This window comes from Mauremys mutica, chromosome 3 (assembly GCF_020497125.1).
Source record: "Mauremys mutica isolate MM-2020 ecotype Southern chromosome 3, ASM2049712v1, whole genome shotgun sequence".
NCBI lineage: Eukaryota > Metazoa > Chordata > Testudines > Geoemydidae > Mauremys > Mauremys mutica.
Genome location: NC_059074.1, coordinates 6514047 through 6658225, shown reverse-complemented (window position 1 = coordinate 6658225; position 144179 = coordinate 6514047). Strand labels below are relative to the sequence as shown.

Sequence of the window (144179 nt, the reverse complement as noted above, 5' to 3'; positions counted from 1 at the left end):
CTGTCAGTATTATTTCTCCCCTGACGATAATGATTCTCTCCCAGTCTATGTTAATGGCGAATCCAACTCCACCGCCCGGTTTGGAACTCTCAGTGGTGCCAAAGCAAGACAATGGAGAAGTGGGAATAATGGGTTGGTAGGAAATGGCCACTCCTTTTACATTTGTGGTACCTCTGCCTATAAGTGGCTCCCGAATCGCTGGTATAGAAGCTGTTACGTAGGATATCTTGCCCCTCCCCTTCGAGTGCTCCCTAAGCTGCCCCCTGGCCACCCCAGGCAGCGCAGGTCATTGTATGACGTCCCAGAGCCCATTGGCGAGGGAGACAGACTTGGCATGATCCTCCTCCCATCTTATGGGGTGGGATGGCTGGCTAAACTTTACCGTCAGCTCTCTATGTTTCTCACCAAGTTTGCCAATGACACCCTGGCCATAGAGAAAAGCCTTAACTCCGAGCTTTATCAGCTCCGGCTGCTGGCCCTGCAGAACAGACAGGCCCTAGATTATGTTTTAGCCTCTCAGGGCGGGGTGTGTGCCCTTATTGGAAATGAATGTTGTACTTATGTCCCAGAAAACGCACAGGACATTAACAAACACATCCTGTCAGCCGAACAGGCCTTCGAGCAGTGGAAGGCCCAGGAAAGGGAACCCACAATTTTTGATTCTCTTTGGAGTTGGTTGCCCAACCTAGGAGGACTGGGAAGTGGCCTTGTGCGTCTCCTCCTCACAGGTGTGGTACTGTGCCTGGTCACCCTCCTCCTGCTTGCTTGTTTCAAACTGCTCCTCCGTAAACTTTGTACCCCCCGTGCCCCGAAGGTCCCTATGTACCCTCTCATTGACAGCCCCAGCTCCATAGAACTCAATTACATTTTGTCCACAGTATATGAGAACACTCAGCCAAAGGTTTGTTGAGTATTCTCAAAGGAGGGAATTGTTGGTGGCACCAGGCATGGCCCAGTATTAACAGAAGGGTAGAAGACGACAGTGCCAATAAGGCCTCCCTGTATCAGGCCTTTGGCCGGCTTGCTTGCCCAAACCGCTTCCATGTTTAAACTGTAATTAACCCCACGGGCCAGATGGAAAGAATAGAATGTATAACAGCTAGTTCAACCCTGGTACCACCGGGAGATAAGGGGGCCCCTGCTTGCACCTGGCTTAGGAGGTAGAGTAATAATTCAAACAGTGAGACAAGATAAAGGTTCAAAAGTAGGCACTAACGAGATGATATGTTTTCTGCCAAGTATGATTTAACCTGCTTAGTGTAATTGCTACTTTATAATGTACTTGCTATATGGGAACGTAAGGGGGAGGGGGGTAGAAGGGGGGTGAGTAGTGGGGGGTAATAGAGATGCTTAGCTGAAATCATGTATAAAAAGAGAAGGCTGTTTGTATGGTGTGTGCTCGATTTGAGACTTGTCTGTCTCCGAGCACGAGCTTTGAGATCTCAAATAAACCTTTGTCTGCTTCTCCACCTTGGTGTGTTTATTGGAGCGAAGCACACCGGGCAACGAACCACTGTTGCTGCTGCCTCAGGCCTCTGTGCCGGCAACAAAACCAAACTAATTTCCTTCTTTGACAGGGTTACTGGCCTTGCTGATGTGGAAAATGCAGGAGACATGATATATCTTGATTGGCTTTTTACAGTGCCACATGACATACTCATAAACAAACTAGGGAAATGTGGTCTAAATGTAATTACTATAAAGTGGAGACAAAACTGGTTGAAAAACTGTGTTCAAAGAGTAGTGGTTCACTGTCAAACTGGGAGGATGTATCTAGTGAGGTCCCCTCGGAGTCTGTCCCGGGTTCAATACTATTCAATATTTTCATTAATGACCTGAATAATGGTGTGCAAATTGCACTTATAAAATTTGTGGATAACTCCAAGCTGGGAGGGGTTGCAAGCTGTTTGGAGGACAGGATTAGTATTCAAAAGGATTTGATAAATTGGAGAACTGATCTGAAATCAACAAGATTAAATTCACTAAAAATAAAGTGTAAAGTAATATACTTAGGAAGGAAAAATTAAATGCACAATTACAAAATGGGAAATAACTGGCTAGATGGTAGTACGACTTGAAGAGGATCTGGGAGTTATAGTGGATCATAAACTGAATATGATTTAATAATGTGATGCAGTTGCAAGAAAGATAATGCCATGGTAATAATCTTTGTACGAAATATGCCTTGAGAGGTACCATTTGAAAACTAACAACTCTCTGGTCAATAAGATCATAATGCAACATTACACAGAGAGTTATGAGTTCCCCCTGTACGACATTACTTGTGAAAACCCGACAGCCCCTCCTAGGCAACCGCTGTTAAAGAGGTCTGTCCTAAACAAAGGAATGGGAGGTTATATAAGCAGCAAACAGGATCATCAAGACAGCAGGGGAAGGAGATGGTAGTGAACAGAGCAATTTACAGTTCAGCAAACACAAGTGGGGGAAAAAAGAAGAGCACATGTAATGTTGACAGAACTTGGTTGTTGTCAGGCAGGATCAAACCCGAGACTTAGTGCATGAGCCTCTACTGCATGAGCCAAGAGCCACCTGGCCGTTAGCTAAGGATTCAGCGCAGACTCTCGCATTAAGTGGTCTTGGTGCCACTAGCTGGGACAGGACACGACACCACACCCAGGAGGTGTGTGGGTTACACACGGAGCCTTCACCACCAGACTTCAGGTCGCCTTCCTCACAGCTTGGAGAAACTTTGCTTTGAGGGGATCCTTTAGAACAGCGGCTCTCAACCTTTTCAGTCTCCTGTGACCCTTTCAGGAGTCTGATTTGTCTTGTGTACCCCCAAGTTTCACCTCACTTAGAAACTACTTGTTTACAAAATCAGACATAAAATACAGGTGTGTCACAGCACGCTCCTACTGACAAATTGCTGACTTTCTCCTTTTGTCTGTATGAAATTTTAACCTGTACTTATTTCGCTAGTGCTTTTTATGTAGCCTGCTGTAAAACTAGGCAAATCTCAACAGGAGTTGATGTGCTCCCCAGAAGACCTCTGTGACAACCACAGCTTTAGAAGAACCCACTTCCAAGACTCAATGGACTAGAAAAGAAAGGGGCAGACAACCCCACATTCTTTCAACTAAGAAAACAAAAACACCAGCACCTTTGGTCCCCTGGAAGAGAGCCTGAGCAAGGGGAGAGCCAGTCACCATTTTGCTGGGAGACTGTGGCTGAGAGAAACCATCTGGAACAGACCCTGTGTCTTGCTAGATTAAGTTTTAGCTTAGCGTGCAGTGTAGGCACACCCAAAGAGGCAGCTGCAGAGTCCCCTGACATAGAGGCCACACAGAAGCGGGTGGAAAGACATTTGGCCAAATAGAACAGGAGTACTTGTGGCACCTTAGAGACTAACACATTTATTTTAGCATGAGCTTTCGTGAGCTACAGTTCACTTCTTCAGATGCATAGAATGAAACACACAGACAGGAGATATTTATACATACAGAGAACATGAAAAGGTGGAAGTATGCATACCAACAGGAAAAGCCAAATGACAATTCAGCTGTATGCAGGGCCGGCAGTAGCTGGTCTGATACCTACATCAGGTGTTACTCTCCTTTCCTTCACCCCAGAGTGACGACAATCACATTAGTGCTGATTTGCAGTGGGGTGAGGGAGAGAAGATGCAGGTTACCCTGAAAGTTACGGGTCAGGCAGCAGGGCTGCATGTGAGGATCCGACTCCACGCACATGCCATTGAACTCCCCGGTGGTCTCGCCACGTGGAAAAGTCTTGCCGCAGGCTGTGCGCTGTCAATATTTAATCAACGCTGGGAGCACGTGGGCCAGCTCCTGTGCTGGTAGGAATCTGCTGAAGTCAATGGAGTGCTGGTGACTCACCCAACTGGAGAGCTTTACTTCTGCTGAAGAGAGGATTTTGCAGAGTCAGCAGGGGAGGCCGGCCATGGGAGCGGCTGAGGGGCAGCAGCTTGGGTTTGTTCATAATCCATTAACAGGGAAGTGCAAAGGTTTCTTTCAGGGTAGGAATATGTGCAAATCTCCCACCAGGTGCTGTTAGGTGAGCAATGGCCCATCTCACCCTGGACGGTGTCCTGTGTGAAGACCCTACGAAGCTGTTGTTATTAAACCTCAGCCATTAAAAAGTCAGAGAACCCAGGGCTTGATCCCCCTATTGCACTGGCTTTACACCATTCAACCCTATTAACTGCAACAGAGTGATTGAAGATTTACAATGGGGTCAGTGAGAGGAGAATCTGGCCTTTAGGGTTAAAAGAAAACCCAGACATGGGAAAGTATGGACAACACAATTAAGGCACCCAACCATCCTTAACTCTGACTCCTCATAATGGCATCAACTGACCTCCCTTAACTCTGCCTCTCTATGTAGCAACACTACCTGACCACCCTTAACTCTGTCCCCCATAGCGGGGATACCCAACCACCCTTAACTCTGCCCTCCCCAGAGCAATGCCAGCCTTCCAGCTGCCCTTCATTAGTCTTTTCACAGCTACTTTGTAAGCTGTGTTATTTTTGGATCTTTTTAGAACTGTGGCTTTGGCCATTAGACTAACAAGCACTAGCTCTTATATTGCACTTTTCATGAGTAGATTTCAAAGTGCTTGACAAAGGAGGCCTGTCTCATTTTGTAGATGGGAAAACTGAGGCACGGGGAGCTGACAGGACTTGCATGAGGTTACCCAGCAGGCCAGGAGTAGAACCCAGGCCTCCCGAGTCCCAGTCCAGTGCCCTGCCTGCTACATTGCATGGCCTCTTCATCTGCCAACTGACAACCTCTGTGCTGATACAAGGACTTTATCCCCACTGCCACGTCCCTGCTGCTGCCACCTTATTCCGCATGAGCTTCAAGAAATCTGTAGTCAACAGCACCTCTAGCGGCCGTTGTGCTCTGCAGAGACGTCCCCTGCGCATCCCCACCAGCAGCAAACCTGGCTACTGCCCAGCGCTGCCAGCTGGAGAAGCCATCCTCCCTACCCCGCGTGTAAAAACCAACAGCCAATTTGGCTTCAACCCCCTGACGGAGCCAAGGCTCTGTGGAGCAGCAGCGCTTGCCCATGGAGTTTCAGGCGGCTTTTGCCAGTCACTGATCTGCCTATTTACACTTCCTGCCCAAACTGAGCTGAGCCCAAAGCCCAGCAGCTCCACAGGTTTTCTAGACTTAGAAACAACTCCAGCGTAGCCAATGATGCAGGGCCAGGTCCTGCCACCAATCATCATGTGGAACAGAACTTTATTCCCCGCTGGCTGAGCGAGGGAGGCTAGTCTGGTGGATAGGGCAGTAACCTAAGCTCCGGGTTCATTTCTGGCTCTGCTACGGCCTCCCTGGGTGTCCTTAGATGGATCAATGCATCTCTCCATGCCTCCGTTTCCAGCTGTAAAATGGGGGTGATGATCCTTCCCGTCTCCCATCCTGTCTCTGTCTCATCTACATGGACTGTCAGCTCTTCGAGGCAAGGGCTGGCTCTCAGTCTGCGGACGTGGTGCCTCGTACAACGGGGCCCTGCTCTCAGTTCGGAGACGGGCGCTCATGTAGCACAAATAATCATGATGCTCCTGAGGAAGGCTGAGCAGAGATGGGAGAAGGGCTGCTGGGGTAGAGGGTAGAGGGTCTCTGTGTCAATGGGCGCTGCCTCCTGAGACCCAGAGGTTACAGGGATGGACCCCTGGGCCAGGCCGGTGAGGAGAATTGCACTGACTTGCCGTTTCCCTGCCCCTGGCAAATGGTCTGCTCCCAGGCCTGCCAGTGGGACACACCCCTGTGCAGCGTCACCTCCCCGCTAGCGGCTGGTCCACCTGGAGGATAACAACCTACTACCAGCTAGTGGAGTTACTCCTCAGCTCAGGTGGTAGAGATCTGCGCTATGGATCTGAAGGTAGCAGGCTCAAGTTCTGCTGAGAGCCCCTGCTAGCGTTTGTTACAGCAGCTGGGGGCCAGGCACCAGGGTGCCCTCAGCCAGCTCCTGGAAGAGTCGCCCGTCCCATGCCGTGTTCTGACTGTGCTGTCTGCCTGGTGCTGCGGCAGGGACTCACGCTGGGATCCTCGGAGCCTGTTGGTAGCAGCTCTGCCAGGTAAGCCTCCCGTGTGAGCTGTCAGGAGCCAGAATGGCGCTGTTCATGGCCAGGAGAAGTCGCTCTGTGCCGATCGCACAGAGACCCTGTAGCCGAAAGCAGCCAGCGTTGCCATGTGCCGAGCACTAGCTTGTAGGAGGCCGGGGATGCGCTCAGGCTGAAGCAGGCAGGACCAAAGGCCAGCGTTTGGGAAGCTGATATTTCAGCCGCCCTAGGAAAGGCAGGGTAGTGAGCAGAGGAGCGGGCTAATTATTCACTCCGAGGGGAAACAGACATGGGGAAATTGGATAAATGGAATTAGGCAAAAACACTTCAGCAAAACCAAATCTGCGCCAGTCACACGTGGCCGAGAGAAGGATATTTCAGAGGGAACGAGAAGCCGCTTTGCGGAGTAAATCACCACAACTTGGAGATATGGGCTAGTTAGCATAGCATGAGCATAGGCTGCAATGTGGCCGATAAACACCGCAACAGATCCCCCCCTGTTCTCGGCCTGCACCGTGCTACATGCCAGGACTGCTGGGGCCTTCACGAGATGACACCCCTCATCCTCCTAGCCAAGATCTTCAGCCGGGCCTAGTGATTTCAGATGCCTCCATTTCCTGAGCCATTTTCTTGGCTCTCCTTAAAGGGGTCTAATTTTTTGGATGGGGGGTGAGAATCAAGGTCTCAAGTCAGGCGCCCAGTGTCACCTCTGACTGCTCCTAAACAGCCCCGTGGCCTGAACTCAAAGAAATATGTCTTCCTACATCCTCTGGCCTGTTCTTCAAAGGGGAAATAAATAGCAATTCTGGGTGCTCAGAAGCAAGCTGATAATCCCTCAGCCCTGTATGTCCCCCAAGGGCCCTCACTTTGTGGGGGTCCCAGTTTCTGGGTATCCAACCTGCTACCCCTTGGAGCTCACTGCAGAGGTGCTAGGCACTCAGAACAAACAATGCCACTTGGCTCCAATAGCAGCCGCTGGCGCTCAGCACCTCTGCAAAGCCGCCTGCAGGAATCTCAGCTGGGTGTACAAAAGAGAAGAGCTCCCCAAACCACTGGTCACTTTGGAAGATTTGGGCCAAAACTCTCTTCCCTGCCAGCCGAATGTGGATCAGAACCAGCGACCTAGAGACCACCCTGCCTGGTAACAATGGGCCAGATCCTAGCAGACACCAGGCAGTAGCTTCCTCCCTTCCCCCTACGTATTTGGATGGGATGTGAAGGCTGAATTCATCCCCCTCCTCTCTTCTATTTGGGTGAAGAGTTTCGGGGAGTTCAGGTCCTGATTTTTATTTGACCTGTCTTCAGCACTTGTTTTTGTTTGGTCTTCTCCTTTCCATTCCTGTTTGAGGTTTCTGTCTCTATCACAGCAGGTAATGCAATGGCATGTGAGAAAGAGGAGCAGAATTCTCAGCCTGAAAATGTTGAGCCAGTGGGTAAAAACAGAGCATTATCGCAAAGATCGAAAAGGAATGTGTCCAGGAGTCATGAGCAGGGAAACTCCTGTGAGATTCAGCACAGACTAGAAAGAGAGCAAGGAAACCAGCCAGGGGAGAAAAGTAGATAAATTTATTCCCTCTTGGGGAACACAGAAGGTCCTCATGGAAACTACAAGACAGCAGGATATCCTCAGGCGAAAGAGAAAAAATACATGCAGTGGGTGTGGAAAAACCTTCTCTCGCAGCTCAGCCCTTTCTGTACATCAGAGAATCCACAGAGGAGAGAGGCCCTATGAATGCAGTGAGTGTGGGAAAAGCTTCACTCAAAGATCAGAAAATTTTCCCGACCCCTTACTCTGCAAACAGCCTGCAGACCAGATAAGCAGCTGCTCCAATGGACTCCCTTTCTCCTCTCTGCCACCGCTGTTTCTCTCGTCAAGCATACACTGTTCCCCCTGCCTGCCTCATTCACAGGGGTTATCTCATTTGATTGTTCAGTCAGTTACAGATTGATCACAGCAAACAGGAGCTGTGTTTGTTTTTTAGATAAGCAGCTCCCGGAGCCCTGAGTTCACAACAAAACAAAGAGAGGCTGCATAACAAAACAAAGAGAGTAATTTAGTTAAAAGCATTCTGGGATATCTCCTAATAGCCTGGAGGCCAATAACAGCGCTGGTGTGTGGCCACACCTGACGAGCAGCGCTGCATCACCAGCGCTGCACTCGTTATTCCCCAAGCAGACCAGGTGTTCAGCCAGCACTGCAGCCAGGGAGTTGCAGCGCTGGATGTGCCTTGCAGGTGTGGACAGTTACTAAGTTGCAGTGCTGGAAAGCCTCCACCAGCGCTGCAACTCTCAAGTGTAGCCAAGCCCTCGGAGGGGAGGAATCGGGGGAAGGGAGGGATCCGGGGGTGACGAGGCTCGGGGGGGAGAGGAATTGGGGGTGACGAGTTTTGGGGGGCTGCGGAGCAAACGGGAGAAGGTAGCGATCAGGCAAAGGACACTCTAGCTGCACAGAGCGAGGTGTCTTGTCTCCCAGCAGCAGCGTAGGCTGCTGGCTGTATGGTAACCCTAACAACTGGTTCTAAACCGGCTTCTAAATTTAGCAACCGGTTTGTGCAAAAGGGTGCCAACCCTCTCCAGCTCACCACTGGGTAGGGCCATAACAAAACAGCATCCAGGAGGTATGAAATCCAACAGGACAGCAGTAGAAATGGCACCGTTTGTGGGCAGTGTTGGTGAGTTCAACAGCACCTGCGAATTGTGGGTGGTTTACCGCCAACGTTTTGAGCAATTTGTAACCTGAAACACCATTCCAGACACAGCGAGTTTCAGCCTTGCTGTCAGTGATGGGTCTGAAGGCACGTGGACTGCTGCGTGACCTATTGTCTCCAACTGTGCTCAGAACTGCTACATGTGCTGCAAATACTGCAGTGAAGCAGAAGCATTTTTCTCCTACTCCACTGATGATAGCAGAACGATATCAGATTCATTGGCGACATCAGGGAAGTGCAGAGTTAGTAGCACAGTTCGTTGCCGCTTTAAGGAAGTTGTGAGAGCATTGTCAGTTCCGGCAAGCATTAAGTGATGCCCTGCACAACCAATTAGTCTCTGGATTATGCAGCGACCAGGTCAGGAAGAAGTTTTTGACTGTATCAGCGCTTACATTCAGGAAGGCTGTTGAAGTGGCTGTTGCAATGGTGACTGCAGAGAAGGATTCTCTGGAATTTAGTGTGAACCAAGTAGTTCACCTCTTACATTGGTGAGACAGAGGACCATGGGCACATAAGGAATTTCCATTTGACTGTTGTGCACAAACTGGGCACTCTGAGATGGATTGCTGAGAACATCAGGTTATTTTCAGCAAGTGCCAGAATAACGGAGACATTGCCATGCCCTGTTACACAGTTCAGTGACCAGCAACACAGTAATTGAACATCCAAGAAGACACCTCTGAAGACTATATCTAAGAAGGGATCAAAGTTGGGAATTCTTAATGTGGGAAAAGATAAGAGCTCTAGTGACAGTGACCAAGACCTCACACTACATGTGTTATCAGAAGCTGGAGTCAGAGATTGCATTTGGTTACAACCTTGATCGAAGGAATTCCTACAATAGAGTTTGATACACACTGGACATGCTGTTTCAATGAGAAAAAATCTCCAAGGTTCTGAAGACTTAGACCAGAGAAAAGTTAGTCTCAAAAGGCATACTCCAGGTGAAAGTTGAACTAGATGGACAATCAGTCATTTTACCTTTGTATATGATTGAAAGAAAATATCTGCCATTAATTGGACTGAGATCAAGGCAATCATAAAAGCACCTCGAAATCCATGAAATACAGGACACACTCTCGCCAAAGTTTTTTAAAAAGAACTTGCACAGATGAGTGTCAGTGAATCTCACTGTTCAGTCTGACAGCTAGCCAAATTACTACAAGCCTGGACACAGGGTGGATTTGATTTAAATCAAATTGATTTAAATCACTAGTCAGGAAGACTCAATTTAATCATGGATTTCTACATAAAAGTGCATTCTTGTAGATGGTTATAACCTTAATACATATTATTCACAATTCAGAGATAAATGTAGGTTTCATTTTTAGAAGGTACACACTATACATTTTGAAAGTGATGTTCCTTTCATCTTCAATGTAGCTTCCTTCTGAGAAGGAACACTTCTCATGATGTTGTTTCATTCAGGCAACCAGGGCTTGCATTTCTTTTGTCGCACTGTTTGCGTTTTGCATGCATGCCTGTCTTACCCAGCGGTAGAGGAACTTCATTCAAATATTCCCAAACTGGGTCTCTTTTACGGCCTGCTGCCATTATAGGTTTTCCCTTCTAGTGAGAGAATGGTATGGTAGATCTCAAATCAATGAAGGCTACTCTCAGAAAGACCTCAAGACTTCTGGAATATGCTGCTCAAACAGGTTCACTTTTGTTTCTACTGCCTGTGCCTCCCTTCTCACATTTACCTCCAGACTTCTTCTCTTTGTCCAGATCTATTCCACCCCCAACAATCTTCTATTCACTGAACTTTTGGAAACTTTGCACTTTTAGAGAGAGGTAAGGGATTGACTCTGTACACAAATTTGCAGAGGAACAATAGAATTGTGGTCTGTTATTTATCACCTCTATATATTATTTATTCATTTTAAAAACATTTTTGCTGTTAACAGGCATGTTATCTCTGGAGACACAAATCCACAGTTTGAGAACTGCAAAACTAAGCATCTCTGATGGTATCTTCTAGACTGAGCACTGAGTCCCATTGGGTAGATAGAAAGATTAACCTAAATAATCTATTCAGAACCCCTGGAACCCTATAAGATTGAGTCTCTAATCCATGAACTATTGGAACTCATTTACAAAACTTTTCTTAAATATTACATTAATATATTGTTGCATACTATAGAATTAGAATTTATAATCCCTATTCCATGATGAAATATCTTTGAGCTATAATGTATTTTAATTAAAAACAATCTTTAGATAGGTTTCCTCAAAAAACATTTTATAACCCCCCCCCCATTTAAATAAAAACATTTTTTTAAAGCATTGATTTTTATCCATCCTGCCTGGACATGTGCCTTATGCTCTGAAGCCTCTGGTGGAAGTTAATTTGGACCATTTAATGAACATTGGAGTCTTGTCACCGGTTTCACACAGGGAGAGGGCTACACCCATCATACCAGTGATCAAGCAGGATGGCTCAGTCCGAATTTGTCTAGATTTCAAAGCGACACTGAATCCAGTTTTATGTAATGGATACTGGTCTACACCTCATATTGAAGATTTTTTTGCTACTCTTAGTGGCGGACAGTGTTTCAGTAAATTGGATTTCCTGAATGTATACCTACAAATGGAGATTGATCCTGCATCTTGTAAATATCTCACACTGAACATACAAAAAGGCTTATTTTGTTACAACAGACTGCCTTTTGGTATCACATCTGCACCTGCCCTGTTCCAGAAAGCCATGGATGAGATTCTGAAGGCACTAATTGGAGTTTAAGGCTATTTGGATGACATCCTTCTTACAGGACAGGATCAAGAGGATCATCTTTGAAATTTGGGCACTGTCTTGCAACAGTTGGAAGACCATGGACTGGGTACAGCGAGACAAATGTGAGTTTTTCAAGCCTTCAGTTGAATACCTTGGACATATAATTGATGCCATGGGCTGAAGGAAATCAACAGAGAAAGAGAAGGCGGTTCTTCAAGTGCCACCATCAGGGAACATGTCACAGTTACTGTAATAGTTCAGCAGCACTAAAAATTAACATACATTTCTGCCTAATCTGGTGACAGTATTCACACCTTTTCACAAACTGCTATAAGCAAAGAGAAAAAGGAAATGGACTAAAGAGTGTGAGTGTGCATTTAAGGAAGCAAAAAACTGTTGATATCAGCTGAAGTTCTTATGCACTTTGATGCTTCTCTACCATTGCAGTTGGCTTCTGATGCTTCATCATATGGAGTGGGGACAGTTCTTTCCCATGTTTTCCTGAATTTCCTGGAGAAAACAATTGACTTTGCATCATGAACTCTCACTACTCCTGAGAAGAACTATGCACAAACAGAGCAAGAAGCTCTCAGCATTATCTTCAGAATTCCGAAGTTCCATACCTATGTGTACGGCAGACTTTTTACCTTAGGGATGAATTATTGCCCATTACTTTCAAGTTTTGGACCAAAACATGGCATTCCATCAATAACTGCTGCTCATCTGCAACAATGGGCAGTGCTACTTTCAGCTCATTCGTATACTGTTCAGTTTTGTAAAGGGACTCACCATAACAGTGCTGATGGGCTGTCACCCCTGCCATGCCCAAGTTCTTACCAACCCAAAGAAACTTCAGATGAAGTGTTCTATCTCAGTTTGATGGATAGGTCACCCATCACGAGCACAGACATCAGCAAAGAAACCACTAAGTATGATGTGCTTTCTCTTGTGAAGGGAATGGTACTACAAGGCATGTTGTTGGATCAAAAGGCTTCCCAGGGCATTTTGGAGTTATACCCTTATAAGGGAAGTCACCATATTCTGCCTTTTCTGTGCATCTGGGCCCAAGCCAGCTGTTTGCCTTGTTAGAAAACTGTGTAATGAATTGTGTTAGTTATATATATACACACACTAAATAACTTAGAGAAATGAATATTATATAAGGAAATATAAATGATTTTTTGCTTTTTCTATGATGCAGAATACCTGAACTTAGTTGAAACAGCTTCAGAGTTGTGTGAAACCTCGTTTGTGTCTCACTGTGTAAAACCTTGGTCTGTGTAAACAGCAGGTGAAGTGGAGTGTCATGAAGGGAATTGGTAACTTCAGGTGCCCCCAAACACAAGCTAACAAGCAAAACCCAGGTCTCAAAAACAGACTTGTAAGATAAGAACAACTAGATGGAGCCATTGCGATTAATAGCAGAGAATAGATGACAGAAGTAGACAGATAAAAATAAGCTTTAGTAGGATAAGCAAAAATATATTTAGGTTAGTTGTTCTTTATACATAAGAATGTTTTAGTCAGGGGTTCAGAATAGATAGATACACAGATAAGGTAATTAAGTAAGCTGAGTGTGCACAAAGTTATGGAACAAGGGATAAAAGATGGGTAATTGACAATAGGAAAGTGGAGAAGAATGGGGGAAGAACATAGAGACCAGAAATTTGAAAGGAGTCACCTTGTCCCTAGAAGGGGTCATTTTCCCAATTATTTTTCTTGCCTTATCTGTTTTGACATATATATTGTGGTAAGGTACCTCCTTCACCTCATCGACCTCAGTGTTTCTTCCTTGGGCAATGGGGGATGGTGTGGGGGCCTGATTTAAATCAGTCCTACTCTGGAGGCTGTTTTTATTCTTTACTCTGGTTTATTTCTCGGTGTTTACAAGGTGGCCCTCAGAATAGCCCCAAGTAGTTCTCTTAAAACATCATCTAGTCCAATCCCCTGCTCAAAGCAGGACCAATTCCCAACTAAATCATCCCAGCCAGGGCTTTGTCAAGCCTGACCTTAAAAACCTCTAAGGAAGGAGATTCCACCACCTCCCTAGGGAACCCATTCCAGTGCTTCACCACCCTCCTAGTGAAAAAGTTTTTCCTAATATCCAACCTAAACCTCCCCCACTGCAACTTGAGACCATTACTCCTTGTTCTGTCATCTGCTACCACTGAGAACAGTCTAGATCCATCCTCTTTGGAACCCCCTTTCAGGTAGTTGAAAGCAGCTATCAAATCCCCCCTCATTCTTCTCTTCTGAAGACTAAACAATCCCAGTTCCCTCAGCCTCTCCTCATAAATCATGTGTTCCAGCCCCCTAATAATTTCCATTGCCCTCCACTGGACTCTTTCCAATTTTGCCACATCCTTCTTGTAGTGTGGGGCCCAAAACTGGACACAGTACTCCAGATGAGGCCTCACCAATGCCAATAGAGGGGAATGATCACGTCCCTCAATCAATGTGTGATTAATTGATATAAGTAGTATAGGATTGACAAGTATTTAGGAGTGATGAGTGTGTATTAGGTATATAAGTAAAGCAAGGCTGTAACACAAGGTCTACAGGCTAAAGCCTGTAAGATTTCATTACATGATTAAAGGTCTAGAAAACATGATTTATGAGGGAAGATTGGAAAAAATGGGTTTGTTTAGTCTGGAAAAAAAGAAGACTGAGAGGGGACATGATAACAGTTTTCAAGTACATAAACGGTTGTTATAAAGAGGAGGGAAAAGAATTCTTCTTAACCTCTGAGGCTAGGACAAGAAGCAATGGGCTTAAATTGCAGCAAGGGAGGTTTAGGTTGGACATGAGGAAAAACTTCCTGTCAGGGTGGTTAAGCACTGGAATAAATTGCCTAGGGAGATTGTGGAATCTCCATCATTGGAGATTTTTAAGAGCAGGTTAGACAAACACCTGTCAGGGATGGTCTACGTAATACTTAGTCCTGCCATTAGTGCAGGGGATTGGACTAGATGACCTCTCGAGGTCCCTTCCAGTTCTATGATTCTATGATTTCAGCTTAGCCACACTAGGCTCCAGGCATAAGGAGTAGTTGACCTAAGACTGATCCTATGCCAATCAAACCACAAGATTACTGTAAAGGATATGCCAATAGGTGATGTTATGGAAAAAATAGATTGTAATGTACCCATCTAGACCACAAGGTACCTGATTGGGGCATCATGGAAAGTTTTGTTCTGACCTCACCCACCAGACTCTAATTTCTTTGGGTATGTGAGAATGAATATAGCATTGGTTATTGCGTGGACTCTCTCAAGTTGTGTAGATGTGTATGTGAGTGTAACTTACAACTTAAAAGTAAAAATCTTGTTTGTATTATCTTGTCTGTGGTCCCTGTATTTGTTCTTCACGTGTTCCCAATCTAAGAGACTAGTAAAGGGTAACTTTCACCCTATTGGTCTGAAAACTGTAGCACCCCAGGTGCCAAGGTCACTCCCTACAAACTCCATAGTTTAACACAGGAATATCCAGTCAATTTTTTAAATAGAGGCTACAACTCTTTCTCAAAGTCTGGTACTACTAACACTTGATTACTGCAGAGGGCTGGCCTCAAATCTGCAAAAGTTTCTTCAGCCACACCAGTCTAGTCTGGGCTTCATCATGTTCTTCTTTGAGGAATATCCCTGTGGGGTGCTCCACTTCAGGTGACTGTGTGCCCCTTCATGTGCCAGTATATTTATTCCTGTATCTGTAATTTTCACTGTCAGTACAAGGTACTGCCCTTTTGCCTTTCCATGACCCCCCGAGTCTTTTCCAAAGTTCTAGCAGTGGTGGTCACCAACTCTGGAAGTACGAGGTCATGATATGCCCATATTTAGATGACTGTCTACTCAAGGCCTCCACTCAGAAAGAAGCCATCAAAGCCACCCAAAAGACAATGTCACTCTTTACAAAACTCAGTCTCCAAATAAACATTCAAAAGTCAGAACTAGAATTCATTGATGCTCACCTAAACTCAGGTGGAACACCTGGGCGTCAGTGTGAATGAGCAGCAAAGAATCCTGTGGCACCTTATAGACTAACAGACGTTTTGCAGCATGAGCTTTCGTGGGTGAATACCCACTTCTTCGGATGTAAGTAGTGGAAATTTCCAGGGGCAGGTATATATAAGCAAGCAAGAAGCAAGCTAGAGATAACGAGGTTAGTTCAATCAGGGAAGATGAGGCCCTGTTCTAGCAGTAGAGGTGTGAAAACCAAGGGAGGAGAAATTGGTTCTGTAGTTGGCAAGCCATTCACAGTCTTTGTTTAATCCTGAGCTGATGGTGTCAAATTTGCAGATGAACTGAAGCTCAGCAGTTTCTCTTTGAAGTCTGGTCCTGAAGTTTTTTTGCTGTAGGATGGCCACCTTAAGATCTGCTATTGTGTGGCCAGGGAGGCTGAAGTGTTCTCCTACAGGTTTTTGTATATTGCCATTCCTAATATCTGATTTGAGTCCATTTATCCTTTTCCGTAGAGACTGTCCAGTTTGGCCGATGTACATAGCAGAGGGGCATTGCTGGCATATGATGGCATATATTACATTGGTGGAAGTGCAGGTGAATGAACCGGTGATGGTGTGGCTGATCTGGTTAGGTCCTGTGATGGTGTCGCTGGTGTAGATATGTGGGCAGAGTTGGCATCGAGGTTTGTTGCATGGATTGGTTCCTGAGCTAGAGTTACTATGGTGCGGTGTGCAGTTACTGGTGAGAATATGCTTCAGGTTGGCAGGTTGTCTGTGGGCGAGGACTGGCCTGCCACCCAAGGCCTGTGAAAGTGTGGGATCATTGTCCAGGATGGGTTGTAGATCCCTGATGATGCATTGGAGGGGTTTTAGCTGGGGACTGTATGTGATGGCCAGTGGAGTCCTGTTGGTTTCTTTCTTGGGTTTGTCTTGCAGTAGGAGGCTTCTGGGTACACGTCTGGCTCTGTTGATCTGTTTCCTTATTTCCTCATGCGGGTACTGTAGTTTTGAGAATGCTTGGTGGAGATTTTGTAGGTGTTGGTCTCTGTCTGAGGGGTTAGAGCAGATGCGATTGTACCTCAGTGCTTGGCTGTAGACAATGGATCGTGTGGTGTGCCTGGGATGGAAGCTGGAGGCATGAAGGTAGGCATAGCGGTCGGTAGGTTTTCGGTATAGGGTGGTCTTAATGTGACCATCACTTATTTGCACTGTGGTGTCTAGGAAGTGGACCTCCCGTGTAGATTGGTCCAGGCTGAGGTTGATGGTGGCGTGGAAGCTGTTGAAATCGTGGTGGAATTTTTCCAGAGTCTCCTTCCCATGGGTCCAGATGATGAAGATGTCATCAATGTAGCGTAGGTAGAGAAGGGGTGTGAGTGGACGGGAGCTGAGGAAGCGTTGTTCCAGGTCGGCCATAAAAATATTGGCATATTGTGGGGCCATGCGGGTGCCCATAGCGGTGCTTGTCATTGTTTTGGAATCGCTGGAGTAATGCGGATAGGCCCTTTCAAAGCTCCGTTTCTGACAGCCGGTTGCTTATCTTCTCTGGGACAAAGCAACCATTACCGTGGAATGCTGTGTGTGAGAGAGAGGGGCAGGGGGGTCTGCTGCTGTCTGAATTTACTAGACAGCATGCTGACTTGCTCTCAGCCCCCCAAAACCCCACTTTCTCTCCCCCCACATACACACAACACACTCCCTCTCACAATGCACTCCACCCGCCCCCTATTTGAAAAGCACATTGCAGCCACTTGCATGCTGGGATAGCTACCACAATGCACTGCTCTCTGTGGCCGTTGCAAGAGCTGCTAATGTGGCCACACCAGCACACTTGAATCTGAGAGTGTGGACACACTGCAGCCCTTTTCCTCCTGCGCTCTCCGAGGGCTGGTTTAACTCACACGGCTCTACAGCTGCAAGTGTAGCCGTGCCCTGAGAAGCCCTGAGCTGAGTACGTCCCAGTTTCAGTGAACTGCAGAGGGGTGTGGCCCAGCACAAGAGAGCAGGAAAATGACTACTAGCGAGGCAGCTACTAAACTAGAGCTGGCCAGACTGGAAGCAGAAGAGAAGGCAAAGGACCGGAAGTTTCAATTGAAGCTCAAAGAAGCAGAGGCAGCTGCTCACAGGAGGGCTATGGAGGCAGAGGCAGCCAGGAACAAAAGAGCCCTGGAGTTAAGAGACAAAGAAATACCGGCCCAGATTGAGGCCCAGAAGCATGAACTGGCTGTGATGAAGTGGAAGAGACAAAACCCTCCAGCAGCTGGCTCCACTTCCCCAAAAATCCACAAATGGGAACGATTATGTCTGCGGTATGATGAGTCCAATGATATCTCCAAATATGTCATCACCTTTGAGAGACTGTGCACCCTCCATACAATTCCTGACAATAAAAAATGACCATATTGGTAGCAAAATTGACCAGCAGAGCTCTGGACATATTCAATAAGATGCTTATTGATGATGCTTCAAACTATGGTAAATTTAAGGAACTGGGTTTTGAAACAGTTTCATATTACACCTGAAACCTACAGTGTTAAATTCAGGAGTCCTAAGAGGGGATCTGGATTGAGTAATGTGGCTTATGTGAATGAAATGAGAGATTTGTTAGATAAGTGGGTCAGGGGAAAAGGCATTACAAGCTTTGAAGGAATGTGAGATTTGGTTGCTCAGGAACAATTCCTGAATATGATGACATAAAACAGTATTTGTGGGACAAAAAGGTGGATGCAGTGGGTGGATTGGCTGAGTTTGCAGACTCTTACGAGCAGTCACAAGCTGCAATTAAACATAAACCACTAGCAGACGGGTACAGGGTTGGTGGAAAGCAGAATCACCATTTTACCCCTGGGGAAAAAGGAGGCTGGGCGTGCATCTCCCCATTCCCCTGTTACTCGCCTCAGGACTCCTGGACAACTAGGGGATCCCAGAAGGAGCTTTCACTACAGTTCCCCAGGGCACCTGAAAAGCAGCTGTCCCAAATTAAAGGAGAGTAAACTTCCTTTGTCACATGTTAACTCAGTTGCCCTCAGCCCTGAGGCTCCAGAGGGCACTCCCACCTCTTACCACACCAGCTTGGTGAACACGGGGGCTAGTGAGGCCGACAGGCGCACGTCAAGGTTATCCAGATTGATGGCACGGAGTGGCTGGGGTGAACGGATACTAGGGCTCAGTTCTCTCTGTTCCGACCAGGTGTGGTTCCAGATGCTAGTGTTTTGACAGGGCAGACGACTGACATTAAGGGAGTGGGGCTGCAAAGTTTCCCTGTAGCCCTGACAAAGGTTCACGTAGAGTGGGAAGGTCTGGAAGGGGATTTACTGGTGGGGATGCTCGAGGACATCCCCGTCGACATGCTGCCGGGAAATGACTTTTTCAGCAAAGCCAGGACTGTTAGTTTGGTAACTCGCAGCATGAAGAAAGGCTGTGAGGGGCCCTTAGAGGGGAAGGAGAGAGCACTGCCTGTCAGTGATGACTAGTATCAGAGGGGGAGCCGTGTTAGTCTGGATCTGTAAAAGCAGCAAAGAGTCCTGTGGCACCTTAGAGACTTGGAGCATGAGCTTTCATGGGTGAATACCCACTTTGTGGGTGATGACTGTAGGTCTGACACAGCTGAACAGCTAACACATCCTGCCCCAGGGAACACGGGGGTGGGTGACTCGGAGGAAATCCCCAGAATCCAGGTGGGGACCTTGGAACCCACGGAGGAGGTGGGGGAGGGTCCCATTGACAGGACAGTGCAGGGAGGTGGGTGCTTCCAAGTAGGGGAGAGGCAGAACCAAGGCTCTGCCCGGCTGAAGACAACAGGCTCCCGGGGGCGGGGGCAGGGGAGGTGCAGTCAGTGCCCAGGGATGGGGACACTATCTCTAGGGTTGTCTGTCAGAAATTTGCAGCTAAACAAAGGGTTGACCCCTCCCTTGAGGGGCAGTGTGTCTCGGCGGGAACTCCAGGAAGGGAGGGAGGGGAGAAGTTTTTTGAAGAGGACGGGAAACTGTATAGGGAGGCCCCTGTAGGGAAAAACTGAGGCCCCGGTCAACCCTATAAGCAGTTGGTTGTACCCAGCCCACACTGTGTGGGAATTAGTGCTGGTAGGGCACAACAGTCTCTTTGCTGGTCACTTGGGGGTATGGAGGATGTATGACAGGCTGAGGGGGAATTTCTACTGGCCAGGGATACAGAATGATGCGAGGGATCATTGCAGGGCTTGTGCAGTGTGTCAGGAGAGGAAGAAACCGGGGGGGACCCCAGAAGGCTCTGCTGTGTTCCTTGACTGTCATCCAGGAGGCGTTCCAAAGGGTGGCAATAGACATCGTGGGTCCTATGCCGCACCCCACTCAGAGGGGGAACAAGTATAACTTAGTGGTGGTAGACTTCGCCACTCGGTATCCAGAGGCAATCGAGCTGTGTAACGTAGAAGCTGAGACAGTTGCAAGAGCCCCGCTCACCATATTCAGCAGAGTATCAGAGAGGTAGCCATGTTAGTCTGGGCTTCCCTAAGGACATTTTGTCTGATCAGGGTTCGAACGTTAGGTCACAGTTGTTCAGTGAGCTATGGAAGGTGTGCTTAAGGCGGCCCCCTACCACCCCCAGGCCAATGGGCTGGTGGAAAGGTTCAATGGACCCTAAAATCCATGCTGGGGATGTATGCCAAGAAAAGGGGCCAGAGTTGGGACGAGTTATTGCCATTCCTGCTGTATGCCTACAGGGAGGTACCCTACGAGTCCACAGGATTTTCCCCGTTTGCCCTTCTGTATGGGAGGAAAGTGAAGGGATCTCTTGATCTCATCAGGGATACCTGGGAAGGATGCATCACGGTGAGGGAGGAACCCGTCACTGAGTATGTCCAGAAGGTCAGGAGGGAGTTGAAAGACATGATGGAAATTGTCCAAAACAACCTCCAGAACAGTCAGGCCAAGCAAAAGGCTTGGTATGATAAAAATACTTGTAAACGCTCTTTTGACGTAGGAGATTTGGTCAAGGTACTCAACCCTGTGAAAAAGCTGAAGATGCAAAACTCCTGGGAGAGGCTCTTTGAAGTGGAAGAAGTGGCGAGTGAGGACACTTACAAAGTTAAAAAGTCCCTTGATGATACTGTGCTGCAATTGGTACATGTAAACAGACTCAAGGCCTATCACAGTAGAGTAAACATGATCTGTTGTGTCAAAGGGGAAACTGAGGCACAGTCACTCACTGATCTGATGGCTCAATGCCAAGATGGGTCAACCCTGGAAAGTATGGAAATCTGTAGTGAGCTGACACCAGTCGAAAGGAAGGAAGCGTTGTCAACCCTGCAGAAGTACAGTGAGGTATTTTCCAACACACCAGGGAGGACGCACTTGCTGTCCCATAGAATCCTCACAAAAGGGGCTCAGCTTCCCCCTTCCAGGCCTTGCAGGGCCATTGGCAAAGTGAAGGAGCAAATTCGGGCTGAGATACAAAGCATGTCGGACCTGGGGGTGATTACGGATTCTGACAGTGCGTGGCCTTCCCCTGTGGTCTTGGTCCCCAAGAAGGATGGCACTGTTAGGCCTGGTCTACACTAAAAAGGGGGTTTGAATTAGGGTACACAAATTCAGCTACGTGAATAGCGTAGCTGAATTCGAAGTACCCTAATTCGAACTACTCACCCGTCCAGACGCGGCGGGGTCGAACTCTGCGGCTCCCCCGTCGACTCCACCACCGCCGTTGGCAGTGGTGGAGTACCGGAGTCGACCGCGGCGCTTCCGGAGTTCGAACTATCGCGTCTAGATCAGACGCGATAGTTCGAACTCCGAGAAGTCGAACTCACCGCGTCGACCCGGACGGTAAGTGTAGACTAGCCCTTAGATTTTGTGCAGACTATAGGAAACTCAATGCTGTCACCGTAACAGATGCCTACCCCGTGCCAAGGACTGATGACATGCTGGATGTGCTGACCCGAGCCAAGTACCTCAGTACCTTTGATCTGACCAAAGGTTACTAGCAGATCCCTCTGGAGTGGGAGGCACAACAAAAATCAGCTTTTATCACTGACATAGGGCTCTATGAATTTACAGTGTTACCTTTTAGTCTGGTAAAGGCTGGTGCAACCTTCCAGAGACTGATCAGCAGAGTGTTAAATGGTTTGCAGCATTATGCTGGGGCATACAGAGATGACATTGCCGTATTCAGCAACACCTGGGGTGACCACAAGGAGCACCTGGAAGTCATGCTATCAAAGCTCAAAGAAGCTGGGCTAATGGTGAAACCCTCTAAGTGCAGGATAGGGGCAGCCAAAGTCCCTTATCTGGGGCTCTGAGTAGGGGGGAACAAAATATCCCCCAACCCTTTTAAGGTGGAAGCCATTGTAAAATGGCCCATATCCCCAGATTAAAATGCAAGTCCAATCAGGGCTGGTTCACCTGAGGCGGGGAGCGCAAATGACACCCCCATGCCTCCTCGCTTGGGCCAAAACTTTGAAAGGTCTCAATTCTGCCTTCTTCCTGTTCTACTCCTCTCATGGTTCTGCTCTGCTACCTACCCCAGTAAAGGAGACCTAACAACGTAAAATGCCTTGTTCAAAAATTTTAAGTAACACTTCACATTCAAACGCCTGAACAGGAAATGTAACTTTTCTTGTCTGCATAGTAAACACTGGCATTTTTATCTGTTCGAATAATCAAAGTGATGCTTTCCGTGCCTTCTTGGTTGCAAAGATTTGAACCGCTTCTGGAAGGTCCACAGTCTGGGCCAGCTCATGCTCTATTGAGATGGTTGCAAGGCCGACCAGCCTCTCCTGTGTCATTGTGAAGCGTAGATGTGTTTTTATTAACTTCAGCTTGGAGAAGCTGCGTTCTTCACTGGCAACTGTTACAGGAAGTGTTAGAAGTATGCGTGGAGCAACAAAAGCATTTGTTAAGAAGGTGGTCATCTTATTTGTGCACATATATTCCAGAACAGCCTTTGGAGTTGATCCTGCTGAAATGTATCTTGAAAGGGCTTTAAGTTCATCACCTAAATCACATGCATCAATATTGCGCATGTCATCAAGTGTCAACAGTCTCTAGTGCCCTGCATTGCTGGTGTAGGTCTTCTTCAGATATAGTGAGGAGTTTTGGAATATCATAGAACATCCCAAATATACTGCTGTGTTCCTTGAGATGCATGAAATGTTCTTCAACTGACTGTATTGCACAATCTAGCACCTGGTTAAAGGATACAACTTTGAATTGTTGTTTGGGGTCTCTTATGGGATTATCCCGTGCCTCATAATCAAAATGTCTTTGTCAGGAGTCTACCCTCACTTGAAACTGGGCGGTTTCAAAGTGAGGACCCGCATGTCTTCCCCCACCCCAAAATCCTAGGGTAGGTCTCCCCTTCGGCTGCCACCACCCGGTCAATTCCGTGGGCCGGGACACCCCTGTTTCCCCCCTTGGGAACACAGATCAATTCACAGAGGAGGAACCTCCCCCCTCCTCCCTCTCTCCAGCCTGCTCTGGAGACAGAGGTGCCTGGATTCAAACGCCTTGAATCTCACACACACAGGGAAGCAGCCCACTTCCCCCTCCCCTTCCCCTGAATTTCCCCAAGGGAAGGAATTAACCAAGTCCAAAGGAAAGAAAAGAATTTATTAAGAAAACAAAAGAAAATACAGAATCTCTATGAATCCAAGCTGGACACTCATAGGGTATAACCTTATCAATCTCTGGAGAGAATCCCCTCTCCCCCCTTTCTCAGTAAAAGCAATATCAGCAAACAGGAATAAAGCATTTCCTTTAGCAAACACACAATTGCAAATATAGAAATCAAATCATAAGACTAATTTGCCTTTCTAATTAATACTCACTATTAATTAGTAGAAACTACTCCAGGAGAACTTGGGGACATGACTGTCCTCTGTTAAATCCAAAAACAGTTCTCACAAAGACAAAGGCTTCCCTCCACAGAGATTTGAAATTATCTCATCTCTGATTGGTCCTTTGGTCAGGTGGTCACCAGGTACTACATGTTAACCCTTTACAGGTAAAACAGACTTTAACCCTTAACTATCTGTTTATGACACGCCCCCCAAATCCCCAACAGTGGGAACTACTGGTGGTGATTTCCTCCTAGAACTGTAAAATAAACAGATAAACAAAACACATGCACTATTACATATACTACTAAGTATGTAAACACAAGATATTTGACACTGAAGAACACTTTGTATGCATTTGAGCGGACATACTTGGCATCGTCCTTGCCCATCCCCTCCCAGTGGAAGGAATGTTTTTAACCTGTTTTTGCTTTGTTGACCCTAGAATGCCCCCTGGGATGTCAGGGCCCAAGCTTAAGAGCTTGTCCCAGTACTTAGTTGGAACTACCAACTGTCTTTGAGGATGCTGGCCTTCCTGGTGTCCACCAGAAAGAATGTCCTTATATAAAAGTCCTTGTTTTACAACAAACTGGAATTGGGTAGAAGAGCTGAGAGGCGGTGGGTTGCTTCGTGCCGCCGCCCAAAGCTTTCTTAAGGCTGTCATCGGCTTCCTGCTCTGTCTGGAACTGTTCCCTTGAGGCGGGAGACACCAGTTCCTCTGGGAGCGATGTAGGTGATGAGGTTGTTTCCATTGACTGTGGACCGCTCTTCGCTGGTGCACAAGGTGATATTTCAGGCTCTGGCTGAGCCTCTTGGGTAGAGTTGTTTGCTGCTTCTGCCAGTTTAGGCCCGTTGGCGCCCCCTGGCGGTGGAGTTGCAAGCGCTGGCGTCAGTGCTGGCGCTGGTTCTGCCGCTGGTTGCTTTTCCAGTTCCGGTCCTGGGACTGGATGTACTATGGCTGCTGTAGTTGTTGGCATGAGATCCGGTTCCACCACCTCTGTCTGGGTCTCTGGTAACACAGACAGGGTCCTGGTGGATGGCTCAGGAACAGGGATGGGAGTGCCTGCTTGTTTGGCCTGGCCGCTGGTGACCACTCCCCCTCTCTTGGCCAGCTGCACATGGTTGGCCAAGTCTTTCCCCCAGTAGCATGGGGATGGAATAATTGTAATAGACAGCAAAAGTCCTTTTTCCTGACCAGTCCTTGTACTGGTCTTCAGGGATGCTGTACCCATGGCAGGTCCTTTTAACCTTTTTGAAGAAGGCCTTAGTGTCCTCACCTGCCATGTAGGTGGGAAATTTCTTGGGATGGGGAACAGTGCCTTCTGGTGCTGGCCACACCCCTCTGCAGTCAGTGAATTTTATGTGTGGCTTGCTGGTGTTGCTTTTTGGTGCTGGCCACACCCCTCTGCAGTCAGTGAATTTTATGTGTGGCTTGCAGGTGTTGCTTTTTGGTGCTGGCCACACCCCTTTGCAGTCAGGGAATTGGTTTCCCCAATTCCTAACCCTCTCTATTCCCGAGAGACTGAATAGAAAAGAAACAAAACCTTTTCATTTGCAAATGTGTAGTTGCTGTTTGCTGATATACTGAGAAGACCCAAAAAACTGGTTTGTCCTGTTTCTAGCACTTGCTAAGTACCTCACAGTGGGGGTCCTTTCTAACAAGCCTCCTAGAAAAACTTGCACCTCTTTCCTAGCTGTTTTTAAGCAGACAGAAAGAAAAAAAGGAGAAAAAAGAAAAGAAGAAGGAAAAAAATCCTTTTCTAACACAGCCTGTTAGAAACCTTATGCCTCAGCTAAACCCAGCTGAAAATCTGTTTCCAAAAAAACAATCTTCCTAATAAGCCCAGCTGAGCGGCTGGTGCTACTTAGTACCTGCAGAAAAGTGTAGTAAATCCTCTCAGAGATTTGTATTCCCTGGCTCCAGAGGATTTGAAAAGACACAGGGAAAAAAAATCTGGCTGGAGGGTTTCTGTCTCCCACCCCCAAACCTGTTTTCCCTGTTGGATGGGAATGTACTTTGTCGAGCACTTCCCCCCACCTTAGGAATCCTGAGTGATACCTGATATCACAAAGGAAGGACACACCTCTAGGGAAGAGTTTTTCCTCAGCATAGCCAGCAGAGAAAAAAACTCCTCCTTTTCCTGAAAACTGCTTGAAACTTGCCTTTTCCTCAAGCTGCCTGTTCAAGCAACAAGAACGAAAATATGCTTCCAACAAAGCCTGCTGGAAAACTAAATTGCCTCCAGCCAACCTGGCTGAAACTGTAAACTGCCTCTGCTCTGAGTTGCTGTACCCAGCAGCCCAGCTGAAAGGCTGCTGCTAACAATACCCCTGAGAAAAATCTGGTCTATTCCTCAGGGATTTGTGTTCTCCTGTCTTCTGATCCTTTCAAAAGACACAGGGAGAAAAAAAAACCTGGCTGGAGGGTTTGTCTCTCCCCCCCGAAACCTGTTTTTCCTGTTGGATGGGAATGTACTTTGGCGAGCACTTCCCCCCACCTCAGGAATCCTGAGTGGTACCTCGTATCACAATGGACGCAAGTACTGTAACAGAAAGCCCTGCAAAAAACTGAAAATACTTGTAACCCTGAAACTGCCTCAGAGTGCCTCTGGTAGAAAAGCCTAGCCTCTGTCTCTGGGTCCGAAACACCACTGCCACCATGTCAGGAGTCTACCCTCACTTGAAACTGGGCGGTTTCAAAGTGAGGACCCGCATGTCTTCCCCCACCCCAAAATCCTAGGGTAGGTCTCCCCTTCGGCTGCCACCACCCGGTCAATTCCGTGGGCCGGGACACCCCTGTTTCCCCCCTTGGGAACACAGATCAATTCACAGAGGAGGAACCTCCCCCCTCCTCCCTCTCTCCAGCCTGCTCTGGAGACAGAGGTGCCTGGATTCAAACGCCTTGAATCTCACACACACAGGGAAGCAGCCCACTTCCCCCTCCCCTTCCCCTGAATTTCCCCAAGGGAAGGAATTAACCAAGTCCAAAGGAAAGAAAAGAATTTATTAAGAAAACAAAAGAAAATACAGAATCTCTATGAATCCAAGCTGGACACTCATAGGGTATAACCTTATCAATCTCTGGAGAGAATCCCCTCTCCCCCCTTTCTCAGTAAAAGCAATATCAGCAAACAGGAATAAAGCATTTCCTTTAGCAAACACACAATTGCAAATATAGAAATCAAATCATAAGACTAATTTGCCTTTCTAATTAATACTCACTATTAATTAGTAGAAACTACTCCAGGAGAACTTGGGGACATGACTGTCCTCTGTTAAATCCAAAAACAGTTCTCACAAAGACAAAGGCTTCCCTCCACAGAGATTTGAAATTATCTCATCTCTGATTGGTCCTTTGGTCAGGTGGTCACCAGGTACTACATGTTAACCCTTTACAGGTAAAACAGACTTTAACCCTTAACTATCTGTTTATGACAGTCTTCTTCTTGGGTGACTCTTGTATTCTTGAATGGGTGGGAAAATAGCTTCAATGTGAAGTTCCTCTGCCAACTTCTGTGCACTCTTCAGAATGTTTTGAAATCCACTTGTAGGTCTGACTTTGCTTTGTCCAGTTGTTCCATTGCTCCAGATATATCAAGGTCAACACCTTGGAGTCTCTTGCTTACAACATTTATTTCATAGAATCATAGAATCTCAGGGTTGGAAGGGACCTCAGGAGGTCATCTAGTCCAACCCCCTGCTCAAAGCAGGACCAAACCCAACTAAATCATCCCAGCCAGGGCTTTGTCAAGCCTGACCTTAAAAACCTCTAAGGAAGGAGATTCCACTACCTCCCTAGGTAACCCATTCCAGTTCTTCACCACCCTACTAGTGAAAAAGTTTTTCCTAATATCCAACCTAAACCTCCCCCTCTGCAACTTGAGACCATTACTCCTTGTTCTGTCATCTTCTACCACTGAAAACAGTCTAGATCCATCCTCTTTGGAACCCCCTTTCAGGTAGTTGAAAGCAGCTATCAAATCCCCCCTCATTCTTCTCTCCTGCAGACTAAACAATCCCAGTTCCCTCAGCCTCTCCTCATAAGTCATATGCTCCAGCCCCCTAATCATTTTTGTTGCCCTCCGCTGGACTCTCTCCAATTTATCCACATCCTTCTTGTAGTGTGGGGCCCAAAACTGGACACAGTACTCCAAATGAGGCCTCACCAGTGCTGAGTAGAGGGGGATGATCACATCCCTCGATCTGCTGGAAATGCCCCTACTTATACAACCCAAAATGCCATTAGCCTTCTTGGCAACAAGGGCACACTGTTGACTCATATTCAGCTTTTCGTCCACCGTAACCCCTAGGTCCTTTTCTGCAGAACTGCTACCCAGCCATTCGGTCCCTAGTCTGTAGCAGTGCATGGGATTCTTCCGTCCTAAGTGCAGGACTCTGCACTTGTCCTTGTTGAACCTCATCATATTTCTTTTGGCCCAATCCTCTAATTTGTCTAGGTCCCTCTGTATCCTATCCCTACCCTCCAGCGTATCAACCACTCCTCCCAGTTTAGTGTCATCTGCAAACTTGCTAAGGGTGCAGTCCACACCATCCTCCAGATCGTTAATGAAGATATTGAACAAAACCGGCCCCAGCACCGACCCTTGGGGCACTCCACTTGATACCGGCTGCCATCTAGACATGGAACCATTGATCACTACCCGTTGAGCCCGACCATCTAGCCAGTTTTCTATCCACCTTACCGTCCATTCATCCAGCCCAGACTTCTTTAACTTGCTGGCAAGAATACTGTGGGAGACTGTATCAAAAGCTTTGCTAAAATCCAGAAATAGTACATCCACTGCTTTCCCCTCATCCACAGAGCCGGTTATCTCGTCATAGAAGGCAATTAGGTTAGTCAGGCATGACTTGCCCTTGGTGAATCCATGCTGACTGTTCCTGATCACTTTCCCCTCCTTTAAGTGGTTCAGGATTGATTTCTTGAGGACCTGTTCCATGATTTTTCCAGGGACTGAGGTGAGACTGACTGGCCTGTAGTTCCCTGGATCTTCCTTCTTCCCTTTTTTAAAGATGGGCACTACATTAGCTTTTTTCCAGTCATCCGGGACCTCCCCCGATCGCCATGATTTTTCAAAGATAATGGCCAATGGTTCTGCAATCTCATCGCCCAACTCCTTTAGCACCCTCGGATGCAGCGCATCCGGCCCCATGGACTTGTGCTCGTCCAGCTTTCCTAAATAGCCCCGAACTACTTCTTTCTCCACAGAGAGCTGGTCACCTCCTCCCCATACCGTGCTGCAGAGTGCAGCTGTCTGGGAGCTGACCTTGTCTGTGAAGACAGAGGCAAAAAAAGCATTGAGTACACTAGCTTTCTCCACATCCTCTGTCACTAGGTTCCCTCCCTCATTCAGCAAGGGGCCCACACTTTCCTTGACTTTCTTCCTGTTGCTAACATACCTAAAGAAACCCTTCTTGTTACTCCTAACATCTCCGGCTAGCTGCAACTCCAAGTGTGATTTGGCCTTCCTAATTTCACTCCTGCATGCCTGAGCAATACTTTTATACTCCTCCCTGGTTATTTGTCCAATCTTCCACTTCTTGTAAGCTGTTTTTTCGTGTTTAAGACGAGCAAGGATTTCACTGTTAAGCCAAGCTGGTCGCCTGCCATATTTACTTCTCTTCCTACACATCGGGATGGTTTGTTCCTGCAACCTCAATAAGGTTTCTTTGAAATACAGCCAGCTTTCCTCGACTCCTTTCCCCGTCATGTTATTCTCCCAAGGGACCTTGCCCATCAGTTCCCTGAGGGAGTCAAAGTCTGCTTTTCTGAAGTCCAGGGTCTCTGTTCTACTGCTTTCCCTTTTTCCTTGTGTCAGGATCCTGAACTCGACCATCTCATGGTCACTGCCCCCCAGGTTCCCATCCACTATTGCTTCCTCTACTATTTCTTCCCTGTTTGTGAGCAGCAGGTCAAGAAGAGCTTTTCCCCTAGTTGGTTCCTCCAGCACTTGCACCAGGAAATTGTCCCCTACACTTTCCAGAAACTTCCTAGATTGTCTGTGCACTGCTGTATTGCTCTCCCAGCAGATATCGGGGTGATTAAAGTCACCCATGAGAACCAGGGCCTGTGATCTAGCAACTTCTGTTAGTTGCTGGAAGAAAGCCTCGTCCACCTCATCCCCCTGGTCCGGTGGTCTGTAGCAGACTCCCACCACGACATTACCCTTGTTGTTCATACTTCTAAATTTAATCCAGAGACACTCAGGTTTTTCTGCAGTTTCATACCGGAGCTCTGAGCAGTCATACTGCTCTCTTACGTACAACGCAACTCCCCCACCTTTTCTGCCCTGCCTGTCCTTCCTGAACAGTTTATATCCATCCATGACAGTACTCCAATCATGTGACTTATCCCACCAAGTCTCTGTTATTCCAATTACATCATAATTCCCTGACTGTGCCAGGACTTCTAGTTCTCCCTGCTTGTTCCCCAGGCTTCTTGCATTAGTGTATAGGCATTTAAGATAACCCGCTGATTGTCCCGCTTTCTTGGTCTGAGACAGGAGTCCTCCCCTCTTGTAATCTCCTGCTTGTGCTTCCTCCCGGTATCCCACATCCCCACTTACCTCGGGGCTTTGGTCTCCTTCCCCCGGTGAACCTAGTTTAAAGCCCTCCTCACTAGGTTAGCCAGCCTGCTTGCAAAGATGCTCTTCCCTCTCTTCGTGAGGTGGAGCCCGTCTCTGCCTAGCAATCCTTCTTCTTGGAAGACCATCCCATTGTCAAAGAATCCAACAGTATGTCATGCCACAACACTAAGCCACACAGAAATTTGAAGTTCTGTATGTTTTTGGTGATTGCATTTTCCTCTGCCACTGTTCTCCCACGAACATTTCCTGTCATACCATTATTCTCCATAATGGCAACTATGGCATCATCTATCTTCCCAATTTGGTGTTTGATAGGCTTTATCGCCTCCACTCGACTTTCCCATTGTGTGGCACTCAGTGGTTTCAGTGTCAGAGAGGATGTTCCCAGATGTTGCTTCAAAATTTGCCATCGATGAATTGATGAAGAAAAAAATACATAGATGCTTTGAATTACATTAAAAAATTCAGCAGCCTCATTAGAAGCTGATGCTGCATCACTGACCATCAAGTTCAATGAATGAGAACTGCATGGGACAAAAAAAGCTTGCGGGTTTAACTCTCGGATCCATGTCTGCACTCCTCTTGTCTTTCCTCTCATGTTGGCACCATTATCGTAGCCCTGATCTCTCCTGGAGTACAGCATCAAACTCAGCTCCACAATTTTAAGGAAGTTTCCATTGTTTGGCCCATACAGCTGATCTGAAGTGCACGGTTTTGGGTAGGAAGCACTTCTCACAATGGCAATGAGCCTTTTCAGAACGTTTTGCCAGTAAAGAGACCCTGATGCAATCTTCTCTTGATGCTGATCATCTATGGTGGTCTTTAACCTCAGTCTCATCTCAAGCTCTTTCCACCTATGGAATGATTGCTGCCTTCTCATGGCATGCCAGATTTCTAGCCAGATTTTTCCAGTCCTTTGTTCCTGTAGAACCCAATGAGGCTGGAACATTAGACTGGAAGAGTTTGCAACAAAATCAGTATGCAGCATTCTGGGTTTTTGAGTAAATAAGCCATGGTCTCTCCACTTTGTCACCGTAGGGGATTTCACACCAGTAATGTGTTGGATGGAAACTTCTATTTGCATTGTCCTTTGGGGAACATGAAGTTTTTCATGCTGTGGCCCATGCAGTACATGGAAGTCCCTCAGGCTACTGATCAAGTGGGTCCACAGTCCTGGATCATCTAGACAGCAGCTGTTTCTTGCGCCTCCACCACACTCTTCTCTGGTCTACACTTTTCTTCAGGAATGTGCATGGTGACATCCATTTGAGATGGAGCTATGGATGCTGCAATAGCTGGCAGGTCACCTGCACTCTGACTAACTGGAAGATCGGGCATCTCCTCACCACTCACATCCTCACTGGGGCTGGAAGGCTCATTGTGAACATTTGTGTCTATGTATCTCAGGAGGGCTCCTTCCTGCTTAGATAGAAAAGCTTCCTTTGCTTTCTTTCTTTTTCTGAATGCTGCCCTAGAGGGGCGTTTTCTTCTTTCATTCACGACTGCTGTTCTGTGCCAGCTAGAGTGGCTCTCAGTGCTCAGTTGAAGGGGACAAATAAGCAGGCTGGTAGCAGAGCCTGAGTGAGGGAAGATATCAGCATCTTAAGGGCTTAATTGGCTCCTACTATTTCAGGTGACTGCCCGTTCTCCTCAAGTGGGTTCAGGGAAGCACCAGGAAACAGGGAGCTCCCTGAGAAGCTGATGTTAATGACTCCAGGCTCCTGGGGGTGCTGGAGAGGTACATAAGAGGCTCCTCCTCCTCTCTCTCCCTGCAGCTCCTGCTGCTTTGTTATTCCCTCTCACCTTTTCTCCTGCCTGCCTGTTATGTCTCTTGTGCCCTCCTTCCTTCGGCAGAGCACTCCATCTCTGTGCATCTAGAGCAGAGAGAATACATATGCATCAGCACCAGACATCATTTTCTACACTCTGGGTCCTAGTGGCACCCCTCCTTCCCCCATAGTCTGGCCCCTGAGGCGGCCACCGCAGTTTGTCTCATAGTAAGGCCAGCCCTGAGTCCAATCCTTCTAGGCTTGGCAAACTATTACTGCAGGTTTGTGGAGGGGTTCAGTGACATTGTATCCCCAATCACAGACTTATGTAAAAAGCATCAACCTAATAAAGTTTAGTCAGAAGCGTCCCAGAAAGGCTTCAACAAAGTAAAAGCACTTTTGTCTGCAGAGCCTGTGCTGGCCAGCCCTGACTTCAATAAGCCTTTTGAATTGTGCACTGATGCATCAGACACAGGGTTGGGTGCTGTGCTGATGCAGACAGGGGAAGACTGCAAGAAGTATCCCATTGCCTTCCTGAGCAGAAAGCTGTCCCCTGCTGAACAGAATTACTGCGTCACAGAGAAGGAGTGCTATGCCATTGTGTGGGCCGTCAAATAACTAAGGCCTTACCTCTTTAACAGGAGGTTCAGAATTCTAACTAACCATTCACCCTTGGTATGGCTTCACCGCACTAAGGGAACGAACTCCAAACTGCTACGCTGGAGCCTGGTCCTGCAGGAATTTGACATGGAGATTATGCATATTAAAGGAGAACTGGATAGCAGATGCCTTGTCCAGAAAAGAGGAATTTTAGGTATACTGCCTCTGCCATGGACAGTGTCCAAGTCTCTGCGGTAAGTTCAGGAGGAGGGTGTGACGTTGCACTCTATGATTTTATGAAAATGTGCTAATGAGTGTGAATATAATGTAACTGGAATATGCTTCATGCAAAAGGTCTCTTGTAAGGTATCATTACGAAGCATATAATCTATTGAGTGTGGTCATCCTATTTGTATGGATGTATCATTCTTGTATCTGAAACTAGAAATATGAAATATAACTGTGAGGGCCTCTTGCAGGGGTAGGCAACCTATGGCACTGGTGCCGAAGGCAGCATGTGAGCTGAATTTCAGCGGCACTCACACTGTTCCGGTCCTGGCCACCGGTCTGGGGGGCTCTGCATTTTAATTTAATTTTAAATGAAGCTTCTTAAACATTTAAAAAACCATATTTACTTTACATATAACAATAGTTTAGTTATATATTATAGACTTATAGAAAGAGACGTAAAAATGTTAAAATGTATTACTAGCACGTGACACCTTAAATTAGAGTGAATAAATGAAGATTCGGCACAGCACTTCTGAAAGGTTGCTGACCTCTGGCCTATTGTAATTATGCAAAGTGTGGGCCATTAATGGTGGTTTGGAATCTTGATGGCTCCCATTAACCAGGACAATTGACTATAGATGGTTCTGTTTACTTGTAAGTCTTCCTGTATACATGTGTGCTGGCAAATGGGTAATGAAGCCTTACAGTGACATGTGATCATGTCACCTGGTACTGGAATCCATCTTTAACCTGGTGCTTTTCCATTGAGAAGGAGGAGTGGGCACCCAGAGAGGGACAAAGGATTCCTGCCTTGTGCAAAAGATACATAAGGAGGTGGACCAGAACAAAAGAGGCTGCAGTCATGAGAAATCCCCTAGCTACCACCTGAGCTGGAACAAAGACTGTACTGGGGAAAGGATTGGGCCCAGACTAGGAAGGTGTCCAGTCTGTGGTAGAAACTTATTGAAACATCTCTGAGGGTGAGATTTTATCTGTATTCAGTTTTCTTCCTGTATTAGACGTAGACTTGCGTGTTTTATTTTATTTTGCATGGTAATTCACTTTGTTCTGTCTGTTATTACTTGGAACCACCTAAATCTTACTTTTTGTATTTAATAAAATCACTTTTTACTTACTAATTAACCCAGAGTATGTATTAATACCTGGGCGGGGGGGCAAACAGCTGTGCATATTTCTCTATCAGTGTTATAGAGGGCGAACAATTTATGAGTTTACCCTGTGTAAGCTTTATAGAGGGTAAAACTTATTTATTTGGGGTTTGGACCCCATTGGGAACTACGCATCGGGGTGCTAGAGACAGGAGCACTTCATAAGCTTTTTTCACTTAAGCCTGCGGCTTTTGGGGGGACGTAGTTCAGACCTGGGTCTGTGTTTGTAGCAGGCTAGCATGTCTGGTTCAAACCAGGCAGGGAACTGAAGTCCCAAGCTGGCAGGGAAAACGGGCTCAGAGGTAATCTCAGCACATCAGGTGGCAGTTCCAAAGCGGGTTTCTGTGATCCAACCCACCACAGTCACCACTGCCCTCTGTTGGATGGAAACAGAACTGCTCAAACGTGTGTGTGTGTGTGTGAGAGCCTCTCTACCAGGGACAGCCCAGGTGTTGGGCACCCAGAAACAAAGGCCCCTTTTGAAATGTCAGCGCCACTTGTCCAAGGTCACGCGGCACGTTAGTGGCAGATCTGAACCCAGGTCATGCAGCTCCCAGTGCCAGGTTCTAATCGCTATACCGTGCACCGTTCCCTGAGCTTGTCACGAATCTTTTGTCTGCAGTCAATAGATTCCAGCATCATGATATTCCATGCACACAAAGGTCTATAATACTGGGTCCTCTGTGTTCCTGCTTTTAAAGATAGGTTCTATGTTGGCCCTTCTGCAGTCTTCTGAGACCTCACCAGTCCTCCAGAAGTTTTCAGAAATAATTGTTAATGGATTTGAGATTGCTTCAGGTAGTTCTTTAATTACCCTAGGATGAATTTCATCAGGCCCTGCCGACCTGAATACATCTAACTTACGTAAAATACAGTAACTCCTTGCTTAACATTGTAGTTATGTTCCTGAAAAATGCTACTTTAAGCGAAACGATGTTAAGCAAATCCAATTTCCCCATAAGAATTAACGTAAATAGGGAATTTTTTTTCACCAGACAAAAGGCTATATACACACAATATAAGTTTTAAACAAACAATTTAATACTGTACATGGCAATGATGATTGTGAAGCTTGGTTGAGGTGGTGGAGTCAGAGGGTGGAAGAGGGTGGGATATTTCCCAGGGAATGCCTTACTGCTAAATGATGAACTAGCACTCGGCTGATCCCTTAAGGGTTAACACGTTGTTAATGTAGCCTCACACTCTACAAGGCAGCATGAATGGAAGGCAGAGAGACAGCATGGCAGATAGAGACAGAGACACACACGCTGTGTGTGTGTGTGTGAGAGAGAGAGATGTGCATTTCTCCTTTAAGTACGCTGACACCACTATTAGGTCATTACCTTTTTAAGTAGATCAGCAAGTTGAGACAGCCTCCGCGGCCAGCAAGTTTCCTACCTCCTGAGCCCTGTCCTGAGCCCTGTTGTGTGTCCCCCCGCTGCTCTATGGAGATAGGGTACGCGGGGGTCAGGAGCAGGGGGGAGGGGGACACCTTGACATTAGCCCCCCTCCCTCACCCCACCCCCGCACAGCAAGCAGGAGGCTCCGGGGAGCAACTCCAGGGCAGAGGGCAGGAGCAGCACATGGCAGTGGGGGAAGGGTCAGCTGAACTGCCTGGCAATTGATAGCCTGCTGGGCGGCTGCCACACAGGGAACTTAGGGGAGCGGGGAGCTGATGGGGGGGGGGCTGCCGGTCCACCCTGGTTCCAAGCCCCCAGCAGTCAGCTGCAATGGGCTGCTCTTCCTGCAAGCAGTGGACAAAGCAGAGGGCTGCCAAACAACGTTATAAGGGAGCATTGCGCAGCTTTAAATGAGCTTGTTCTCTAATTGATCTGCAATGTAACAACAAAACATTAATTGGGACAGCTTTAAATGAGGAGTTACTGTATTCTTTAACCCATTCTTTCCCTATTTTGGCTTGTATTCCTTCCCTCTAGTTAATATTAATTGTGTTCAGTATCTGGTCACCATTAACTTTTCTAGTGAAGACCGAAGCAAAACAGGCATTAAACTCCTCCGCTTTCTTGATATCATCAGTTAGTAGCTCTCCTTCCCCGCTACGTAGAGGACCTGCACTTTCCTTTCTCATTCTCTGCTCCTAATGTATTTAAAGAATCTCTTCTTGTTCCCTTTTGTGTTCCTTGCTATTTAACTTATTTTGTGCCTTAGCCTTTCTGATTTTTCTACCTTCTTGGGCTATTCTTTTGTACTCCTCCTTAGCAATTTGTCCATGTTTCCCCTTTTTGTAGGATTCCTTTTTATTTTCAGGTCATTAAAGAGCTCCTGATGGAGACATATTGGCCTCTTACCATTCTACTTATCTCTCCTTCGTATTGAGATAGTTTGCAGTTGTTCCTGTAATACTGTCGCCTTGAGACTGCCAGCTCTCCTGATCTCCTTTTTCCTTGAGGTTTTCTTCCCATGAGCTCCCAGTAAGGTCCTACAATAGCAGGAGCAGAGAAAATTCTCTGTCTGCTCCTCTAGAACATCTGGAGCACAGCTGCCCTTGTTGCATGCACAGCTAAGGGTTGCTGCTTGCTGCTTTCAGGTTGACCCTTTGAGTGCATGGGACTTGCCCTGCCACACTGACTGCTGAATTGAGTGTTGAGTGTTTTACCTGCTCTGATGCACCGATTATAGGGCTGACTGTTAACTGTGTTTTTGTCTGCTGTACCACATTCACTGTAGAATTGATTGTTCTTCATTACGTTTTCTTTCTTTTCTTTCCCTCTCTTAAGCAATTAGGAAAGAGTTAACAAGTATTCTTGCACTTGCTTTAGTAGTTGACTGTTGCTAGTTTGAATGCATCATTAAAGCTGATCTCTCAGTGCAAGTGTCATAGGAAACTGTTGTGTTAAGGGAGGAGCTGAATGAGGCGGAGGCAGAAGGATCAGCCTGAGGAAGAAGGATCTGGACAGTGAATCCAGCTCAACCCACCGAGCTCCCCGGTCATTAAAAGGTAAGACTTTTTATTGACTATAATGGATAGCTGGCTTATAGTCGGGGAAATGACTGTATGAATGCCTTCTGCTGTTAAATGAAGGTTTCAAAGAAGACCTCGACTCTGTATAGTCAGCCACTCCACCACCAAAGGTTAAGCCCTGGGGAGAATCCTGGATGAGTTGGTAACACTTACTTACCAATTCTCTGTTAAAGTCTGCTGTTTTAATTCCACGGCCTTATTCTGTGACTCTCACTCCTTCCTTTCCTTTCAGTCATGAATTCTATCATTCCATGATCACTATCACCCAAATTGCTTTCCATCTTCAGAGACGCAAACAATTCTACCCTGTTAGTCAGAATCGTCTAAAACGGCTGCCTCCCCCCGGTTACTTCCTCCAATTCTTGGAACAAAACATTGTCCCCAGTACATCCCAAGAACGTACTGGTCAGATATCTAGGTAGTTAAAGTCCCCCATTAGTACCAGGGCTTATGTTTTGGATATTTCTGTTGTTTGTTCTAGAAATGCCTCATCTACCACCTTCTTATTTGCTGGCCTATTGTAGGAGGCCGACTGTGACATCACCCCTAGTTTTTACTTCTTTCATCTTTACCCAGAGAGGTTGTGGAATCTCCATCTCTGGAGATATTTAGGAGTAGGTTAGATAAATGTCTATCAGGGATGGTCTAGACAGTATTTGGTCCTGCCATGAGGGCAGGGGACTGGACTCGATTACCTCTCGAGGTCCCTTCCAGTCCTAGAGTCTGTGAATCTGTGAAACTCGTCTGCCTCCCACCTCCTTCTGGACCTCAGAATCTGTATATATATTCTTGATGTACGTTGCAACCCTTCCTCTGTTTGCACCCTGCCTGTCCTGCTTGGACAAACCATGCCCCTCTATACCAACATTCCAGTCATGAGTTTTATCCCACCAAGTCTCTGTGATGCCAATTAAATCATAATTTTTCTGATGTACTAATACTTCCAGGTCTTTCCGTTTATTTCCCGTCTGCCTTGCATTCGTGTATAGATATCTGTATCTGTATCGTGTATAGATACTGATCAGATTCCCCCATTGATTTCCCTCTTGTGCCTTCTTACCCTATTATAATTTTCTGTGTCTCTCCCAAAATCTAACCCTCTGTTAAGGTCGCCTTTTTTTTAATACTTGTGGTCTTTTGTCACCTGCCTCCTTTGAGCCTAGTTTGAAGCCCTGCTCACTAGGTTGGCAAGTCGGAGACTCAAGATGCTCTTCCCCATCTTGGTCAGGTGGACCCAATCTCTTCCTAGCAGACCACAGCATCACATGGTTGAGGGAGCCAAAGCCCTCTCGTGGACACTATCTGCACAGCAATGCATTCATCTCCAGGAGGCACATGTCCCTGCCTGAGCCTTTACCCTCAACCAACATGATGGATAAGAATAGAACCTAAACCCCTAGTTCCTTCACCTTAGCTTCCAGAGCCAGGTAGTCATTGCTGATCTGCTGCGGGTCAGACCTGACAGTATTATTAGTGCCCATGAGTATGAGCAGCACAGGGTAGGGATGTAGTTACGGGTTTAACATGGTTTCTTTTAAAAGGTGAAATTTGCAGACTTTCTAAAACCTACGTATACATGGCAACACACTCACAATGGGTCTCATTCATCATCCTTAGGGAGCCTTTCCATTGACTTCAGTGCGAATAGGATGAGACCCCTGTATTTCTATACAAGATATGTGTGTAAAGTATATTTATCACAACAAATTATGAGAGCAAGGTGTTTTCATATTTCATTTTTCATTTTTTGTTTGTTTGTTTCTTGCTTTGTAAATCATAGAAGATTAGGGTTGGAAGGGATCTCAGGAGGTATCTAATCCAACCCCCTGCTTAAAGCCCAACTAAATCATCCCAGCCAGGGCTTTGACAAGCCTGCCCTTAAAAAACTCTAAGGATGGAGATTCTACCACCTCCCTTGGTAACCCATTCCAGTGTGAAATAGTGTTTCCTAATATCCAACCTAAACCTCTCCCACTGCAACTTGAGACCATTGCTCCTTGTTCTGTCATCTGCCATCACTGTGTCTAAAATCAAAAATCTCAGGGCCAGATTCTGCACACTCTAAAGTCAATGGGAATGAGATCCGGCAGTTGCTCATCTTAGGGTACGTCTTCACTACTGGCCGTATTGGCGGGTAGCAATCGATTTCTGGGAGATCGATATATCGCGTCTCATCTAGACACCATATATCGATCCCCGAACGCGCTCCTGTCGACTCCGGAACTCCACCAATGCGAACGGCGGTAGCGGAGTCGACATGGGGAGCCTGGACGTCGATCCCGCGCCGTGAGTACGGTAAGTAATTCGATCTAAGGTATTTCGACTTCAGCTACGCTATTCACGTAGCTGAAGTTGCGTATCTTAGATCGATCCCACCCCTAGTGTAGACCAGCCCTTAAAGGCATTGCCATTTCTTGCTTTTCTCTCTTTCAGTTTCTTTCTTTCTGTTCTTCTGCCACAGCTGCATACAACAGTGACTTTGCATATAGGATATTTCGGGTTCTAACAAGTGTCATGTTACCAGCCATTCTGCTGGGATGCAAATCTTTCCTTTGTGTTCCACTGTTTGTTTGGATGGTTGCCCAAGGAAAGGAGGCTACACTCTGTTTCCAAGGAAATTGCTTTTGTGACTTATCATTACCCTTGGCCCGATTAGGAGATGCGAATAGGATGAGATCCCTGTATTACGTGACCAGCTCCAGTGTGGGAAGATAGGCTCCTGAAAGTATGTGCTTAACCTCCCTTGTGGAAACAGGGGCAACATTATGTATTTGTGGCCAATCAGAGTTGAATGGGTGTTGGGGGTCAGCATCAAGGGTTATTTCTTTTTCCCAGGGGGCTGCAAATCTCAATCCTCCCTCAACTTTACAGCCACTACCACCCGCTTGTGGGTGCTAAGTTAGGCACACAATTTACTAATCTCTGCCTCACACTTCTGCTGGCCTGCTGCTGCCTTAGTCTCATCTACAAGAAAGCGAGTTGCTGCTCTTGCCTCTAACAAAATCTGTTTGTGTGTTAACTCTTTCCTATACTGTTCTGCATTCCTGCTGGCCTTGTCTTGCATATTTCTAAGTACAGTCACCATTTTAAGCTTTTCTGCTATAAATTCACACCCATCTGTCTCCCATTTGTTCAAACGCTGTTGTAACTGCTTTTTCTCCAGCTCCACCTCCCGCCTTCCCTTCATCATTTCAACCACATCCAGACATACATAAAATAATGCCCAGGCAGCAGCCAATTCTTTCCACTATGCCGTGGCTTAAAGGTTGTACAATATTGTTCAAAGCTCAGACTCGCTTCAATCAGGGGATTCTCACCCTAAAAGCACCCCCTTTCCCAGGGCATTTCCCCTTCTTCGTTACCCAGCTCTCTAACCTGTTGGTTTTCTCCTGTCTCAAGCGAGCAGCCAAGCTCTACTTCCCTCATCTCACTAATGATCCCTACCAAAAGCCCTTTCACGCAGTGACAGTATTGCTCTAAAATCCCTACTTTTAAGGCACAACTCCTTATTGCACAGTTCTACTGTTATTCTAAGCATGATTCTTAACGTAAAAATTACAGGACATTACCAAATAGTCTGAGAGAGGTACTTCGCTAAAGGAGCTTTTTCTGAAAAAAGACAGTTTCCCCAGGTCTGTGCCTCAGTTTCCCCACTCCGCAGCAACTACTCAACAAGTACTATGTGATCGGGGTCATGTGCTGTCTGCACTCCTCCACCAATTTGTTACCAGATTTGCTGTTAGTTTGGGGTATGCTCATTTATGAGGGTTACTCTCCATTGGGCGGGGGGGGGAGAGTTGTAATTCTATCAATGTTCTGCTTGTGTCACTTGTGTTCTAATATGGAGCTCACTTCTCCCTGCTGCAAGGTCCTTTCCCAATGGAGCGATCCTGCAGGACCTAGGTTCCCCAGGGCTGGGTTCCTCCAGCCCCAGAATCAGATGAACACACACACACACTAACAGAGCACGTCTGAGAGGATCAGGTTAATCAGCACTCCCAAGCTGACCCCTTATGCCCCTGGACTCAGCAGGCTGGGTCGAGCACTTCCAAGCTGCCACCTTTGTATGCCCCAGGTTCAGCACGTCCCTCTCCCCACTTTCCCGTTACAGTTGTTCTGGTAGTAACCCACCTGATGAGCAAACCCCACCAGATGTTTGGGCGCTGCAGGGATCTTTAGTTTAGGTACGAGAAGCGTTGCTGCAGAGCTAATGGGGAAGCCAAAAAACACCCACGAGGGTGGGGAGAGAGAGAGAGAGAAGTAACCAGCTTAAGCATGACAGTTATTTATTGCCAGGTAATAACCATACAAGGGAGCCAAACAAACAAAACAGTGATAATATTAAATCTAACTTAAATTTGATTACAAAAGTCAGGTTTAGAAAACTAGAACTGATCACACAAGTCAGGGTCAGAAGGCTACACCTAGAGAGAGAGAGCTGGGTTCTCACCACTCCATGAAGCTTGAATTGATCGGGGGTCCCAGGGGTGGTGGTGGTCGTGAGGGTCCGGAGTGCTGGAGACAGGCAGAGCCCCGGGACGATCAGTCAGGAGAAGATGAAGTCCCAGTGGCACTGATGCAGATCTTGGATCCAGGCATCAGAGCACTTACTTGAGCATGGGTGGGTGGCGGCGTATCTAGTGAAAGAACAATGGTTCAAGGGAGAACACTAGATTTGTTTGTGGGTAAACTGATGGCTCAAGGGAGTATACCACAGTTGTTTTGTGCAGGCTAGACAATAGGAACTGGTCATTCCTGGCTATGTTCAGTGTTCCTTCCAGGTATCCCACAATGCAATTAGGCAGCTTCAGTATTTTGGATACCAATCAAGGATTTATTACTAGAATTGGTCTGATAACTGCTGAGCTGGGCGTGTGCAGGCCTGGGTTCATGCACATCTGGAGCAGAGATTCCCCATCATGCAGTGCTTCCCTGCTTTTCTGGTCCCAGAGTTCAGTGCGGTTCTTGCCTTGGAATCTCTGTTGTCCATTCTGTGTGCCAGGCCTGCACAATATGCAGCCCGGGGGCTGCATGCGGCCCACGTGGGCTCATTGTGCGGCCTGCGGGGGATGAGTAGGCAAGTGACGGGGGAAGGACGGGGGCTGAGGAGATGAGTGAGCGCGGGCGGGCAGTGGCGGGGGGGTAGGTGAGCCAGCAGCGGGAGAGGAGGCGAGCGGGTGGGCAGTGGTGGGGGGTGAGTAGGTGAACCGGGATGTGGGGGGCTGAGGAAGGGAGCAGGCAGGCAGTGGTGGTGGGTGAGTAGGTGAGCCGAGGGCGTGGGGGGCTGAGGCGAGCAGGCGGCAGTGGCGGGGGGGGGCAGGTGAGCCGGCGGCGGGAGACGGTGGCTGAGGAGGTGAGCTGTGAGTTGGTGGCTGACCTGTTCTACTGATCTGGTCTGGCTCCCATCCCCTCTCCACGGGGTGCAGCTGTCTGGAGGTGCTGCCTTCCACACCTTCCTCAGTCACACCTCATTTCATTCAACAGGGCAACTGATTACAAAGTGGGGGGAAGAGCTTATTCTACTTCTAGCAAAAAGACATTTTTCTTTTACCTTAATTATACTACCTTAGAGGCCCACTATAACATATTACCAAGATTCAATACCGCTGTTTCAGTGGGGCAGTGTTGGGGAAGAAGGGTTTGTTTCCATGGGGCAGGTGGCACGGGGGGAGGAGGGGTTGTTTCGGGGGGGATTGGGCGGTGCTGGGGGGGTGTGTTTCAGTGGCGCTGGGGGGGTTGTTTCCATGGGGCGGGGGGAGGGTTGGATGGTGCAGAGGGGGTTGGCGGCGCTGGGGAAGGAGGGGTTGTTTTGGGGGGGCTGGGCGGTGCTGGGGGTGTGTGTGTCAGTGGCACTGGGGGGGGTTGTTTCCATGGGGCAGGGAGGGGGGTTCGGCGGCACTGAGGGGGGCAGTTTGGCGGGGCTGGGGGGGTTCGACCCTCAGCTGTTTTATTTGGAGTAATATGGCCCTTGCCACTTTACGAGTTGTGCAGGCCTGTATGCTAATAGGATCCCTCCCTGTCCATCTTCGATGCAAATGAGGTTAGGGGAATTTCCCTAATCCTGTCAGCCTTATCCCAGGGGTTTAGGTGTGTCTCCCACTGCCTTCTCATTGCTTTTTGTAAGTCTGTTGTCTGATCGGCTTTGGTTCAAGCAGAGGCTGGGGAGGGAGAGATCTTTCGTGAGTCAGACAGGCTGGGTACTGCGCCCTGGTTCTCAAGAACACAGAGCTGATAGGTAACACCTCCTGGCTCACCACTAACTATCAGGGAAGAGCTCATTCAGACCTTGCTCACAGATCATAATTTAAAATGATTAGGTTGGCTAAAACAAATGCACCAATGTTGTCATAAAAAACGACAGCTGTGTGAGGAAGCTAGTCTTTGTCATACTTTTCAAAAATATTATGCTTTTTCAGGCACTAGTATTTTATCATATACTGTATAAGCTTTTAAGGTGTATATTAATGTTGCAATTTCAATTCAAATTTCCAACCAATGACTTAACTGGCAGCACTGCTTCTGTTCTTTCTGAGGAACAAAATGTAGATATCAATGGTTTTTTGAAGGTACAGTGTAGGTACAAATGTTGGCAAGCCACATTGTCCCTTCACTGAACCATACATTAGCACAGTATAGTATGCACTTTCTGCTATGCTATGCTAGTCACTCAAGACAATGGCCCGGTGATGGGAACCAGCCTTAACCAATCAGAATGAAGTAAACAGGTGTATCAATCATATAGTAATAAGTAACCTGTGTGATGTCAATCATGTAATACTGAGTAACAAGTCTGTAAGAAAGAGAATAAAAAGCAGCGGTCTGGGACTACCCAGGGACGCCTCACTGCAGCTCTGTCTCGTCTCTGTTTCCCGATACAACAGTTTTTGCTGAACTTTCCACTCTCAGTTTCAATTACATATGATCTGGGCCCTGAATTCTTCTTTTGTTTGGTTGTTTGTTTTCTTTATGACAGTAGAAGTTGTCTTTCCTTTTTCTCCATCCAGTTTGATGCAAACATGGGCACCAGGTTCTAGATCTGGCAGTTCTGTAACAGTGACATCTGTTATAAAAGTGTGTGTAAGCTTTTTTTTTTTAATCTGATTTGGCTATTCATGTCTGGCCATTCTGGAGATGGATCCCTTTCCTCAGCTGGAACAGCAGTTCTGAATTGTTTTCTCATCAGGAGTTGTGCTGGACTATATCCATATTGGTGTTGATGGCTAGCACAGAAGACGACCTATTTCTTCCTACTGCTCTTGGATTTTCTCAGCTGTCTCAGCCTTGCCCACTTGCTTGTAGGGAATGTGGGCTGCTCCTAATATAACCAAAATCATATTTCATTTGGACTGACTTACCGCTGTGGTGAATTCTGGTTCATTGTCCATCACTAGTTCTTCTGGAATACCGAAGGGAGCAAAAGTGCATTTCAGCTTCTCAATGACACTGCAGCATACTGTGTTTTCCAAGTACATTATTTCTACATACCTGGAAAAATAATCAGCTACGATCAGATAATGATATGCTCTGATTTCTACAAGTCTGCAGCTACTCTCTTTCAAGGTCTGTCTTGTAGAGGTCTTGTTATTCTACATGGTTCAGCATTGTTTCTCAAGATTATTTGTACTGGATCTCCTTTCAGAGGTCCAGTTGCAGTAAATATTCCATGGAGTTCTTCCGCCTTTCTCACTAGGCCCATCATGACTGCCACTCTGTGGCTGAGAAGTTTCTTGGTCTTTGATCCTTTGATCACATGCACTCTGAATGCAAACCTTTTATCTTTGTAAGTGTTTCTATGGTTAACTGATCCATATAGTTCAGAATACCTCCAGGACTAGTTAGGTGACTTCAACTCTGGGAGGGACTGAAGGTGATTGTAAGCCCATTCAAATATGACTGTCACACCTGCTCCTGAGTCAGTTTTAAAGTCAATAGTCTTTCTGTGAATATTCAGTTTCACTTTCCAGGCTGGCTCAGTGTCATCACACATAACAGATCCCAGAAACAATGGCTCTTGACTGTCGGTAATCATAGTCAGCTTCATGACTGCCTTAGTATGGCAAACAGCTGCAAAATGTCTGCATTTCGTGCATTTATTACATCCCGTGTCTTTAGCTGGACGTGCATCCCTTGGACAATGAATTTTTCCACATCTTGTGCATTTAGCCTAAAAGGCTTTGTAGTTTTCCTGGGACTAAACTCTCCTTGCCCGGGTTTTATGATGATGACTTTTAGCTGTCATGCAGGGCCTGGTGTTTGATTTGTAAATGAAGAGGTGCTGGGGCTCAGGCATTAAGGATAATATTGTTTCTCCTCCCCATTCACATCTTCCCGAGATCTCCTCCTACACACAGTCCCCTTCCCCCAGGGTCTTCCTGTCCCTCCCACTGGCTTCCCCTCCCCCCAAAAGGGCTCTCCCCCCCCCCCCCCCCGCAACAGGAAATCCATCCTCCTGTTTCCCCCCATCCAGGAAATCTTCCCCTCCCAGCGAGAGCCGCACTCATGCATCTGGAACCTCAGTTTTAACCCCAGAGTCCAGCCCTGCCCCCCATGGCAGCCCTGATTGGCCAGCACTGTCCCCCCTTCCCACCCTATGGGAGGAGAGAGGCTCAGCACACCCGAAAAGGCAGCTAATCAGCAACCAGGAGAAGTGGGAACCACGCTGGGGTCCCAGGCTCGGGAGCCAATAAGGGGCAGGTCTTGCAATTGAGCGGCCGAGTGATTGGCCGGTCAAACTGCAGGGTCTGTGTGAGATGAATGAGTGGCAGGTGGCCCAGCCCCTCAGAAGGTGGAAGGGGGGGGCGGGTCAAATATGGGTGACGGCCTGAGGGGCCAAACAACAATAGATGCAGAGCTACAATATGATTGAAAAGCCCCAGCCTGAGGAGGAGGCGCCTCAGGGGGCCGGGCCCTGGTGCGATAAGCAGGTGCCAGGAGGGGCTGGGCCTAGCCTAAAGAAGAGATGCCCCAGGCCTGAGGAGGAGACGTCCGGGCGGGCTGGCCCCGGTGTGAAGAGGTGGCACCTGGGGGCTGGGCCCCGGCCTGAGGAGGAGGCGCCCCGGGCGGGCTGGCCCCGGTGTGAAGAGGTGGCGCCTGGGGGCAGGGCCCCGGCCTGAGGAGGAGGCGCCCCGGGCGGGCTGGCCCCGGTGTGAAGAGGTGGCGCCTGGGGGCAGGGCCCCGGCCTGAGGAGGAGGCGCCCCGGGCGGGCTGGCCCCGGTGTGAAGAGGTGGCGCCTGGGGGCAGGGCCCCGGCCTGAGGAGGAGGCGCCCGGGCGGGCCGGGCCCGGTGTGAAGAGGTGGCACCTGAGGGCAGGGCCCCGGCCTGAGGAGGAGGCACCTGGGTGCTGGGCCCGGTGTGAAGAGGTGGCACCTGGGGGCAGGGCCCCGGCCTGAGGAGGAGGCGCCCCGGGGGGGCTGGGCCCGGTGTGAAGAGGTGGCACCTGAGGGCTGGGCCCCGGCCTGAGGAGGAGGCGCCCGGGCGGGCCGGGCCCGGTGTGAAGAGGTGGCACCTGGGGGCAGGGCCCCGGCCAGAGGAGGAGGCGCCCCGGGTGGGCTGGGCCCGGTGTGAAGAGGTGGCACCTGAGGGCTGGGCCCCGGCCTGAGGAGGAGGCGCCCCGGGCAGGCTGGCCCCGGTGTGAAGAGGTGGCACCTGGGGGCAGGGTCCCGGCCTGAGGAGGAGGCGCCCCGGGCGGGCTGGCCCCGGTGTGAAGAGGTGGCACCTGGGGGAAGGGTCCCGGCCTGAGGAGGAGGCGCCCCGGGCGGGCTGGCCCCGGTGTGAAGAGGTGGCACCTGGGGGCTGGGCCCCGGTCTGAGGAGGAGGCGCCCCGGGCAGGCCGGGCCCGGTGTGAAGAGGCGGCGCCTGGGGCTGGACCCCGGCCTGAGCAGGAAGCTCCCCAGGGGGCTTGGCTCTGGGTAGCCGCAGCACATATGAAGCTCTCCCTGAGTCTGTTTACAGTTTCTAAGCTTGTTTCTGGTTTTTCAGGTTTGTGAAGTTTGTTTTGCTGCTCAGGTTCAGAGGCCTTTGCTGTTTGGGCAACTGTGTGAAGGTTTAAGTCTGACTTTAACTGTAGTTACTGAGAGAGACTTATCTGGCAGGCAATAACCACACTAGCCCTAATATTTTCATCTTTTAGAGTTCCAAAATCACAGTTTTCTGTCAGTGCATGCAAAGCGCTTATGACCGATTCAGCAGATTCCCCTGGTTGTTGACATCTCTGGTGAACACACGCCCTTCCATAAACCACAGTTCTCTGAGGTATAACGTGTGCATCAAATAGGGCCAGCATTCTGTCAGTCACCTTAGGGCTTGTCTTCGGTAAAGGGAAGGGATTTAAAGCTATGCTTCCCTACAGCATCAAGTGAAGATGATGCCTGAAGGTCTGCAGCAACATCTTCCAAAATGCTGCTTTCAGTCTGTCCACTCTCTAGGTTTTTCAAAGCTGAAGTTTGCTGGGGCATTGAAGAGAAGCATGTTCATGAGATCCTCCTGCCAATGTTGCTTCTTGTTTGTTTATTTCTGTTTGCAACCTTTATGGCTGCTTTCCTTCGTTTTGTGTTCTAAGAAGAGCTCTGTGTAAGATCGAAAGATTGTCTGTCTCACCAGGTTCCAATAAAAGATTTTACTTCACCCACCTTGCCTTTGCCTCTGACACTGGGCTTATCTACACTTAAAATCCTACAGCAGCACAGCTGCAGCGCTGTAGCCTTTTAGCAGAGACACTACCTATGCTGACCTAAGGGGTTCTCCCATCAGTGTACGTAATCCACCCCCTGAAAGATGGTAGGTAGGTCAATAGAGGAATCCTTCCTTCAGCCTAGTTCTGTCTACGTGAAGGCTTAGATTGCTTAAGAACGCCACTCAGGGGTGTGGATTTTTCATATCCCTGACAGATGTAGTTAAGCCAACCTAATTTTTTAGTGTAGGCTCATTCATGTATTTCTTTTACACAGAAGGTTGCAGGGCTGCTCGTAGTAGGTCAGGCTCTTGTACCAGATACCGTCTGGCTACAGAGCTTCCTTTATAGACAGAGATGCCAGACATGTGTCCTCCAAGACCGTAAGATACCTTAGTGCACTGCTAGCTATAGCTGTTACCAGCTTAGATAAGGTATGTCACATTGTGACATTCTGTACCTGAGCGTGCTATAACCCCCATATTCCTCATTTTCATATAATCGGGATCTTGCGTATAAAGCATGCCTTGTAAGGTATCAGGGGAAAGGTTACGATCTGGTGAAAGTCATTTCTCTATCCATATATGTATATCATTAATGCATATTAAGTTATGAGAATTGTGTAGTATGGTTGTCACTAAAACATGCTGTAAGTTGGGGGAATCAGCCAGATATTAGCTCCCCAGAGGCAACAGCAAGGAAAGTAACCAACACTCGAGCGGGGAGTCAAACAACTCACCAACAGCCATTGTCCAGCAAGGCAGCTACAATGCAATGACTCACCTGCTTGCGGCCACACCAGGGGAATTGCTCAGCCTTGCTTGGAGAAACTCAGTAATGCTCACCTGACTCTGAAGGGAGGGGCAAAGCCAAGGGTGAGGAAAGGACACGAGAAAAGGAAGAGACGTTTGCCAGCTCTTCTCTCTCTTCCACCTACACCTACAGACACCACACCGAGCGACTGAAGTGCTGATCAAAGGAGAGAGCCCGGCTGAAGAGAAACCAGCCAGCCTGTGGTGAGAAGCATTTAAATTTGTAAGGGCACTGAAAGTGTTAGGATCAGCTTAGAATGTGTTTGCTTTTATTTCATATGACCAAATCTGATTTGTTATGCTTTGACTTATAATCACTTAAATCTATCTTTATAGTTAACAAATTTGTTTGTTTATTCTACCTGAAGCAGTGCATTTGGTTTGAAGTGTGTCAGAGACTCCCCTTGGGATAACAAGCCTGGTACATATCAATGTTTTTGTTAAATTGATGAACTCATATAAGCTTCCAGCAGGCATAACTGGACGCTGTAAGATGGAACATCCCAGGGTTGTGTCTGGGACCAGAGATAGTGGCTAGTGTCATTCGGTTGTACAATACAAGGAGTAGCTTACATGCTGGAGGCTGTGTGTGAACAGCCCAGGAGTGGGGGTTCTCAGAGCAGAGCAGGGTATGGATGGCTCCCAGAGTCAAGGATTGGAGTGACCTAGCAGTTCTAATTAATTACATTAATTAAAACAGGTTAATTAAAATTGTTTTTTCACCAACACCAGTTACCATTCAGAGCTCGGGAGATCTAATGTCATAACATCAGAGGGGAATGTCACACAGTGACATACCGTGCCAAGCAGCGCTGAACCGTATAGTACAGTTTAGGATTCCATTGCAGAGGGAGGGTGGGGTCCAAGTGTGTAGGGAGGATCCTTCCTTGTGGTATGGGAGTGCCTGGCCTGCTGCCGAGTATTAACTGCATCAGAGCTGGTTACAAACTCTCATAAAAGTGCCAGGCTTTGTCCGTGTTGGGGGTTTGCTCCAGTTCCAGCTGTTGGGGTAGCTGCCCCAGTGCAAAGCCCTGGTGTAAATGGGAGAAGTCATCCGAAGCCATGATTTTCACTAGTGCAGCTTAGCCCATGTTGTAGCTAGCTAGGTGCAGATAGTTACCCCAGTTTGTTTTGTACCTGAACCCCTTTGTGGAAGACTTGAGATGATTGATACCAGCAAAGATGTAACAGCCTGCTTTCTAGCATGGGATCAACTGCACCAGTGCAAATAGCGGGTTTGTGTGTCTGCACCTAGGGGGCAGTGCTGGCCGGAGTTGGTGCAAATTCCCAGTGTGGATACGGTCTGAGTATCCCACGTAATAAGAAAATCGCTGTGGAGCTGCGGAAGGTGTAAATGTCGTAAGCTAATGACACAGATGATTAAACACAAAACAGATCAGTTAAGAACGTAACCCTCATTTTAAGCAGCGGAGGGAGAGCTCAGTGGTTTGAGCATTAGCCTGCTAAACCCAGGCTTGTGAGTTCAATCCTTGAGGGGGCCACTTAGGGGTCTGGGGCAAAAATTGGTCCTGCTAGTGAAGGCAGGGGACTGGACTTGATGACCTTTCAAGGTCCCTTCCAGTTCTAGGAGATTGGTATATCTCCAATTATTACCTTTTTTTCCCCTAGGGCAGCTCTTGTGATAATTACACCTTGCAGTGTCATCCTCAATCTTCTTCAAATCTGAATGCATCCTGGTTTTGAAAAGCACTAACAACCCAGTGTCAGCTGGAACTCGGTAGTAACCTTGGAACTGTTCTGCTAGAATGTCACACAAAAAACCTGAATGCTCAGGTAAGATGATATACTCTGAAACCATATTCTTACTGTGAACATTGTTACATGCAGAGCACTGGTCTCCAACCTTTTTAAGCACAAGATCACTTTTTGAATTTACGTGCAACCCAGGATCTACTCTGCCCCTTCCCTGAGGTTCCACCCCACTCATTCCATCCCCCCTCTCTCCGTCACTCGCTCTCCTGTACCCGCACTCACTTTCACCAAGCTGGGGCAGAGGGTTGGGGTGTGGGAAGGGGTGTGTGCTCTGAGCTCAGGCCGAGGGGTTCGAAGTAGGTGATGCAGTGGGGCTAAGTCAGGCTACCTGCCTGACCCTACCCCATGCCGCTCCCGGAACCGGCCGTCACATCCCTGCGGCCCCTGGGGGTAGGCATGTGGCTCTGCCAGCTGCCCCTCCCTGAAGGCACCACCCACGCAGCTCCCATTGGTCACAGTTCCCTGTTCCCAGCCAATGGGAGCTGCGGAGCTGGCGCTGGGGCGGGAGCAGCATGCGGAGACCCCTCTGCCCTCCCCCAGGGGCCACAGGGACATGCCGGTTGCTTCCAGGATCAGCACGGGTCCAGGGCAGGCAGGGAGCCGACCTTAGCCCCACTGCGCCGCCGGACTTTTAGTGGCCGAAATTCTCCCGGACTGGCTGCAGTAACCTCCATGAGATCGAGCCCGTTTCTAGGAGACTCCCAGTGAAACTGGGAGGGATGACAACCCTAACTCATCCTGAGAGAGACTGTCAGCGGCCCAACGATCGACCAATTGATCGCATTCTACCAGTTGGTGACCACTCATGTAGAGGAACCGATCCCCAGGTGGTGTAGCTCATCATACACTGATTTACACCAGTGGGAGATCTGGCCCAGGATCTCAGTGTTAACCCTAAGCTCTCACTTGCTTATAACTCTGAAATAGGAGATTTTCCCTGCTTGGCCGGAGCCCAGAGGGGAAAGCTGGAAGTGTTGAGAAAAATCCAGCTACACTGGAATAAAAGGCCCGGCCCAGGTCAGCTGACTAGGGCTGAGGGGCCAAAAATTGCTGAGTAGATGTTCAGACTTGGGCTTGGGCTCAGGGACCCTCCCCCTCACGGGGTGCCAGAGCTCAGGCTCCAGCTCAAGCCCAAATGCCTACACAGGAAATTTACAGCCCTGCAGCCTGAGTCAGCTGACCCAGGCCAGCTGCTAGTCTTTAATTGCCATGTAGGGACCAGGCCATGTCAATCTAGTTAAGCTGAGAGGTGCTGAGATACCACAGTGATGGGTGCCAGTGCAAAACCTCTAAGCCCAGTAGGGGGAAAACAAGAAAGTGTCCTGTGTCTGTCAGTCTTAGGCTTTGCACAGAGCAAGGGCTGAGCTGCTAAAGTCAAATCAAGGTTGAAACCTGCTTACAATCTGGGCTAGCTCCTCAGCCGGTACAAATTGGTGTGGCTGCACTGAAGACAGCAGAGCTCTGCCGAGTTAGCTGAGGACTTTGCCCCTGACATTTGAACTGTTTTCAACCCTGTTTCTTAGTCAAACGTGACATAACAAACTTGGAAAATTGGTCTGAATTCAACAGGATGAAATTCAGTAAAGACAATTGCAAAGGACTTCACTTAGAAAACAGTGAAATGCACAACTACAAGATGGGGCATCTCCAGTTAGGCAGTGGTACTGCTGAAAAAGCTCTCGGTGTTATAGTGGATCATAGACTGAATATGAGTCAACAGTGTGATGCAGTTGTGAAAAAGGCTAATATCATTGTGGGGTGTATTGTAAGTAAGACACTGGGAGGTAACTGTCCTTCTCTACCCAGCACTGGTGAGGCCTCAGCTGGAGTCTTGTGTCCAGTTCTGGGTACCATGCTTTAAGAAAGATGTTAGCAAATTGGAGAGTCCAAAGGAGAGAAATAAAACTGATCCAAGGGTTAGAAAATCTGACCTGTGAGGAAAGGTTAAAAAACTGGGCCTATTTAGTCTTGAGAAAAGAAGCCTGAGGGGGAACCTGATAAATCTCCAAATATGTTCAGGGCTGTTACAAAGAGAAGGGTGAGCAATCATTCTCCATATCCATTGGAGGTAGGACAAAAAGGAAATGGCTTAATCTGCAGAAAGGGAGATTTAGGTCAGAGGCGGCTCTATGTTTCTTGCCACCCCAAGCACAGCAGTTAGGCTGCCTTTGGCGGCATGCCTGCCGGCGGTCCATAATCACGTACATTCGGCGGCGTTTCTGTGGGTGATCTGCAGTCCCGTGGCTTCAGCGTACCCGCTGCCAAATTGCCGCCAGAACCACGGGACCTGCAGCGCTCCAGCAGGTACACCGCCAAAGGCTGCCTGAGTGCTGCCCTGACGGTGACCGGCAGGCTGCCCACCCCCTGCGGCTCTCCGCCCCAGGCACGTGCTTGTTGTGCTGGTGTCTGGAGCCACCCCTGATTTAGGTTAGATATTAGGAAAGCTTTCTAACTGTAAGGAGAGTTAAGCACTTTATCATTTGTTAAATATACCTAATGCTACAGAGAAGGCAAGGTCAGAGAAATGCACTTTGCACATGAACCAGTAAGTGGTGAGGTTTGTGATGGTCTTCAGTTCTTGGGCGAGTCCATTTCACAGTCCCGGAGCAGCCCAGGGAAAGTTCAGTCTGCTGCACAGACGAGGTTTGCTCGTAGAGTTGAGAGTTCCATTGGGCCAGAGGAGTGAACTTATAGACCACGGTCTTCATCACAGAGCTTTAGAGAGTCCATTAGGTATCCTGGGACCAGGCCATGGAGTGTCTTCAAGATGAGGACCAAGACCTTAAACTTGACAGGGCTTCATGCACAAGTCCATTGGGCTGGATGCAATGCATCCGAGGGTGCTGAGGGAGTTGGCGGGTGTGATTGCAGAGCCATTGGCCATTGTCTTTGAAAACTCGTGGTGATCAGGGAAGGCCCCAGACGATTGGGAAAAGGCAAATATAGTGCCCATCTTTAAAAAAGGGCAGAAGGAGAATCCGGGGAACTACAGAGTGGTCAGCCTCACCTCAGTCCCTGGAAAATTCCTGAAGCAGGTCCCTGAGGAATCCATTTTGAAGCACTTGGAGGAGAGGAAGATGATCAGGAACAATCAACATGGATTCACCAAGGGAAAGTCATGCCTGACCAACCTGGTTGCCTTTTATGATGAGATAACTGACTCTGTGGATATGGGGAAAGCAGTGGATGTGATATATCTTGACTTTAGCAAAGCTTTTGATATGGTCTCCCACAGTATTCTTGCCAGCAAGTTAAAGAAGTATGGATTGGATGAATGGAATATAAGGTGGATAGAAAGCTGTCTAGATCGTCGGGCTCAACAGGATCAACGGCTGGATGTCTAGTTGGTAGCCGGTATCAAGCAGAGAGCTCCAGGGTTCTGTCATAGGGCTGGTTTTGTTCAACGTCTTCATTAATGATCTGGATGATGGGATTAATTGCACCCTCAGCAAGTTTGCGGATGACACTAAACTGGGGGGAAGGTGGTAGATATGCTGGAGGGTAGGGATAGAGTCCAGAGTGACATAGACAAATTGGAGGATTGGACCAAAAGAAATCTGATGAGGTTCAATCAGGACAAGTGCAGAGTCCTGCACTTAGGACAGAAGAATCCCATACACTGCTACAGGCTGGGGACCGACTGGCTAAGCAGCAATTCTGCAGAAATGGACCTGAGGATTACAATGGACGAGAAGCTGCCTATGAGTCAGCAGTGTGCCCTTGTTGCCAAGAAGGCTAACAGCATATTGGGCTGCATTAGTAGGAGCACTGCCAGCAGATCGAGGGAACTGATTATTCCCCTCTATTTGGCACTGGTGAGGCCACATCTGAAGTATTGCATCCAGTTTTGGGTCTCCCACTACGGAAAGGATGTGGACAAATTGGAGAGAGTCCAGCGGAGAGCAACAAAAATGATTAGGGGGCTGGGGCACATGACTTACGAGGACAGACTGAGGGAACTGGGCTTGTTTAGTCTGCAGAAGAGAAGAGTGAGCGGGGATTTGATAGCAGCCTTCAACTACCTGAAGGTGGGTTCCAAAGAGGATGGAGCTCGGCTGTTCTCAGTGGTAGCAGATGACAGAACAAGGAGTAATGGTCTCAAGTTGCAATGGAGGAGGTTTAGATTGGATATTAGGAAACACTATTTCACTAGGAGTGTGGTGAAGCACTGGAATGGGTTATCTGGGGAGGTGGTGGAATCTCCATCCTTAGAAGTATTTAAGGCCCGGCTTGACAAAACTCTAGTTGGGATGATTTAGTTGAAGTTGGTCCTGCTTTGAGTAGGGGATTGAATTAGATAACCTCCTGAGGTCTCTTCCAACCCTAATCTTCTATGATTCTATGATTCTACAGAAAGCTAATTTAGGGAGCAGAGAACAGGAGTTATGAGCTCGTGGTAGCGTGCATAGTTGAGGCAATGCACTGCCATGTTTTATATTACTTGGAGTTTCCTAAATGCTGAATGTTTCAGGCCCAGGTTTATTGCATTTTTGTAGCCCAGCCGAGAGGTGACAAAGGCATGAATAAGTGCAGCCAGGTCTTAGTGTATGAACAGCCCCTAGCACGGTCTCAGCCTCCAGCAGTACTGTAATGCAAATAACAGTGCTGGGTTTATACCAGTAAATGGGTCAGTGTCTCCGCATGCCATCTGTACTGAACCTCAGGTCCTTTATTAGTGAGACTTGTAGCTGGTGTCCATCTCTAGCGCAATCACACTAACGAGAAGGGCCCTTTTAATCTGAAAAGGTGCTGAGGGGGAAGATATAAATGAATCACCTGCCAAGAAAAAGAGGAGTTTGGACATGTATCGAGCATTCGCACCGAAAGAACAAGAGCTGCTGAAAACCTGTAAGTATGAAAAACTGCCCCCAGTCCCTGCTGATACTGGGGAGCTGTGCCCAGGATGTGCCTGAAATACACAGGGCTTTGGGGAGAGGGCAAAATTGGACCCAGCTCTGGCTGTGGTTGAGGGTACAGAAGCCGCTTTCCTGCCCCAGGGATAGGGTGCAAGGCTGCACCAGCCCATGTTCATGTGGCTGCTCTGTGTCACTTGCAGCAGGGGAGGATCAGGGCCGCAGCACTCCATGGAAGTTGTGATGCTTCTCATAGAATCATAGAATCTCAGGGTTGGAAGGGACCTCAGGAGGTATCTAGTCCAACCCCCTGCTCAAAGCAGGACTAAACCCAACTAAATCATCCCAGCCAGGGCTTTGTCAAGCCTGACCTTAAAAACCTCTAAGGAAGGAGATTCCACTACCTCCCTAGGTAACCCATTCCAGTTCTTCACCACCCTACTAGTGAAAAAGTTTTTCCTAATATCCAACCTAAACCTCCCCCTCTGCAACTTGAGACCATTACTCCTTCTCAGGGTACACAGGGCTGTGAGCCACCATGTTGCCATCTGTTTCCAGTGTGAGGGAGTTTTGTGCCAGCTGGGAGTTAGCACTATAATACGACCAGCCTGTCAGCCACGCAAGCACTCTCCTCTGGGATACACCAGCCCTGCCTTTGCCCTGCAGGCTGACAATAGACACATGCAAGCCCCTGTGTGCCTTTGAAGTGTCCCACTGGTCACTGGATACCCACAGAAATCCCAGATCCTCTGTTCCCAAAGGAAAAATGTATCCCAGTTTTACCTTAGCCCACTGCTCCTGTAGCACGCACAGTTCTTGAGTTTAATCATAGTTAGGGCCCTTCCAAATTCACGGACCATTTTGGTCAATTTCACAGTCGTAGGATTTTAAAAATCATAAATGTCATGAGTTCAGCTATTTAAGTTAAGGTTATTGTAGGGGGTACTGTATTGTGATACTGCTGCCCTTACTTCTGCACTGCTGCTGCTGCTGCTGCTGCTAGTGGCAGCGCTGCCTTCACAGCTGGGCAGCTGGAGAGTGGCAGCTGCTGGCCGGGAGCCCAGCTCTGAAGGCAGAGTTGCTGCTAGCAGCAGCGCATAAGTCAAGATGGCATGGTATGGTATGGTATTGCCACCCTTACATCTGCGCTGCTGCCTGAAGAGTTGGGCCCTCAGTCAGTTGCCATCACTCTCTGGCCACCCAGCTCTGAAGGCCGAAGTAAGGGTGGCATGGTATGGTATGGTATGATAGCTGCTTTCAACTATCTGAAAAGGGGTTCCAAAGAGGATGGAGCTCGGCTGTTCTCAGAGGTGGCAGATGACAGAACAAGGAGCAATGGTCTCAAGTTGCAGAGGGGGAGGTTTAGGTTGGATATTAGGGAAAACTTTTTCACTCAGAGAGTGGTGAAGCCCTGGAATGGGTTACCTAGGGAGGTGGTGGAATCTCCTTCCTTAGAGGTTTTTAAGGTCAGGCTTGACAAAGCCCTGGCTGGGATGATTTAGTTGGGGATTGGTCCTGCTTTGAGTGGGGGGTTGGACTAGATACCTCCTGAGGTCCCTTCCAACCCTGATATTCTATGATTCTATGATTACCACCCTTACTTCTGCACTCTTGCTTGCAGGGCGCTGCTTTCAGAGCTGGGTGCCCGGCCAACAGCTGCCACTCTCTGGCTGCCCAGCTCTGAAGGCAGCACAGTAGTAAGGGTGGCAATACCACAACCCCCCTAATATAACTTTGTGACCCCCCTGCAACTCCCTTTTGGGTCAGGACCTCCAATTTGAGAAACGTTGGTCTCCCCCGTGAAATCTGTATAGTACAGGGTAAAAGCACACAGAAAACCAGATTTCAAGTGGGGAGACCAGATTTCACGATCCGTGACGCATTTTTCATGGCTGTGAATTTGGTAGGGCCCTAATCATAGTGAAACAAAAGGGAATTAGTTAAAGAAAGACTAGAGATTCAACTGGAAACAAGGGTGAGTGATGGAAACAAATGGTTTCATATAAAACAAAATCATAAGACATGAACTAGGGTCTACACTTACTAATAGTTACCTTGCCTAGCTAACAGAGTAGAGTCTCACCCCAAAGTTCAGTCTTTTGCATCACTTGCTTGTCCCAAGTAGCCAGGACCAAGTCTTCCACGAGCCACCCCCACTCATCCTATGATCTACTGAATCAGTCTTTTGTCTTTATTCACAGGCAGGGCCATTCCTTCCTTGCTGTATTGTTCCTTTCTCCTTCCAAGTGGTTGGGAGGTTTATAGTTTGTCTTTAATGGTTTTCCATTGACTTCTCTGAGCTGGGGCAAGGCAGACAATTAAGCAATGCACGACATGATTGGCTAGCCAGGGAGGAGTGATAACTCCCTCCCACTTGACTGGGCAACCACTGAGACATATGTTCTCTAGTGACTCACTTTCATCCCAAGACCTTAAGGGCACAAATTTTCAAGATAGTGACATTATTCCTGAGATATTATGCTCAGGTCCTCTGCACCAGGGAATTCCACTCTGGCCACCACCCTACATGCAGTGGGTGCAGCAAGTGGACTCTGGCCACAGGGCCTAACCCTTAAAGCTCATCTGAAATAACCTCTAGCACAGCGGTTCTGAATCTACTTACTATTGTAGGCCACATAGGGTGACCAGATGTCCCTATACAATCAGGACAGGCCCAATATTTGGGGCTTTGTCTTATACAGGTGCCAATTACCCCCCACTCCCTGTTCTGATTTTTCACCCTCGCTATCTGGTCACCCTATGGCCACATATGCAGCTCTCAATGTGTTAATATGTGGGTCACATCCACACAATATATATACTACCTGTACGGCCCTGAGGATGGCATGTGGGTTGCAGCTGTGGGCTGACTGGGCTGCAAGCAGCCTGTGGGCCGCGGGTTGAGAACCACTGGTCTGGTAGCACAGCACCCCTAGCACCATGGAGCTGATAGAGCTGAAGAGCCATCTATTGAATCACCGTTGCCATTTCCTATAGCATCCTGGGTTTTCCTTGGAGGTCTCCCCTCCTTGACTGACCTGGCACAAGTCTGCTTAGCTGGTGAGAGCTGAGTGTATTCCTGGCATGTAATTGTCTCCTCCTTCCAGATGAAAATATGGAATCCAGGATCCGAAAAGTTCTGAACACTACGTACGAGAAGCTGACCAACTCTCTGTCCCAGGATAATATATCGGACGAGATTAAATATCTCAAGTGAGTCTGCAGCCTAATTTCTCCTTTAAAGCCTAATGATGGAGACACCACAGCCTATGCTCACATAAGTCTCTGCTTACCTGCTCTATGGACAGACCCACGTCGCAATGTGCAGATCAAGCTCTGAACTCCTGCATCTGCAGGGTTCTGGTGCAGGCCTGTGTCTAGATAGCACCATAAGAATTGACAAACTGGATCAGACCACGGTCCCTCTAGACCAGGGTCCTTTCTCTGACAGAGGCAACACCATCTGCTTCAGAGGAAAGTATAAGACCCCCCACAATTATGGGATGTCCCTGCTGCAGGGACAGTTCATTCCCGAGCCCTGTAGAGCTGCTGGAAAAGAGAACACCACTGCAGATACCTTCCCCACGTGGGTCTCCCCTCAGGGCTCCAAGAGGAAATTGTGGCCGGGAGGCATCCCTAATAGTGCAGGTTCTATAGAATGTTGCTGCTCAGGAACCAAGGAGAAGCAAAGAGCTGGTATGGCGGCTCAGGGCCTTTGTGCAGGCTTCTCTGGGCTTACGTGGCTCTCTGGGGATGCTCCCAGTTTGGGATTGGGCCCCGCTGCCTTTTCCAGCCAGGGTGAACCCTGCCCCCTGAACAGTATGACATGGCGAGAATAAGGCCATTAGAGGTATGTCTACACTGCATTGTAAACCTGGATCTGTGGGACCCATGCCTAGAGAGTCGGTGTCTCCAAGCCTGTGGTTGCATATCCACATGGCATTGTAAACCCAGGCTTACGATGGCTGGACCCAGGACTCACAACCGTGTTGACACGTCCGTACTGCACTAAATCAGACCAGAAGGTGGTGCCTCAGTGCAAAGGTGTCCCCACAGTCAAACATGGGGAAGGCATGGCTTTGGCTCCCTCAGCTCAGCAGGGCTCTCAGGCCACTCCTGGTGTCCAGGAACCTGGAAAGCCTCTCTGTTCTCAGGCCTGTCAGGGGGTTGGTAGGGGAACCCAGGCCCACCCACTCCACTGGGTTCCAGCTCAGGGCCCTCAAGCCAGACAAGGAGAGTCAGGGTTTGCTGATTCTGAGAGTACCCTGAGCTCCTTCCTGCCTTCCCTCGGGCCCCTGCAGGCTCTTCGGTCTGTTGGCGTGTTCGCCCCTTGCTGGGGTGTTCTCCCTGAGCAGCTCTCTAGTAGTCTGCTGACAGGAGTTCCTTTCTCCTACCTGCTCACTGCTCTGTTAGCCACCCGCCTTCTGCCTCCCAGCCCTTTTATCCTCCCAGCTGCTCTTAGCCGGCCAATCAGCAGTGGCTGGCAGTGCCTGTATGGCTAGCGGGGGGTACATACACTCCATGACACAGACCTCCTGCTTCTAGGGGCGTATTCCAGGGTTCCTAGCCCCTCGCCAGCTGTAGCTGCTCTAGGTCTTGGTTCATGGTTTATGGCAGGAAAACTTGTCTGTCCATCCAGCCAAACCTTAACGATAGCGGAGCCTGATCCAGTGTTCATCTAAATCATTTTGGGGATTGGGGAGGAGGGGAGTCTTTCCATTGCCTCCAGTGGGGCTGTATTTGTGAGGCAGGAAGCTACTGGCCCTTCCCAAATACGTGAATCTATCTAACCCTCCCTCCCTCTCTCCTCCTTCTCAGAAACCGTCTCCTCACCTTGAAAGAAAAGTCTTCGCTGGACCCCATTTACATTGGACTCTTTGGCAGCACCGGGGCTGGGAAGAGCTCGCTGTTCAATGCCATCATCGAGCAGGAGTTCTTCCTGCCAGTGTCGGGGAACCAAGCCTGCACCTCGTGCATGGTGCAAGTCAGCAGCAGCCGGAGCAAAAACTACGAGGCAAAAATTCACCTTCTGTCACTACAGGCAAGTCTAATTCCTCAGCCTGGCACAGGGCCCCGGTGTGTTCTTTAGGACAGTCTCCTGCTGCAGGGTGTGTAGCCAGCCACAGCCCCTCCACAGGGTAACTCTGTCTTATGGAGAGGGCAGCTGGCTCCCCGGCCCAGAAGGCCCCTGCTGGCTGCTTCCTGTATGAAACCTCAGCTCTGCCTGATGATTGCCAAGGGCTCCAGGAAGGAATGAGTGTCCTCTGAGGACAGGGTTGGGGCTGGGTCTCTTAATGGACCAGGAGGAGACAGGTGTAAGCAACAGCACTTCCCTTCCTGCTTTGCTTGTAGTTGTCCAGAGGGGAATCCTGCTGCTGGAACCACAGCTGGTTTGTCTGCTGCAGAAGCCAGGGAACCACTCGTGCTGCTTCTGCACTATAGCTCCCCACAGCTTCTCCTGCAGCACTGAGCCAGTTCCCAGCTCCCATCCCCTGCCCTCTGCTCGGCACTGAAATAGCTCTGTAGTCCCTTTGATTGGAATGCTGTTACACCAATCCCACCCAGCCTGAGCTCTAGGCACCGCCATAGCTGCTGAAATCCACTACCGCTGCCTGTACAACCCTAGTCAAATCCAGCCCCAACTCCTGCATTATTCTGTAGCAGCCTTGCCCAGCCCCTGCCCCAGCCCCCAAATGCCCAAGATAACAATGGCCTGTTTGCCCTGCTCTGCACTGGCAGGAATGGAAGGAGGAACTGAAGAATCTGGTGGAGCTTGTGCGGAAACCCAGAGAGGAGGAAGAAGAGGAGGAGGAAGGGGAGGGCGAGGATGATGTAGGTGAAGCTGTTCAAAAGCTTCGAGCGCTCTATGGGAGAGATGCTGAAAACAGATTTGCTGAAGACCTGTTGAGGGCAAAGCCACTAGTAAATATCCCTGCCGCAAAATGTATTCGCCTCGAGGGAGCGCAGGTGAGTGAGTGTGTGATCATAAATTCCAAATCCAGAAGACCGTTGTGAGTACAGAAAAGAACAGGTCAATCAATGGCTATTAGCCAAGGTGGTCAGGGACAAACCCCCCATGCTCTAAACCTCTGACTGCCAGAAATTGGGAGTGGACCACAGGAGATGGATCATTAGATAAAGAGCCTTGTTCTGTTTACTCCTTCTGAAGCATCTGGCATTGGCTACTGTCCGAAGAGCGGGTGGTGGGATAGATGGACCATTGATCTGACCCAGTGTGGCCGTTCTTATGTCAGGGAGATGGGTGGAGAGGGTGAGGCCAGAGCAGGAGGAGGCTGGGGAAGGGCTGGGATGGGGAGGGAGGTGCTAGAGCCAGGGAGGGAGTCTGAGCAGTTGGGCTCACTCCCAGTTTCAGACAGTGAAGGCGGGGGAGAGGTGGGGAGGAGAAGCAGGGAAGTGTTGCTTCTTGCCAATGGCTAAACCAATCCCTCATCGTTTTTCCTGTGACATCGCTTATAAATTTAAAGTTTTGCAATATGTAAGTCATCAACCCTGAACAATTATATAAGTTCTGTTTTCACATGTTGCAATTATATAAGTTCTGCGTGGGAGTGTGAATCCTGCTGCACTAATTAGGGCAGTGATGCTTAAACTATTTACCAGCCAGTCATGCTTTTGTCAGAGGAACAAAAGTAGGAGGGGAGTGACAGGAAATGGGTGACTGGGCATTTCCCTGTCTTGGGGTGAGGAGAGGATGAGTGACTAGGGAGAGGTGTACACTGAAGTCTGACTTTTTCAACCTGAAATTATTATACACACAACGACTAAGGCGTAAAGGGGAGTTAAAAGGTCAAAAGACAAACTAAAAAACAGGATTTGGTGGTTTTTAAAATCACCAAAAAGAGTTAAAGTTGGCAATATGGCAGTCAGCCGTGTGATAGACACACCCGAGCTAGCTTTGAGCCAGTTAGCTCATATACCAATAGCAGTAAAGCTGTGGCAGCTGTACAAGCCCACCCAGAACCCTGACTAATTACTCGGGCAGCCACCCCGCACAGACGTCCAGGCTACTGCAGCTTCACTGCTACCTAGATCAAAGCCAGCTCGGGTACGTCTCCATGTGCTGCAATCATACCCCTCTGCCCCCCTTCGCAGTGCAGACATACCCCTTTAAGGAAAGGCGGTAACATTTAAATTCAGCAGCTGCCTCTTTCAGCTGTACATTGATCTACAAATGAGCTTTGCCGGCTGTGGATGGGTTTTTCCAGAGAACTTGGAATAGGCCAAACTCAGGGCAAAACTGTCCCCTCCTGCATGAATCTATTGTGGGATTCCCCACGGAGATTACCCCAGTCTGTCCCACTGAGGGAGTGAACTCCGCCTGCCCCATCCCACTCCTCCACACCCTTGGCAGGAAGGCAGCTCCCGTGCTGCCACCTAGAGCTCGGCAACGTTTCCTCACCAAAAAAATGTCCAGTTGGAAAATGTGGGTTAGTTGAAGTCTAAATGTTAGGCAGCAAAATGTCAATTGTAACTGATATTCTGATTTTTTCCGTTCAGGGACATCTAACCAACAATACTTTGTGGCGAATCATCACTTTGAAACAATTGTTTTGCTTTGTTTCAATTTAAAAATGTCATCATGGCTTTGGGATTTTCAAGGGTTTTCCTGCCTTTCTCTTCCCAAAATTCAAGTGGGGATTTTCCCCGAGGAACTGACCACAGGGAACATTTCTGCTTTTCTGATCAGCTCTACTGCCAGCCATGCAGAGGCAGCTGTAACCCTCTGCCCCCAGCATCCCACCTCCTTGCCCCGTTCCCTAGCCACAGCCATTCCCAGGGATTTATGGGGGATGCTGGAGAAAGTTAATCAGGCCTCGGGCTACAGTGACTCTCTCATGTGTCCTCTGCAGTATCAGAGAGGGAGATTCTGTGCTTCCACCGTGCTGTTTATCTCATGTGAAAGCTCTATCAGAATTGGAAAGAGGCTAGACTTCCTGGGCTCTATTCCCAGCTCAGACAATGATTCACTGAATGTTCTTGCTTGTCCCGGCCCCTCAGTTTCCTCCTCTGTAAAATGGTAGGGAATGAAACTTAGTCTCACAGCACCCCCAGGTGGCAGATGGTTCAATTAATTTTACAGTTCACTGATGACTTTGAGGTCCTATCACGATGGAGGGGCAGAGTTTGATTTATTTATCGTGTTTCAGGCAAAAGAACTCTCTGACAAACTGGACCCTTATGTGCGGTGTCAAAGTGACAAGGATGAGGAGGAGCCAGCACTGGATGAAGAGAAAGCCAAGATGCGACTGTGGCCACTAATCAAATACGTGGAAGTGACGATTCCGAAGTCCGACATGATTCCGGAAGGTGTCGTATTTATGGATATTCCTGGGACAGGAGATTACAACAGCAAAAGGGACGAAATGTGGAAAGAGGTGACTCACCAGCCCTGTGATGTGTGGGAGAAAATGCTGATATGTTATTTGGCTGGAAAGCATTTAACCATTGGTTCTAAGGTTACTATTCCAGTGTAACGAAGGAAGGAAAGCTCTAGAGAGGGCAGTGAGCTCTGTGGCCTGGGGAAGGCTTTAGCAGAACGAAACCGCATCCACACTGTACAGTGAGGGGCAACCCTGATATTAGCTAACGGTGCTTCCCAGCTTGGATCCATTGCTGCTCCTGGATTCCTGTAGCATCGAGGCCCCAGAGCACCTTTCTCTAACCGCTCTTCACTAGGAGACTGAGGTTTCTCCTCAGAAGTGCAGACCCTGCAATGATCAGCTAGACCTTTATCTTCTCTGCACTAGGGCTATCCCACGGAATGTCTACGCAGCAATTCAACACCCGCAGCTGGCCCCTGTCAGCTGACTCAGGCTCGGGCTCTGGGGCTGTAAAATTGCTGCATACATGTTCAGGCTTGGGCTGGAGCCTGGGCTCTGGGACCCTCCCTCCCCCATGGCGTTTAATTGCTGTGTAGGCATAGTCCTAGCGGTCAGCTCAGAACCTCCAGCTAGCACAGTCCTGAGTGGCACACAGCTGAGGGGCTCGAGCTAGGGGCTCAAGTCTGCAAATTGCTGGCAGAATCCTGCAGAGACTGAGCACTCTGCACTGCCATTGCAGTCAGTGGGGAATCCAGGGTGCTCGGCCTGTCTCAGGTTGGAGCCTGGCTGCCTCGTTGCTTCCAAGTATAATCCTCCCTCTCTCTCTCTCTTTCTCCTTAAGAGCATTAATAAATGTTCAGTCATCTGGATTATCAGCGACATCGAACGAGTTGTGGGGGGCAAAGTCCATGAAGTGCTGCTGACAGAGAGCATCAAAGCTTACCAAGGCGGGATGTGCAGTGACATCGCTCTGGTGGTCACCAAGTCTGATAAGCTGCATCTGAAGGAATACCTGAGGTAGTGGAATAGACTATCCCTGGGCTTCAGGGACTGAGATAGTCCTTCCCTTTAGAGATTTAGAGTGTGTCTGCCTGTCTTTCCCCTGCAGCCCCTCCTCCTAGCAACCACCTACTCCATGTTCACCCATCAGCTTCTGAAGCATCTGCCATTTGTTCTGGCTGGTGGTTTCTGACTGCAGTGTCTCAACAATACCAGTGGTTCTCAAACGTATATGATCGTGCCCCCCTTCTTTGTGTCTAGTAGTAATTTACGCCCCCCCTTCCCACACAAGTACATATAGAGATTAAAAATAAACCAACCTGCAACTCACTAAATATTAAAAACGGTGAGGCATTGATTCAGACAGACCCAACGATCCCTTGTAATAAGAACTAAAGCAAAACTGTGATGATGTTTACAACTAAATGCGCACACTGCTTTCTAGCAAACGGATTAACGTACAGATGGCAACGACTTTGTATAATGCTAGGCAAGCTGAACAGAAATCCACCAAAATGCACAGCATCATCCTAGGACCTGATATGTCTGGAGGAATCAGCTTTGCTAGTTGTTCATTGCTGTGGGTAAAATGTGTGCGGTAAGGTGTTTTTTCCCTAAAGCATCTTGCACCTCCCCAGAATACATTCCCCCTCCGGCACAGTTTGAGAACCTCTGGTCTAGAGAGGATGAAAGTGTAGGTATTTGTGTGTGTAACACTGTGCCCCTGGGACACTTGGCAGCAGGAACTGAACCTGAGATCTCAGGATTTAAACACATGAGACTCTACTGCCTGAGCTAAAAGACCTGCTCTGTAAGCCAAGGCTACAGCAAGCTACTCCACCCCCATTACTCTGTCTGCACGGCCCTCGGGGGTGAGACTGCAGCACATGTAGCCATACCCATGCTCGCTCTGAGCTAGCTAGCTCGGGTGCCAATAGCAGTGAAGCCACTGCAGCATGGGCTAGCTGCCCAAGTACACACCCAGGCTCCCTGGGGGGCTGTATTTGGCACCTAGTGTGTGCCACAGCCTGTGCTGCCATGGCCTAGCTGCTAGGATGGACTATAAGCAGTGGTGAGCTCCAGCCGGTTTGCACCGGTTCACAAGAACCAGTTGTTAAATTTAGAAGCCTTTTTAGAACCGGTTGTTCCAGGACAACCGGTTCTAAAAAGCGTTTAAATTTAACAAAGGCTTGGGCAGCTGTCCACCCGGCCCCAGCTCACCTCCCCCTCTCCCCTGAATGCTCCGCCCTCCTCCTCCTCCCCTTCCCCTGCTTCCCGCTAATCGAATGTTCGCAGGAAGCCTGAAACAAGCAGCAGGCAGGTAAACCGGGTGCGGGGGGGATGGCGCGCGTGGCCCAGTCCGACTCCACCTGAGCGGCTCCCCCTGGCCCCAGCCGAGCGCCCCAGCCTGGTCCCAGCCAAGCACTACCGGGCTCGCGCTGGTCCCGGCTGAGCGGCTCGGACCCGGCCCAGCTCGGGCCCCGTGGCTCCGGCCCCGGTGCCCACCGAGTGGCTCCGGCCCGGCCTGGGGAGTCGGGCCCTGCGGCTCCGGCCCTGGTGCCGGCTGAGCGCCTCCGGCCTGGCCCGGAGATTCGGGCCTCGCGGCTCCGGCCCCAGTGCCGGCAGAGCAGCTCTGGCCCGGCCCGGCCCGGGGAGTCAGGCCCCGCGGCTCCAGTCCTGGTGCCGGCCGAGTGGCTCCAGCCCGGCCCGGCCCGGGGAGTCAGGCCCCGCGGCTCCGGCCCCAGTGCCAGCCGAGCGGTTCCGGCCCGGTCCGGTCTGGCCCGGCCCGGGGAGTTGGGCCCCATGGCGCCAGTCCCGGTGCTGGCCGAGCAGACCCGGTCCCGGCCCCAGGCAGTGTGGTAAGGGAGCAGGGAGGGGGTGTTCGGTGGGTTGTGGGGGGGTGGATAGGGATCAGGGCGGTCAGAGGGCAGGGAACAGGGGGATTGAATGGGGGCAAGGGTCCCGGGGGGCAATCAGGAAGGAGCAGGGGTTGGATGAGGTGGTGGGGGCAGTCAGGGACAGAGAGAAGAGGTGTTGGATGGGGCAGGGGTCCCCAGGGTCCATCAAGAATGAAAGGAGGGGTTGGAAGGGGCTGCAAGGGGCAGTCAGGACAGGGAAGGAGGGGATGGGTCAGGGGTCCTGAGGGGGGGTGTCAAGGAACATGGGGGGTTGGATGGGGCACGACCCCCCCGGGGGGGCCATGACCCCCTCGTGAGGTGAGGAGGAGGGAACTGGTTGTTAATATTTTGGCAGCTCATCACTGACTATAAGGGATAGAAATCTGGCTAGATCGTCGGGCTCAACGGGTAGTGATCAATGGTTCCATGTATAGTTGACAGCCGGTATCAAGTGGGGTGCCCCAAGGGTCGGTCCTGGGGCTGGTTTTGTTCAATATCTTCATTAATGATCTGGAGGATGGCGTGGACTGCACCCTTAACAAGTTTGCAGATGACACTAAATTGGGAGGAGTGGTAGATATGCTGGAGGGTAGGGATAGGATACAGAGGGACCTAGACAAACTAGAGGATTGGGCCAAAAGAAACCTGATGAGGTTCAACAAGGACAAGTGCAGAGTCCTGCACTTAGGACGGAAGAATCCCATGCACTGCTACAGACTAGGGACCGAACGGCTGGGCAGCAGGCCTGCAGAAAAGGACCTAGAGCAGGGGCGGGCAAACTTTTTGGCCTGAGGGCCACATCAGGTTTCCAATATTGTATGGAGGGCCGGTTAGGGGAACTGTGCCTCCCCAAACAGCCAGGGATGGCCTGGCCAACGCCCCCTATCCGACCCCTCCTGCTTCTCGCCCCCTGACGGCCCGCCCAGGACTCCTGCCCCATCCAACCCCCTGTTCCCTGTCCCCTGACGGCCCCCGGACTCCCTGCCCTGACTGCCCCCTGCCGCCCCATCCAACCCCTCCTTTCATTCCTGACTCCCCCCCCCGGATCCCTGTCCCCATGTTCCCTGCCATCTGACCGCTCTGACCCCTATCCACATCCCCGCCCCCTGACCGCCACCTCAAACTCTCCTGCCCCCTTAGTGCGCTGCCTGGAGCAACGGTGGCTGGCGGCGCTACAGCCGCGCTGCCCAGAGCACCAGGACAGGCTGCCATGCCATTGCACAGCACAGAGCACCAGGTCAGGCCCTGGCTCTGCAGCTGCACTTCCCCAGGAGCTCACAGCCCCGCCGACCAGAGCGTTGAACCACCAATGGGTATGTGTGTCACAGGGGATTTAGGAAGAAACAGGCCATGGGATGAACTGTATTGCAAATGACTCTACAATAAGCCAGCCACCTTCACTCACCACCACACTGATCAGTGCTCACAAGTCCCCCACGTGTGGAATACACTTAGGGTCCATCACTCGAAGAAGAGGATGTTACTTACGGTACCTGGAGGTTCTCTGAGATGTGTGGTCCCTAGCTGTGTTCCACTACCTGCCCTCCTGTCCTTCTGCTTCAGACTTCACTGTAGTGCAGTAAGAGGAGGAACTGGAGTAGTGCTGACCTGCACTGCCCCTTACACTCTGTCAGGAGCACAAAAGGACATACCACACATGCAGGTCAACAGACACTGCTTGGAAAAAATCAGGACTCAAGTGCATGGCGCGGATGTACACCTATGTGTGGAATACATCTAGGGACCTCCAGTACAGTAAGTAACCTCTTATTTCAAGAGCTCTGGCCTCTTGAATCCCCTAAGTGATCTATCATTTAGGGGTTTGCTCCCCCTCTCTTTATAGCCCAGTAAGCCTTTGAAATGTATTCCCACACAAGGTTCCTTTCCCCTGCTGGGCGTGGCTGCCAGTCTGTCTGGTGTAGATTCCAGGCTGTCTTCTCCCTTGCTGGTGATTTTTACAATGCAAATGATCTCTTCCTGTAACCTCAGATATAAATGAATAGCCCATTGAATTGGACCCACCTGGTCTGAGATGTCGGCCTCTTTCCTTTGTCTGGAGAAAACATATCAGTTTCCCCTGACGTGCCTGGTTTACACACATTTTAGTCACATATTTCCTGCCCATCTGTAAAGTTCTTTGTGGGTTGACCATATGTATGTATATAACACAAGATTATTAATGATATATTACAAGCCACCTTTTGGATATATATCATGATGACAGTGTGTGAGGTGTAGCGAGTATGTCAGATCTGACACGAGTTGCGAACCACCAATTCACTTCTGTGTCACAGGGGGTTAGGAAGAAACAGGTCATTCTATGGTTGCTTTCTGCAGTGATTCTTGCACCTTCCATTGAAAGATCTGGTGCTGGCCACTGCCAGAGACAGGGGCGGCTCTAGAAATTCCGCCGCCGCAAGCAGGGCAGCGCACCGTGCCACTCGCGCTGCTCTTCCCCGGTCCCGCGGCCGGGGCAGAAGTGACTGCGGACGGTTCCGTGGTCCCGCGGCTCCGGTGGAGCATCTGCAGGCATGCCTGCGGGAGCTCCGTCCGAGCCGCGGGACCAGCGCACCCGCAGCAGTCATGCCTGTGGGAGTTCAAGCGGAGCCGCGGGAAGAGGGGACCCTCCGCAGTCATGCAAGGGGCATGATAGGATTTTTTACGTTTGACAAACCTAATTAAATGTGTCATTTTAATTTTTTTCCAGGGAAAGAAAAGAGGAAAACGTGAGTATTTGCAAACTTAAAAAAAAAATAAGTTATAGTCTTAAAAATGAACTCTCCATCAACAAAAATGAGAGGTCTTATCTTCTAAAGATGGATGTTACCCACTAGGGCTGCTAAATACAATGGGGTGTACCTGTAAGAGGAGCTGCAGGGTTAATTCATAGTATCCAGGGGCCCAGTCCAGGTATCACCTGCTCACCCTACACATGTGAGCCCCCCATTCACTTTGGGTGGGTAAGACAAAGACAGTTTAGCCCACAATCAGTATAAAATTACAAGAGCTATCGGCATTTGTAGTTCAGGGAGGAAGTTGATCATTAGCTGGAATGGGGTAAATATCCTAAGAGAGGCCTGGTGCAGTGACATGAGAGCCACGAAGTCCCTTGTTCTCCTCCCATCTCTGAAACAGACTCATTGTGTGTCCTTGGGCTAGTCACTTAACCTCTGTGCCCCTTAACTTCTCCTGCTGTAAAACTGCAGCAATAAGACAGTCCCTATGCATGGGAGCCCTGAGAAATGCATGGAGTGAAAATTACAGATGCAGGCATTGTTATACTGACACACGAAAAGAAGGGAGTTACTTCACAAGAAGACCTTTAATCATTTTTGTTGTTCTTCTCTGGACTTTCTCCAATTTGTCCACATCTTTCCTGAAATGTGGTGCCCAGCACTAGACACAATACTCCCGTTGAGGCCTTATAAGTGCTGAGTAGAGGAGAATAATTACTTCTCGTCTTTCTTACAACACCCCTGCCATTATATCCCAGAATGATCACTTTTTTTGCATCGGTGTTACACTGTTGACTCATCTTTAGCTTGTGATCCACTATGACCCCCCAGATCCCTTTCCGCAGTGCTCCTTCCTAGGCAGTCATTTCCCATTCTGTATGTGTGAAACTGATTGTTCCTTCCTAAGTGGGGTATTTTGCATTTGTCCTTATTGAATTTCATCCTATTCACTTCAGACCATTTCTCCGTGTAAGCGGGGGAATGGTCCCGCCATTGTGGGGAACTTTCCTGGCTTTTACACTGCCCCAGTGGAATTGGCTACCCAAAGGATCTGAGTCCTCGCTCCAGCTCCCTTTACCCACAGGCCGGCCTGACCTGGGGGACTCCCCTTCCACTCTCCTGGGTGGCAGAGTCCTCGTAACCCTGACAAGGCTGGGCCCAGCATTCCTGAGGGGCTTGACCCCCGATCTTTTCATGGTCACTTAGGGCAGGGGCTAGAGTGTCCCCACTCCGGGGTGCTCTCTCTGCACTGGATGCTTCCCTGACCCACTGATCACTGCATAGAGCTCAAAGCAAATACAGTTTATTAAACAGCAACCGATTAAAACAATGAGGGAAAAATGGGAAAGGTTAAAGGAAAACCCGTCACCCGCCCTGTGGGCACAGGGGAACCACAACCAGCATCGCTGGTACGTCAGGGCAGCTCAGTCTGTTCCTCACCCATCCCAGGCCCTGGCCGTGCCGCAGGGATGCTGCGGGTTGGACACTTGCTCTGGCGGTGGCCACACGCCCTCAGGCTCTAGGAGGCAGGGCCCTGCTTCCCAGCGTCGCCCCCGCCCCGTCGGGGTTACGATCCCCCCCAAGTCTGGCCTGCAGAGCCTCTTCACTGGGGCGTCTCCCTGTGCTGGGCCCAGGACCCCCCTCGCTCTCCCCAGCCGCTCCCTGCACCCAGCTCCGGACTGCCCCAGCCTGCCTCTGAGCTGCTCCTCTGCCCCTCTGGCTCTGGCCGGCGCAGCTCAGCTTCCCAGCCCAGCTCCGGCTGCTGCTATCCCCTTAGCTCAGCCCCGCTCGCCTCAGGCAGCTCCTCTCACACGGAGGATGGGACCCTGGGCTCCTGGCTCCCTCATTGGCCAGCCTTCCCTGTCAATCAGGCTGACATGGAGCATTGGCCTCTCTCCATTGGCCCTGGGACTGTCAGTCTCAGGATCCTGATTTCTCTTCGACCCTTCCACTTTCTTTTGGTACTGAGAGAGGCCAGCCAAAAACCCCACTAAGTGCCAGTGAGGGGTTAGCAGCCCCCTTATATCCGGTTTGTCCAGATCATTTTGAATTTTAATCCTATCCTCCAAAGCACCTGCAAACCCTCCTAGCTTGCCATTGTCCCCCGACTTTAAGTGCACTCTCTATGCCATTATCTAAATCACTGATGAAGATACTGAACAGAACCAGACCAAGGACCGATTCCTGTGGGACTCCACTCGTTATGCCCTTCCAGCTTGACTGTGAACCACTGATAACTATTCTCTGGGAACAGTTTTCCAACCAGTTAGGCACCCACCTGATAGTAGCTCCATCTAGGCTGTATTTCCCTAGTTTGTTTATGAGAAGGTCATGCGAGACAGTATCAACAGCCTTACTAAAGTCAAGATATACCACATCTACCGCTTCCCCCCATCCACAAGGCTTGTTACCCTATCAAGGAACGCTATTAGATTTGGTTACATGATTTGTTCTTGACAAATCCATGTTGACTGTTAATCCATGGTAACAGCAGTATGTTAAAAGCACACTAGGGAACTTCTAGTCCACACTGGCAGGGTCCACATGGGCCAGTTAATGTGCAACATATTAGTGGGCTCCAGAAATCACATCCCTATAGTTGCCATTACTGGTTCATATAGACAAGCCCTGAAAGATCTGCTCTAGCTCAAACAGAAGTTCTGGGCTTGATGCAGAAATTCCTGGGTGAAGTTTTCCCTGTGTTATGTTGGAAGCCAGATTAGATGATAGAAGCAGCAAAGAATCCTGTGGCACCTTATAGACTAACAGATGTTTTGCAGCATGAGCTTGCATCCGAAGAAGTGGGTATTCACCCACGATAGCTCATGCTGCAAAACATCTGTTAGTCTATAAGGTGCCACAGGATTCTTTGCTGCTTCTACAGAACCAGACTAACACGGCTACCCCTCTGAGATTAGATGATGTCTGCTGGCTTTAAAATCTATGATATCATATTGGCAACTACCTATAGTAACTTTCATTGCCTTTCCAAATGTAGAAACCTGTAGAAACCAGACACGATGCCATTTTAGAGAGGAACGCATCTGTGAAAAAGAAGAAAAAAAAAGGAATGAAAACAAAGCTCGGGGTAAAGTATAACACTGAGTTTTCTAGTTGTTGGAAACCTATTCCTATTATATTTCAATAGTAAATGTGTTGATCCTTGGACTAACATTTATAAGTAAGTATTTTTCCATGAGATGTGATGATTTCTAGGTGGTCTCAACTATACTGTAAAAACCTCGATGCCAACACACAAAGTTCTAACCCCTGTTAAATTCTGGGGCCAGATCTATCTTGGCCTTCAGGTGCCCAATTACTGTAAACTTCCAATGGGAGTTAGTTGCCTAACCTTTTTAGGCACTTCTGAAAATCCCATTAGGGAACTCTCCTTTACCTCCAGTGATAAAAATGTGTGTGTTTGGAGCTGACCATCCTCTGTGGTTTGATTCTGAGTCATAAATAAGGGATCAAGGCATTAAAGTCAATGTGCAAACAAAGCTGATCCTTGATTCGGTGTTTGCTTAATGAAAAATTAACATCCTAAATCCAGTTGTTTCACAGTAATACGGAATTAGGAATTTAAGATGCACTGTTTGTCTTGAGCACAAAGCATTCCTTAAACAAAGCCGGTAACGTAGGGAGAGAGGAAATGAGGCCTCAGAAAGGGAGAGAGATGAGCTGGGACACTAATGAGGCAGAGATTTCACAAGGGTGTTCTTGGTGGCATAAGCTGCAGAGAAACACCCCAACAATGGTGAGATTGTGTGATGAGACAGAGGAGTTTGCTGCTGGAGGGAGGGAGAGAGCGCAGTTTTGAACTGGATCCTCATATGAATGGGGTAGGTTGAGGATACACAACTGATGAAATTCACACTCACTGCACCACTTATTGTGCTAACTGATGGAATTCTGCAGTGACAATAGAACTTGCCAGAAGCTGGGAATGAGCAACAGGGGATGGATCACTTCATGATTGCCTGTTCTGTTCATTCCCTCTGGGGCACCTGGTATTGGCCACTGTTGGAAGACAAGATCCTGAGCTAGTTGGACCTTTGTTCTCACCCAGTATGGTTGCTCTCATGTTCTTATGAATTTTCTGAAGCTGCTTCAATAATCTCACTTTTTACCTAATTTGTGTGTGTGGGTGAATTTTTTTGTTTTTTGTTTTAGAGAATACTACCGAGTGACTCAGAAATTCTGAATAAGGCTGATCTCGTTTACACAGTCAGTGCTAAAGATTACTGGCGGGAGAAGTATATCACTAAGGAAGAGTCAGGTAACATGCAGTTGTTCTTTCAACATGAATTGCTAATGCTTCATTGCTCAGAGTGCTGACTCTGCATCTGCTGTGTGCAGCTCTTACTGGTGATGGGCACTCATCACAGATGCAGGAATTTGGTTGAAATCAGCATCTAAATGTGCAGATGCTTTTTTCCCAAACTGTGGGGATTATATATTGTGATGGGGCAAGGCCAGATGGCTACAGTAAAGTAGTGAGGAACAGGTATGTTAGCCCCAGTTTAAACAAACCCCTGGTACCATGGTAACCAAATGGCAGTTGCTCCAGGTTAATCAAGTCACCTGGGGCCAATTAAGATCTTTCTAGAAGGCGGTGGAGATAGCTACATTGATTGGGCCACCTGAAGCCAATCAAGGGCTGGGTGGAACTAGTTAAAAGCCTCCCAGTTAGTCAGTGAGGTGGGTGTGTGAGGAGCTGGGAGCAAGAGGCGCAAGGAGCTGAGAGTGAGAGTGCGCGCACTGCTCAAGGATTGAGGAGTACAAGCATTATGAGACACCAAAAGCTCTTAAGCAAAGTAAGCTGTCATGGGATAAGAGGGAAGGTCCTCTCATGGTGCGGGCACTGGTAACTGGTTAAAAGACAGGAAACAAAGGGTAGGAATAAATGGTCATTTCTCAGACTGGAGAGCGGTAAATAAGAACATAAGGAAGGCCGTACCGGGTCAGACCAAAGGTCTATCTAGCCCAGTATCTGTCTACCGACAGTGGCCAATGCCAGGTGCCCCAGATGGAGTGAACCTAACAGGCAATGATCAAGTGATCTCTCTCCTGCCATCCATCTCCACCCTCTGACAAACAGAGGCTAGGGACACCATTCCTTACCCATCCTGGCTAATAGCCATTTATGGACTTAGCCACCATGAATTTATCCAGTCCCCTTTTAAACATTGTTATAGTCCTAGCCTTCACAACCTCCTCAGGTAAGGAGTTCCACAAGTTGACTGTGTGCTGCGTGAAGAAGAACTTCCTTTTATTTGTTTTAAACCTGCTGCCTATTAATTTCATTTGGTGACCCCTAGTTCTTGTATTATGGGAATAAGTAAATAACTTTTCCTTATCCACTTTCTCAACATCACTCATGATTTTATAGACCTGTATCATGTCCCCCCTTAGTCTTCTCTTTTCCAAGCTGAAGAGTCCTAGCCTCTTTAATCTTTCCTCGTATGGGACCCTCTCTAAACCCCTAATCATTTTAGTTGCCCTTTTCTGAACCTTTTCTAGTGCTAGAATATCTTTTTTGAGGTGAGGAGACCACATCTGTACACAGTATTTGAGATGTGGGCGTACCATGGATTTATATAAGGGCAATAATATATTCTCAGTCTTATTCTCTATCCCCTTTTTAATGATTCCTAACATCCTGTTTGCTTTTTTGACCACCTCTGCACACTGCGTGGACATCTTTAGAGAACTATCCACGATGAGGCCAAGATCTTTTTCCTGACTCGTTGTAGCTAAATTAGCCCCCATCATGTTGTATGTATAGTTGGGGTTATTTTTTCCAATGTGCATTACTTTACATTTATCCACATTAAATTTCATTTGCCATTTTGTTGCCCAATCACTTAGTTTTGTGAGATCTTTTTGAAGTTCTTCACAATCTGCTTTGGTCTTAACTATCTTGAGTAGTTTAGTATCATCGCAAACTTGGCCACCTCACTGTTTACCCCTTTCTCCAGATCATTTATGAATAAATTGAATAGGATTGGTCCTAGGACTGACCCTTGGGGAACACCACTAGTTACCCCTCTCCATTCTGAGAATTTACCATTAATTCCTACCCTTTGTTCCCTGTCCTTTAACCAGTTCTCAATCCATGAAAGGACCTTCCCTTTTATCCCATGACAGCTTAATTTACGTAAGAGCCTTTGGTGAGGGACCTTGTCAAAGGCTTTCTGGAAATCTAAATACACTACATCCTTCAAAGAACTCTAATAGATTAGTAAGACACGATTTCCCTTTACAGAAACCATGTTGACTATTGCTCAAGAGTTTATGTTTTTCTACGTGTCTGACAATTTTATTCTTTACTATTGTTTCAACTAATTTGCCCGGTACCGACGTTAGACTTACTGGTCTGTAATTGCCGGGATCACCCCTAGAGCCCTTTTTAAATATTGGCGTTACATTAGCTAACTTCCAGTCATTGGGTACCGAAGCCGATTTAAAGGACAGGTTACAAACCTTAGTTAATAGTTCCGCAACTTCACATTTGAGTTCTTTCAGAACTCTTGGGTGAATGCCATCTGGTCCCGGTGACTTGTTAATGTTGAGTTTATCAATTAATTCCAAAACCTCCTCTAGTGACACTTCAATCTGTGACAGTTCCTCAGATTTGTCACCTACAAAAGCCAGCTCAGGTTTGGGAATCTCCCTAACATCCTCAGCCGTGAAGACTGAAGCAAAGAATCCATTTAGTTTCTCCGCAATGACTTTATCGTCTTTAAGCGCTCCTTTTGTATTTCGATCGTCATGGGGCCCCACTGGTTGTTTAGCAGGCTTCCTGCTTCTGATGGACTTAAAAAACATTTTGTTATTACCTTTGGAGTTTATGGCTAGCCGTTCTTCAAACTCCTCTTTGGCTTTTCTTATTACACTCTTGCATTTACGTTGGCAGTGCTTGTGCTCCTTTCTATTTGCCTCACTAGGATTTGACTTCCACTTTTTAAAGGAAGTCTTTTTATCTCTCACTGCTTCTTTTACATGGTTGTTAAGCCACGGTGGCTCTTTTTTAGTTCTTTTACTGTTTTTCTTAATTTGGGGTATACATTGAAGTTGGGCCTCTATTATGGTGTCTTTAAAAAGGTCCCATGCAACTTGCAGGGATTTCACTTTAGTCACTGTACCTTTTAACTTTTGTCTAACTAACCCCCTCATTTTTGTATAGTTCCCCCTTTTGAAGTTAAATCCCACAGTGTTGGGCAGTTGAGGTGTTCTTCCCACTCAGGGATGTTGAATGCTATTGTATTATGGTCACTATTTCCAAGCGGTCCTGCTATAGTTACCTCTTGGACCAGCTCTTGCGCTCCACTCAGGATTAAATCTAGAGTTGCCTCTCCCCTTGTGGGTTCCCGTACCAGCTGCTCCATGAAGCAGTCATTTAAAGTATCGAGAAATTTTATCTCTGCATTTCGTCCTGAAGTGAAATGTTCCCAGTCAATATGGGGATAATTGAAATCCCCCACTATAATTGGGTTCTTAATTTTGATAGCCTCTCTAATTTCCCTTAGCATTTCATCATCACTATTACTATCCTGGTCAGGTGGTCGATAATAGATCCCTAATGTTATATTTTTACTAGAGCATGAAATTTCTATCCATAGAGACTCTATGGAACATGTGGATTCGCTTAAGATTTTTACTTCATTTGAATCTACACTTTCTTTCACATATAGTGCCACTCCTCCCCCTGCACGGCCTGTTCTGTCCTTCCGATATATTTTGTACCCCGGAATGATTGTGTCCCATTGATTGGTCTCAGTCCACCAGGTTTCTGTGATGCCTGTTATATCTATATCTTCCTTTATCACAAGGCACTCTAGTTCACCCATCTTATAATTTAGACTTCTGGCATTTGTGTACAAGCACTTTAAAAACTTGTCCCTGTTTATTAGCCTGCCTTTTTCTGATGTTCCAGATTCTTTTTTATGTGACTGTTTATCATCTGATCCGGCCCTTACATTATACTTTTCAGTCCTCTGCTCCTGACTATAACCTGGAGATTCTCTATCATCAGACTCTCCCCTAAGAGAAGTCTGTGTCCGATCCACACGCTCCTCTGCAGCAGTCGGCTTTCCCCCATCTCCTAGTTTAAAAACTGCTCTACAACCTTTTTAATGTTTAGTGCCAGCAATCTGGTTCCACTTTGGTTTAGGTGGAGCTCATCTCTCCTGTATAGGCTCCTCCCATCCCAGAAGTTTCCCCAGTTCCTAATGAATGCGAACCCCTCCTCTCTACACCATTGTCTCATCCACGCATTGAGACTCTGAAGCTCTGTCTGCCTACCTGGCCCTGCACGTGGAACTGGGAGCATTTCTGAAAATGCCACCATAGAGGTCCTGGATTTCAGTCTCTTCCCTAGCAGCCTAAATTTGGCTTCCAGGACATCTCTCCTACCCTTCCCTATGTCATTGGTACCTATATGTACCACGACCACCGGCTCCTCCCCAGCACTACACATAAGTCTATCTAGATGCCTCGAGAGATCCGCAACCTTCGCACCAGGCAGGCAAGTCACCATACGGTTCTCCCGGTCATCACAGACCCAGCTATCTACATTTCTAATAATCGAATCTCCCATTACTAACACCTGCCTTTTCCTAGAAACTGGAGTTCCCTCCCCCAGAGAGGCAACCTCAGTGCGAGAGGCAACCCCAGCACCATCTGGAAGGAGGGTCCCAACTACGGGAAGGTTTCCCTCTGCTCCCATTGACTGCTCTGCTTCCCTGGGCCCTTCTTCCTCCTCAACAGCACAGGAGCTGTCTGAGCGGAGGTGGGACAATTCTACAGTGTCCCGGAAAGCCTCATCAACATACCTCTCTGCCTCTCTCAGCTCCTCCAGTTCCGCCACCCTGGCCTCCAAAGCCCGTACATGGTCTCTGAGGGCCAGGAGCTCCTTGCACCGACTGCACACATACGCCACCCGCCCACAGGGCAGGTAATCATACATGCAACACTCAGCGCAATAAACTGGATAGCCCCCACTCTGCTGCTGGGCTTCTGCCTGCATTGTCTCCTAGTTAGTGGAAGGGTGGTTTACAGGAAGGGGTTTTGGAATGTGGTTCGGTTTATAGGTTTTAGGGGGGGGGGCACGGGGAAGGGGTTACGGCCCGGGTGGGGCTCCCACTCCCTTCCCACTCCCCTTCTAAACTCCCTGTTCGCAAAGCTCCCTGGTCGCTTGTGCGCGGCTTTATAAAGCCCTGGCCTGAGTGAATGCCCCGCCCACTGATTAAGGCTCAGCCAATTACCAGAGGCTTCGAGCTTTCAAACCTGCCTCCAACTGCCAGCCAGAGCACACGGTCCCTCAAACAAACAAACAAACAGACTGACAAACACAAGCTCAGCACACAGCAAGTAACCCCCAAACACAAACAAACACACACTACAGTCAGTCACTTACCCCACAGATGCTGTATTAGCTCCTCCTTCACCTGGAGAACTCCCTTGCGAAACTCCCTGTTAGCAGCCCCTGTTCGCAAAGATAGTGGTGTCCCCCAGGGGTCTGTACTGGGACCAGTCCTATTTAACATATTCATAAATGACCTGGAAAAAGGGGTAAACAGTGAGGTGGCAAAATTTGCAGATGATACAAAAATACTGGGAATAATTAAGAAAGGGATAGACAATAACACAGAAAATATCATATTGTTGCTATATAAATCCATGGTATGCCCACATCTTGAATACTGCGTGCTGATCTGGTTGCCCCATCTCAAAATAGATATATTGAAATTGGAAAAGGTACAGAAAAGGGCAACAAAAATGACTAAGGGTATGGAACAGCTTCTGTATGAGGAGAGATTAATAAAACTGGGACTTTTCAGATTGAAAAAGAGACAACTAAGGGGGGATATGATAGAGGTCTATAAAATCATGACTGGTGTGGAGAAAGCAAATAAGGATGTGTTATTTACTCCTCATAACACAAGAACTAGGGGTCATCAAATGAAATTAATAGGCAGCAGGTTTAAAACAAAGGATACTGGGCTAGATGGACCTTTGGTCTGACCCCATATGGCCATTCTTATGTTCTTACTTACAACACATAGGGTGTGAAAATTTTCACAGCCCTGAGCGCCATGGCTAGGTCATCCTCGGTGTAGACTAGGCCTAACTCTGCCTCTCTGTGCTATTCCAGAGATCCCCAAGCTGAGAGAGTACGTCAGGAATATCTGTCTGACAGAGAAGAAGAAGCTGCTAGTGGATTATGTGACAGAGGCTCTCAGCATTGTCCTGTTGGCTGAGAATTTCAACTCCACACGAGACATGGTGGTATGGCTGGAAGAGCTTTGGGCACTACAATCTGCTTCACTCCTAGCAGAGTGATGATGCAGTGAATATTTCCCTCTCTTCCCACTGCAGCAGTTTCTCTGCACTCTGCCTTCTCCCGGTTCCATCCCTGCTCCTTTGAACTGGACCACTCACCCCATGGTTCCTAGCAGGAAACAAATGCACATCTGCTCTAAAAATCTAGTAATGAGCTGACTAGTGTGTAAATGCACCACTGCACCCTGATGGATGGAGCTGTAGCTGTTCAGTTATGTGCCATACACCCTATACTGCTGACTGCTAATGGGGATGGTTCTGTAGTTCAAACTAGGGAGAGGGACTATACCTTTTGATGCAGGAGGCTCTGAGTTCTGTCCCTAGAGCAGGTAGAAATCCCTGCACTCTTTCTACACTACAGCTTACTCCATTGGCAGCATCAGTGAAACTGCGTCAGAGCTGAAACATGCTATATTCCCTAGGGGAGACACACCCACATTCAGGGGCGGCTCTAGGTATTTTGCCGCCCCAAGCACAGCAGGCAGGCTGCCCTCGGCAGCTTGCCTGCGGGAGGTCCCTGGTCCCGCGGATTCAGCAGCACACCTGCGGGAGCTCCGCTGAAGCTGCGGGACCAGAGGACCCTCTGCAGGCATGCCGCCGAATGCAACCTGCCTGCCGCCCTTGCGGCGACCAGCAGAGCGCCTCCCGTGGCTTGCCGCCCCAAGCACGCGCTTGGCATGCTGGTGCCTGGAGCCGCCCCTGCCCACATTGTCCAAGGCCCTGTTGTACTTGGCCGGTTGGGCTTTTTGATGATGTCACACCAAGCATTACCTCCCAAATGCTCACCGCTGGACCAGAGGTGAAAGTAAGCCGGTACGGTCCGGTACAGTGTACTGGCAAGAGCCAGTACGCCATGCTGGACCGCATCGACTTCCACAGCAGGGATTGAAAATCGTGGGCAGCCCAGAGTCTTTTAAATCCTGGCCCCGGCTCTGGCAGCCGGGCAGGGGCTGGGATTTAAAGGGCTCAGAGCTCCCCGCGGCTGCAGGCAGCCCAGAACCCTTTGAATCCCAGCCGCGGCTCCGGAGGCCGGGCCGGGGCTGAGACTTAAAGGGCTCATAGCTCCCCGCGGCTGCGGGCAGCCCAGAGCCCTTTAAATCCTGGCCGCGGCTCTGGCGGCCGGGCTGGGCCAGGATTTAAAGGGCTCTGGGCTTCCCTCAGTGGCAGGAACTCTGGGCCCTTTAAATACCTGCCCCAGCCCCGCAAAGCTCCGGGTTCCCCCTGGCGGCCAGAGCCCCAGGCCCTTTAATTTGCCCCTGAGCCCTGGGGGGCTCCCAGCCACCTCTGCAGCTGGGAGCCCCTGGTTGATTTAAAGGCTCTGGGTCTCCCAGCCACAGCTGGTTCCCCAGAGCCTTTAAAACTTGAGAGGCCTCGCCCCTTCTGGATGAGGCCACGCCCCCCTCAGGACTCCGGCAGTACCAGTAAATCCTGTAAGTTCTTCTTCGAGTGATTGCTCCTATGCATTCCAGTTAGGTGTGCGCGCCGTGCGTGCACGGCTCTTCGGAAGATTTTTACCCTAGCAACTCCGGCGGGCCGGCTGGGCGCCCCCTGGAGTGGCGCCGCAATAGCGCTAGATATACACCCCAGCCGGCCCGTCCGCTCCTCAGTTCCTTCTTTCCGTCCGTGACGGCCGTTGGAACAGTGGAGCACAGCTTAGCTGACCTCCACTTCCCTAGCTACTCGTAGTTTTCTCTCGTTCTATTTATAGTTGTAGTTAACTTTGTTTGTTTGTAGAATAGTATAGTGTATTTATTTTACAGGGGTTCGGGGTTTATCCCCTTCCCCTCACCCGGTGCCGGGTCCGATGCCTGGTCCACAGGGTTTTCTAATGCTCGGCCGGCCACAAGCCGCTGCCGACAAGAGATCCTCTCCTAAGTGCCTCGAGGGATCTCACCTCACAGATAAGTGCCGCATTTGTGAGGCCTTTAACCGTGAATAAAAGGGAGCAGGGCTTTCGTCTTAAACAGCTCCTGAGGGAGGCAGCTCTTGCTCCTCCGCACTCGGCGCCGAGCGCTAGTTAGTCTTCAAGGAGCGCTCCCTCGGCACCGGATCGCCGGTACCGCCAAGGCCTCCTGGCACGACTGTCGCTGGCTCCGACGTACCCTCAGCATGGACCCCTCTCCTGGAGGATGAAGAGGCACAATATCCTTGCTGTGTCCGAGCCGCCGGCTCCGCAGCCGAGCACTATGCTCAGTTGGATTGTCCGGCACCGATGTCTGCCGCGGCGCCGACAATACCCGCACATTTACTCTGGCCAGGCAAGAGCCGTCGAGTCCGGTGCTGGAAAGCTCCCCGGTACGGACCGTGGTCGAGCTCGCTCTGAAGCTGCGTCCGAGATGCCCGCTCCGCAGCCGAGCGCTACGCTCAGTCGGATCGCCCGGCACCGATGTCTGCCGCGCCACCGACAATATCCGCACCATTAACTCCGGCCAGGCAAGAGCCGTCGAGTCCGGTACTGGAAAGCTCCCCGGTACGCACCGTGGTCGAGCTCGCCCAGAAGCTGCGTCCGAGCCGCCTGCTCCGCAGCCGAGCGCGATGCTCCATCGGATTGCCCAGCACCGATGTCTGCTGCGGCACCGACAATACCCGCACCAATAACTCCGGCCAGGCAAGAGCCGTCGAGTCCGGTGCTGGAAAGCTCCCCGGTACGGACCGTGGTCGAGCTCGCTAGGAAGCTGCGTCCGAGCCGCCTGCTCCGCAGCCGAGCGCTATGTTCAGTCGCATCGCCCGGCACCGATGTCTGCCGCAGCACCGACAAGAACCGCACCATTAACTCCGGCCAGGCAAAAGCCGTCGAGTCCGGTGCTGGAACACTCCCCGGTACGGACCGTGGTCGAGCTCGCTATGGAAGCTGCGTCCGTGGTGCTAGCTATGGTCAAGCTCACTATTCCCTCGACGCCGGAGACAGTGGCCACGGCGAGGGAGCTGATGGTAATGACAGCGTCCGCGCTGCCTCAACCCCCGGCACCGCCGGTGCGGGTTACATAGTCTATGGGCAAGCTTGCCTTGATCAGACCACCCTCTGTCGGCACCGCAAAGTGGCACCGTTCACGATCACGGTCCCGCAGATGTTCTTGGTCCCGTCACCGATCTAGGTCCCGACGCCGCTCACAGTCTCGGCACCGTTCTCCATGTCGGTACCAGTAGTACTCGCGGCACCGGTCAGCGTCCCGCTCGCCGGTCCGGGACAATCAGCACCGATCCAGCTCCCGGCACCACCCCAGGCACCGGGACGCCCGTAGCCACTCCTGATCATCGAGCCTCGCACTCTCGGTCGACCGCCCAGCACAGCTCCAGTGGCAGGTCCCGTTCTTGGTACCGGTATGTCTCCCGGTACCGATCCCCGGTGCCGCATCGAACGACGTCAGTTAGAGACGGAGACTCTACCAAGGGCCTTTCAGCTCCTCCAGGGCCATCCAGCCACGCATCAGTGTCGTCCCGTGCGGACACTTCATATGCGTAGTGCTCTGTTTTCCGATGTGCCCTCCAGAGTCTTCCAGGAGACCTATCAGTGGACGTTCTGGATGCCTTGGGTGTACTACAACGCCAGAGGCATACCGGTGATCCCATCTCGCTCCGTTCCCTCGGAGCTCTGGGTGCCAGAGGCGACAATTAGTCGTCCCCCTCTGACCGGTACAGAGCAACCCCCGGTTCGGCACCGGGCTCCCAGATCCCACCGGATCAGGAGGTCGTCCAGGAGCTCGAGCCCACACAGGACCCGCTTGTCCCTGGCCTTTCTTCTTCCTCCTCCCCAGATGAGGCGGGGGCAGGAACATACCCCTCCGGCCCTCCTCTGATCGAAATGCGACCAGCCCCTAGATCCAAAGAGGCTGGGCGTGTGGTCTTACTGGGCCGTAAGATGTACCCGGAGGGGGCCCTGCAACTTCGCGTAGCGAACCAGCAAGCCCTGCTTAGCCGCTGCTATGGGTGGCGGTGGGCAAATTTACAGAGTCGGTTCTTCGGAACTCCCGTCAAGAGTTCGATGCCCTCCTGCAGCAAAGGACGGAGCTGGAGAGAGCTTCCCTCCAGCCCTCGTTGGACGCAGCTGACTCTCTTGCCACGACTCTGGCCTCGGGTGTTGCCACGAGGCGCGTTTCATGGCTCCAGTTATCGAGCCTTCCCTCGCAGCTGCCGCACGCTATACAGGACTTGCCCTTCAACGGCACAGGCCTGTTCTCTGAAAACACTGGCCCTAGGCTGCAAAGCCTAAACGGCAGCAGGGTCACTTTGCGCTCGCTCTCTCGGCATGCACACGCCGGTGATTCAGCGCCGACATTTTCGTCCCCAGCCTCCGCTCTTACCCTGTGCCTTGACAAAGTCAGGCCTTTGCCAGCGGATGTGGCTTACACGGTCGTGGGCATCAATGAGGACCCCAAAGGGGCCGAAATTAGGGTCCTTCTGACCACCAATGGGGCAAAAGCCTACCCATCCTCGTCCCTCCTAAGGACCCCTCTCACGAGCGATTCCTCTTGCAAGAGGTGCGGACGCTCCTCTTCATCGGAGCTATACAGGAGGTACCTAAGGACGAAACCTAATCCCCTAGGCGAAGGGAGGTCTCAGACCTATCCTAGACCTGCGGGAACTCAACAAGTCACGATGCAGATAAGTTCCGCATGGTACCCGGGGCGACCGTCATCCCATCCTGGGATCCCGGAGACTGGTACGCCGTCCTCGATATGAAGGGCGCGTGGTTTCACGTCACCATTTCTCCTCCACACAGAAGGTACCCTCGGTTTGGGGCCTACCGTCGTTATTCCCAGTATACGGCCCTCCCGGTTGGCCTCTATACAGCCCTGGGGTATTCAAAGTGCATGGCTGTAGTCGCCGCCTTTCTTCGCCACCGTCAGATACACGTTCTCCGTATCTAGACGAGTGGCTCATTCGAAGGACCACCGGGCCCAAGTTACCAGTCATGTGGGCATCGACACGAACCTATTCCTGTGTCTAGGCCTGATGATCAATAGAAAAATCCACTCTGCTTCCCACACAGGGAAGGGAATTCATTGGGGCCGTCCTGGACTCCAGACTTGCCAGAGCCTGCTTACCTCAGCCTTGGTTTCAGGCGAGGGTAACAATTGTACAAGGTCTACGGACCTTCCCGCCAACTTTGGCTCGCACTTGCCTAGTTTCCTGAGTCACATGGCTGTCGGCACGTTTGCAACCAAACATGCCAGGCTTCGCCTCCGTCCACTTCAATCGTGGCTCACCTGGGTGTGCCACCCGGGCAGACATAGCATACTCGTGGTCGTCTCGTTCCCCCCGAGCATCCTAGGCTCCCTCGACCGGGAGTCAGCGCCTCCCTGGTGTATCCAGGGATGCTGTTCCGTTCACCCCTCGGGGTCCCTCATGACAGACACCCCATCTCTCGGCTGGGTGCGCACATGGCGTAGTTTCGCACTCACGGCCTTCGGTCAGCGCAAGAGCTGGCCTTACATATCAATGTCCGAGAGCTGAGAACAGTCTGCCTTGTGTACCAGGCTTTTCAGCTGGCGGATCGTCTCAGCAGATCCTTCCTGTCTCTCAAGTGGTAGTTTCCTCCGGACTTTATCCATTCCGTTTCCGGAAGTGGGTCTTTCCCCGCATAGCCCTCTTCGCTCTCGTGAGAACGAAAAGAGAGAGAAATTCTCCTCGTTCCAAGGCCTCTCCCCAGGCTCAGTCTTGGAGGATTTTCCTGAGGCCGTGGATCAGCCATCTGCCGTACACTTTTCCACTGTCCCCGCTGGTTCACAGGGTCCTGCTAAAACTCCGCAGGGACAGAGCGCCCCTGATCGTGATCGCTCCAGCATAACCCGGGCAGCACTGGTACCCCATGTTGCTACACCTGTCGGTAGCAACCCTCTTGGCCCAGACCCCATGACGCAGGATCACGGCAAGCTTCACCACCCGGTCTTGTAATCCCTGCACCTCACAGGGCTCCTGCGTGGCTAAACCGATCCCAGTTACGTTGTTCTGCCTCGGTTCTACAGGATTCTCCGGGGTGGTAGAAAATCTTCCACTCGGTTAAACTATCTGGCCAAGTGGAAGCATTTCTCCTGCTGCTCCGAAACACGCTATGTTTCTCCCGCCGAGGTCCCGCTCCATTCCATCTGGTTCCTCAGGGCTTGGAGCGTTTATATCCCCCCCCCCCCAGTGGGGCCCCGCCATAAACCTGGCTCTTCAATCTGGTTCTAACCAGTTTTATGACTGCCCTATTCGAGCCAATGTCAACATGCTCATTGATATACCTGTCCTGCAAGGCAGTTTCCTGTAGCCTTTCCTGCGGCCAGACGAGTCTCCGAGCTTCAGGCTCTCACAATAGGCCCAAGGTATACTGTGTTCCTCAAGGACAAGGCAGTTATTACCACGTCCGACCTGCCTCCCTAAGGAGGTGTCGGCCTTTTATATCTACCAGGATATCTTCCGTCCGGTCTTCTTTCCGAAGCCGCTCTCTTTGGAAGGGTAGCAACAATTGCCCTCCTTCAACATCCGTAGGGCGTCCGCAATCTGTATCTAGCGGACAGAGCCCTCTCGTAACGCCCCCAAACCTTAGTCGTACCGGGATACCGGACGAAGGGCATACCTGTCTCCTCCTAGAGGATTTCATCTTCAATGACATTGTGCATCCGCACCTCTTGTGTTTTGGCCCATGTTCCATAGAGCCACCTTACTGCACATTCCACTAGAGCTCACGCTTCTCTGCTGCCTTCCTGGCTCACATACCCTTTCAGGGGATGTGTGGTGCACCTACCTGGTCCTCGGTCCACACCTTTGCCTCTTTGGTCCAAGAGTCCAGAGCTGATGCACCCTTTGGCTTAGCAGTTTTGCATTCTGCAACATCTAACTCCGACCCCACCGCCTACGTAAGGCTTGGGAATCACCTAACTGGAATGCATAGGAGCAATCACTCGAAGAAGAAAAGACGGTTACTCACCGTAGTAACTGTTGTTCTTCGAGATGTGTTGCTCCTATCCATTCCAGACCCGCCCTCCTTCCCCACTGTCGGAGTAGCCGGCAAGAAGGAACTGAGGAGCGGACGGGCCGGCTGGGGTATATATCCTGCGCTATAGCAGCGCCACTCCAGGGGGCGCCCAGCCGGCCCGCCGGAGTTGCTAGGGTAAAAATCTTCTGAAGAGCCGTGCACGCGCGGCGCGCACACCTAACTGGAATGGATAGGAGCAACACATCTCGAAGAACAACAGTTACTACGGTGAGTAACCGTCTTTTACTTTCACCCCTGCACTGGACCCATATCACCGGGGGACAAAAATTTATCCCTGCGCCCATTGTGTTCTGTGAGTGGGTAAAGGAGGAAAAAGATACAGAGATTCTGTTCTTTCCCCCCCATCTATAATTGACGTTTAAAACCACTACAGGCTTTATCTGCAAAGGCAGCCAAACCTTGTATCTCCCCTGTTGCCCAGCTGTCACTTCCCCCTCTCCTTCCCGCAGCCCCCAGCATCATGCCACGCTAGGGCTTTGGTTCAGTACTGACTAAGGCCTGGTCTACACTAGGCGTTTAAACCGGTTTTAGGAGCGTAAAACCGATTTAACGCCACACCCGTCCACACTAAGAGGCCCTTTATATCGGTATAAAGGGCTCTTTAAACCGGTTTCTGTACTCCTCCCTAACGAGAGGAGTAGCGCTAATATCGGTATTACCATATCGGATTGGGGTTAGTGTGGCCGCAGATCAACGGTATTGGCCTCCGGGCGGTATCCCACAGTGCACCACTGACCGCTCTGGACAGCAATCTGAACTCGGATGCAGTGGCCAGGTAGACAGGAAAAGCCCAGCGAACTTTTGAATATTTCCTGTTTGCCCAGCGTGGAGCTCCGATCAGCACGTGTGGTGATGCAGTTAAAAATCAAAATAAAGAAAGAGCTCCCACATGGACGATGCAGACGTGATCGCTGTAAGGGCAGGCAAATCTGTTCTATCAGCGCTCCGTTACAGAAGACGAAATTCAAAATCATTTAAAAAAAATCTCCAGACAGATGCCATAGCAGGGACTCAGCTCACTGCTGCGTGACAAGCGTAATGGAAAGCCAAAGAATCAAATGGACGCTCATAGACTGGAGGACTCAAGCTATCCCACAGTTCCTGCAGTCTCTGAAAAGCATTTGCATTCTTGGCTGAGCTCCAAATGCTTCTAGGGTCAAAAACAGTGTCCGCGGTGGGTCAGGGCATAGCTAGGCAATTTACGCACCCCCCCACCCACCCCCAGAAGTGAAAGGGAAAACAATCCTCTCTTGACTCTTTTACATGTCACCCTATCTTTACTGAATGCTGCAGATAGACGCGATGGTGCAGCACTCAACACCAACATCCTTGCTCCCCCCACGCTATGGATGGCTGATGGTACAATATGGCTGGTATCCGTCCTCATCATCAGCCTATTGGCACATGGGGCAGTGCAAAAGGACTGGTAACCATGCTGACTAGCATCCGTCAGGTCGATAAAGGGCGCCTGGCCCTAATTTTTCCTGGTAGAATGTACAGTATGGCTGATAACCATCGTCATCATAGCAACAGGGGGCTGAGCTCCATCAACCCCCACCCTTCATGTGTAAAGAAAAGATTCAATTGCCCCTGGACTAGCAGAGGGATGCTGGGCTCCTCTCCTCCACACTCCTTACTGTCCTGTCTGGACTATCATAGCAGCTGGAGGCTGCCTTCCACTCATATCTCACTAACAAGTCACTGTGTCTTATTCCTGCATTCTTTATTACTTCATCACACAAGTGGGGGGACAATGCTACGGTAGCCCAGGAAGGTTGAGGGGAGAACGGAATCAACAGGTGGGGTTGTTGCAGGAGCACCCCCTGTGAATAGCATACAGCTCATAATTTCTGCAAGATCTGACACAGAGCAGCTGTGCTCTCTGGTTCTATGATACAGTGGTTCTCTAGTACACTTGCCCATATTCTAGGCAGGACTGATTCTATTTTTAGATACCAAAAAGGAGGGATTGACTCAGGGAGTCATTCCCAATTTTGGCTTTTGCGCCCCTGGCTAAGAGCAGCCAGGGGCACTTATGACAGCAACAGATGGTGCAGTGCAAAAGGACTGGTAGCCACGATCATCTTATTACCAATTTATGGCATGGTAGATGGTACAATATGGCTGGTAACCATCTCTGCTATCATGCAAAAGCAAAAGCATGCTGCTGTGTAGCGCTGCTGAATCGCCTCTGTGAGCGGCATCTAGTACACATACGGTGACAGTCACAAAAGGCTAAACAGGCTCCATGATTGCCATGCTATGGCATCTGCCAGGGCAATCCAGGGAAAAAAGGCACAAAATGCTTGTCTGCCGTTGCTTTCCCAGCGGAAGGAATGACTGACGACATTTACCCAGAACCACCTGCGACAATGATTTTTGCCCCATCAGGCACTGGGATCTCAACCCGGAAATTCCAAGGGGCGAGGGAGGCTGCGGGAACTATGGGATAGCTACGGAATAGCTACCCACAGTGCAACGCTCCAGAAATCGACGCTAGCCTCGGACCGTGGACGCACACCACCGATTTAATGTGTTTAGTGTGGCCGCGCACACTCGATTTTATACAATCTGTTTTGTTAAACCGGTTTATGTAAATTCGGAATAATCCCGTAGTGTAGACGTACCCTCAGAGCACCCCAGCTGGACGGGCGACACCACCTCTTCCAGCACAGTGTGTTCTTTGATGCCTCCCATCTGGTGCTGACCGAACCCAGGCCTGTGCTGCGGTTTCTAGCGAGAAGAAATCTTGGTGTGTATCTTTATTTTGCCTCCAGCATCAGCTGTGCAATGATGTGTCTTGTGCTCTTCTGCCATTGCAGGATCATTATCAGCAGAGCGGCTTGGAAGGCTTTGTGGAGGACAAGATCAAGGCTTTGGAGAAGGAGATTGAGAAATGTTTTGCCCAGCTGGAACACCCCCTTGACGAAGGTGTGAAGAAAGCAAAATTATCTCACCAAGATGCATTCACTCGGCTCCTTACAGTGAGTAGCAAGTTCTTGACTTAGACCTCATGTGCACCTTTCATTCTCTGGCCAGCAACCACCTCCCCCTTTGCTTCCCCGTTGCTTATTAACTTTTGAAAAGTGCTTTGAAATCTGTGGCAGAAAGTCCTATAAGGGCTAAGAATTATTATTGGGTGTTGAGAGGATTAAGGTTTCTAAAGGGAACTGGATGAAAGGCACCAGAGGAGAGCAGCATGTTATGGGCTAGAGTCTGATCCTCTTATTTGCATGGACTAACCACTTACACCAATGGGACTCCATGTGAGGTACAGCGCTACTCAGTGAGTAAGGGTATTGGAATCCAGCCCCAAATTAATATAGGCCAGGGCTCCATTCTGCTGCCCTTAGTCGGGTGAGTAGTACTTTGCTCCCCTGAGTAGCCCTCAGTGGGATGACTTGCAGAGTAAGATGCTTCTCAACTTGACCTGTGTCACTGTAGGGTGGACACTTTCCACTGCGACAGAAGGGGGTTTCCATCCTGGAGTTAAACCATCCCCTTGAGAGGTGGTAGCAAGGTCAAAAGAAGAATTCTTCATTTACCTAACAGGGCCTACACCAGGCTTAGGTCAGTTTAACTACATCTCTCAGGGGTTACATTAATCTACGTTTTAGGTGTAGACCAGGCCTTAGTCTCTGTGCCTCTGCTCCTCATCTGTATGGTAGAGATAATAATCCTTCCTTCTTCAGTCTATTAAGACAGTAAGTGAGAGGGCAGGGTGTGCTTAGGCAAAATTCTGTATAGATCTATTCCACTCCCCTTCCTCCTGCACCTCAGCTTAGCGTTTTGCTGACGTGCTGGCCAGAGCTCTGTCTTTCCACAAAGCATCACAGAGAGTCAGACCTCTCTCCTGTAACCTCTGGGGCTATTGAACGTAAAACCCTGATAAACGGAGGGTCATAGTTCCCAGTCATTTCCTGGGGAAGCACCGGACACTTTATTGATAAAACAAACATTGAGTGCTCACAAAACACACAGTACATCATATACAACACTGTAATCACATTTGGAATATTGTGAAGAACGTTTAAACAAAAGCTCTTAGACATTAAATTTGCTTATACAGACTGTCTCCCTTTTGTTTCAGCTACAAACATTCCACTATAACAGGGGTGGGCAACCTATGGCGCAGGTGCCGAAGGCGGCACACAAGCTGATTTTCAGTGGCACTCACACTGCCCGGGTCCTGGCCACTGGTCCGGGGGGCTCTGCATTTTAATTTAATTTTAAATGAAGCTTCTTAAACATTTTAAAAGCCTTATTTCCTTTACATACAACAATAGTTTAGTTATATATTATAGACTTATAGAAAGAGACCTTCTAAAAATGTTAAAATGTATTACTGTAACCTTAAATTAGAGTGAATAAATGAAGATTCGGCACAGCACTTCTGAAAGGTTGCTGATCCCTGCACTATAAGGTTTCAGGGTAACTCTGTCTGTACTTTAGCTCACACATCAAAACACATTTGCCTCTGATCTCCTCTCAGAGATGGTTTCTCAGGGCTTGTCTACACTGGCAACGTTAAAGCCCTGCCATGGCAGCACTTTAACATGGCTTGTGTAGTTGTGGCAGAGCGCTGCGAGAAAGCTCTCCCTAAGTGAGAAAGTTGCAGCACTGTAAAGTGCCAGTGTAGACAAGCCCTCAGTCTTTGCAGTGTGACCGTGGTGTGTCATGTGTGTCACCTGGACTCTTCAGAGCTCGAGAACACTCCTGTCAAACACTTCAGACCCTGGCAGTGAACAAACACTCTGGGGAACTCCCCAGCTAGCGGCTGCCAGCCCTTGGGCCAGTAGCTGACTGGTCCTCTCAGTTGCTGGTGAAACACAAGTCTCTAGCCTGTATCCAAAGTGGTGCAGGGATCAGGATCAGCCTATAAAATATCCATTCCCTGGATCTCTACAAGCCACTTACTCTATAGGGCACCATCTTCTCCCCATAGACCCAGCTAAGTCAGGCACGAATTCACAGACCCTCCTCTCAGTAAGTCCTGCCCCATTCATGCTCTCTAACCGAGACAGAATCCCAGTTCCGAGCAATTAGCTGAGAGACAAATGTAAGTGCCACAGGTTCTGTAGCCTGATTCTTTAATGGCAGTTAATGGTATTGATTGCCATTTGATATTAATTTAATGAGCTGGAGGTAATAGGATCTCATTCCAGAATCAGACTCAACAGAATTAAAATGAATCAGTTCAATATCTTGAGGGGAACCCAGGGTGCCTGGCAAAGACACTCACACTGAGGGCAAGGCAAAGCCTTAGCCACTTTTATTAACACAGTCAAGGAAGAGAAGGAAGTTCCAAACCACAAAAACAAATAGCAGTAATGTAGCACTAGGGATACGTGTGGTGTCACCCCCTGCATATGCTCATATACTTATATACTCCCACCCTTCCTAGGGGACCCAGTGGTGAGAGACAAAGGACTAGCCCTGTCCCTGGCAGGCCAAATGAGTCTGATGGTTCAGATCCCCAACACCCAGAGGCCGGTGGTAGATAAGAACAATGAAGAGCTGAAGGGTCAATGATGGAAACCTGGTGCCCACTGCATGGTGGCCTGGCCTATTGTAGGGCCTGGACACTATCATGAATATTCATTCAGATGCCCGGCCTCCCATGTCCAAATCTGACTTCCTCACCCTCATAATATTGGGGTGCCCATATCCGATAGGTTAACCTATTACTGCCTTTTAGCTCATTATCATAAACGGCACCTATTGCTAAAGCAAGTTTGTGGTTAAATATCTGCCAACAATTCTATCTTAAAATATCCCAGCCCAGTATCAGTTCAGTGTTCCTGCAGTTGCCTGGTATCGTTAAGTACCAACTCCCTCTCTTAAGCAAGATTTTGGGGAACTGGGAACTGCTGGGCCATTTTATTTATGTTAAAGGTCATAGGTCTACTTTACTTATCCTAACATGGTTAAGTCAGTGCCTTACAGGATACAGGCCTGTAGGTTCCTTGCGTTACTGCTAAGAAAAATAAAAGGCTAACCGAGCTCTATGGGCTACGCCTCTAAAGATAATAAATGTTCCCCTGCCCCCCGCTCTCCTTCTACGTCCATAAAACACACCAGTGTGTGTGAGGGGTTCGGTCACAGAGACCCCTTTGGGACTGTCACGTGATGTGCTGAGATTATCTCTGAGCCTCCCTGCCAGCTTGGGACTCCAGAACCATGCCTTGTTGAGCCAGACACGCTAGCTGGCTGCAGCACAGACCCAAGTCTGGTCCACACCCCCAAAGCTGCAGACTTTAACTAAAAATTGCTCAGCAGGTCACCTCTCTCCAGTACCCAGACACCCAGCTCCCAATGGGATCCAAACCCCAAATAAATCCATTTTACTCTGTATAAAGCTTATACAGGGCAAACTCATAAATTGTCTGCCCTCTATAACACTGAGGTATTAATTGCTTACTATGGGTTTAATAATAAACAAAAGTGACTTTATTAAGTATAAAAAGTAGGATTTAAGTGGTTTCAAGTAATAACAGACAGAACAAAGTAAGTTACCAAGCAAAATAAAACAAAAACACACAAGTCTAAGCCTAATACAGTAAAGAAACTGAATACAGGTAAATCTCACCCTCAGAGGTGTTCCAATAAGCTTCTTTCACAGACTAGACTCCTTCCTAGTCTGGGCCCAATCCTTTCTCCAGTACAGTTCTTGTTAGTTCCAGCTCAGGTGGTAACTATGGAATTTCTCATGACTGCATCCCCCCTTTGTTCTGTTCCACCCCCTTATATAGCTTTGGAACAAGGCGGGAATCCTTTGTCTCTCTCTGGGTTTCCACCCCTCCTTCTAAATGGAAAAGCACCAGGTTTAAGATGGATTCCTGTATCATGAGACGTGTTCACATGTCCTGTGAGACTTCATTACCCACAGGCTGGCTCCCACGTATACAGGAAGGCTCACAAGTAAACAGAGCTATTTACAACCAATTGTCCTGGTCAATGGGAGCCATCAAGATTCTAAACCATCATTAATGGCCCACACTTTGCATAATTACATTAGGACTTCAGAGTAATACTTCATATTTCTAGCTTCAGATACAAGAATGATACATTCATACAAATAGGATGAGCACACTCAGTAGATTATAAGCTTTGTAATGATACCTTACAAGAGACCTTTGCATAAAGCATATTCCAGTTACATTATATTCACAGTCCAAGCGTATTTTTATAAAGCATATGGAGTGCAACGTCACACTATGGACTAACATTATCCTAAAACTTCCCCAGTAAGTAAAGCTGGAATACCACTGACCTGTTCCCGGAGTGGTGCAGGGATGGGACCCAGCCCTCACAGCAGCCTCAGTTCTTGATCCTGCTTCGATCAGCTGCTGAGTCCACAGGGCTGTTTTTAATTCCTCTGTTTATAACCTTCCCCCCACTCTCTGATTGGCTCAGCTCTCAGAGGTGACTTGGGTCTGACCTGCAAAGCTACACAGCCTCATTAACCACTACTGAGCTCATCAGGTAACTGCCATGCCCCGTTCTGGAAGTTTCTGGGTCTTTCTGAGTTGCCCTGCCCTGCACGCTGCATGTCTGTGTACAAAGACACAGAATAACCAGCTAAGATCCATGTCTCTCCCCACCGTATCTTCCCTTTCCCATGGAGGGACAAAGTCAAATGCTGCAGTGTAAAGCACATGGGTTAGAGTAGTTCTTCAGGACAGAGCCTGTCTCTCATTATTGGTGCATCTACACTGCAGCTGGCATCTGATCGAGCGAATGCACTACAAATAGAAGTGTAGCAGTGTCGGCACAGGTGGCGGGGGGTAGGGAGGGTTTGCTGCCCCAAGTACATACTTAGGGTCTTGGACGGATCAGAGTTAGTGTGGATATGTCTACTTGAGCTGGAAATTACACCTTCCAGCTCCACTGCATGTATGTACAGCTCCCCACACAATGGGGCCCTAGTTCAGCTGGGGTCTATAGGTCCTACTGTAATACAAATCATAAGGAATGTATCCCATACCCACTTCATTACAACTGTGTTTCCAATTATCCAGCGTGACACTGGCTACCAAGGCTTCCACATGACCCTGAAAGCCGTGTGCCAGAAGAATGGTGTATACGCGTCCCGGGTCTTCGCCCGCATAGACCTCAACGGCGCCCTCGCTCAGCCCATCTATGACAAAATTGACCCCACGTTCGCAAACATATTCAGGTGAGAGGAGCCCTGCCCCACTCAGGCTGCAAAGACACCGAGTCTCCTTTGGTAGGGCTCCCTGGGCTCCCCATTGGCCCCAGGATCCTGCGGAACCCTGTTCTCTGGCCTTCCTGGGTAACCCAGTCTGGTGGAGTCCCCCAGCAGTTCCCCTAACCCCATTCCAGCTGGAGCATGATGTGAGGTTCTGTGGGGACTAGAACCTGGGTGTACAGGACAGCTGACACCTCCGCACCACTACACAGCAACCATGGTTGGGCTGCATGTGTTATCATATAGACCAGGGGTCTCAAACTGGGGGCGTGACCCTGCAGGGGTGTGTGAGATTATTACATGGGGGGTTGCGAGCAGTCAGCTTCCGTCCCCAAACCCCCCTTCACCTCCAGTGTTAACTGTTTTTAATTTATAAGGGGGATCACACTCAGAGGCTTGCTGTGTGAAAGAGGTCACCAGTACAAACGTTTGAGAGCCACTGATCTAGACCCTGTGGAGATAAACACCACAGGAAGTACCACCTGGGAAGGCCAGACTGACAGCTTCCCTCGTGGCCCCTGATTGGTCCAGGCACCCTAGTTAAACCCATGAGGAGTGCCAGGAAGTGTCTGTGAAACACAGTGACCTCCCTAGCTGTAGTGATGTGCACAGGAACCAGCAAACAGAGCTGAAAACAATGGAATTTGAGTGGGAGTTGTGTTAAGGGAGGAGGCAAGCCCCTGTTCCTTAGGGGAAGTGAGTGAGTTCTTGTGTGTTGTGTGGTGGTGGTGGTTGTTTCAGTTTGCAGAGATTGATAGGGGCCAGTGTGCTATGAGAGAAGTAGAGCCTTTGATCATAGCAGAGCCCCTTTTAGGGGATGGGCCTTCCTCAATTCGAAGGTGGGACTTCCCTGATTAGGGGCCCTATAAGGGCAGCAAAGCAGCCAGTCAGTGGCACAGGAGCTAGCAAACAGAACGGAAAACAGGGGAGTTCCAGTGGGAGTTTATAAGGGGAGCTTGAGGGAGGGACTGTCTGGTGTTTGTTTGGTTTTGTTTCCACCTGACAGGAGCTTAGGTGGGAAGGTTATGACAGATACAAGGGCAGCAGTGGTAGTGACCCAAGGAATGGAAGAGACAAGGAAGATGACTGGACGTGGAAGCTGCAGGATGTACATTAGCCTGGAGCGGGTACCTGAAAAGAGCTTCGGTTGCATGAAGTGCCGCCTCATAGAGCTGGTGGAAGAGAAGATCCGAGGCCTGGAGATGCAAGTGGGAACTAGGCTGAATTTCAAAGGGGATTCGAGCAGATGATGGAGAGAAGGCGAGAGGAAGCTGAACGGAAAAGTCAAGACTCTCAGCTGCAAGCTGGACTGGAGGACTGGGAGGTAGACTGCTGGGCGAAGAAAGTGGCCAGAGGAAGCATGTGACTACGAGAACCAGGCAGAGGAAAAGACCAGCTAGTGAGGGATGCATATTGCTCAGGAACAGGTTTGCTGAGCTGGAGAATGAAGAAGGGGCACAGCAGGCAGTAACGGAAGGTGAGAGGCAAGGAAGAGGAGAAGAGTGGCTAACCCTAACAGCAGAGAGGAAGAGTTAGAGAGATCCTCTATCTTCCTGGGGCCGACTTGCAGAAGATTGCAAGAGAGAACAAAAGAGAAGAGAACTTTCAGCCAGAAAGAAGGCTGGAGAATCGCACCACCTCCAGGATGAGGCAGATCTAGCTGATTGGGGGCTCCTTACTAAGAACAGAGAGGCTTGTCACCAGAGCTGACCCGGAGAAAAGAAGGGTGTGCTGTCTGACGGGCGCTAAGATACAGGCCAGGCTGGATTTACAACTTACGTGCCCCTAGGCATAGAATCTTCAGCACCCTCCTTGCTCCCCATGTGGCCCTGCCTGGAGACCCCTCCTGCATCCCCATGTGGCCCTGTGACACCCCCCCAGCAGCCCTGTGTGGCCCGCTCTGCCTCCGAACCTGGCTCCAAGAAGGCTGCTGTGACTTGAGGAGAAAATGCCCCTGCCACCCGCCTGCCAGCTGTTTGCTGCCACTCACCAGACCAGTCAGCCTCAGCCAGCTCAGGCTGTTCCGGCACCACAGCGGCCTCTGGTGGGCATAAGGTGGAACTGCAGCATATTTTCTGCAGGAAAAAAAATTCTGCCTCCCTCCTTCTGCACATGTTGCAAATGACTAAGGGGAGGAGGCACGATATGAGACCGGCAGGCGGTGGGGCAGATCTCCCTCCCGAGCAGTGTGGCCAGTGGCAGCAGGGCAGCAAAATAGCCCAAAGTACTCGACTCACAACTGCCAAAAATAGCCCAGTTGGGCTAGGTAATTGCGCACTTGGCAACTTTAGCGCGTCCCTAGAACGCTGTCGCCCCTAGGCATGTGCCTACTGTGTCTAACTGGAAATCCGGCCCTGGGTATGGGATGTGGATTGGAGGCTGAACAGGATCCTAACAGGAGCAGGAAAGAATCTATTGACTGTACTTCACATGGGAACAAATGATACTGGTAGATTCTTTCTAGAGTGCCAGACTGGGGAACATGCTTAAGGAAATTGAATCTCATCTTCAGTGGAATTTTACCTGTTCCTGTAGGAGGATAGTCAAGGCAAGACAAGATTATGATACTCAACAGATAGCGCCACTACCTGAGCTATCAGGAGGGGTTTGGGATGTTTGACTACAGGGAGGTATTCATGGACAGAGGACTGTTCCCTTGGGATGGACTCCACCTGAGTAGGGAGGGAAATAGACTAAATATCAGTGAAGGTAACAGACAGGCGATACTGGCAGTAGAATGACTGTACCCAGTGATGAACTGCCAAAATCTTAACAACCGGTTCCCTATAAAAAGTTCTGATTTGAGGGGCCGGGGGGGGGGACATACCCATGGGGCTGGGGGCCCCTGCAGGGCCTGGGGCAAATTGCCCCACTTGCCCCCCTGGCAACCCTAGAGCTTGCAGCTCCCTCCCCCCTTACCTTGCCAGCAGTTCAAAGCAGCAGGACGACTCAGGAGCTCAGCTGAGCTGCCCAGCTGCAGCTGGGGGGAAGCAGGGGAAGGGCTGGGGGAGCCTCAGCCTCCCCAGCTGGGAATCCTGGGAGCAACAGGATGGTCCAGCCTGCAGACTGGAGTTCTTTGCCCACTCCCTGGCCCTTTAACAACCGGTTCTCCATAGAGGTCTAATTTTAGCAACCGGTTTTTGGGAACCTGCTCCAGCTCACCACTGACTGTACCCAATTGGGTGAGGAATCTGAGCAAAGCCAACCAGCAACAGTTAAGATGTCTGAGCAAAGCCAACCAATGCACAGAGCCTGAGGAACAACATTGAGTAGCTAGAACTACTGGTGCAGGAAGTGAAACCGGATACTATAGGGATATCAGAAACATGGTAGCATAGTAGGGGGAGGGATAGCTCAGTGGTTTGCACATTGGCCTGCTAAACCCAGGGTTGTGAGTTCGATCCTTGAGGGGGCCACTTAAGGATCTGGGGCAAAAATTGGTCCTGCTAGTGATGGCAGGGGGCTGGACTCAATGACCTTTCAAGGTCCCTTTCAGTTCTAGGAGATTGGTATATCTCCAATTATTACCCTTTTTTTTGACAGAACAAGGAGTAATGGTCTCAAGTTGCAGAGGGGGAGGTTTAGGCTGGATATTAGGAAACACTATTTCACTAGGCGGGTGGTGACGCACTGGAATGGGTTCCCTAGGGAGGTAGTGGAATCTCCTTCCTTAGGGGTTTTTAAGGTCAGGCTTGACAAAGCCCTGGCTGGGATGGTTTAGTTGGGTTTGGTCCTGCTTTGAGCAGGGGGTTGGACTAGATACTTCCTGAGGTCCCTTCCAACCCTGAGAGTCTATGATTCTATGATAGTAGTCATTACTGGAGTACAGGTATTGAAGGGTATATGCTGTTCAGGAAAGACAGGACTAAAGGTAAAGGTGGTGGAGCAGCATTGCATATTAAGGATGAGGCAGACTGTAAAGAAATTAGGAGTGATGGAATGGCTAAAACAGAGTCTGTTTTAGGTCAAAATCACTTTGAGGAAGAAAGCTACCAGTGGCTCTACTGGGTTAGTGCTGGGGGTCTGCTACAGACCCCAGGAGCTGATTTTGATCTAGTAAGAGACGTCTTTAATGTTTTTAGTGAAATAAATACTACTGGGAATTGTGTGATTATGGGAGACTTTAACTTCCCAGATACAGATTGGAGGACAAGTGCTAGTAATGGGCCCAGATTGTCCCGGATGTGATGTCTGACAGATTTCTTCTCCAAAGAGTCACTGAACCCACAAGAGGTGATGCCATTTTAGATTTTGGTATTAGTGTGTAGTGAGAACCTCAGAGATGAACTGGTTGTAGAGGACAATCTTGGTTTGAGTGATCATGAGCTAATTCAGTTTAAACTAAATGGAGGGAAAACCACAAATAGATCTGCAACTATTGATGTCAAAAGGGCAAACTTTAGAAAATAAAGGGAATTAGTTAGGGAAGTGGACTGGATTGAAGAACTGAAGGATCTAAATGTGGAGGAGGCTTGGAATTACTTTAAATCAAAATTGCAGAAGCTACCTGAAGCCTGGATCCCAAGCAAGGGGGGAAATTTGTAGGGAAGCGTTACCAGACCAAACTGGATGAGCAAGCGTATCAGACAGATTGTAGGCTTTCTGCTTTCTCTTAATAAAGAATGGAAGATGGGAAGGATCAGCAAGGAAAACTACCTCTTGAAGGTCAGTAAGTGTAGGGGAAAAGTGAGAACTGCCCTGTCATAGGTTTATTCCCCACTTTGAACTTTAGAGTCCAAAAGATGGGGACCTGCATGGATCCTTCTAAGCTTAAATCCTAGCTTAGATCTGGTACTTGCTGCCACCAGTCAAAAATTATAGTGGTTTGGCACACTCCCTGTCCCCCGAAACCTTTCCCTGGGGAACACAGATCCAAACTCCTTGGATCTTAACACAAAGGGAAATAAACCATTCCCCACACCTTTCTTTCCCCCTACCTGTCCCTGGTGAGTCAAACTAATCTCCTGAGGTTTCAAATAAGGGAAAAATCAAACAGGTTCTTAAAAAGAAAAGCTTTCAATTAAAGAAAGAAAAAGTAAAAAACAATCTCTGTAAAATCAGGATGGAAGTTTACAGGTTACGGCTTATAAAAACAAAAGGGACTCCCTCCTCCCTAGCTTAAGTACAAGTTACAGCAAACCAAAAAAATAAAATATGGTTCCAGCAAACACACATTTGCAAATACAGAAATTAATCAAAAGACTAATTCGCCTTTCTAATACTCACTATACTGCATGAAGAGAATATTTCAGGAAGCTTGGAGAGCCTGAATATACGTCTGGCCCCTCTTAGAACCAAAGAGAGAACACCCCCCAAAACAAAGAACACAAACAAAAACTTCCCTCCACCGAGGTTTGAAAGTATCTTGTCCCTTCATTGGTCCTCTGGTCAGGTGTCAGCCAGGTTCACTGAGCTTCTTAACCCTTTACAGGTAAAAGAGACCTTAACCCTTAACTATCTGTTTATGACATGCCCAAAGCCAAGCAGAGCTGAACCTTGCAAAGGGAATTAAAACCAATAGTAAATGGTTCTGTAGCCATATAAATAAAAAGAAAACAAGGAAAAAAGGAGGACCCCTAAACACTGAGGATGGGCAGAGATCAAAGATAATCTAAACATGGCCTAACACCTAAACAAATACTTTGCCTGAGTGTTTAATAAGGCAAATGAGGAGCTCAGGGTAGTATCAGGGTGACTAATGGAAATGAAGATATGGAAGTACAGTAGAAATTACCACATCTGAGGTGGAAGTCAAACTAAAAAGCTTCATGAGGGTTTGGATAATCTCCATCCAAGTATATTGAAGGAATTGGCACATGAAATCACAAGCCCAAAAGCAATGATTTTTAATGAATCTGGAAAATTCGGGAGTCATACCCTGTGATTGGAGGATTGCTAATATAGTAGCTGTTTTTAAGAAAGGGGCGGGAAAGAGATCTGAAAAACTACAGGCTTGTTAGTTTGACCTCAGTTGTACGCAAGGTCTTAGAACAAAAGAAAGAGAAAGTAGTTAAGGATATAGAGGTAAACAGGAACTGGGATAACATTAAACAAGGTTTTACAGAAGGTCGATAGTGCCAGACCAAGCTGATCTTTCTTTGAGAAAACAACTGATTTTTTTAGACGAAGGAAATGCAGTAGATCTAATCTCCCTGGATTTCAGTAAGGCATTTGATAAAGTTTCACATGAGAAATTAGTTAAACTGGAGAAGATGGGAGTTAATATGAGAATTGAGAGGTGTATAAGGAACTGGTTAAAGGGTAGATTACAACAGGTCATACTGAAAGGTGAACTGTGAGTCTGCAGGGAGATTGCTGGTGGAGTTCCTCAGGGATTGGTCTTGGGAACCATCTTATTTAACATTTTTATTCATGACCTTGGCACAAAAAATGGGGGTGTGCTAATAAAATTTCCAGATGCCACAAAGTTAGGTGGTATTGCCAATACAGACGAGGACCAGAATATCATTCTTAGACCTGGACATCCTTTGAAAACTGGAGTAATAGAAATGAGATAAAATTTTGTAGTGCAAAGTACAAGGTTATGCACTTAGGAATTAACAAAATTTTTGCTATAAGCTGGGAACTTATCAGTTGGAAGCGACAGAGGAGGAGCAAGACCTGAGTATATTGGTGGATCACAGGTGAGCCGCCAATATGATGTGGCCGTGAAAAAGGCTAATACGATCCTAGGATGCATCAGGCACGGTATTTCCAGTCGCAATAAGGAAGTGTTAATACCATTATACGAAGCACTGGTGAGAGCTCATCTGGAATACTGTGTGCAATTCTGGTCTCCCATATTTAAGAAGGATGAATTCAAACTGGAATAGGTGCAGAGAAGGGCTACTAGGATGACCCAAGGAATGGAAAACCTACCTTATGAGAGGAGACTCAAAGAGCTTGGCTTGTTTAGCCTAACCACATGAAGGCTGAGGGAAGATATGATTGCTCTCTATACATACATCAGAGGGATAAACACCAGGGAGGGAGAGGAGTTATTTAAGTTAAGGGCCAGTGTTGACACAAGAACAAATAGCTGTAAACTGGCCATCAACAAATTCAGGTGGCTTCCCAAGGGGAGCAGTGGGGGGCAAAACCTAACTGGCTGAACTTGATAAATTATGGAGGGGATGATTTGATGAGACGGCCTACAATGGCATGTAGCCGATCTTCGACTGCTAGTAGCAAATATCCCCAATGGTGGTGATGGGACACTAGATGGGGAGGGCTCTGAGGCAGCGGCGTATTATCGCCTAGGGCGGCAAATTTGCAGGGGCGGCAAATTTGCTCGAGCCCCCTCCCCAACTCCGTCCCTTCCCAAATCTCCAGCCTGCCTCCTCCCCAAGGTGCGCTGTGCTACCCTCCTTCCACCTTCCTCCCTGGCTTGCCGCACAAAAGCGCTGGGAGGGAGGGAGAAGAAGTGAGTAGCGGCGTGCTCGGGGGAACAGCAGAGGTGAGCTGGGGCCGGCGGGCGCAGGGAGTAACTCTTGGGGAGGGGGGCAGGGAACCGCTCCCTGCCCCAGCTCACCTCCGTTATCCCCCAAGCGCACCACAACTCCCCTTCTCCCTGCTCCCTCCCAGGCTTGCCGCGGGGGAGCGGAGGTGAACTGGTGTGTGTGGGGGGCAGTGGCAATTTTTTGAGGGCCTAGGGGCGGCACATTTGTTAATCCACCACTGCTCTGAGGTACTACACGGGATTCTTTCTGAGGTGTCTAACTGGTGTGTCTTGCTGAAATGCTCAGTGTCCAATGGACTGCCATATTTGGGGTCGGGAAGGAATATTTCCCCTGGATCAGATTGGCAGAGACCCAGGGGAGTGGGGGGGTTGCCTTCCTCTGCAGCATGGGGCATGGATCACTTAGAGGTTTAAACTAGTGTAAATGGTGGATTCTCTGTCACTTGAAGTCTTGAAATCATGATTTGAGGACTTCAGTAACTCAGCCAGAGGTTCTGGGTCTATTGCAGGAGTGGGTGGGTGAGGTTCCGTGGCCTGCAATGTGCAGGAGGTCAGACTAGATGACCATGATGGTCCCTTCGGGCCTTAAAGTGTTAGTCTGTGAGATCTGCCTCTTGGCTGACTGCTGGACTCCTGACCCCAGCTCTGACCCGTACGCTGAATCCTGGCCTCTGACCATCCCTGCTCTGGCCACTAGGCATGACCGTTCAAGCCCCAGTCCTGACACATTATTATGACTGTAGACGAGACGATCATCCCTTACTCTCCTCTCTCGTCCACGTTTTATAATTGTTATGGTAGGGCCTAGGCAGCCCAGTGAAGGATCCTGGCTCCCATTGTGCTGGGCATTGTGCAGACATGTTAAGAAGAAGACAGACCCTGCTCACAGTCTGGGCGTCCGACAAGCGGTGGGGATGGAGAGGAAGTGGGCTTAGCAAAAAGCAGAAGTCTCAGCTGCCACTGGGGTAGCTGTGTAGGTCCCAGCAGAGCTGGGTTTAAGGAGGGATTTCAGGAGAATAAGGTGACACCTTGACAAATTTTGCAGCTCCACTGATTTCAGCTGGCCTGACCCCGCCTGCCATTCACACTTTCGTTAATTGCACCGTACCTGAGTAACTTAGGGAAATGCCACCCTGTGCCCCTTTGGGGTGTAAGTGGCCTTGGATACTGGCACATACGGAAATGAACAAGCTCCGTGACATCAATCCATCCCCGGTGCCCAAAAGGAGAAGGGCCCAGCCCACTAGCTGAGGCAGTGGAGGTGTCGCTCCTGCAGAGCTGGGGGGGTCAAATGTTTACCCCGGCTGCTATAGAAAGGTGTGTTTGGGAGTTTGCTTCTTCCTGACCGAGGGGAATCTCCCAGCTTTACACTATTGGCTAGAAAAGGGGGTGATCTGGAGCTGAGCAGAGGGAGGGAGGGGGTGTGATAGGCACCTGTGTGCACTGGCTTCAAGTGATCCTGAGCTGACAGAACCGTTCTCAGGGGATCGGTCCAGGTGTCATATGTTAGAGTAACCCTGTGGCTGCTCTAGCTTATACCAGAGTCAGCATGGCACCTGGCCAGCTGTGGGATTGGAGGTGAGGGATACAGATGGCTTAGAGCCACCTTTGTTTCTCCTCCTACCTCCCCGCTCCGCTGTGTCGAGTAAGGGGGGATTGAGCCCATTTGTCTTTTTAATGAATTATAATTTATTACCCAACTAGGATCCAAAAGGGAACCAGAGCCTCGCTGAAACCCTGCCTTGATATATTCAAAGACTCGGTGCAGGAGAAAATCAGCGAGGTTGTGAAGAAGAGCCCAGTGACCAGTGACCACTGCAAGCTCAACTTCTTCACTGAGGAAGTAAGTTGAGGTTAAGAGAAGAGTGAGTGCTCTGCCCTGCCAGACAGAACTTCTGGGGTGAGAGTCATCCGGCTAGCCCGCCTCTCCGCTTGGCAGGGCCGAGGAGGGCTGCAGGATGGGGATAACCATGGGAGGGTAACAATGGGTGATGGGGATAACAATGGGTGATGGGGACTCTCAGGGAATGCAGGATCGGGTCTGTGATGAACTCTGCCTTCTGACCCACTGATAAGAGACATGAACAGCTGTAGGCTGTAGTCAACTCACAGGGTTTAGCATTTACTACCTGGCATCCACGCACGGCCAGACTCTCAGGTGCGGCAGAGCTGTGTTTAGAACAGGACCCCGGGAGCGGGGGAATCGCCTTCACTCCAGGACTGGTTTGGCCCTGATGTAACTTAGAGCATCCTAAAGGCCTAAATGACACTGGTAATGGTTTCCCTAGGGACCATCCTGACTGGCAAGGATGGTCAAAGCCCAAGGCAATGTGCTCCAAGCCCCTCCCACCCCATGAACATGCCTCCTGTGCCGGATGGGTGCATCCAGTGAGGTCAGCCCAAATGGAGGGCCAAGGACCAACCCCCAGTGTGTAAGATAATCAGACATCGAATCTCTGTGCACACCAGCGAAACCTGCTCAGGCTTGAAATAAATAGCAAGGATTGAATATGATCCTGGTCCAAGGCAATGTTCCCTCCATGGGCAGAATGAATTTTGTTATCTGCACCGAGGGATGTGCGCCAGCAGTAGACACAAAAAACCTAGATATAATATATTTTTAAAGTTACGATAGGGATAATTACTCCAGCCAGGACAGGTTAGGCATTTTAGAACTCACTACTCAAAGAATTAAATTTAAGTGTAATAGAAATAAAAGTTCTGAAATGCAGAGACCAGTCAAAAAACACAAATAACACACTTTGAAAGAATAAAAGTACACAGAACATATGTGCATTGCAAGGAGTATCAAGAAGTAACAACAACAATAATACAAGTATGTGTTGGGAGGTGAGTGTGGAAGAGACAGAGACTGTGTGTGTGTGTGTGTGTGTGTGTGTGTGTGTGTGTGTGTTGGCTTCTGGGGAAGTTTCTGAGACATGCCAGACGGCAGCAGCTCTCTCCAGCTCAGAGTCCTGAGCCAGGCTGTCCCCTCTCCCCTGCTCTGTGGAGATGGCGTACAGAGGCGGGTGGGGGGGAGGGACATCCTGACATCAGCACCTCCCTCCCCCTGCCCTCTCTGCACAGCCAGCAGGAGGGGTCACGGGAGCAGCTGCAGGAGCAACGTGGCTGCAGAGCAGCATGGGGAGGGGCACCTGAACACACGCTGCCGGATGTGCACGGCTCTGCGGCACTTGAATCTCTCCTGGGCAGCTGCCCAACCATGCAGCTTAGCGAGAACAAAGGTCCAAGGTCCAGGATAGTTACAGTCTGCTCTGCACCAGTTCCACCATAGCACTGCTAGGCTGCTGCTGTGGTTAAGTCTGGGCTCTTGTGAATTCCTATGGCAAGTACCCCAACTGCTTTCTACCATTGGAAAGAAACTGGGAATCCCAAAGGACATACCAGATGGGGTTCTCATCCTTGTAGCTAACAGGAGAACCTGCCCCCTTAACTGGCTGGTGATTATAATCAGCTGGAGCCATCAGGGCATATGTTGGACACTGTGGACTGGACTAGGTCGTAGAGGTGGAAGTCCCATCAGAGACTCAGTCTGCACCTCCAACCAGGGAATCTTCAGCCACCCTTAAGGCACAGGAGCAATGAAGTTAGTTAGAAGGCACCAGGTGGTATTTAGCCTTTAAGCTGGGAAAAGGTTTGTGGAACTCACAGGCTGTTTGAAGTCACATATTTGTATCTAAAACTCTGGCCTTAAGAATCCCACACCTGCGTATTCCACCTTGTATCTGGGTCTAACCAATAATCAAACCACACACAAACACACCCCTGAATCCCTGATCAGGTGTCCTATTCCAAATCATTATTTAGATCGTTTTTACAAATGAGGGATTGAAAAGATAATGGCAAATGCTTTAAATTGATTCACACAGACAAACATCATCCTGAGGACAATAGAAAGAGAGATCGTTAAGAAGAAGATGGCTGTCTACCAGTCCCTTCCGCTGTCCATCCAGAGTGACCTAAAGCCTTACTATGAAGGTAGGACCCTTCTGCTGGGTGACCCTGTGTTTTGTGGTGTCAGTTTGTTCTAGGGCATCAGGCCGTGAGGGAGTGGTGGTGATGATGATGATGATGATCTTTAACTTTATCCTCCAAACTGGAAAAATGCATGATGAAGGGTGAGCACATTGGTCTCTATCTTCAAGCATAAAGGAAATGTGGAAGCATGTCGTAATTACTGACGGTCATGGGATGTTTCTATCCCATGCTGGCCCAGCAACCAAAGGTTTAGCACAGGCACTGCTGATGGGCAGTCTCACCGCAGCTGGGAGTATCAAAGGGCCGAGAAGCAGAGGGGTGTGGCACCTGCCAGAGGAGTGAGCAGGCGGAGAAGGGAACTCCTGCCGGCAGGCTGGTGAAGAGCCACCAGGGACAATACCCTAGGAAGAGACGACCAGAGCACCAGGCTGAAGACCCTGCAGAAACCCGAGGGAAGGCAGGAAGGAGTTCAAGGCACAGCCGGAGTCGACGAACGCTGATCCAGTTTATCTAGCTTGAGGCCCTGAGCTGGAACCCAGTGGAGTGAGCCGGCCTCGGTTCCTCTACCGACCCCCTGGTGAATTTAAGGGCAGAGAGAGTTTTCAGATTTCTGGGCACCAGGAATAGACTAACAGCCCTGCCAGGCTGAGTGAACTCAGGTGCCAGAGGGGGCACCCTTGCACCGACACACTGACCCATCAAATAAACGAGTCACATGATGAAATGACTGGAAAAAATTATCGAGAAAAGACTTTGTGAGGAACTGGAGCATCAAGTAAGTGACAACTAATCTAGGTTTGTGCCAGGAAGGTCAACGATCAACACAGTGTCTGTAGCCCAAATACTGGCAGAGAAGTACAGGGCAAAACACAAGGAGTTGCATTTAGTGTTAGTAGACTTAGAGAAGGCTTCTGACAGTGTCCTTAGGGGTGATGCCTGTGGACACGCAATCTGCTAGAGGTATACGTTCAGACTATTGTGGACATGTACAAGTGCCGTGTGACGGGTTGGATCACAGAAACCCCCTTGGGAACTGCCCCCTGATGTGCTGGGACTACCTCTCAGCCCGTTTTCCCTGCCAGCTTGGGACTTCAGTGCCCTGCCTGGTTGAGCCAGACACACTAGCCTGCTACAAACACAGACCCAGGTCTGAACCACATCCCCCAAAAGCTGCAGACTTAACTGAAAACAGCTTGAGAAGTGCTCCTGTCTCCAACACCCCGATACCCAGTTCCCAATGGGATCCAAACCCCAAATAAATCCGTTTTACTCTGTATAAATCTTATACAGGGTAAACTCATAAATTGCTTGCCCTCTATAACACTGATAGAGAGAGATGCACAGCTGTTTGCTCCCCCAGGAATTAATTGCTTGCTCATGGTTAACTAATAAGTAAAAAGCGATTGTATTAAATATAAAAAGTAGGATTTAAGTGGTTCCAAGAAATAACACAGAACGAAGTAAGTTACCAAGCAAGATAAAATAAAACACGCAAGTCTAAGCCTAATACAGTAAGAAACTAAATGCAGGTAAATCTCATCCTCAGAGATGTTCCAATAAGCGTCTTTCACAGACTAGGCTCTTTCTTAGTCTGGGTCCAGCAATCACTCACCCCCCTGTACTTACTGTCCTTTGTTGTGAGGCCCTGAGGCAGTGAGGTCCCTCCCACTCTGGGCTGGGACACGTGTGGACATGGAGGGGTCATTTGCATTGAGGAATATGAGGGAATGTCATTCTCTGGGGCAGCCAGGATGGCTCCTTTCTCCAGCACTAAGGTCACTGTCACTAGAGGAAGCAGCTAGATGTCCCTTCGAGTGGTGCCGTCACTGCTATTGGCTGCCATTCTTTTCTTCACCTAAACTCAGTACCTGCCACCCTCCCTGCCCCAAATCCTTCCCAGTCTTGTCTAGAGCTGTGACTGTTCCCATCTTTCCAACAGAGGCGGCTAAGATCCAGGGGCCACGAGCCTGCCAGAGGATGCAAAATATCCTCAGGGAGAACATTAAGAAAAAGGCAGAGGATGGAATGTTTGAGAAGGCAAAGGAGGAGATGAAGTTGAGGCTCCAGGAACTGAAGGTGAGGGATGCTCCCCCTGCTCTGTGGGGCTGTATTTTGGGGTTTGGGTGGTGCTGTCTGGATTTGCAAGGCATCCTTTAAAGGTCTGATCTCGCAAACACACATGTGCCTAATTGAACAGGACCATTGACTCCAGTGGAACCACAAATGGGTTTTAAAGTAAGTGTGAGCGTGTTTGCAGAATCATTGATATTTATTATTTGTGTTACCATAGCGCTAAGGAGCACTGGTCATGGCCAGACCCCACCGTGTTGGGCTCTGTATAAACACAGAACCAAAGGACAGACTCTGCCCCAGAGAGCTTACAATCCAAGTATAAGACAAGAGACAGCAGGTGATCAGAGTGTAAATGATCTCTCTAGAGTGAACTGCATGGAACTCGAAGGTGTAGCAAGAAAGAGTAGTGACTGCACCATTTTCCTGACAGTAGGTGTCATAAACATACAGTTAAGGGTAGCATAAAATCCTTCTTTACCCTGTAAAGGGTTAATTCCTCTTTTACCTGTAAAGGGTTAAGAAGCTCAGATAACCTGGTTGGCACCTGACCAATAAGGGGAGAAGATACTTTCAAATCTGTGGGGGAAGGTTTTTGTTTGTGTCTTTGTTTTGTTCTCTGGGAGTCAGCAAAGGAACCAGGCAGGGTAAATACATCTCCCTAAGCCATATGTGGACTAAGCATCTAGTATTGCAGAAATAGTAAGTAATAGCAAAGAAATGTGTTAGATTATCTTTTGTTTTAGCTTGTGAATTTTCCCTGTGCTAAGAGGGACATTTATCCTGTTTTTGTAACCTTAAAGTTTTACCTGGAGGGGAAATCCTCTGTGTTTTGAATCTAATTGCCCTGCAAAGTTATCTTCCATCTTGATTTTACAAAGGTGCTGCTTTTACTTTTTCTTTCTTTATAATAAAGTCTGGTGTTTTTTTAAAAGCAGCAAAGGATCCTGTGGCACCTCATAGACTAACAGACGTTTTGGAGCATGAGCTTTCGTGGGTGAATACCCACTTCGTCGGATGCAAGAATCTGATTGGGTTTTAGTGTCCCAAGGGTTTAGTCTCTGCTCACCTTGTTACCTATCTGGTTGGTATATTATTCTCAAGCCTCCCCAGGAAAGGGGGTGAAGGGTTTGGGGGGATATTTTGGGGAAACAGGAACTCCAAGTGGTCCTTTTCCTGAATCTTTGTCTAACTCACTTGATGGTTTCAGAGTAGCAGCCGTGTTAGTCTGTATCCACAAAAAGAACAGGAGTACTTGTGGCACCTTAGAGACTAACACATTTATTTCAGCATAAGCTTTTGTGGGCTACAGCCTACTTCTTCGGATGCATCTGAAGAAATGGGCTGTAGCCCACAAAAGCTTATGCTCTAATAAATTTGTTAGTCTCTAAGGTGCCACAAGTACTCCTGTTCTTTTCGCTTGGTGGTGGCAGCGTACTGTTCAAGGACAAGGTGGAATTTGTGCGTTGGGAAAGTTTTTAACCTAAACTGGCAGAAATAAGCTTAGGGGATCTTTCATGCGGGTCCCCACATCTGTACCCCACAGTTCAGAGTGGGGAGGGAACCCTGACAGTAGGTGTACGCTCTAGCAACTCAGACCTTCTTTGTATAGAACAACAAGCAGTTTTTTAACACCTGGCTCAGTGTAATGAACACTTTCCACAAGCCCGTTAAAGCTCTGTGCCCCTGGTAACTGTGAGCACGTCTGTTTGTAGGTGATTCCAAGTATTTGCAGGACACTGGAAGATGCAAACAAGCAGTTTGATGCTGCTCTTTATTTTTACACATGGAAACGGTTGGGGCCCACAGTGAGTGTGAAGGCTTGTTGAACCAGCCCTATCTGCCTCTGTGAATTGTACTGAGCAGAGCTACTGCCTAGATGTTACAAGAAGCAACTGGGAGATGCAAACAGTTCTGGTGACATTGTAAATATTGTCCCCTGATATAGACAAGGTGGGTGAGGTAGTATGTTCTATTGGACCAGCTTCTGTTGGTGAGAGAGACAAGCTTTCAAGCTTCACAGAGCTCTACTTCAGGTCTAGAAAAGGTAACTAGTGCATCACAAATAAATACAAGGCGATACTGATGGTTAAGCCTAAGGGTTTAACATGGGGCACCACTTTAAATGAAGTGGGCAGCTAACACCTCTGCAGTCATAGGACAAAAGAGGGTTAGTAGGTTACAGATTGTTGCAATAAACCGTAAATCCAGTGTCTCTGACTTTTGGTGTCTGACAGAGTTATGTATTTAAGGATCCAGGCTTGTCTTTTGAGTGTGTTGTGCAGGTTGTCTTTGAGGAAGAGGACTGAGAGATCAGATATGGACTCAAGTATCAGAGGGGTAGCCGTGTTAGTCTGGATCTGTAAAAAGCAACAGAGAGTCCTGTGGTACCTTTAAGCCTAACATGTATTGGAGCATAAGCTTTCATGGGTATGTCTGACGAAGTGGGTATTCACCCACGTAAGCTTATGCTCCAATACATCTGTTAGTCTTAAAGGTGCCACAGGACTCTCAGATATGGAGTGATCGCTTAGTGAAAAGTGTTCCCCCACTGGTGACAGGGTGTTTTTGTCTCTTATCATTTTTCTGAGTGAGTTCATTGAAGGGTGTAGTGATTATCTGGCTTTACCCACATGGTGGTTGTTGGGGTATTTGATGCACTGGATGAGGTACATCATGTGTTGTGATAGGCATGTGTAGGACCCCTGGATCTTGAAAAGTGTGCTGGGGGGCGGGGGGATTGATCATCATAACACTGGAGATATGTCTGCAGATTTTGCGACTGTTCTGGCAGGATCTGGTGCTGCTTTGAATTGGTGTGTTCTAGTCCATGGGGACTTTGCTTCTGATTATGAGATTAGCACGTTTTGGGGTTGTTTGGAACCCAGCAGCAGGGGTTTAGGGAAAAAAAAATATTTCAAGATGTGGTCCTTATAAAATAAGGGTTGTAATTGTTTGACACCCATGGGTTGATTGTATTAGCCACTCCATTATCTTGCCAAGGATCGACGTCAGACTGACAGACCTATAATTACTCAGATCATCCTGTTTAACCTTTTTAAATATTGGCACAACATTAGCTTTCATCCAATCTTCTGGAACTTCCCCAGTGTTCCAAGACTCATTGAAAATTGACACTAATTGTTCAGTGAGTTCCTTGGCCAGCTCTTTTTATACTTTTGGATGCAAGTTATCTAGACCTGCTGATTTATAAATGTCTAAGGCCTGGTCTACACTAGGACTTTAATTCGAATTTATCAGCGTTAATTCGAACTAACCGCTCAACCGTCCACACCAGGAAGCCATTTAATTCGAACTAGAGGGCTCTTTAGTTCGAATTTGGTACTCCACCCCGGCAGGTGGAGTAACGCTAAATTCGCACTTGCTAGCTCGAATTAGGCTTGGTGTGGATGCTAATCGAACTTAGCAGCTCCGGGAGCTATCCCACAGTGCACCACTCTGTTGACGCTCTGGACAGCAGTCCGAGCTTGGATTCTCTGGCCAGCCACACAGGAAATGACCCGCGAAAATTTGAATTCATTTTCCTGTCTGGGCGGTTTGAATCTGACGTTCTGGTTGCACATCGGGGCGAGCTCCGCAGCACCTGCAACGATGCAGAGCTCTCCAGCAGAGGAGTCCGGGCAATCCCAGAATAGAAAGAGGTCCCCAGCATGGACTGACCGGGAAGTCCAGGATCTGATCGCTGTGTGGGGCGAGGAGTCTGTGCTCTCGGAGCTGCGCTCCAACAAGCGGAACGCGAAGACCTTCGAGAAGGTCTCTAAAGCCATGAAAGACAAAGGATACAGCCGGGATGCGATGCAGTGCCGCGTGAAAGTGAAGGACCTAAGACAAGGGTATCAAAAAGTCAGAGCGGCAAACGGACGCTCCGGAGCCCAGCCCCAGACATGCCGCTTCTACGAGGCACTGCATGCCATTCTAGGTGGGTCTGCCACCAGTGCCCCACCAGTGACGGTGGACTCCGAGGACGGAATAGTGTACCGGGACAGTTCCCCCTCCCTGTTCGCCGATGGGGAAGATGAGGAAGGGTCTTTAGAGGACGGCGCAGGCGACATCGAACCCACTCCCGCTTTCCCTGACAGCCAGGATCTCTTCATCACCCTCACAGAGATCCCCTACCAACCGTCCCCGCCCGTTAACCAGGACTCGGAATCAGGGGAAGGATCAGGCGGTAAGTGCTACAAACAGGGAAACATTTATTTTTTTAAGAAACAGGGATTTATATAAAAAATAGAAATACTATATAAACATTTTTAAATATGAAACTAAACAAACAGCAGGTCTACACAAACAGCAATGGAGCAATAGTCCTCTGGGGATATTTCAAAAAAGCTCTCAGAGAGCAGCTGGAAAAGCCTCAGCAAGAGGTTTCTTGGGAGAGGTGCTTTATTGGGTGCTCCGTTGAAGCACACTCTTCCGCGCCATGCCATCCTCAGGTAGAGGGGGACCATCGCCTCTACGAGCATGGCAGCGTAGGGTCCTGGTCTGTGCAGGGCTTCTATTAACATCCGCTCTCTCTGTGTGCGCCTGACACGCCTCAGGGTGATGTCGTTGTGGAAGTGCTGCATCTAATTAGTGGAATTAGTGTACTGTTACTATTGTGCATGGTAGACTTTTACTTTGCATAAGAATGACCCTCGCTTAACAGAGTTTTACTTTGCATAAGAATGACCCTCGCTTAACAGAGTTTTACTTTGCATAAGAATGACCCTCGCTTAACAGCCACGTGTTCCAGGACTCAGAGGAAAAGCATACAGGGGTCTTTCGCGGTCACTGGCGGGAGATGCCGCATAACGCTCATCTTTTCTGCTTTGCACATTGCCTCCAGCAGGAGAGCACAGCTAAGCACTATCTGATAAGCAGTCTGTACTGTAAGGCTTACCAGGACTTTGTGCAAGAGGGATGCAGCTGTCTCTCCTCGCTTGTGCGCTATCCAGTGCAATCGCGCCGCCAATGAGAGCGTAGTCCGAAATCTCGGACTAGTTCCGAGATCTCCTGAGACTTGGTTCCCTGTTTGGTCTTCTTAACTGAAAATGACTAGACTGTGTTTACTGTTTGTGACGGAGCGATTCTGGCGGGACCCAACTGAAAGTGCCAAATCAGGACCAATTGCTCAAACAGGGCAGTCACAGCCCTAGGCTGGGGTTTTTCCACCTCTAAGGCCAACCAAACCAGCCAGACAAAAAGGACTTTGGTCTCACCCCACTGGCTAACCACAAGTCACACAAGCAATTTCCTTAGACACTCCAGTCTCCCAGCATCACCACCAGTGCACTCGTCCTGGGGATGAATGGTTATGAAAACCAACACCCCAATAAAAGAAAACGGTTCCCTCGATCCCAAAGGACCAAGCCCCAGACCCAGGTCAATATACACATCAGACCTTACCCACAAATCACGCTGTTGCCAATCCTTTAGAATCTAAAATCTAAAGGTTTATTTACAAAGGGAAAAAGGTGGAAATGAGAGGTAGAATTGGTTAAATGGAATTAATTACATACAGTAATGGCAAAGTTCTTAGTTCAGGCTTGCAGCAGTGCTGGAGTAAACTGCAGGTTCAAATTGAGTCTCTGGAATGCATCCCCCACTGGGATGGGTCATCAGTCCTTTGTTCAGAGCTTCAGTTTGTAGCACAGTCCTTCCAGAGGTCAGAAGCAGGATTGAAGACAAGATGGAGATGAAGCATCAGCCTTATATAGGCTTTTCCAGGTGTAAGAATCTCTTTGTCTTCACTGTGGAAATTTACAGCAAGATGGAGCCTGGAGTCACATGGGCCAGTCCCTGCATACTTTGCTGAGTCACAAGGCGTGTCTGCCTTCTCTCCATGGGTCCATTGTGTCCTTAATGGTCCTTAATGGGCCATCAAACAGGCTAGGCAGAGCTAACACCAGCTTGTCTGGGAGGCTTCCCCCAGAAGCACAGCACAAACTTGAAATACAGACAGCATAGAGCCAACATTCATAACTTCAACTAAAAATGATACAGACATATAGACAGCATAATTATAATCAGCAACCCAGAACCTGGTCTTAGACACCTTATATGACCCCCTTTACTTAGGATTTGGTGCCACTACAGGACCTTGGTTGCAACCCATGTTCTATATGGTCCCCATTTATATCAATAACGTCACACCCCCAACGCAAAATTGATGCAGGAAGGGATGACAAAACATCGCAGACTGCATCCCAAGAGCCCCCTTTCCTTGGGTCTGTCTCACTACAGCTAGTGTTGGGCTAGAGGCCGTACCAGTGTATAACCGAAATGGTTTATCAAAGTCCTGTTCAATAACATGAATGGATCTCTTTACAAACTTAAGGTATAACTTGGTTAGCTTTTGCAGCATGGTTCCTGTATATTTCAGGTGATCTTGCCAAGAGCTAAAGAAAACAGCTACTTTATCCATACCAGCTTTGGCCAATGTTTTGAACCCAATTAACATTAAACCAATGTAGATATTGATGTTGTTCATAGTACAGGACTTTTGGCATTTAGCCATGAACGCAATATGGTAGTGTGCCTCAGTTTCCCCTTTCATACAGCACATCAGGTCTGGAATGTATTTTCCCCTGTGAAAAGTTCCAACACTGTTTACAGGCATTAACTGTGAAACATCAGTATAGCAAGGCCCTTTAACATAAAGTGTGTTTTCATGTATTCCTTTCAACATGTTCAAGGGATTTTCCAAAAGATTAGGCACATTATACATTGTTACAGTTAGCATTAGCAATAACAACAAGTTGATTGCAAGTGTCCATCTACAAACATGTTTGTCATGCCACACCCTTGGCTCAATACCATTGGAGTTTGGGCCTTTTAGGGTTAACCTGTGGCTTCCCTTTGCAAAATTCAGTCTTCTCTTTCCTTCTTGTCCTGCAGGATTAAACCCTGACTTCTCTTGCTTAACAGAATTCACTGGCTGATGGGGTGGGCCCTCTGTGCTAACAGCTATTAGCAAGTCTTTCTTCTCCCTGCCAGCCAAGTAATTCGCATCAACACAGACACTAGCTTTTAACTTCTTAGCTGCTATGGATTCCACGGCTGGACTTTGTCTAACAGAGATACCACACAAATCCAAAGAGTCTGAGGGTGAGAGCTGGCTTGCTCTCCCCTGCCTCCTCAAGCATTCAGCCATAAAACTGTTCTGCTCTGAAAAACCAGTAACTGAATCTGTCCTCAGACCCTGAAGCACAGACTGCTCACTTACCGATTCAGCATGGAGACATTCCTGTCCCAACAGCATTGTCTCCCCAACAAGCTGGCTACACACAGCCAGGTGGTTATAGGGCTGCTCAACTTCCTTAACAGCTTCTACTCCACCTGAGACCTTTTCAAAGCTGCCCACACTGGATCTTTCAAAAGGAAAGTCAGTGGATCCATTCACAACAGAAAATTTCTGGCTGTTAGGAACTGAAACTTCCCTGATTAAATCACTTTTACACCCTTCAGTTGCAGTAAACTGCTTGCACAGGCTACCATGAGGATTCCTTTCCCTAGGAGCTTCTCTAAGCAGCAATTCACCCCTCACAGAAATTCTGCCCTTCCCCTCTCCACCTAGGGCTTGCTTTACAGGAACACTTCCCTGAGCAACCACAGCCGCTTTCTGGGTCTCACCTACACTTAGACTCACTTCAGGCCCCACAGGCGGATTTCTACACAATCCCCTTTTAGGCACACCTACAGACTTTCTAGATAACAGGTCAGAAGCAGTCTCCTTCCCTTGGCCATGAACAAGTTCAGGAATCTTTTCCTTCTTGCTACAAGTCGTCAAACTGTCAGTAAGTAACACACTTAAATCACTTTCATGCTCTCCTTGTGCCTTGGCTAGGGTATCTCCCTGATCAGACAGAGTTGCTGCACCCTTTTCCAACCACACATTAGCAACTGGCAAACTACAAGCACCAGAATTGTCTGTTCTCTGGGATTTTGCTATGACACTAACTGGATGCAACCTAGTCACAGTGCCATTCTCCCCAGCAGACACAAACTCAGGACTATTCCCTTCTTGGGCTTTAGCTGTATTTACAACCAACTCCGAGACAACTGAATCACCCTCAACCATCACAGGCTGAAAGGCCCCTTCTGTTTGCTCCACAGACACAGAAGAGCCGGAGACACATTCTCCTTCACCAGACACACAGCTTGGGATTTCACTTCCCTTGTCCCAGCACACAGGGCTGTTCACAGACAACTGCTTGGAGACTGGGGTAGCTTCCTTCATAGGCAAGTCAATATCCTGACAGAGACAGGCACATTCCCTCCACTGTCACATTTCTCCACACAGGAAACAGGTAAGGGATATGGACACTCATTTTCCACTATCCCTCCCTTCCCAAACTGCTGATTAGACAAAGCCATCAGCTCACAAGGCTGCCTAGGCTCCTCCAAACTTTCCCTACCAGGCACATTGCCTCTCCCAACAGATAAGCTGCTGCTCTTTTCACTACACTGAGCTACTTTTAGCAAATCACAGTTACCCGTTTCAGGTTTACTTCTACAAGCTGCACTAGCCACCAATTCATTACCCATTACAAATTTACCCACTCCTTCCTCAGTTAGGGATTTAACCTGAGATACATTTTCCTCCCCAATGAGATCTTTCTGCTCTTGATCTAACTCCAGATTTACTTCTGAAACATTAGACAGACATTCAGAAATTTCATTCCCAGACACACTGCTTTTTTGCACAGACAAACCTTTGGAGCAACCCTCCTCAGGCAAATCATTGCTCACAATAGACACAGGTTTAAGATTATTCCTCTCCTGTGACTGGCTACCTGGACTGAACAAAGCTTTAACAGTTTCCCCAATTAAAAGATCTTTAGGCAATAACTTCCTGACGCCAGCTATCACTTCATGCTGAGCCCCATTCCACTCAAGGTGGATTCTGGCTAAAGGCACACGGACAGTAAACTCACAGAGGATCACAACATTCACACTCTGATTTGGTAAATAATCTTCCTCTTTGACCAGATCTGCTTTAACAAGAGTGATGTTAGAAGCCATAATTTGCCCTAAACAGCTTTTACCATTGACTTTCACACACTCTATGAATTTTCCATTACCATTCCCATCCATAGCACTGGCACAATTTATGGGGCCACCCCCTACTGAACCCACAGTAACAGCATTGACATAAAAGGTGGCATTGTTGGGGTACATTTGGTTACCCCCAGACAACTGCTCAGAGTTATACAACATACCAACATTGTTACAAACTGGACTTTCAAGAGGATACAGTCTCTGCTGTTCTTCCATTGCTTTTTTGACTTGGAGTTGGAGTCTAGCCGTCTCCTGTTGCATCTGTCGAGTTTTCTCCTCAGAAGCCAGCAGCTCCAGACGCCTCTTACGAGCTTTTTCTTCTCTCTTAGCAACTTCTTTCTTTCTCTCATCAGCCTCTTTCTCCATTCGAATTTCTGCCAGTTCTTGCTCATAATCAAACTGCAGGCTGTCTCTCAAGGCTTGCAGTTTCCTTGCTTTTCCTGATGCTTTCTGTCTCATGGTCACTGATCTTTAACCAACCAAACTCTCAATCCCAAAGTTAAAATTTGGATAGCGTGGGGTTCTGACCCAAAGCTTAATTGACCTGGTTCTGTGGATCCAAGCACGACTACGCCACTGTGACGGAGCGATTCTGGCGGGACCCAACTGAAAGTGCCAAATCAGGACCAATTGCTCAAACAGGGCAGTCACAGCCCTAGGCTGGGGTTTTTCCACCTCTAAGGCCAACCAAACCAGCCAGACAAAAAGGACTTTGGTCTCACCCCACTGGCTAACCACAAGTCACACAAGCAATTTCCTTAGACACTCCAGTCTCCCAGCATCACCACCAGTGCACTCGTCCTGGGGATGAATGGTTATGAAAACCAACACCCCAATAAAAGAAAACGGTTCCCTCGATCCCAAAGGACCAAGCCCCAGACCCAGGTCAATATACACATCAGATCTTACCCACAAATCACGCTGTTGCCAATCCTTTAGAATCTAAAATCTAAAGGTTTATTTACAAAGGGAAAAAGGTGGAAATGAGAGGTAGAATTGGTTAAATGGAATTAATTACATACAGTAATGGCAAAGTTCTTAGTTCAGGCTTGCAGCAGTGCTGGAGTAAACTGCAGGTTCAAATTGAGTCTCTGGAATGCATCCCCCACTGGGATGGGTCATCAGTCCTTTGTTCAGAGCTTCAGTTTGTAGCACAGTCCTTCCAGAGGTCAGAAGCAGGATTGAAGACAAGATGGAGATGAAGCATCAGCCTTATATAGGCTTTTCCAGGTGTAAGAATCTCTTTGTCTTCACTGTGGAAATTTACAGCAAGATGGAGCCTGGAGTCACATGGGCCAGTCCCTGCATACTTTGCTGAGTCACAAGGCGTGTCTGCCTTCTCTCCATGGGTCCATTGTGTCCTTAATGGTCCTTAATGGGCCATCAAACAGGCTAGGCAGAGCTAACACCAGCTTGTCTGGGAGGCTTCCCCCAGAAGCACAGCACAAACTTGAAATACAGACAGCATAGAGCCAACATTCATAACTTCAACTAAAAATGATACAGACATATAGACAGCATAATTATAATCAGCAACCCAGAACCTGGTCTTAGACACCTTATATGACCCCCTTTACTTAGGATTTGGTGCCACTACAGGACCTTGGTTGCAACCCATGTTCTATATGGTCCCCATTTATATCAATAACGTCACACTGTTGGCAAACATGTATTTGTTCAAGGAAATCACCTACTTTTTCGCATCACACAGCTTCGGCTCCTTCACGGACTGCCCCGCCATCCCCCTCGCAGAGGCTGGCTCAGATTAGACGCCGAAAGAAAAAGACAAGGGACGACATGTTCCAGGAACTGATGGCCAGCTCCAGAGCGGAGGCGGCAGAGCAGAGACAGTCGAGGGAGAGCCTGTGTCAGCAGCATCGCACACACCTGGAACGGGAGGATAGGTGGCGGCAGGAAGACCAGCAGGCGACTCAAACGCTGCTTGGTCTAATGAGGGAGCAAACGGACACGCTCCGGCGCCTTGTAGATGTTCTGCAAGACCGCAGGCAGGAGGAGAGAGCCCCCCTGCAGTGCATCTGCAACCGCCCTCCAACGCCAGGAAGTCCTGTCCCCCCCTCACCCAAAGTGACAAGAAGGAGGGGCGGTAGGGGCCGTGAGAACTGTCACTGCACCGCAGCAGAGCGCTAATGTACAAGACACCTCTCGCGCTGTAAATCTGTAGAAGTTCTTCCCTTACAGGATCACCCAGTCCCAAATCCAAGTTTCAACCCCCCACTGTGTATAACATTATTAAAAGCGGTTTGCTGTTACTCTCTGTTTCCGTCACGTTTCTCGTGTCAGAAGACTTTGTGTGTGTGGGGGGGGATTTTTAATTGCAGTGCATAGCCCACATTACCAGGGTACAGACTTGGGGGCAGGGTCAACTGCAGGGCACACACAGACTGCAGTCACTAGGCACCAGGGACAGTCTGTGTGGTGTATGCTGCCCCGGGTCTTTCCTTGATGTGTAGGGTCCTGGTGCCTGACATCCCCGAATGTAAAGGCAGGCTTCCCTTCACATGCATTTGGACCGTAGTCACGATCCTCCCCGGTGCCCCGAGCCCCAAAAAGAGACCTCATCCAGGGGCAGATACTCACCCTTCCCCCACACCCCTCACCCCTTCCAACGCCCAAACCCACAGCCGTCATGGTAACCCCTATCCAAGGACGGCACCCCTCGCCCCTTCCTGCAAACCCACCCATCAGTGCACACCTTAACCAGCACAGAATGCTTCCATGTTTCAACGAAGAAACAGAAATGCAAAGTCAACGAAAGATTTATTATTAATTACTAAAACATGTCCTTAGTTTTAAAACGTCCTTGGGAAGTGGGGAAAACTTGGTTTATGATCAGGCTCTCTTAAAATCAAGTGGACAGTCACAGGTTACCCTGCTCTGCGAGGAAACTCGCTTTCAAAGCCTCCCTGATGCATATCGCTTCCCGCTGGGATATTCTCTCAGCACGGGTGTCTGGCTGATCGTAAACAGCAGCCAGGCGATTTGCCTCAACCTCCCAAGCGGCCAAAAAGGTCTCGCCCTTGCTCTCACAGAGATTGTGGAGCACACAGCAAGCAGCAATAACTACGGGGATATTCTTTTCGCTGATGTCAGAGCGAGTCAGTAAGCTCCGCCATCTCCCCTTGAGACGTCCGAAAGCACACTCCACCACCATTCTGCACTTGCTCAGCCGGTAGTTGAAGAGTTCCTTTTCAGTGTCCAAGGCGCCTGTATAGGGCTTCATGAGCCAGGGCATTAGCGGGTAGGCCGGGTCCCCGAGGAGCACTGTAGGCATCTGCACATCCCCAACCGTTATTTTGTGGTCCGGGAAGAAAGTGCCTGCCTGGAGGCGTCTAAACAGACCAGAGTTCCTGAACACGCGCGTCATGAACCTTGCCCGCCCACCCGACGTTGATGTTGGTAAAACGTCCCCTATGGTCCACCACAGCTTGCAGCACCATTGAAAAGTAGCCCTTTCGGTTAATGTACTCGCTGGCCTGGTGGGCTGGTGCCAGGATAGGGATGTGAGTCCCATCTATAGCCCCACCGCAGTTTGGGAATCCCATCGCGGCGAAGCCATCTATGATGACCTGGACATTTCCGACAGTCACTACCTTTGAGAGCAGTTGCTCAACGATTGCGTGGGCTACTTGAATGACAGCAATCCCCACGGTAGATTTGCCCACGCCAAAGTGGTTCGCTACTGACCGGTAGCTGTCTGGCGTGGCAAGTTTCCAGAGGGCTATGGCCACTCGCTTCTGCACAGTCAGGGCTGCTCGCATCCTTGTGTCCTGGCGCTTCAGGGCAGGGGACAGCAAGTCACACAGTTCAAGGAAAGTGCCCTTACGCATCCTGAAGTTTCGCAGCCACTCTGTGTCATCCCAGACCTGCAGCACTATGTGGTCCCACCAGTCTGTGCTTGTTTCCCGGGCCCAGAATCGCCGTTCCACACCATGAACTTGACCCATTGCCACCATGATCTCCACTGCCCGGCGTACCCTGCTTTGTGAGAGGTCTGCGCCACTCTCCTCACCGTGCTGCCGGAGCCTCCTCGCCCGGTTTCTCAGCATCTGACTGTGGAAGAGGTGGACGATAACGTGCGAGGAGTTGACAACGGCCATAAGTGCAGCGATGATCGCAGCGGGCTCCATGCTCGCAGTGCTGTGGCGTCCGCGCTGTAACCGACCAGAGAAGGGCGCGAACAGATTTCCCGCCGGCGCTTTCAAGGAAGAGAGGGAGGGCGGGATTGACGGTTCAATGACGACACATTTTTCCCCCCAGCATGCATTGGGGGGAAATCCCACAATTCCAATGGGCAGCGGGGAGTGCGGGAACTGTGGGATAGCTTCCCACAGTGCACCGCTTCCAAAGTCGAAGCTGGCCCCGTGAATGTGGACTCAGAAGTTCGAATTTGTGTATTTAGTATGGATATACAAATTCGACTTATTAAGGTCGAATCCACAAATTCGACTTAAGTAGATTCGAAATAGTCCTGTAGTGTAGACAAGCCCTAATTTTAGAAGCTGCTGTTTAACATTGTCCCGAGATACTAATGGCATGGAAATTGTGTTATCATCATTGTATGGTATGTGTGTGACACTCTGTACCTCAAAGTAGCACCCTGGAACCCCCATATTCATTACTGTCATGTGATTGATATGTTTTGTACAAAGCCTGCCTTGTGAGGTATCATTTAAATGTCTTCATCTTTTGATCCTTAATGTCCTGTTGAATCGCATGTGCTATCATTGTATGTGAAGTTATGAAGTATTGCTGTATGTATTACTGAATATGTTGTGAGGTTGGGAGACGCCCACAGCCAGCCTTTCAGTGGCAGCAAAGGACCAGCCAGACATGTGCTGATGGCCCATTAAAGGGAATACACTCTCCGAGAGACTTCTCAGAGAGAGCACGTGCGCAATGGGAAACTACCTGTCCAATGGGGGCTGCCTGACCCCATGGCACAGCAAGGATCTTTCTCGCTGCTGGAAGAAACTATAAAAGAAGGACAGTGACATCACCACCTCTCTCCCCCTCCCCATCTCAACACCTTTGTCTGAAAGACAAAGACTTTGACCTGGGGAGGTTGGTCCCAGGCTGGAAGGGAGTCTAGTCTGCATATTGAGGAGCTGTAAGCTACATGTAACGTTTGTTGGGGTGAGAGATGGCTTGAATCAAATCTTACTTAGACAGTTTAAGTTTAGACTGCGTTTCTATTTTTATTTCTTAGGTAACCAACTTTGATTTCTCTTCCTGCTACTTATAATCACTTAAAATCTATCTTTCTGTAGTTAATAAATGTGTTTTATATTTTACTTAAACTGTGTGTTTTTGGTTGAAGTGCTTAGGGAATCTCAGCTCAGATTACCAAGGGCAGTTATATGTCCACTGCCATTTTGTCGGAGTGGCGAACTAATTAAACTAATTGCACTGGCCGAGGAAGCCTTGAGCAGTATAAGATGATACATTTCTGAGGTGCAAGGCTGTGGGCTGGGGCGATGGACTGGTGCTTCTCTCTGTGTATTCATGAGTGGCTTGGAGAGTCTTCATGCAATTTAGCTGGGCATGGGTCTTTACCTCTGTCATAGGTTTATTCCCCACTTGGAGCTTTTGGGTTCACAAGATGGGGACCTGCATGGACTCCTCTAAACTAAAATCCTAGTTTAGATTTGGTACACTGCCACCAGTCAGTTTTTTAAGTGTCTGACACACTGCCTGTTCCCCCAAAACTTTCCCTGGGGAACACAGATTCAAACCTGAATCTCAACACAAAGGGAAACAAACCATTTCCCTCCTCCCCTCTCCTAGTGCTTAGGAGAGATACCTGATTCAAACTCCTTGAATCAAACCCAGGAGGAACTCACTCTTCCCCCCTCCCCTTCCCCTGAATTTCCACAAGAGAAGGAATTAACCAAGTCCAAAGAAAAGAAAAGAATTTATTAAAAGAACAAAAAGAAAGTACACTATCTCTGTAATACCAGGATGGAACAATACACAGAGTCTAACCTATAAACCTGGAGAGAATTCCCCCTCCCCCTTTCTTTTTCAGTAAAAGCAAAGTAACAGCAAACAGAAATAAAGAATTTCCTTTAGCAGACACACAATTGCAAATGTAGAAATCAAATTATAAGACTAATCCGCCTTTCTAATTAATACTTACTATTGGATAGTAGGAACTACTCCAGGAGAACTTGGAGACATGTCTGGCCTCTCTTAGATCCAAAGAGAGAACGAACAATCCAACAAAGGACACAGACAAAGCTTCCCTCCACAGAGATTTGAAATTATCCTGTCCCTTGATTGGTCCTCTGGTCAGGTGTTCCTCAGGTTACTGAGCTTGTTAACCCTTTCCAGGTAAAAGAGACCTTAACCCTGATCTGTTTATTTATGACAACCTCCTGATAGCTGAGTGATCCCAGTGCCTGGAGGGGTTGGCTGCTGGTCACTGGCATAGCATTGTGTGAGAGAGCCCTGTCTGGATGGCTAAGAGAGCACAGCGGTCACATAGTTCCAGCTTGTACCCTGGGGATCCCGTCACAATGAGCAGACCATGAGTTTTTCCCTAAATACAGAACAGAAATATAAGAACGGCCACACTGGGTCAGAACAAAGGTCCATCTAGCCCAGTGTCCTGTCTTCCAACAGTGGCCAATGCCAGGTGCCCCAGAGGGAATGAACAGAACAGAGAATCATCAAGTGAGCCATCCCCTGTCACCCCACTCCCAGCCTCTTGCAAACAGAGGCTAGGGACACCATCCCTGCCCATCCTGGCTAATAGCCACTGATGGATCTATCGTCCATGAATTTATCTAGTTCTTTTTTGAACCCTCTTAATGTCTTTGCCTTCACAGCATCCTCTGGCAACGAGTTCCACAGGTTGACTGTGCATTGTGTGAAAAAAAATGCCTCCTTTTTTTTTGTTTTTAAAGTTGCTGCCTATTAATTTCATTTGGTGGCCCCTAGTTCTTTTATTATGAGAAGGAGTAAATATCACTTCCTTATTTACTTTCTCCACACCAGTCATGATTTTATAGACCTCTATCATATCCCTCCTTAGTCATCTCTTTTCCAAGCTGAAAAGTCCCAGTCTTATTAATCCCTCCTCATTTGGCAGCCATTCCATACCCTAATCATTTTTGTTGCCCGTTTCTGAACCTTTTCCAAGTCCAATATATATTTTTTGAGATGGAGCGACCACATCTGCACTCAGTATTCAAGACGGCTTCTTATCCACACTGAGACAAAGAAACCATTAGTGTGGAATACTGTGTGTGTGAGAGAGAGGTGGGGGGAAGCACGCTGACATGCTCTCAGCCCCCCAAAACCCCACCTCTCTCCCCCCACATACACACAACACACTCCCTGTCACACTCCATTCCCCCCCCCCATTTGAAAAGCACGTTGCAGCCACTTGCATGTCGGGATAGCTACCCATAATGCACTGCTCCCAATGCCACTGCAAGTGCCGCAAATGTGGCCACGCCAGTGCGCTTGCAGCTGTCAATGTGGACAGACTGCAGCACTTTCCCTACTGCGCTCTCCGAAGGCTGATTTAACTCACAGCTCTCTACATCTGCAAGTGTAGCCAGGCCCTGAGCTTGATACGTTTATGGAGGGGATGATATAATGGGATAACCTAATTTTGACAATTAATTGGTCTTTGACTATTAGCGGTAAATATGGCCAATAGCCTATGATGGGATGTTAGATGGGTGGGATCTGAGTTACTACAGGGAATTCTTTCCTGGGTGCTGGCTGGTGAGTCTTGCCCACATGCTCAGGGTTTAGCTGATCGCCATATTTGGGGTTGGAAAGGAATTTTCCTCCAGGGCAGATTGGCAGAAGCCCTGGGGGGGGGGGGGGGTTTCGCCTTCCTCTGCAGTGTGGGGCATGGGTCACTTGCTGGAAGATTCTCTGCACCTTGAAGTCTTGAAACCATGATTTGAGGACTTCAATGGCTCAGACACAGGTTTGGTACAGGAGTGGGTGGGTGAGATTCTGTGGCCTGCATTGTGCAGGAGGTCAGACTAGATGATCATAATGGTCTAGGGGCGGTGCCAGGGTTTTTGGCGCCCTAGGCGCAGGGCCGGCTCTACCCATTTCCCCGCCAGTCCCGCGGCTGCGCATGCTCCACTGGAGCCGTGGGACCAGCGGACCCTCCGCAGGCACGCCTGCGGGAGGTCCACCGGAGCCGCCTGCCGCCTTCCCGGCAAAATGCCGCCTCCCCCAAATCCTGGCGCCCTAGGTGACTGCCTGGGTCGCCTAAATGGAAGCGCCAGCCCTGTAATGGTCCCTTCTCACCTTAAAGTCTATGATTTTATGATTCTATGTGGGCATACCATGGATTTATGTAGAGGCAATATGGTATTTTCTGTGTTATTATCTATCCCTTTCATAATGATTCCCAACATTCTGTTCACTTTTTTGACTGCCGCTGCACATTGAGTGGATGAATTCAGAAGACTATCCACAGTGACTCCAAGATCTTTCTTGAGTGGTAACAGCTAATTTAGACTACATTATTTATACGTATAGTTGGAATTATGTAGTCCAACGTGCACTACTTTGCATTTATCAACATTGAATTTCATCTGCCATTTTGTTGCCCAGTAACCCAGTTTTGTGAGATCCCTTTGTAGCTCTTAGTTAAGTCCTAAGCAGACTGCAATCTTGAGTAGCTTTGTATCATCTGCAAATTTTGCCACCTCACTGTTTACGCCTTTTTCCAGGTCATTTATGAATACGTTGAATAGGACTGGTCCAAGAACAGACCCCTGGGGAACACTACTATTTACCTCCCTCCATTCTGAAAACTGACCATTTATTCCTACCCTTTGTTTTCCTATCTTTTAACTAGTTAACAGTCCATGAGAAGACCTTCCCTCTTATCCCAAGACTGTTTACTTTGCTTAAGAGCCTTTGGTGAGAGGCCTTATCAAAGGCTTTCTGAAAGTACACTGGATCCACTGGATCCCCCTTATCCGCATGCTTGTTGACCCCCTCAAAGAATTCTGGTAGATTGGTGAGGTATGATTTCCCTTTACAAAAGGAAACCATGTTGACTTTCTCCAACAAATTATGTTCATCTATATGTCTGACAGTGCTGTTCTTTACAGTAGGTTCAACCACTTCTCCAGTACTGAAGTCAGGCTTACTGGTCTATAATTGCTGGGATCACCTCTGGAGCCATTTTTAAAAATTGGAGTCATATTAGTTATCCTCCAGTCATTTGGTACAGAAGCTGATTTAAATGATAGGTTACAAACTACAGTTAGTAGTTCTGCAATTTCACATTTGAGTTCCTTCAGAACTCTTGGGTGAATACCACCTGGTCCTGCTGACTTATTACTGTTTAGTTTATCAATCTGGGACAGTTCCTCAGATTTGTCACCTAAAAAGAATGGCTCAGGTTTGGGAATCTCCCTCCTATCCTCAGCCATGAAGACCAATACAAAGAATTAATTTAGTTTCTTCACAATGGTCTTATCGTCCTTGAGCGCTCCTTTAGCATCTCGATCATCCAGTGGCCCCACTGGTTGTTTTGCAGGCTTCCTGCTTATGATGTACTTAAAAAACATTTTGCTATTACTTTCTGAGTCTTTGGCTAGTTACCTGATATTTATTGAACACTATTGCCTTTTCTGAATTATTATTGATAATTTTATCTTTTCCATCTAGTAATGGTCAAATACCATATATCCGTTTGATAATGGACAATAATGAAGAATGCCATTATTAGGATTATTTGTTCCTAATATATTGTAAAAACTTCTTATTTTCCTTAACTCTGCTGACCATAGATATTGCTTTTTATTCTTTTGCTTCCCTTATCAGTTTTCTACAATTCCTAGTTCTGTTTTATATAGATTTTTATAAACTTCCCATATATATATAATTAGATATGCATAGACATATTGAGTTTCATGCAGTTCACTGTGTTCGGCTTTCTCAGATGAAACCTTAATAGATGGTTCTACTCTGAAAAGTGACTGTAAAAATGACATGGTGAGCATCATTTGTACTGTCACTCCAGATGAAATGTTCTCTGTTTACAAGCCACCTGCCAGTTCTGTAAATTCCCCTTGGGATCTGAGGGTCAAGGTGGGCTCTTTCCATCCTGCCCATCATAACCAGCAATAAAAGCTCTGCAGGGCAAACAAGTCCCATATTACACCTGTGCAGCCCCACAATCTTCACATGATGTCCTAGGTGGTATCTGCATGACTGGTTGGTGGCATTGCACAGGAGTGGTTGATTGTGGTTAGAACGTCACAGACTATTTAGCTGGTGCTGCACCAGATGGTGCAGACTCTGGTTCCTTCTCCCCTGGATGAGCTGACTGTTAGGATTGAGTTGCTGTGAGGTCACTTCCATGCTCACATGCTGTGCAATGTGTTTGCTGCAGGACTACATTGTGACAAAGTTGCAGACAGACATCTCCACCATGCTCAAACTCGCCTTGTCTCACCGGGAAGAACTCACCGAGAAGCTGCCAGGTAAAAGTCTGAAATCTCTTCCTGAGTATGGGCGTGGCTGCAGTCAGATCCCTCTCTGTCCCCGGTGTATGAAATGCTACTAGAGGCACGTTCGCCCTCGTGCAGGCTTTCCTACACGGGGCAGCGGCCGAACCAGGCCCTGACATGACACACAGGTGAACTGGCCTGTGTGTATGAGGAAAAGTCCACTGCCTTAGTACGTGGAGCTGCAGTGTGGGGGGAAGCAGGAACGACCTTCCAGCAAGGGCTGGATGGCTCAGTGGGGCTGGAACGTCGCTACTCCACCCTCCCTCCTTAAAAAGGGGTCTAATGCAGAAGGTCCCTGTGAGGGCAGGAGCTGCTTTTTATGCAGATTCAGTGGCCCCAGTCAAGAGTGTTAGAGCCTTCCCAAGGGTGTGGGAAGGCCTCTTCCCCCCCAAGGCCCCTTCCCCCGCAACCTCTCCTGTTCCCCCAGAGACCCTGCCCCCGGCCAAGCTGGAAGATGGAGCTAGGCCTGGGGGCCGAAAGCAGTCCCCTGCCTGTGTCCCTGCCTCCTGAGTCCCCCACCCAGGGAAGGTGGAGGGTCTGCGGCTCCCCACAGCTGCCCAAGGCTGGAGCCGGGTCAGGGACAGAGCCATGCGGGCAGCCGTGAGCAGCTGTTGCAGACACTCCACCTCCACCTGCCCTGCGCTGGGCAGGGAGCCCAGGGGGCAGGAACACGGGCGGGGGCTGTTCTCACCCCACACCCCAGGCAGGTCGAGAGTCTGCCGTGGGTCCTACAACTGTCCGGGCTCCTTGACTGGGCTCCACATTAGCCCGGCCATGGGATGGGGCCTTGGAGGGAAGAGAAGGGTGTCAAGGCTTTATCCCCACTCTGGCACTTTGAGTGCAGAAGGTGGGGGCCTGCAAGGATTTTAAAAATTAATGCTGGCCTCTCCAGGCTTGTATTACACTCCAAAGGTTACAACTTCTCTCTGACCTTGGCTTGGTAAATGCTGCCACCACCCAAATGCAAAAAAAAACCCTTGAGCCCAGGAAGGAGCACATGGGAATGCCCCCCTGTGAGTGCCCTCAAGCCCTTCATCCCTCATCCCCGCGAGGAAGAGCTGAGAAAGAAAACAAATGAAATTAGCTGTTGCCACCAGCTAATCAAACAGCATAGGCACAAACCTGTTAGGACACCAGAAATCCAGTCCTGTTCTTAAAAAAGGTAAATTTTATTAAAAACTAAAAGGAAGAAAATACATCTGGAACTTGGGCTTTTGCTAGATTTTTAAAAGAGCAATTCCAAAACTCAAGCCCCCAAACTAGCTTTCTTGGGGGTTCAGCTTAAAGGTTGCAAGCAAACAAAAGCATCAGGGGGTAGAGGAGATCCACAAGCCAAAATAAGAAATAAACCGGATTGTGTCTAACTAAACATTCCCTATCCAAATAATTGCTTCTAGCTTCTAGGTTTTAGTCTCCCATTGGCTCACTTGGTCAGGTGCCCACTCCTTTTCCTTTACCTGGGGAAATTTGTTAACCCTTTACAGGTAAAGCAAGCAGAGAACAGCCACCAAGAGGGACTTTATAGCTAGCTGGCTGGCTGGGTGTTCATAAAAGGGAGCTACCCTCCCCACTTCATTTATTACAGAGGGAAAGGGGGTGGGGTCCGCCCCGGTGAAAAGTGCATGGGCAGGGCCTGGCCACTTTCAAGAAGCAGGAGGGCTATGACCCCCTTCCCCCAATACCTTCCTTATACAACAGTCATGGAGGAGCTGCAGATGGAGCAGGGAGAATTGCATGGCCACCTTGGACCCTGGCCCACCCAACCAGAGACCTCCCCACATACAGCTTAGATACTCACAGCGATTTCTATTGACTTGAGTGGCTGTGGGGCTGGAATAAAGAACTTACCCAAGGGCTCAAAGGGATACTGACAGAGGTAGGAGTCAAACCCACAGTTCCTGAGTGCTAGGGCAGTGCTTTAACCACAAGGCCATCTGCTCTGTTGGTGGTTTTACTGCATCCTTCTGTGTGGCCTTGGGTAAATTACTGACTTGCTCTGTTTCCCCATCTGTAAAATGGGAATGAGACTTTACCCACCTTTCCAAAGTACTTTGAGCTCTATGGATGAAAAGCCCTAGGTGGGTGCTAAGTACGATTAACTCAGGAGTAAACGGATTAATAAGAGTGGGCGTTGTCTACACAGGCATATGGCCCATCCACAACTGCTATTGGCAAATATCCCCAATGGCCGGCAGCGGGACACTAGAGGGGAAGGGCTCTGAGTCACTACAGAGAATTCTTTCCCAAGTGTCTGGCTCACGGGTCTTGCCCACATTCTCAGGAACTAACTGATCGCTGTATTTGGGGTCAGAAACGAATTTTCCCCCAGGTCAGATTGGCAGAGATCCTGGGGGGTTTCACCTTCCTCTGCAGCACAGGTTTCTTGCTGGTTTGAACAAGAGTAAAATGATGGATTCTCTGTAACTTGAAGTCTTTAAACCATGATTTGAGGATGTCAGTAACTCAGCCAGAGCTGAGGGGTCTATCACAGGAGTGGTTCTGTAGCCTGCGATGTGCAGGTCAGACTAGATGATCATGATGGTTCCTTCTGGCCTTAAATTCTGAGTGTATGAGGTATTAAAGTCCCGATCCAGCAAAATACTTATATACATAAAATGGTAACCCTTGTTTTCCTTCGTTTGTGTGGGAGATTAGAACACTTTCCTCAGTACATAATAAAGGGAAATAGACAATTCTTGTTCAGAAGAAAGAAAACGAACCATGTTTTAATCCGCTTTTCTTTTTTGCAGACCTACAGGAGGAATACCAAGAAATTGAAGGGATTCACAAAACGCTGCAAAGAAAGAGACATTCTTAAAAAGAGACATCAGAAATTCTCTATCATAAAATCTGTGTTTTAATGATCTTATTAGAGACTTTTTTCTATAATTGTGTGTGGTGTTAATTGAGCTATTTCAATTACTTATTTTCTCTTGTTTAATAGTTTGTAAATCTGGAATTTAAATCACATGTTATTGTAATTAATTAGAGCATGAAATATAGGTTAAATGTCCCATCATGGAATGCCGAGAGAGTAAAGATACACTCTCATTTCATGAATTTGCAATGCATTGTAATAGTACCTTGTAGGCGATAACCATGTTTTTATACTCATTTTAGTCAAAATAGTTTGTTCATAGATTTTTAATTCCAAAATACAGAATATGCAAAAAGCCCAGCTTGCTAATGGTGGAATCAATTGTGAACATGTCAAATGCAGACTTGGATATGTTATAGCAACAGAACGAAAACTACTGAGGAATTTTTTTTTCTGCAATTTTTTAAAATGTTCAGGTTTTGGGGGGAAAAAATCTGCAAATTTTGTTAGTTGCTTAAAAAAAAGTCAGTTTTTTCCCTCTGTTTTCATAAAAACCAAAAATGTTCCATGAAATGGACTTTATTTGCTAAAATTTCTGTTTCATCAAGAAAATGTTTTGATTGAAAAGTTTCTACTGGCTCTTGTGATGTCCTGTCCCTTGAAATGTGCAGGGGGTTCTGTGCCAAAGCCTCACTTTCAGGGTACTTTCAGTTTTGCAGCCAGAGCAATAAAAGCGAGCGCAGCAGACATCAGCTCCCTCTGTCTGAGTCTGTCTGTCTGACTGGCTCCAGAAATAGAACATTTGACGACATGGAATTTCTATCCCACGCTAGGATTGCCAACTTGGTAATATTTAAAAACTGGACACTCCAGCAGGAGTGCCGGAACCTCCCCTCTCCTGCCTCTTCCCCCTGAGGTCCCACCCCTGCCATGCTTCCTTCCCCAAGGCTCTGCCCCCGTTCGCTCCTATTTCCCCCTTCTTCCCCTGTCACTTGCTGCTCTTCCACTCCCCCAGGTCAGGAGGGACTCTCATCGGCACAGCCGGGATTGGGAGCTGCAGCCGCCTGACGCAGGTAGGAGGTGGCCCTGGCTGAGTAGGGGCTGGCACGGATGATGATCCAGTACCTCCCCCACCCACAGTAACCAGACATTGGGTGTCTGATCAGTAGATCTGACCAGACACTGTCAGGTCCTCTCTTCGACTGGACTGAGCACCTGGCTAGGTGACCAGATGTCCCGATTTTTATAGGGACAGTCCTGATTTTTGGGTCTTTTTCTTATAGGATCCTATTACACCACCCCCCCCCCGTCCTGATTTTTTCATACTTGCTGTCTGGTCACCCTAGTCCTGGCCATCCTATCCCATGAGTGTCCAGTGCTCCCACTGCCTGACCAAGAAGCTGAACAAGTAAGCAAATAATGCTATAAAAAGGGGATTCACTTCACCTAGAGGTACAGGCTGTCCTGGAACAGCAGGAACCAGCCAGCTAGAGAAGGAGACGTAGGGAAATAAAGAGAGAATGGCAGAGAAGGGTTGTGCAGTTACTTCCAGAACTGTTCAAACAGAGCGGTGCCCCGTAAGCAGGCAGACAGATTGATTGATATCATGCGAGCCGGCAGGCCTGCACACGGCTTAGCCTGCATTGAGGGCCTATAGCCAGCAGAGAGAGCCCACGTACAACCAAAGGAGTGTGGAAGCACACAGCCAGCAGCGTGTGATGGATCACGGATGGGGCCATAACAAAACAATTCCCCGTGGAAAAGGCGTCCAGGAGGCGTGAAGTCCAGCAGGACAGCAGTGAAATGGCACCGTTTGTGGGCAGTGTTGGGGAGTTCAACGGCGCCTGCGAATCATGGGTGGTTTACCTGCAACGTTTTCCGCAATTGGTAACCTGCTGCACAGTTGCAGACAGACAGCGAGTTTCAGCCTTGCTGTCAGTGATGGGTCCAAAGGCACGTGGACTGCTGGCATAAGTGCTGACTTTCTAATGTGTCAGGCGGGGGGGGGGAACCAGGCCATGCCCCCACTCCACCCCTTCCCCCAAGGCCCCACCCTGCCTCATTCCACCTCTGCTCCACCCCGACCCCACTTCTTCCTCCAATTTCCACCCCCTCTCCTGAGCATGCCCTGTCCTCATGCCTCCCCTCAGCACCTCCTGCATGCCGCGGTACAGCTGATCCATAACTGGCGGGAGGCATTGGGGGAGGGGGAGGTTCTGATGGGCTGCCAGTGGGTGCCAAGCACCCACCATTTTTTTTCAGCACCTATAATCCTTGGATCTGCCATGTATGCCACACTTAGTGCAGTGATGCAGGGACATTTTTCTCCTATTCCATCGATGATAGCAGAACGATATCAGATTCATCAGCAACATCAGGGAAGAAGAGAGTTGGTAGCACAGTTTGTTGCCAGTTTAAGGAATTTGTAAGAGTATCGTCAGTTCGGACAAACATTAAGTGATGCCCTGCACAGCCAGTTAGTCTCTGGATTACCCAATGACCAGGTCCAGAAGAAGGTATTGACTGTATCAGTGCTTACATTCAAGAAGGCTGTTAAAGTAGCAGTTGCAATGGAGACCACAGAGGATTCTCTGAAATTTAGTGTGAACCAAGAAGTTCACCTCCGGCATCAGCAAGACAGAGGACCACGGGAACATAAGGAATTTCCATGTGACCATTGTGAGCAAACTACGTGCTCTGAGAAGGATTGCTGGGCGCATCAGGTTATTTGCGGAAAATGCCAGAAGAAAGGACACGTCACCGTGTCCTGTCACACAGTTTAATGTCCAGCAACACGGGTAACCATATATCCAAAAAGACACCTCTGGGGACTAAACATAAGAAATTATAGAAGTCAGAATTTCATAATGTGGGAAAAGATAAGAGCTCTCGTGACACTGACCAAGACCTTACACTACACGTATTATCAGAACCTGGAGTCAGAGATAGCATCTGGGTCAGAAATGGCAGTCGGATCTCCAATCAGAGCTGGAGTCAGTGATGGCATCTCTTTGATTATCTTTGGAATTTGGACATTCCATACCTATCGGTATTGTTGGCATATTATCTTGGAGATCATAGAATTATAGAATATTAGGGTTGGCAGGGACCTCAGGAGGTCATCTAGTCCAACCCCCTACTCAAAGCAGGACCAATCCCCAGATGCTTAAAGCAGGACCAATCCCCAGATGGATCGTTGCCCGTTACTTTCAGGTTTTGGACCACATCACGGAATTCTGTCATTAGCTGCTACTTGTGTGCAATGAAGGGCATTGCTATTGTCAGCTCATTCCTATACTATTCAATTTCATAAAAGGACTAAGCATGGCAATGCTGATGGGCTGTCACACCTGCCAAGCCCAACTTCTCATCAATCCAAAGACACTTCAGGTGAACTGTTCTAGCTGAATTTGATGGATAGGTTACCCATCGCTAGCACAGATATCAACAAAGAAACCACTAAGGATGATGTGCTTTCTCTTGCGAAGGGGACGGTACTACGAGGTACAGCGTTGGATCAAAAGAATCGCTACTTTACACAATTGTGAATTATCTGTGAATCATGGTTGCGTTTTATGGGGAATGCGAGTGATCATTCTGAAATCACTTCAAGCTAAGGTTTTGGAAGCTCTTCAAGACAGTCATTTAGTCATTGTATGAATGAATGCCATAGCTCGGAGTCCAGTCCGGTGGCTGGGGAACAACCAAGACATTGAGATGAAGGCAAAATCCTGTACTAGGTGTCAGCAAATTCAGCATGATCTTGGACCAGCTCATCTACACACTGGGTTGTGGCCTGATTCTGGGAACATGTATTCATGTGGATTTTGCTGGACCTTTGGATTTTATGGTTTTGGTCATAGTTGAAGCCCATTCAAAGTGGCCAGAAATTTTTAGAATTACTTTTACTATAGCTAACAAGACCATTGGATGTCTTTGTACCTTGTTTAGCTAGTTTGATTTACTGTTACAGTTGGTGAGTGAAAATGGACCTCAATTCTGTTCTGAATGATTTCAGAGGTTCCTAGCCTCAAATGGAATTCAGCATATACGCTCAGTGCCTGACCATCCTGCTACAAACTGACTCATCAAACGCTTCATACACTCACTTAAGCATGCCTTAAAAGCTAAAAAGTCTATTCTAAATCATCAGCAAAAATTGGACAATTTCTTGGTTGTCCATAGGAACACACAACATGCAACTGCCCAGGAGTGACCTGCAATGCTTTTCTTAAAGCTATCTTTGTGTACCTGTTGGGACCTGCTACGTCTTTTACTGCCTCGTCTGTAGCCAAATCCCAAGCTGTGCAATTTGTTTGACAATGTGAAACTTGTCATCGTTCTTTTCAAGTCAGAATCTTAGTGTGGACTCGCAACTATGGCTGTGGAGCAAAATGGGAATCTGGAGAACTTGTAAAATGCATGGGAACTGTTTCATTTGTGGTAGAGCTTTCCAATGTGGGCTTTGTTTGTTTTTGGGAATGACATGTGGACCAGTTGCTGCCTCAACTAGTACCAGAGTCTGGGGATGCTCCAGTTGGACTTTCTCTTCCTCCAATTGGAACCTCCTTCCATTACAACTCCTAATTTTGATGACTTGATGGAAAAAAACATTGGTACCAGATCAAGTTGATTCCATGCCAGATCCAGATGATTCCTTACCACCAACTGTCCCTGTTGTTCAGGACACTGTCACACCACCATCACTACGTTATCCCAAGAGAGAGTGAAAACCAGTTGTGCACTTGAACGTATACGTTGTTTAGTTAGTGAGTTGCTATTCCAGGGCAGAATAATCCCCCACAATTTAAGAGCCGGTGGTAATCCCTAATTCTTAGGCCATGTCTACACTACAAAGTTTGCTGATGCAAGTTACACGGGCATACAGCCGCCACAGTTAATACATTGCTTGTGTGTGTTCATACTTGGCTCCTTGCACCAGTGCTGTGCATACTCACCAGGAGTGCTTGCATCAATGCACAGGTTACTGCACCATGAGTAGTTATCCCTCTGAGGAATCCACCACCATTCAGCGTGCTTTCTTTTGGGTAGGTTTGGCAGTGCATGGTGGGGCATAAATAAGTCACATGTGGATGACTGGAAGCAAGAGGTCAGCTTCCCACAGTGCAATGGTATCTATTCCATAATATCATCTCTAGCCCATCATTTTTGTGCCTATTTTCAGTTTCCCAAAATCCCATGCTTGACTTGTTTCTGTCCACCATCTCTGACAGAAGCATGGAGCCAAGTATGAACCTGCACAAGCAATGTATCGACCGAGTGGCTGTATGTTGACAGACGAAGAACTCCCAAGACCATGACGATTTCTTGGAGGACAGATTGCTGTCGGACACAGCGCAAACCAAATCACGGTTGTTGGCAGAATTCACAGAGCAGATGCAGATGGTGGAACGCCGCTTCTGGGCCCAAAAAATGAGCACTGACTGGTAGGATCACATCATCATGCAGGTTTGGGATGATGAGCAGTGGCTGCAGAACTTTTGGGTGCACAAGGCCACATTCCTGGATCTGTGCGCCAAGCTCACTCCAGCAATCCCACACAGGGACACCACCCTGAGAGCTGCACTGACAGTTATGAAGCGAGTGGTGATCACACTGTGGAAACTGGCAACACTGGATTGCTACTAGTCAGTAGAAAGTTATTTTGAAGTTGGAAAATCCACTGCGGGTGGAGGGCCATTAATAATCTTCTGCTACACAGGACTGTGATGCTTGGCAATGTGCAGGACACAGTAGATGGCTTTGCAGCAATGAGGTTCCTAAACTGTGGTGGAGCAATAGATGGCACACACATCCCTAGTTTGGCCCCAGAGCACCTTCCCACAGAGTGCATCCACGGAAAGGGTTACTCTTCCATGGTCACGCAACTGCTGGTGGATTTACCAGGGACACTTCACTGACATCTGCGATGGCTGGTCAGGGAAGGTGCGTTTTTTGGAACCTCCATAAATAAACCAGAGGAAACTGGCTAGATGGTCGGTCTCAACGGGTAGTGATCAATGGTTCCATGTCTAGTTGGCAGCCGGTATCAAGTGGAGTGCCCCAAGGGTCGGTGCTGGGGCCGGTTTTATTCAATATCTTCATTAACGATCTGGAAGATGGTGTGGACTGCACCCTTAGCAAGTTTGCAGATGACACTAAACTGGGAGGAGTGGTTGATACGCTGGAGGGTAAGGCTAGGATACAGAGGGACCTAGACAAATTAGAGGATTGGGCCAAAAGAAATATGATGAGGTTCAACAAGGACAAGTGCAGAGTCCTGCACTTAGGACGGAAGAATCCCATGCACTGCTACAGACTAGGGACCGAATGGCTGGGCAGCAGTTCTGCAGAAAAGGACCTAGGGGTTACGGTGGACGAAAAGCTAAATATGAGTCAACAGTGTGCCCTTGTTGCCAAGAAGGCTAATGGCATTTTGGGTTGTATAAGTAGGGGCATTTCCAGCAGATCAAGGGATGTGATCATTCCCCTCTACTCAGCACTGGTGAGGCCTCATTTGGAGTACTGTGTCCAGTTTTGGGCCCCACACTACAAGAAGGATTTGGATAAATTGGAGAGAGTCCAGCGGAGGGCAACAAAAATGATTAGGGGGCTGGAGCACATGACTTATGAGGAGAGGCTGAGGGAACTGGGATTGTTTAGTCTGCAGAAGAGAAGAATGAGGGGGGATTTGATAGCTGCTTTCAACTACCTGAAAGGGGGTTCCAAAGAGGATGGATCTAGACTGTTCTCAGTGGTAGAAGATGACAGAACAAGGAGTAATGGTCTCAAGTTGCAGAGGGGGAGGTTTAGGTTGGATATTAGGAAAAACTTTTTCACTAGTAGGGTGGTGAAGCACTGGAATGGGTTACCTAGGGAGGTGGTGGAATCTCCTTCCTTAGAGGTTTTTAAGGTCAGGCTTGACAAAGCCCTGGCTGGGATGACTTAGTTGGGTTTGGTCCTGCTTTGAGCAGGGGGTTGGACTAGATACCTCCTGAGGTCCTTCCAACCCTGAGATTCTATGATTCTATGATAACCCTGGTGGCCATTGTAGCTACACATATATCAGCCATGGCGCTCACAGGTCAGTGCAGGTGAAGCTGTGGTTGTCCATACTTTCTCCTGGTGTGGAGTGGTAGGGGGTAGGCGTGTGGGCCCTGAGGCCATATGGAATGCTGAGATGGGTGTAGGGAGGTGCTATACTCCACCAAATGCAATGGCAGTTCAACCTGGACGTCCACAAGAGTCGGCAGCATCCGCATTTCCTGACAGAGAAACACCATTATGTCCTGTGTCATCACCCTCTAATTTTCTTGCTGGGACCCTGGGCCTTTCTCCTCTCCATTTTTCTGCCCCAGCCAGTCTGCAATCTTTACCCTCCAGGCCCTCTGTTCAAGCCTGATGTAGCACTGGCTTGCAGGATCTCAAAGAACATGTCCTTCCACCTCCTCGTTTTTCCTCCTCCTTGTCTGGGTGAGTTGTTCTACTGCTGTGGTGAGTGTATCCCTCAAGGCTGCAGCCACAGATAAAATGCATTGAGGTACCATTGTCAATGTAGTATGTACAGAAAACAAAACTTCAGATTCATAAATCCCCCTTCCCTTGGTCCCCTAAAGTGTTAGACAAGACATGCTTATTGGCACTTCTTCTTTGGCATGCATGATCATGGTGAGTATTACCTGCCAATGATAAGGGAATCGGGGAAGGAATTGCTGGGTTGCATTGAACTGAGTATACGGCACTGGTGCTGGTGGTGGTAGCTGATATCTCTCTACTGAGGGTAACAAAAGCAGAGAGAGCACAGCTGCTGGTGGTGTCCGAGAATCACCCGGGCCTGTATGCTGCTAGCCTGTGTATTGCAATAGTGCCTGCTGAAGTTACCGCCGAATGGCGTGGGAAAGCGTCTTACCGCGGAGGAAGCAATAAGGCTGCCATCCCTAGAAACCTTTGGTTGATGATTGCAGGTACCTTCATGGAAGTTTCATGGAGATGTCTCAGGAGGATTCAAAGGACACCACCTTGTGTTCATCAACAAACTGGTCTGCATGCCTCCCACCCTGCCAACTCTACAGGGGAATGAAAAGCAGATAATTCTACCTCTTTGCTGTACCACTACCTCTTCTAATAGGAGCAAATTAATGAAAATCCGATAGCTGTGCCCTGATAAGTTGGGGGAGCCTTAATTGTAATGGGAAATTTATTTACACATTTACCCAAGGTTCCTTCTTCTGCTTGACTGGAGGGACTGGCTGGACAGCAATGGTGTCAAAAACAGGTCCCCTGCCTTACAGCACAGCTGGACCCCCTAGTCACCTGTTCCCAATACTCCTCCTCCTCTTCCTTGCTCAGCTCCTCCTCCTCGCTGTTCATGGCAGAGGCCTGTGACTCGGGCTTCTCTGAGGTATCCATGGTAACGTGCAGGATCATGCTGGGGTCTCCGTCAAGTATGGCCTGACAGTCTTTGTAAAGGTGTCCCTACATCAGTCAGTGACAAACTTAGAAAAATGCTTAGACATAGTTCCAGTTTCAGTTTATTGTTAGTCTTAGTTAGCTGTTACAGTCTGCAAAAAAAAATTATTAGTAGTAAATTTTCCTAAGACTGTTAGGGTCCGCAGAGGGGACCATTCAAACCCCACTCAATGATGCCTGGTTCACCAGGATTTAAAAGATGCAGTTCCTGCTGAGATGCTAAAATTCTACCCTACACTATGCCTGAAGCTTGTACTAATGGAGAAATCTCTCCACCCGGCTGCCAATTGCAGACAATGGACTCCCTCTATAGGGGTATTCTGGGGCACTTCATCCTTGGACACAATGAAAGATCACTCCTCAAAGACAGCAAGGAAAAGAGCTACAACCTCACCACAGAGAGAGCCGTTAAAAAAGAAGCAGACAAGGCAAATCTAAGCCTGCCTCCTCCTCCATGGCACAATGCCAGTGAAGGAAATGGCAACGAGGCCGTCACCATTGAGTATGTCACCACCACCCATGCCGACAACTTCATCGGCATTGATACAGAGGACAAAGATGGCGCCGTTGGCACCAATCCAGTCTACACGCAAATCATCAGCACCGCCAATGGTACCATTGAAAACTCTGGAACTGATAGGGGTGGCACCAAAACCTCCCTCACTACGCCATTTGCTACAACATAGGGACACTATGGTGTCCTCTGCTCCAGATTCAGCATCGATGGCTCCCCGATGCATATAGCACCTGAACACCCAGCCTTGCCCATCACCTCGCCATTCTTTAGCGATGAGGACAATGAGCAGGAAGGAGGTGCCTTCTCCTTCCTCCACTCTTCCCCAACAGGAACCAGATCACCTTTGGGACCCATGAGATTGAGGGCCCAATATGTGCAAGACATTCAGCCTTGGTATGGGCAACCATGGATGTGCCCACCCATGCCCTTCTTCTTTGAGTGATTGCTCAAGTGTATTCCACAGTAGGTGTGCGTGCTTGCCACATGCACCAGTGCCGGACATTTTTCCCTTAGCAGTACCCGTAGGAGAGGAGCACCGCTGCGACCCCTGGAGTGGCGCCTGTATATCACACTATAAGGGGAGCTGCACACTCCCGCCACCCTTCGTTCCTTCTTGCCGCCGGTGAAGGTAGTTGGAACTTCATGCTCCAGCCTTGCTGTAGCTCTTTTAGTAGCCTTAGTAGTACTCGTCTTTTCCAATAGTTGGATAACTTTTTACTTAGTTGCCTGGCGCAGGGCATGCCCCGTGCCCCAGGCTTCAAGTCGTGCGACTCCCGTCGCAGTTCTATGCCAAGAAGCAACCCGCATACTCAGTGTCTCCGCTGCTTGGGCAAGACCCAGGTAACTGAGCACTGTAAGATCTGTAGATCGTTCAAGCCTCGAACTAAACAGGAGAGAGAGATCCGGCTCCGAGCCTTGCTAATGGAATCTGTGCTGGCCCCAGCACCAGCTTGCCGACTGGACTTGGCACCTGGCACCGCATCCTCGCGTGGAGTGAGGCTCCCTCCACCAGTCGGCACCACTCACCTGCTAAGAAGCAGGGAAAGACTCAGTGGCACCTTCTTCTGGAGGTCACATGCTGCCAAATTTCTTCACCGTCCCTCGGTCCCCTCTGCGCAGCCTGCTCTGATTCTTCAGGATGTTGTGCCCATTGAAGCATATCCTGATGTCTGTCCAGGAAATCTTCATTTTATCTTATGCAACGCAGGGTTGATACTTGTTTCTCCAGACCTCGAACCTTCTCTTCCAATATGGAGACCAGCTTGCACTTTGTACAAACAAAGTCACTTCTGTGGCAGAAAGACAAACATGGCACAACCTATGCATGTTACAATAGCTGAATGCTCACCTTCCATATTACCTTCCTTCTACGAGCTTCCTCAGCTGTTGCAGTAACTACTCAGAGAAGTCCACAAGATGAAAGCCTCAGGGGCCTCTCCCCAGGTGAACTCCCAGACAAACTCCCTCTGTTAGCCTCTGCTGTTCGCCGCTCATCTGGTTCACTGCTGACTGCCTTTTTATAGCAGTCAGGCCCACTCAAGGCCCAACTGGAACAAAATTGACATAAATGCTAATAAGAAAAGAGAGAACTAAGAGAACAACCTATGGAAAGTGAGACACCCCAAAATGTATGGGGTGTAGAAGTTCAGATAAGGAAAAGGAGGATTGAAATCCTCATGTATATTCATAAGGTGTTAGGCATGGTCAAGACAAGATAAAAGAGGTTCTTTGTTTGAGGGAAGTTGGGAAGACCCCAGCAGGAACCACCTCTGTATCGATGACCACATGTTGAAAGATCCACCAGACTCTAATATCTTTGGGTATGTGAGAATGAATATAGAATTGGTTATTGCGCAGACTCTCTCAAGAGCTCGGAGCCGGAGCTCTCTACGTGGCTCTGGGAAGAAGGATAAAGGAGTTTGAGGCGCAAGTGGTGTTCTCGTCTATCCTCCCTGTGGCAGGAAAAGGCCAAGGTAGAGACCGTCGAATTGTGGAAATCAACGAATGGCTACGCAGATGGTGTCGGAGAGAAGGGTTTGGATTCTTTGACCATGGGATGGTCTTCCAAGAAGAAGGATTGCTAGGCAGAGACGGGCTCCACCTCACGAAGAGAGGGAAGAGCATCTTTGCAAGCAGGCTGGCTAACCTAGTGAGGAGGGCTTTAAACTAGGTTCACCGGGGGAAGGAGACCAAAGCCCCGAGGTAAGTGGGGAAGTGGGATACCGGGAGGAAGCACAAGCAGGAGACTGCAAGAGGGGAGGACTCCTGTCTCAGACTGAGAAAGCGGGACAATCTGCGAGTTATCTTAAGTGCCTATACACAAATGCAAGAAGCCTGGGGAACAAGCAGGGAGAACTAGAAGTCCTGGCACAGTCAGGGAATTATGATGTAATTGGAATAACAGAGACTTGGTGGGATAACTCCCATGATTGGAGTATTGTCATGGATGGATATAAACTGTTCAGGAAGGATAGGCAGGGCAGAAAAGGTGGGGGAGTTGCGTTGTACGTAAGAGAGCAGTATGACTGCTCAGAGCTCCAGTATGAAACTGCAGAAAAACCTGAGAGTCTCTGGATTAAATTTAGAAGTATGAACAACAAGGGTAATGTCGTGGTGGGAGTCTGCTACAGACCACCAGACCAGGGGGATGAGGTGGACAAGGCTTTCTTCCAGCAACTAACAGAAGTTGCTAGATCACAGGCCCTGGTTCTCATGGGTGACTTTAATCACCCTGATATCTGCTGGGAGAGCAATACAGCAGTGCACAGACAATCCAGGAAGTTTCTGGAAAGTGTAGGGGACAATTTCCTGGTGCAAGTGCTGGAGGAACCAACTAGGAGAAAAGCTCTTCTTGACCTGCTGCTCACAAACAGGGAAGAAATAGTAGAGGAAGCAATAGTGGATGGGAACCTGGGAGGCAGTGACCATGAGATGGTCAAGTTCAGGATCCTGACACAAGGAAGAAAGGAGAGCAGTAGAACAGAGACCCTGGACTTCAGAAAAGTAGAGTTCGACTCCTTCAGGGAACTGATGGGCAAGGTCCCCTGGGAGAATAACATGACGGGGAAAGGAGTCCAGGAGAGCTGGCTGTATTTTAAAGAAACCTTATTGAGGTTGTAGGAACAAACCATCCCGATGTGTAGGAAGAAAAGTAAATATGGCAGGCGACCAGCTTGGCTTAACAGTGAAATCCTTGCTCGTCTTAAACACAAAAAAACAGCTTACAAGAAGTGGAAGATTGGACAAATAACCAGGGAGGAGTATAAAAGTATTGCTCAGGCATGCAGGAGTGAAATTAGGAAGGCCAAATCACACTTGGAGTTGCAGCTAGCCGGAGATGTTAGGAGTAACAAGAAGGGTTTCTTCAGGTATGTTAGCAACAAGAAGAAAGTCAAGGAAAGTGTGGGCCCCTTGCTGAATGAGGGAGGGAACCTAGTGACAGAGGATGTGGAGAAAGCTAGTGTACTCAATGCTTTTTTTTGCCTCTGTCTTCACAGACAAGATCAGCTCCCAGGCAGCTGCACTCTGCAGCACGGTAAGGGGAGGAGATGACCAGCTTTCTGTGGAGAAAGAAGTAGTTCGGGACTATTTAGAAAAGCTGGACGAGCACAAGTCCATGGGGCCGGATGCACTGCATCCGAGGGTGCTAAAGGAGTTGGCCGATGAGATTGCAGAGCCATTGGCCATTATCTTTGAAAAATCATGGCGATTGGGGGAGGTCCCGGATGACTGGAAAAAAGCTAATGTAGTGCCCATCTTTAAAAAAGGGAAGAAGGAAGATCCAGGGAACTACAGGCCAGTCAGTCTCACCTCAGTCCCTGGAAAAATCATGGAACAGGTCCTCAAGGAATCAATTCTGAACCACTTAAAGGAGGGGAAAGTGATCAGGAACAGTCAGCATGGATTCACCAAGGGCAAGTCATGCCTGACTAACCTAATTGCCTTCTATGATGAGATAACCGGCTCTGTGGATGAGGGGAAAGCAGTGGATGTGCTATTTCTGGACTTTAGCAAAGCTTTTGATACAGTCTCCCACAGTATTCTGCCAGCAAGTTAAAGAAGTATGGGCTGGATGAATGGACGGTAAGGTGGATAGAAAACTGGCTAGATGGTCGGGTTCAACGGGTAGTGATCAATGGTTCCAAGTCTAGTTGGCAGCTGGTATCAAGTGGCCCCAAGGGTCGGTGCTGGGGCCGGTTTTGTTCAATATCTTCATTAACGATCTGGAGGATGCTGTGGACTGCACCCTTAGCAAGTTTGCAGATGACACTAAACTGGGAGGAGTGGTTGATATGCTGGAGGGTAGGGCTAGGATACAGAGGGACCTAGACAAATTAGAGGATTGGGCCAAAAGAAATATGATGAGGTTCAACAAGGACAAGTGCAGAGTCCTGCACTTAGGACGGAAGAATCCCATGCACTGTTACAGACTAGGGACCGAATGGCTGGGCAGCAGTTCTGCAGAAAAGGACCTAGGGGTTACGGTGGACGAAAAGCTGAATATGAGTCAACAGTGTGCCCTTGTTGCCAAGAAGGCTAATGGCATTTTGGGTTGTATAAGTAGGGGCATTTCCAGCAGATCGAGGGACGTGTTCATTGCCCTCTATTCAGCACTGGTGAGGCCTCATCTGGAGTACTGTGTCCAGTTTTGGGACCCACACTACAAGAAGGATTTGGATAAATTGGAGAGAGTCCAGCGGAGGGCAACAAAAATGATTAGGGGGCTGGAGCACATGACTTATGAGGAGAGGCTGAGGGAACTGGGATTGTTTAGTCTGCAGAAGAGAAGAATGAGGGGGGATTTGATAGCTGCTTTCAACTACCTGAAAAGGGGTTCCAAAGAGGATGGATCTAGACTGTTCTCAGTGGTAGAAGATAACAGAACAAGGAGTAATGGTCTCAAGTTGCAGAGCGGGAGGTTTAGGTTGGACATTAGGAAAAACTTTTTCACTAGTAGGGTGGTGAAGAACTGGAATGGGTTACCTAGGGAGGTGGTGGAATCTCCTTCCTTAGAGGTTTTTAAGGTCAGGCTTGACA

At 48.6% G+C, this 144179-nt stretch overlaps 1 protein-coding gene across 1 annotated transcript; it reads left to right on the top strand.

The window, feature by feature from the left end:
• Positions 1-47875: 47875 nt before the first annotated feature.
• Positions 47876-130634, top strand: LOC123367552 (nuclear GTPase SLIP-GC-like). The gene is made up of 19 exons (XM_045011870.1): positions 47876-48296; positions 49722-49886; positions 54612-54713; positions 57826-57931; positions 59537-59759; positions 60458-60685; positions 62887-63114; positions 63902-64077; positions 68665-68683; positions 71691-71780; positions 72866-72971; positions 78852-78985; positions 88841-89002; positions 94040-94197; positions 103394-103532; positions 105580-105688; positions 107628-107764; positions 127221-127311; positions 130089-130634. Exons 2-19 carry the CDS (start codon positions 49859-49861, stop codon positions 130154-130156), a joined length of 2304 nt encoding a protein of 767 aa, XP_044867805.1. The 5' UTR covers positions 47876-48296; positions 49722-49858; the 3' UTR covers positions 130157-130634.
• The last annotated feature ends 13545 nt before the right edge of the window (positions 130635-144179 follow it).

Coding starts and splice junctions, on each gene's coding strand:
- LOC123367552 (XM_045011870.1), top strand. CDS start 49,859: ATGTCACACAAAAAACCTGAATGCTCAG. Junction 59,760..60,457: donor TTCACCTTCTGTCACTACAG/GCAAGTCTAATT, acceptor CTGCACTGGCAG/GAATGGAAGGAGGAACTGAA. Junction 78,986..88,840: donor ACTCCACACGAGACATGGTG/GTATGGCTGGAA, acceptor CTGCCATTGCAG/GATCATTATCAGCAGAGCGG.